The sequence below is a fragment of the Vigna unguiculata genome, chromosome 4, assembly GCF_004118075.2.
Source record: "Vigna unguiculata cultivar IT97K-499-35 chromosome 4, ASM411807v1, whole genome shotgun sequence".
NCBI lineage: Eukaryota > Viridiplantae > Streptophyta > Magnoliopsida > Fabales > Fabaceae > Vigna > Vigna unguiculata.
Genome location: NC_040282.1, coordinates 2,295,660 through 2,439,838, shown reverse-complemented (window position 1 = coordinate 2,439,838; position 144,179 = coordinate 2,295,660). Strand labels below are relative to the sequence as shown.

Below are 144,179 nucleotides of genomic sequence, written 5' to 3'. Positions count from 1 at the left end.
TATATTAATAAAGATAACTTTTTATTTTAAATCTCCTTGTTATGTCTATCAATTCTATTGTTAATGTATCTTTAAGTTGTCATTGATCAATTATTTGTATTAAATATATTTCGGTATTCATATTGACCTAACAAGTCACCATTATGATTGAAGAAATTGTAGAAGTAGTTACATTAAACAAAATGTTGAAAAATTAAACAAAAACATTTAAAATATTTTTAAAATTTAAACCAAAACAAATATATAGATCAAATTTGCATTCTGAAGCTTAAACCAAACTTTTTAATTCATTATGGAATTAATTTTAAAAAAGATTAAATAATCAAAACAAAAATAGGTAATATAGAGCTCGAACATATTTAAGTTTATTGTTTTGTGGACTTTTTTATTAAAAAGTAAGCAGTAGTAAAAGTCTCATTACTTTTTTATCTCTACAACACTAAAAATGGCAAACATAGAAAATAATTTACTTAGCCAAATGGAGTAGTGTTGAATTGAGTGACATGATATACAAAATCAAAGATTGGTGGTGACTATCAAAGTGGGAATTATTACTATTAATTATTATTATTTAGTATTATTATAATAGTTGTTGAAGAATGGTGAATGGTGAAAATGGAAACTTGAGCATGAAAGTGAGTTTTTCCCACTTCCACTTCAAAATTCATTTTGTCTTCTTGTTGGAAAAAAAGTGGCAAATATGGCCAAAGACAAAAATTGGTTTTGCTTCAAATAACCAAAGGGCGTGCAACTCAAAAGGTATGTTTTTTTTTTTAAATATTAAAAGTGCATAGTGTTTGTACATTCTCTTCATAATAATTAATTTATTGACTTTTTAACTACTTTCAACAAGTGTATTTGAGGTGATTTTTGATCAATTTACAATGTGAAAATGTTCCTTGTGTGTCGAAATTAACTTGTTCTTTTTTTCCGTCCAATTCTCATTTTTGGTGCAAATTTTATAGTTTGACTATGCTTTTATTCTTTAAAATTTGAGGTGAATTTCGTTTCTTCTTCTTGTTTTTTTAAGAAAATATTTTTAGTTCATTAAATTAAACTGTTTTTCAAAATAATTTCTTGCAGTCATAATATATTTAAATTAAACTTATCAAGTTAGAAAACTCAGGTGAATTTGAATTGGGTCAAAAGAATTTACCAGCATTAAAAAACATATGTCAAAACTTAATCTTTTCAGTTTTGAATTTCACATCTTTCTATGAACTCAATCCATTAGCAACATAATTTTTATGAGCTTACTTGAAGAATTGTTTATTCCATTTTTGAAAAGTTCTACAGAAACTAAAGTTGTGTTCAAACTGATGATGGCATGGCAGCACCATTTTGAGTTTGGAAACTAGAGGGTGAGAAGGAATGAAGAAAGGAAGAACCAACAACAAGTGGTGTGTTTCATTGGTTGTTGTGTTTCCCACCAAGTTTACCTTTTTCTGGGTCCTTGAAATCCTTCTGCCCCTCTACACAAGTGGGTCATCCTTTGTGGCCCCCTACTACTACTACTACTCCTTCCACTTGTTCTCTTTCTCTCTCTCTCCTCTCTCTTTCTTTCTCTCTCTCTCCTCTCTCTTTCTTTCTCTCTCTCTCTATTCTATTTGCAATTTACCCTTTAATGTTCTCTTCAACACTCACCAACGCTCCTTCTATTTTTGTGCTCAGCTTAGAAAGATCCATCTTTCTCAATCTGGGGTGCTCAGTGATTCTCGTTTTTTTTCCTCTTTCTGCTTCCTAAAGTTGATGGGATGATGATGATGTGTGGATTGGTATAGCAGTGTTACAGAACAGAACATCTGAAGTTGGTGAAGTTGAGGCTGCACATGTTTATTTATTTATTTCAGTTGGTGTATTTTCTGTGTTGTCTCTCAACAGTGTCTATCTGTTGTTATCTGGGGTAAAGGAATCTGCTCCATTTCAATCCAAGTCATCTGGATCGCCTTGATTGGGCAACGTTTGAAAAAGGGTACTATTGTTTGATTTGGTATTTATTTGGGGTTTAACAGCCAACAGAAAAAAAAGAAAAGAAAAGCTTTTTCTTTAATGGTTCTTCTTCTATGAGAAAGTGATTTGGATTTCATGCTTGGTCCTAGATCATTATGGAGGTTTTTCCACTTCTCTAGCATTCAGTGCTGTTGCTTAGTGGAAAGACATGAAGAACCTTCTTAAGAAGCTTCATATCATGTCTAACAGATCAGAGAATGAACAAGGGTCTTCTTCATCCAAGGGTAGCAAGTCCAATCTTGGTTCATCTTCATCTTCCAAGAAGATTTTACGCTCAAAGTCCACTCAAAGTTCTGAGCAAAAGCCCTTATCTGGGCTCTCGAGTTGGTTGCATTCAGTTGCCAATAGGCAGAGTTCTAGTCCTCCTCCATCTTTGAGCCAGGCAAGGGGCGAGAGAATGGAGCCATCTGATGCAGTTACCAGTGGTGGTTTGGATGTTGTGTCAGATTCAGCTAGGCTTGATTCAGCTTCTAGTGCTTCCAGGGATCCTGAAGTGGAGGAAGAGTATCAGATACAGTTGGCTTTAGAGCTGAGTGCAAAGGAGGATCCTGAAGCTGTGCAGATTGAAGCTGTTAAGCAGATCAGTTTGGGATCTTGTGACCCTGGTTATACACCAGCTGAAGTTGTGGCCTACCGGTATTGGGTAAGTCACTTCATTCACATTCTTCTTGTTTTCATGCTGCTGGTGGAAGAAAAGACATTACAAGTCGTAAGTTTGATAATCAGGTCAATTTTAGAGGAATATGAGACTTCTAGAATTTGTGAAGAATTTCAGATGTGTAGATTGGTACTTCATTCTTCATTGGCATTGTTTGGACCGTGGAGTTTTAATTAGGGGTATACATCTTAGCATGAAGATGAATTGTGAGAAAAGAAAAATGGAAGGAAGGATATGAGACTTTATTTATATCACATGTGATTGAACTTATTCATGTGGGGTTTTTTCTTTGACCTTTCTTACCCCTGTGGAATGACAGGGATAGCAACTCGTGATAGTTGGTAGAATTTGGACATCGTTAAATATATTAGTATCATTCTGAACTGTGCTTTTAGGGTGGAAATTCCAACATCATTCTGCATCGGCTTTATTTCTTGAGAAGTGATGTTTAAATCAAGGCAAGATGCTTTGCATCCTTGCAGTATGGACTAATCTGGCATAAAATCTGGATATTAATGATGGTTTAGAATATCACAAATTGATTTGCTTCTCCATACGAAGATAAGGGAAATTTTCACTTGGACTTTAGAGTTAAGGTTATGTTAAATCCTGAGAGCAAAATGTGATTGTCTTGCAATGGAAGTTTAAGGTCTTTGACCCTTGAATCAAGTAAAAATTTATTTCTCTTAAGATTCTGGAATCACTCTGATAAAATGATGGGAGATAATGTTATAATCCATTTACTGGTCTTCTTCACTTAGCAACTTAAGCTTTCAGGATGTTTGGTTCAATACGATGAATTTCAGCAAAAGTAGGTGGGCTTGTGCATTAAAATGCATCAAGCTCAAAGGGTTTGGGTGAGGTGCTGCGGTAGATATGTAATAAACCATTTGTGTCTTCACCTAATAACTTAAGCTTTTGGAATAATTGGTCCATGACACATTAATCAGAAAAATAATATTAATTCTTATTTACTTAACTTGTATATAGGTCTTTTCTTGTTCAAATGCCTCTTGAATTGTTTAGTGTCCAATCTTTAATCTTTTGGTCATACAAAAGGTTAATATGGAATTTTGCTAGCCTGGTATACTTTGCTGGCTGGTTTTCATAGGGCTATGCATTTGGAATTATTATTGAAGTGTTATTGTAACCCTTTTATGATGCATGCATTAAACGGTTTTGTTATGCAAGGAACTTAGTCCTATGTGTCATCTGGTTAGTTGACCCTATTTGTCCTACTTATATTCTTTTCTAACTTATCTCATATCGTAGATTTATCCGTGCTTCACAGAATTACAATGCTCTTGGTTATGATGACAAGATCTTGGATGGTTTCTACGATCTGTATGGGAACTTATCTGGGTCAAACCCTGCAAGAATGCCTTCCTTTGTAGATTTGCAACTTCAAGGAACATCAATCTCAGGTAGTGGTACGTGGGAAGCTGTCTTGGTCAATAGGGCTGCTGATTCAAACTTGTTGAAACTTGTGCAAAAGGCCCAGGAGTTGACTGGCAAATCAAGTTCAGATTTTGAAGTTATAGATAGCAATTTTGTTCGCAAGCTTGCCATGTTTGTGGCTGATTATATGGGTGGACAAGTTGGAGATCATGAAAGTATGACAAGAGCATGGAGGAGTCTTAGTTACAGTCTCAAAGCAACCCTTGGTAGCATGTTTTTGCCACTTGGTTCTCTAACTATTGGATTGTCTCGGCATCGTGCATTGTTATTTAAGGTATTTATCCCAACAGTTTTTCTTTTGTGGTTTGAATTTCAATTAGGAATGATTCCACATATTAGTTGATAGAAGGCTCTAATGAAAAGTTGTTGTTAGGTTTACCAAAAATATTGTTAGAATATATCAAGATTCAAGAGAAAGATCAATTTCGGGTGAACTACACATTCTCTGATATTTTTATTGTATTCTTTTACTTCTTAGTACTTCAAAACTTTTCTATGCATTTATGATATAACAACATAAGCTTTTTCCTGTTGGGTGGGGCTGTGTACATGGATCAAGCACATGATTACATCTAATATAGCAGGGTTTTTATGTTTTTCAACTTTTTTTATTCTCTGATTTATTTTCCAACGAGTCCTGGCATAGGTTCTAGCTGATAGTTTGGGCATCCCATGTCGATTGGTGAAGGGGCTGCAATATACCAATTCCGATGATGTGGCGATAAACTTTGTCAAGATTGATGATGGAAGGTAACTTTCATTAATTTTTACTGTAATAGTAAGCAGAATTTCTTTGTTTATAATTCTCTGTACATTTCCATTGAGATAGTAATTGTATTACATGTTTTCTGTCATCAATTTTCTATTGTGTAGAAAACTCACAAAATGGCGTTTCTTAATGTCTTGTGTGATATTGTCCTAGGATAGAAGCTGTGTTTGAACATGTGCTTGATTTGAATTTCAGGGAGTACATTGTTGATCTAATGGCAGACCCTGGAACTCTTATTCCAGCTGATGCAACTGGATCACAGATAGAGTGCGATGAATCATCGTATGTGGCCAGTCCTTCATCTAGAGACCTTGATTCCTCACATGTAGCATCATCCAGCAGTGGTGTTGGAAGTTCATACGAAGAAACTTTGGATTTGGGGATGTTGGACAAAGCAAACAGATCAAAACATTTTCCTCATACAGGTAAAGAATCTGATGTAAGCATGCCCTCCACGGTAAAGGAAGAATCAATACAAACCTTGAATGAATTTAAAAGCCCTCGCAATGTTGATGAGAAGATCACTGAGCAGGAAGCTCATGGCAGACCTAATTATCCACATGTACATGGAAGATCTCCATCTTGGACTGAAGGGATCAGTTCTCCTGCAGTACGTAAGATGAAAGTCAAAGATGTTTCTCTATACATGATCGATGCTGCAAAGGAGAACCCTCACTTAGCCCAGAGGCTTCACGACGTTTTACTTGAAAGTGGTGTGGTTGCTCCTCCAAATCTATTTTCTGAAATTTATGATGATGACTCAAGTTCCTCAGCTGAGGCCAACTTTCCAACAGAAGAAAAAGATGAACATAAGCAGCGAAGTGGACATAAAGAAGCTGAGCTTGATGGTAATCTTTCTCAAGCTCGAATTTTGCCTCCTTTGGCACAAAATAGAGTCCAGAACAAACATGTAGAAGGTTTAGGAATCAACCTTCCTTTTGTACAGCATATACAACCTCAGGTAAAATATGGTCAAAATGTTCCTGTTGCTGCTGCTGCAGCTGCCGCTGCTGCCGTTGTTGCATCTTCTATGGTAGCTGCGGTGGCAAAATCTAGCATTGACTCAAACATAGATCTTCCCGTAGCAGCAGCTGCTACTGCTACTGCTGCAGCTGTAGTAGCAACCACAGCTGCTGTCAGTAAACAGTATGAACAAGGCAGTCGAAGTGATGGAGATACAGACAGTGCTGGTGACCTGAAGGGTAGTGGTGATGGAGAACATATAGCTTTAGGAGCAAATTCAGAAGGTGAGCGAAGATCTGATAGATCAGTGGTAAGTAACGATAGCACAAAATCTGATTCTGCATTAGATGATCATGATGTTGCTGAGGTTGACATTCCATGGGAGGAAATCTCACTCGGGGAGCGTATCGGACTTGGTATTAACTGTACTTTTTTATATAAGAATTGATTACATTCTTTTCTTAGATGGTAAGTGCTACTTATCTGGTTTTGCACGTTTGACATGCAGGATCATATGGGGAGGTGTATCGTGGTGAATGGCGTGGAACAGTGAGTTTCTTATATTCTTGAACTTGAATCTATTTATTGTGTTATTTTCACTGAGGCATGTGGTATGCAACTTTATTATGCTTTTTTCAAAATGAGATGAACAGTGTCAAGACTTATTATTGATGCACTTGCACACCTGGGTATGTGCTACAATCTATAAAATGCATTTTTTTTATGAATTGAATGTGTCTGTGCCAATGCCAAGAATTCTTTGGGCTTTAGTTGCATTCTGATCTGAACAAAATAATTGTTTTGCTATATTTACTGCTAGCTTACTTCCCATTTTATTATTGTCTATATTGTTAGGATAATTTTCTGCTATGTTATAGATTATAGAATTATTACACTTACAGTTCATTTCTGCTCTTTGGTTCTTAGGAAGTTGCTGTAAAGAGGTTTCTAGATCAAGATATATCTGGTGAATCACTTGAAGAGTTCAAAACTGAAGTACGGGTCATCTCTACTTCCTCACTGTATTTCTTTTGGATTGTTTACTCATTTTTTCAGTGAGATCTAGTGGTTTATCTTTTCAGTTGCTTCCATTGGTTTTTTGTGTGCTTCACCTTCTTAACCACATATAATAAGGCTTCAAATTTTTTTTAAGACTACCAAACTATTTACTTTTCTAGTCTAATTTGAAAATTATAGTATACTTTAATTAGCATGGATTTTAGCTTTTGCTTTAAAATGAGTATTGGTTCAATTTAATTTCTGCTTTGTTTACAGATTTTCAAATTTATTCAAATCCTAATTCCTTAGGTGAAATTTAAAAGTTTTCTGTGTAGAACTCCCTAAAGATATTGAGAGCATTAAGAAGACGGGACATAAAGACGAAGATAAAGAAATAAAATTTCATTAATAATCCAAATTAGAGATTCAGGGATTAGAATTATATTGAAATTCACCCAATCCTAACAAAAAGGGTAAAGCTAGACACAGGGAAAATAGAAGCAAAAATAAAGAAAAAACTCTATAGACCCTTGAAGAGAATTAGACTTGAGTTTCCACCCTTTTTGTCCTTTCTCATACCCAAGCTTCTGGAGATATGATGAATGATCTTAAAAGTGAGTAAAAAAGATCAAAATACCCTCCCTATTTCTTTCTTTAATCCTATTTATGTATGGTCTAGATGTCCAGGCTCAATGCTTTTAAATGCTTTATTCTCTTAAAACTTCAATTTCTCTTCTGTATTTCTTAACTAAAATTATAAAGAAAATATTGAGTAATAAATGAAAATCCTAACTAAATTTTACAGAATCTGTCCTTCACACTAGTTTTCTAAAATTTGTTTTGTTCAAAGCAAACTAATTTAAAATTCAACATAAGTAGCTTAAAACCCCTTTAAATATAAAAAAAAAAATGAGATAATCCAAGAGATTATCTATTTTCTAGCTTATTTATTGATGAGAATATCTTGTCTTTCTCCTCTGTTAAAAGTAATGTCTTTTCTAATGAAAATTTTTCTTTAATAAGGATAAAGCTTTATACAGTCCATGTTGATAAACTCATGTTATTTGTAATGAAGAGTGTTATAAATGAATAATATCACTGATTTATTTTGTTGTGCTATTTTTTCTAATGTATATTTTTAGATACTTCAATGTGTCAGACTAGAGCTACTTTCTGTGATTTTCATCAAGTTAATGTACATTTTTACTTTGAATGCCAACATCTATTCTATAAATTAAATTCCAGAAAGCTTATGATGTTAATTTCAATAGGTCAAAATAATGAAAAGATTGAGGCATCCAAATGTTGTTCTCTTCATGGGAGCAGTAACTCGACCTCCAAATCTTTCAATTGTTACTGAATTTCTTCCCAGGTACTTAAAATTCTTGATTTGATTTCGCAGTGATTCTTTATTTATATGGGATTGTTTAATGTAAAATTTGAAATTTTTTCATTTTTATTAATCCAATTACTTGAAATCCTAGAATTTTCTCCCCTATTCAAACAACATATTTTGTCATAGAGTGTTTCAAATTCTATATAAAAATAAATTACCGTCTTAAATTCCCTATCCAAACACACTGTTATGGTATTTATTTAATGTGATTAATTAATACTTTTGGAGGGCCTTATTTTTTTCTTTTTGGTTCTTCAAATACTGAGATCTAGATTATATTCCGCAGAGGAAGTTTGTATAGATTACTTCATAGACCAAACAGTCAACTAGATGAGCGAAGGCGTTTAAAGATGGCTATTGATGCTGTAAGATTTATTGTCTTTCAATATTGCATCACTGATTCAGAAAGGAATTGATAATATGCTATAACAAACCTGTAACTTGTTTCTTTTGAATCTCAGGCTCGAGGAATGAACTATTTGCACAACTGCACTCCAGTGATAGTGCATCGGGATTTGAAGTCCCCAAATCTTCTTGTTGACAAAAATTGGGTTGTGAAGGTGCAATCTATTTTCATGATAAAAAATTATCAGTAGCGTGAAGAATGCTTTGTGTTGACTTCGATTATGTTTTCTTTCTGTTGAATAGGTATGTGATTTTGGCTTATCCCGAATGAAGCATAGCACATTCCTTTCTTCCAGATCAACTGCAGGAACGGTAAGCTATCGTAGGTTGTTTCCTCAGCCATAGATTTGTTCTTTATTTGAGCATTTCCTGTGCATTCAATTCTTTCATCACCATTATTTTTACATCTCCACTTATCAGTAAAAGATTGTCCAGCTAACTGCAGTTAAATATATTAGTTAAATCCATTTTTCATATCTTGTTTCAGGCCGAGTGGATGGCTCCTGAGGTGTTGAGAAATGAACCTTCAAATGAGAAGTAATTGTTTTACTCTTGATTTTGTCTTTGTTGTTATTATTTTATTGTTGTTTATGTGTTGTTATTATTGTTATTGTTATTATGCTGGACGGGTACAAGTGCGGTTGCATCCTTTCTCTTCTTTCAATTCCTCCTTTACTTAAAATTGCCACTAAATGACATGCTGCATATTGTAAACCACATATAAATATTTGTTCTGTTAAGTGGGGCATGTGTAGGGCTTGTTTAGAAACACCTAATCAGAAGCAAGTAGTAACTATCTCCTTTTGCATTGTTATATGGATAATTTAATTTCTCATGAAGAAAGCTTGTTGAAGTCCTTGGCATTCTTGGTGTTGCCTTTCTGCTCTGTTGCCATTTTTCATGATTTTATTTAATGGTTTCCTAAGAAAAAAAGCTAAATGTTATGGTATTGTGCAATGTCTGTTGCATACAGTTGAAGCAGAATGCCTGCACTTTAAAGGGTGTTTTGTGTGTCCTTTGATATGAATTTTCTCTTACCTTCATTTCTCCCTCTCCCCCCTGGAAAGATTGTTGTAGTTATCCTTTCCCTCTATTTAATAAAATATTTTTTCATGAACAAGATAAATTTGAAGCTTGTTTACTTGTTCATACTGGCTTTACCACTTTTTAAAAACCCTTTCATGGTTTTATGATTCTAATAAGGTGTGATCCAATATATAGGTGTGATGTATATAGCTTTGGGGTCATATTATGGGAGCTCTCCACTTTGCAGCAACCCTGGGGTGGAATGAATCCAATGCAAGTTGTTGGTGCTGTGGGTTTCCAGCATCGCCGTCTTGACATTCCTGATAATGTGGACCCTACCATAGCAGATATTATCAGGAAATGCTGGCAAACGTGAGTAAACTTTTCATTCTAAAATGTCTGTAAACTTTGGTGCATTCTTTCATGACAGCATTTGCTACATATTGTTGGAAGTCCTTGGATCGGAATCAGATTCTGATACCATGTTAAGAAGTGGACTTTAAGTCTAATACAATCCCACAAAATCAGCTTGTAAGGTGAAGTCTGCATCCACTTTAACCGGTTTTATGGGGTTGAATTAAATTTAAAGTCCACTTCTTAATGTATATGTTAGATTGCCAATAGTTCTTTGTCTGAAATAAACTAATCTTGGAAAATATGTTAATCTATTATGAAATTGAACATGGTTTTAAATAACTTTATTGACAAGTGACTGCAATCAGCTGGTGTGGGGAGTCATTAAATCTGTTTTTTTTTTTTTTTTTTCCATTATCATGGTTCATTTGTCTTGCACATTAAAGAAAAAACAGCAGTAGGAATGATATGATTCAAACGTTTGTGCTAATTGTTTCAGAACACAACCAAGTGATCTTACATAGTATGTCTCAGAAATTTTCTATCTTGCATAATTGGATGTTTTCTTTTTGTATTATAGAGATCCAAAGTTGAGACCTACATTTGTTGAAATATTGGCGGCTCTGAAGCCATTACAGAAGACAGTTACTGGTTCTCAAGTGCCTCGACCAAGTGCATCGGGGAAGCATGAGAGGGGTCAGTCATCGCGTGTTATAGAAGACCCAGCATGATAGGAAACAATTATACAACTAACCAAATATTTGTTCATTTTGCTGCTGAAAGGTGGAGAACAAGTTGTCAAGTTGTATAGAATTTTTGCAATGATAAAAGTGAGTGGTTGAATTGAAGCCATCACCTTACTTACATTATTGTCCAAGTTGTGATTCTTTCCACTCTTGTTTCTTTTCTTTTACTTTCTCTCTTTGTTTTTCTATTTTGTTGTTGGTTTTCCTTTTGCAATCTGCAAGTGCAGTCATTGTCAGGTTGTACCATTTGTTTGTACACAATTCTTTTGTAATTGTGGTTATATCAATTCTCAATTTTGATGTCCATAAATAGTTCTGAAATTTTGCAGCTGTAACTTTTGACAGTCTAGAAAAAAGCACAAGGAGTGAAAAATGTTTTTTTCTTTTACAGTAAATAGTGTCTGCAGAGGTTGTTCAAATGGAGTCTGCATTCTTTACCGATTTTTTTTTGTGTTGTCTTCATGAACATTAACAATACACTTATGTTGATATATTAAAATTCTTTTTATATATTTTAAAACATAAAAATCAGTATTCATAAGTGTATTTTATAAGCACAGTAAATGGACAATACAGGAAAACTCAACAACAAAAAAATTCCAAATTCCTTCAATTGGCTTAAATTGTGTGCCCAGTTTGAGTGTGCCAAGAGTTTGGTGTCCCTTTTTATACCAGAATTAATCTTTTACTTCCATAGAATTTCGATGTTCAATGCCATATTTTATGAGACAGATTACACTAATATTAAACTCTGATTCTGATAAAAAAAAAAAAACTATAAAAAAGAACGTTGAAAGTTGTATCCAACTTTTTTCTCAGGTGAAATTTCAACAATTCTTGTCACATGACACTTGGTTCAGAGACATTGAAAACAAACATTTCAGCATTTCTTGTCAATAAAGTTCTCTATTTTTTACTGTGATCTGATACAGGAAAAATGCAAACCTAGTATCTGTACATAAAAAGGAACACATCAAATAAGAACTAAAAGGAATGTGGGGAAATTAAACGGGAAGAATCAACAGCTGAATGATCAAAGACAGTTGCAGAATACCAAAAATTCATCATGTAAGCTATAATCAGGAACAGCAATAATTAGGTTGTTTAGTAGCAGTGACTTCATCAGCTATATGGATTTCCTTGCCATTAGGAAGATTTAATGATGTGCCATTGATTTTGGTTTCCAAACTTTTGTGGCTTATGATGTCATGAATCTTGGTGATCATTTCTAAGAATGCTTCTTCAACATTCTGATTCTGCAGAGCAGAAGTTTCCATGAAACACAACCTTTCTGTCTCTGCATACCCTTTTCCTTCTTCTCTCTCAACTTCTCTTGATTGCCCCAAATCAGATTTGTTTCCCACCAAAACCACCACCATGTCATCTCCTCCAAACTCTCTCAACTCATGAAGCCATTTTCTTACATTCACAAAAGTTGCTCTCTTTGTTATGTCATACACCAGCATTGCTCCCAAGGCTCCTCTGTAGTATGAGCTTGTGATTGCCCTAAACCTACCACATAGTTGTTCAAATATCTTTGAGAATGAAAATTATGAGTACACTGCTATGTAAATCCAGATACAACGGTGAAAATGGAAAATAATTGTTGTTTTAATTGAAACAAAATATAAGGGCCTATATACAATTTAATATAACATTTCCTAGTCCTTCTTCAAGTTTTGCAAGAAAATATGGTTGAATCATACTCTCATGAATGAAAACTATTTACCATAAGAGTTTTCTCTATAGATGATGATGAATTTGGGTATTGTTGAGTTAGGCAACTAGAAACAAAATAATGATCATGGATTAGGGTTGGTCACCAAAACCCTCAGCACAATTTCACATGCATATGTTCCACTTCAATTTTGTTCTTACTCACCATCATTTTCATCCCTTCTATTAAGTTTTGGCTCAACTTGTTCTATCCTTGTCATGGACCAACCAAACCCAATAACCTTACCCTATTCTAAAATTACATTGCATTAGACAAAAAAAGTTGGTTTCTACTTTTTACACTAGAGTGAGGGTACCCTACTTTTAAATTCACTGATTTTGTAATTGAAAAATGATGTTAAAACTTCTACACTTTCTCAATCCCATCATTCAAATTGATCATTGAAGCAAAGTGCATTGCATTGCAACTTTTCAATTATGCTAGATGAGAAATAAAACATTTTTGGCTCATATACCCAATTTTAAGTGCTTTTAAGTAACTATGAAGATTCATGAAGTGACTTTTGAACCTTTTGTGGTGATTTTTCTTTTACCATGTAGTGTCTCCCTTTTTGTTTTCTAATTTCAACTCTGACCCAAATTTGACTTAAATGTATATCCATTATATCATGAAGGTTTGGTAATAGTCAATTCATATATTAATGTATTAGGTTATGTTAAGTGGGCCAAAGAGCATCTCAACATATTCTAACACTTCTTTTAGAACAGAAAATAAGGAAAGTTGGTATGAATTATGTTAAAGAATTTTTGTGGAGTAGTAATTATTGTTGTTTGCAATTTTAAATTATTCATAATAATTGTTGCTCGATATAAAAAGTGAAAATATTATTAAATGCTATCTTTATAGAGATGGGATTATATTTAAAATAGAGAAAATTAATTTATTGAAAAGAAACTTTGAATACTAAAATTTTATACAGTAGAAATGTAATTGGCCTTATTTTTAAACAAAAAAAAAACTTTTTAATTTAAAATCTTAGTTTTCTTAAAAGGAGACCATAGAGTGTAAGATTTTTCCTACAAACTGCATCTAATTTTCTTTGTCATTAAATTTGCTTAAACCTAATTACAATGTTTGTATTAAAATTTGGGTGAGGTCACAGACCTAGTGCGTCTACTTTTTTTTCTTTTTGTTGTCTTAAAAAAGTAGAGACCAAAATTAATTTTTGAAGTGTTTGCTTCAGAAGAAAGCAACCAAGTCTTTCACAACTCAATGATCTATCTACAAGTGTTCATTTTATGGGCATTTTAGTTATAAACCCTAAAAAATACATATAAATCCTATGTTGTGCTTTGAATTCAATGCATGATTATCTATCTATCAAATGTGTTTAGGTCCACATTAAAGATTTCTAGATTTTGCTTTCCGTCCACAAAACCTAATCTATATTCAATTAATCTATGACTCAGTAACCAAAAATTATGAGATATTAAATTCAAACTTCATTATCAATAACAATAAAACTATACCCAATTGGCACCCCTCATCCAAAAGCATAATTTAAAAAAAAAATTGAAATAATTCTATCCCTAAAAAGCAAATCATTTATTTATTATTACTCCTAGAGAATTTTTTAGAAAAAAGTTCCAACCAATAAGGAGTATTTTCCCCTACTTATACAAATATAATTGAAAAAACAAAATTGCTGTGAAATTTTTGTTTCTTTATGTTTATCTTGACCTAATTACACAAATATTTTGTCCCTTTCACGACCAAACAAATGGCAGAGAGTCATAGGAAGGAAACAAAAATGCAGGCAAAAGAAAAGGTGGTGGGACATGATATTGTGAGAAAGTTGATAAGGCAAAGGGATTGAAAAGTTGTTAAAAAATTGAAATAATAAAAGTCAAATTAATTTAATTCATTAAACTCTTCTAGACTAAGCAAACCAAAAACACCGACTTTGAATTTGAAAAACAAAAAAGAGTTTAACTTTTCATCGAAAAGTAAAAGAAAAATTGAAACGAAACCAACACCAAGAAGAAGACAAATTCCCAAAGTACCATGCAACTGAGTTCTGCACATCTTCTGCAATCTGCATTCTGCAGATTCAAAAGGGTTCTTGTATTTCTTGATTAAGCCAAGAACAACACTTTAATACAGTTTCTTAATCAAAATTATCATAAGCAATTCTGATTAAAAGAAAACAGCACAGGGTCTAAGCAAAACACCACTGAAGATCATGAAGACAAAGTGAAAGAAAGTGACAGAAAGAAAGATAAAGTGATGATGATGATGATGATGATGAATTAATTAAAGAGAGATAAAACACAGTGATTGATATTGGAAGCAGTTGGAAAGAAATAAAAAATTGATGAGTTTGGTTTGGTTTGGTTTACCTTTCTTGGCCGGCAGTGTCCCATATCTGTGTTTTGATGAGTTTGTTCATCACTCTGATGTTTCTGTAAGCAAATTCAACACCTATGGTTGGTTTGGAATCTAATCTGAATTCATCTTTTGCAAACCTTGATATCAGATTTGTCTTCCCAACGCCCGAGTCTCCAATCAGAACAGCTTTGAAAAGGTAATCACACTGTTCATCAAAGGCATCATCAGCCACAGCCATGTTTCTGTCACAACTTTCTTTCTCTCTCAACCCTTCTTCTTCTTCTTCTTCCCAGAGAGAGAGTCAAAGCAGAAGAAACAAAGCTATGGAGGATTGAAGCCTCTGATATGAATGAAGTATATATATATATATATATATATATATATATATATATATATATATATATGGCAGTGACGAGGGAGAAAGTTGTTAATAAAAGGGGTGCAGAGTTATGTCATCATCATGTATATGGTTAGAAAGCAGAAGAGAACACTGTCCAATTATATGCTGTTAATAACTTACCATGCATATATATATATATATATATATATATATATATATATATATATATATATATATATATATGTATGCAGTAAACAGAATATTATAATAGAGATTCTGATAATGAATAATGAATAGATGTGGTGTATACGTTTGTACAGTGTTAAGTATGCATTTATTTTGTTTTTGTTATAATGGTATGTAATAATAGGAATGAGAAAAAGGAGATAGAAAATGTTGTATGAATTATAGTATATGTAGTATTTCTTTAATTGATTGATATTATGTTGTGCAAGCTATTCAATATTTTTAATTAATATGAAAAAATTATATTAATTACGTATACACATGTTATTAATATGAAATTAGGAATTTCAATTAAAATTTTGTTTTTTATATGAAATTAGGAATTACAGTAAATCTTTACCTATAAAGGGGTATTCAAATTGATTTAAGCTTTTAAAAAACGAGTGAAATTAAATTAGTTTTTTCTTCAAACCTTATCAAAATAAGGTATATAGGTTAAGAATTCTTCTTGATAATATCTATACATATAGATTTTCAAATCTAACCGAAGATTAATATGAACGATCTCAAACTTCACTTAGATATTCAATTAATTTGAACGATAAAAATTCTAATGTGTAATAATTTAAAAAATTAAATTGATATATTTAAGAATGAAAAGTAGTGAAGATTATGGGAAAAGATTAAGTAATGTCTATACGCATCATCACCTAAATGGAAAACAATAAAAATATATATGACCAAAGTTTCATCCACGATTATAGATAGATAAATTAATGTTAATATATTACAATGTGACGTGCAATGGAAAGTAATCCACACTATATTATATGCATCTCTATTTATTCTTTTAAAGTTAAATTAATCATACAGAAGTATTACATCACTTATTTATTTGGTGAAGTTTAAATTAAATGAGGAATGACGCAAATTGATAATGAAGTTAATAACTTTGAGGATAAAGTTTTATTATAATAAGAAAATATGAAGGAGGAAAACAATGAATGAATATCTATCGTGTAGCATAAAAAAAACAAAAAAGGAAATATATTTTATTTAGTATTTTATGTCTATAAATTGTTTTTGGAGTTGCATGTGAAAGCATTGAAAAAGACAAGATGAATGGTCCATAACATTCGATATGAACAATGTGGTGAGAGACCCAACCATGTGGTTGCTCTTAGGGCATATGCAATAAAAAAAATGATAATGATATTTTGACTACTAAATTTTAACAACTTTTTTTTGTAATATGAGATGTCATCTTCTAAATAATTTTGAAATATTGATAATGAAAAAATGAAAAACCACTCAGAAGATACCATCTAAGGTTGTAAGAGAAAGTTGTCAAAATTTAGTAGTTAAAAAATTATTTTTCTTATTCGATATCATTTGGTATGGGACTAATTTTGTGTTTTTTTTTTTAAAGTTGAGGAGTAATTAATGGAATACAAAGATTCATTTAAATATTTTTTTTACTTGTCAAGTTTTACTTCTTTTTTTGTTGCATTATGCATGATGAGTTTGGGCCAATCAAACCCATTATGGGAAATCTATATTGAGCTTTCTCTCCCTGCACCGGAAAAATTTTTAACTGCACCCCTATATTTTGACCATAACTATGAACAAAGAATTCGACAACACCAATCTAAAAATGCAACATCTGGAAGAACGAATTGATGAATAATTTTTCGTAATTGTGTTGTTTACTTTATTATTTTTCTGTTAATTTAATGAAGTGTGTTTTCTAACATTATTTGAATTTACCATGATGTGATAACAGTCTCTTTAACCGATGTAAATATTTTCACTTGTGGAGGGTTGATTTTTCAACCAATGTAAAACGGACGCTAATTAACATTAACATCAACTTTTCCTTTTGAATCGGGTGCCACGTTGTTTGTTCCCAACGATTTGCAGCGAAATGTGAAAACAAAAATGTGTGTCCTCAAACACTCCACTTGCAAAATATATATGAATTTAAGGAAAATTATGTCATTTTTGAAAATTTACCGACATAAATAACCCTTTACAATTTAACATTTTTATGCAGATTTTTAACCTTTTTCTTGAAACACGTTATCCAAATGCATAGTTTTCTTGGTAAGATTCCTAATGTGCAAAGATTTTTAACTTTTTCCAATTTCAAATAAAAATATAAATTTCATTTTAAAGTAATTTATAACACAAATTCTCCCGAGGGTAAACATCCAAACACACCCTTATATAAGTGTTTAGAGAACGCTGGCTAATGTCAATTTCATATATTTATGATAAAATTTAAATATAATTTATTCAATATAAAATATTGGATACATAATTTACAAATATATAAAATAAATATAATATCTCTTAAATATATAAGAAGTAATTTATTATCTTATTTATGTGCAAATAGTCAATCTGGTCGTTAAAAGATTGAGATACTCATAATAGATCTCTATAAAAATTCATGCACATTAGTCTTTGAATTTTTTTTGTTTTCCATCTATGTTCCTCTTTCATGACACTCTTAATATAAGTTCACATTACATGTAAATGTCACTGTAACATGTTTTTTACTCCTACGTATTTCCTAGATGTGTTACTTGTTGAATGTCACTGTAACATGTTTTTCACTCCTACATAACTCCTATGTGTTTTACTTTTACAATTTTGTCAGAAAAATTCATGTAAGCTCAAACTCTTCATCACTTTGAACAAACCCTCTTCCTCTGCTCAAAATAACACCTACACTATCCCCCTCTGTTATATCCAATTAATATGAAGAGAGAGGAGGTGAAGAAAGGAATGCTTACAAGCTTTCCTTATTAAAGAGTAGTATCTAGAATAATGTTGAAGGACTAGATTTCAAAGGATAGAGAGAATTTCTAAGCCATTTGAAATCAGGGTTGTTGTGACTTGGATTAGAAGTTAGGTATCAACCAATTGGTCCCAGGGAATTCCATTATGAGAGTGCACAATCAACTTTGAAAGATTTGTTGTAAGGAAAACTATACTTTAATTCCCTTTCTTTATTTCCATCATTTATTATTTATTTTTTGAGATAACTTAGTGTGACTTAGTATTTAGCAATCAATTCTTTCATAAAAATTAAAGATAACGATATTAATCAATAACTATAACTCACATTAAACCACACTAAAGAATAAAAAATAAATAAGAAATGAGAGTCATGCTATCATCATCTTTATCATAAATATCTGAAAAGAAGAGCGAAAAGGATCACTCCACATGATCATATATCAGCTTCAACTCATTCTAGCACTTCCTTTGGAACCGTGTAGGTCGATGCACAATGCAGTGTCATGAGCATCTCATTAGATCTATGATAGTTCAATAATATCGACAAGCCAAAAAGTGTAAAATTTTAAGGTCTTTATTGTCATCGAAAACTAGATTCTCTTACTTTAAATAAATGATATTGATTTGTTTTAAAAGTACTTTTTAGTGATGTTTATCTTCATTTTTCCCTTGACCACATTGGCCAAGAGTTTCTCTCCTTTAATAGGTTGTATGAAGATTTTGGCTTTAATGTTCATCACCTCTATGAACTCCATGATATGAAGGTGAGACACCAAGTGCATGACAAAGCTTTGCGTTTTATCAGAAAAGAGAACCACGTTGTTAATCTAGATGTTATGTTGTCTAATTTGATGAGAGCTTTTAATGGAAAATGATATGTTAACAAAGTTTTTCTTACAAACTTTTTGACAAACTACTAATTTGGGTAAAAAAATATTATTTTATTACTTTATTTTAGTTAAAAAATAAAAAATAATATATTTTAATTCTATTTAAGAAAAGTTTGTCAACTTTGTCAAAATACTTTTTGTCAAAAAGATCATTTTCCTTATGCATAACTCTAATATTTGTGTCAAACACAGGAATAAAATAGTCGAAAAGACTCTGCTAGAAGAAAAAAATTATCAATGACCTATTTGGATATAAATAAAGTTTATACAAAGAGCTATATTTCCTCAAATAATATTGTCCTTACATTTTTATTTTCTCCTTTCAACATCTCTCTCATCTTTCCACCAAACTGACCCCATCAACACTGAAGGCGTCAACGTTTTTCACGACTCGTTGAAATCTAAGCGAAAAATCTTCCACTAACTAGTTTGAGTGAACTTTTCTGGGAATCTAAATTTCAAACTAAGAATAAAAAGCATGAACAACAAGAAATTGTTTACAGATGCACGACCTTACGAATCATAATAAATTTTCCATTTCCAATTTTCCATCATGATTCGGATTCGATCTATGTCTAATGTTTCACTGGAGCAATTCACCAGAACGATAATTATACAAAGAGAAGAAAAAGTAAAAGAGGAAAAAGAAAGAAAAATCGTACTCTGAAAGTAGCCACCGGAGACGCGTCGAAATTTCAATCGGCGGCTAAGACTAATGGACGGAGCCATTGGTGGCGCCGCGGTTCTTGGAGGTCATCATCATCGTCTTGAACTCCTCAAAGTTAACGAATCCGTCGCCGTCGGCGTCGACGGACTTGATCATGTCGCGGCATTCATCGACGGAGCACTTGAGGCCAAGGCGGTTGAGCGCGAGGTGGAGCTCCTCAGCTGAGATGAGTCCGTTTTTGTCGCGGTCGTAGAGGTCGAAGGCGTCGCGGAACTCGCCGGCTCCACCGTCGGTGGCGTCGGAGCGGCAGAAGGCGGCGAATTCAGTGAGGCTGATGAAGCCGTCGCGGTCAGTGTCGAGGTCCTCCATGACGCGGCGGAGGTCTTCGGGTGAGACGCCGGATCCGAGCGTCCGGAGCACGCTGTCGAGCTCGTCCGCGGAGATCTTGCCATCGCCGTTGGCGTCGAAGCGGTTGAAGACTTTCTCGAGTTCGTTCATGTCCTCGAAGTAAGGAAATGACTCGGGATCCGATTTAGGTTTCGGGTCGGTTTCTGAAGGCGCGGGTGGGTTCGTTGTTGCCATAGCTTCTTTCGTTCGGATTTAGCTTTTGGTTTGGATGAAGGGTTGAGGGTGCTTTTGATTCTGGTTTGGCTTGCTTTTATAGTGGTTTGCACTGTTGCGATTAGTGTCTTGTGTGGGACCACAACTGATTCGAAAATTAGAACGTTGTGGACTTGTCAAGGACAATGTGCTTTAAAAAAAAACGTAAAAACGGAAAGTGTACATTTCAAAAATAAATAAATAATAATAATAAATAATACATTCTCTTGCCATACATTTTTTTTCCACTCTGACTAAAATTTATTAAATAAAATTATATTTTTAATAAATTTTAATAAAGATTGCCAAAGGAGGAAGAATGGCACATTCTGATGCCTAAAAAGTTAGATTCATTGCTTGAAGGATGAAGATGGGAATTTAGTTTCCCCACTGAGTATTGAATGAATTGCGTGGACTTTATGCGATGTGTCAGCTGTATCTGCATCACTGCATGTGACTCTATTACCAACCCTTCAATGCATGCCTTTGACTATGCTTTTGACTTTTGACATTGAAAAAAAAAATTGAGGTGTCAAAATGGTCATTTCTCTTGGTTTGATTTCATTCACTATGAGTTAATTATTTGGTGGACCAATTCAATTTGACTCATTCATAAGCGAGCTAAAAAATTTTGAATCTAACTCAGCTCACTACGAGTTTAATCTGGGTGAGCCAAATTATTGGTGAGCTGGGTCAAAAATTAACACGTACTGACATTTATAGAAAAAATTTCAATACAACCTGATCTAAACCTGTGATGAACCGAGTTGATCCACAAATTTTGATCCACCTTGACGATTCTAAGAAAAACTATTACTCTTTAATATATTTGATCTTCTTATTTTAGCATGTATTATATCTTTTTTCGATAATGATATAAAATTTCAAAAAACTCATTTAATTTTTATTTTACCAAAAATTTTAATGAGAATTTAGCATTTTAAACTAGAACATTCAATGTTATTTTTATCTAAATGATAATCTAAGTATTTATAACTTTTAAAACACTCATGTCCAGTTTCTTTTAGGGATAATAAGCCTTGCATAATAAGGTATTAGGTAATTGTAGAGTTTGATCTTTTAAGTTAAGCTAACTTTGTGAAGTGAAATGTTAATAAAATTAATATATCTTTTGGTCAATAATAGTATTATTAAATATCAAGTTTATATGAAAGATACTTTGAATCTAATGAATGTGAGTTAATATTTTGTGATCGACAAAATGCCACATCTCTATTGAGAAATATGTAGTCTTTTATGTCATATATCTCCTTTGTGAAAATGTCTTTGGTACTAGGTAGGCAAAATATATCAATGAATAGATGAAAACTTAATTATCTCTCCTCATTAAAATGCATTTGTGTCTATTAGTAAAAGTATTTTTTTATATATCTTTAGGTGGCAAAAGTAATTATATCTACCAAACTTTTAAGTCTACACCATCCATGTCTCTTCTTAATTAGAAATTTAAGGAAAAAGGATTTTAATGACCATTGAATTCCTTGAATCTCGAATCTTGCATTCACGGGGATCAATGTTTTATTATTGGTCAAATGTTTCATCTGTCTCTCGATAATTGAATATGTAGTAAATTATATTCTTAATATATGAAAATGCATTTCAATTAGTTAAGTCGGTAAAATATCCATCGATGTTAATCAACAAATTGACTGAATGTCTATTAATAGGATTTTGTAATAGTAAATCTTATTTTAATTTTTTTTAAGTGAGTAATTTCTTTTTTGGATTTTATAGGTTATGAGAGTATTTAAAAAAATGCCTTTTTAAGATCTTGATAGATTTTCTACAAGAATTCCTCCATTATGTTATAAATTCATGAAGATATTTTAGTACAAAATCTCGTAAAATTAAGATCATGTACATTTAAGATTTTAAGTAACTATATTCCATTTGAAAATTTCTTGTGAGAATCTTAAAAAAAACATGATGATATGAAGATATGCAATTGGAGAAATAATTGTACAATAAACTACCTCAGAAAGCAGTTCTCATTAAATAACATCATTTATAATATTTTCAAACAAGTTGTGATTTTTTGTGCTCAGTTTGTTGCCATTGTTTATACGTTTCCTTTCTGCTTTTAGTGATAGAAAGCCCAGCAAATGAGTTTAGATTATTATTGTACTTTATATTTGGAGTGGGTCCATTTGATTTTGGTGTGGTGGCGACTTAAGACATTTTTAACTTAAGATTTTGTAATTTCCTTTTAAGAAAGGAAAAACAACTTATAGATTATACAATCCAAAAATCCTAACTTTCAAATTACAAAACAAAAATTATTTTAATATAAAATTATAAGAAAAAAATTATGAAAGTTGGTGAAGAAAACAACTACCAATGCTATGCAATTTGGACCCATGAAAGAAGAAGCAACCCTAGGTGGAACTAATTATAATAATTGAATGAACACCTTAAAATTTCTTATCATCAAACATGAATTCAAATTATATGGTAACTTATGTTACTATGGTTTTTACCTTATTTTTTAAATAAGATTAAATATATTTTTGGTCTCTTAATTTTTACTGAAAACTGGAATTAGTTCATCTTCAAAAGTTTGATCCAATTGAGTCTCTTAATTTTAGAACTGTATGAATTTAGTTCTTATAAATTTTAAACATCTTCAAAACTTTGATCCAATTTAGTCATCCAACTTTAAAACTACATGAATTTAATCATTTTAACCAAATTTTGTTAAATTTATTTAAAATTTTAAACGTATTTCATAATATCATTTAAATTGTATATGTTGTCTAACACATTTTCACTTAAACGTTAGTTAAGAAACAACTATTGATAGCATTTGAGTTGTTTATATCGTTTAACATATTTTTGCTTAAACGTTAACTAAGAAATTATCATACAACATGTTCGAAACTTTAAATAAATTTAACAAAATTTGATTAAAAGAACTAAATTCACACATTTTTAAAGTTGAGACTAAATTGGGTTAAAATTTTGAAAAAAAATTAATTTAATTTTAAGTGGAAGTTAAAAAATAAAAAACATATTTAACCTCTAAAATATACTAATTTTAATAAACTGAAAAATAATTAATATATTTTTAAAATGTTATAATTAATTAATATAAATATTTTGAAGACAATAGAAAAACGGTACTAAAAACGAAACGAAACGAAACGGAAAGTCAAGAAACATCCATGGAATATATAAATTGGACATTGGCATTACAATATCTTTACTAAAACACACATTATTCCATAAATGAGAGTTATTCTTGAATTACCCAATACAATTAATTAGGGCAGAAAGTGACCAAATAATTAGCACTGGGACAAGTAAAAAGACTACTCAAGTCATCATAGGCAAAGGAGTAAGCCATGGGACAAGCACTTTTGAAGATTCTAGAATATTGGGTGGGCCCACATGTCTGTGCAGTTCCATGGCTGCCTGTGCAACAGTAGTTTGGCGAATTGAAAGCCCTGCATGCACTCTTGCACGCCACCACGCGCTTCTTGTCCTTTGACCGCACCTGCAGAACCGCCGGACACATTGTATTGAGGTCCTTTGTACAGCCCGCAAACTGACACTTTCCCGGTACTGGGCCGAGGCCCGGGCCTCTGACTGGGATTATGCTCATGGGAAGGTTGTAACCATCTACTAAACTAATGTCGTAGTAAGCTAGTTCAGTGCCAGTACCAATGTTGATTTCAGCAAGGGTGGCAGGCGGGGCGCCGCCAAGCCCATTACAGAAGAGACCGGCACCGCAGTCTCCAGTATCACATTGGCCACGGCCCGCAGCATCAAAGTTGCAGCCGACACGGGGCCAAAAGCGGCCTGCCCATAATGGGGGAAGTTGGAGGGTCTGGTTCTGGTGAGGAGGGAGGAATAAACCGCCACGGGCTAGTATGGGCTTTCCTGCGTTGGACTGGATTCCGGGCCAGACTGGGTGAGAACATTTGTTGTAGAGTGTTACTGTTGTTGCTGAAGTCCAAGGCTTAGGCACTATTGAGATTGAAAATAAGTGACAAACGTAAGTTAGTTCAGATGTTACGTGAGAAAAAAATGGTAGAAAACGTAAGAACCTTTTGTGTGGGTTTGAATCCGTAACGAAAAATGTAGAAGAAAAATACCTGAAATGTTGAAGAGGAGGAAGAGGACGAAAAAGAGGGTGTGGATGAACCTTTGCATGATGAAGACTACAATGTGATTGTTTTGTGTTTGCAATCCCTGCTTCTGTCTTTGCATATATATATATATATATATAAAAAATGGGACTCTCCGAAAAAATAATAACAAAAAATCGTTCCGCAACTTATTTTAATAATATAATTATGTAAACTAATAACTTAAATTAAGATATTAATATATTAGATTACTAAATGTCTTTTTTTATGATGCGAAAGTATCATCTCTTTTTGAAAAGAATGGATGTGGACAATGAGAAATTATCAATGGAAAACCTTTGTTATTTAATGAGTATATTTCCTATCATATATGATACTATGTTTTATTTAAGTTTAACTTGACATTTTATTTCATAAATAAATAAATAAATACTCTTTTTTCTTACAATTTATATCTATCTTTTTTTTTTTGTTATGTCCTTACCATACACCTATATATTTAAATTTCATCAGTAGTTTAATTTTTAAAGTTTTACACATTCTAATTTCTTTATTTTAACATTATTTAGTTTGCATTTTATATGTACTATTTTTATTTCTTTTTTTAGTTTTATACACATAATTGTTAATTATTTTAATATATACAGACTAAACTAAACTTATACATAAGTGTACAAAATATTAAAATATAAATAGATTTTTTAATGAATAAAAATTTAAATCTAAAACTTATTCAATATATAAGTTAAAACAGTAACAAAACGTTATACTTAATAAAAGTCAAATGAGTGTTTACATTAATTGCTATTTAATATTTAGAGAAAGAAAACGAACAAAATATCTAAATATAATACTTTCTCACTGGGAAGTTATAATTATTCTTGAAATTTGTAATCTTTTGAACTGTACTCTTGTTTGTATTTGCTAAAACATTAAATTTTACAACCTGTTACTGACAAATAATTAAATGAAACATTTTAATCTTTAAATAGGCTGGTTTTATAATAAATGCACACCAAGTCTATCTCACTTTCACCCGTCCAACTTAAATGTTTATTTATTAGTTTTAATAGTTAGGAAAAAAACATAAATATAATATAAAGTTTGATTCGATGTAATAAAAAACAAAGTAATGTAACTAGATGAATAAATGTATATAATTTTTTTGATTTTAAATAATATAACATCTTTTAGTTACAATTTATAAAATATTAAATAACATGCTATTGTTGAACACAGACCAAAGTACAAAAACGTATGTACCAGAAAAATTTGTGTTATTGAATTAAAAAACGTAGGTTGACTTGAAAGCCTCCTACAGTAGTTATTATTAGAATCACACCCAGATTTATATGCTAAAATCATGGGTGGTTAATTGAAATTGAAAGAGAATTGAATCTAGTTTAACATATTAGGAAGCCTTAAGGAATTGATCCAACTTCAAAGATTTGTTCATAATATTTGTAACGAATATGTGATTTGTAATAACTCAGTCTAATTACGTATGTATTTCCACATTTTTTTGTAGAAGATGCCTAGTTCAGGGGTACCTTTCAAGTACCTTAATATACGTTGCGTTTTGCAACAAGCCAATGAGATTTCGTAGGACAAGACATAAATTTGCTAATCAAACTTATTTCATAAATAATATCTGGACGAGTTGCAGTCAAGTATATAAGCTCCCAACTATTTACCTAAACATGGTTGAATAAACTTAGTCCCAACATCCTCTTTTGACAGTTTGGTGCCTGAGGCATTAGGATTTTTCACTACATTGCTATTCTCCATATCAAACCTAGCTAGAATCTCACAAGTATATTTTCTTTGACAAATCAAAATTCTTTGTGAATTTTGCACAACTTCTATTCCAAAAAACAATACCTCATCATTCCTAAATCAGACATCTCAAATTTTGACATCACTAACCTTTTAAATTCATTACACATGTTCCAATCATTTCCCGTATATATCAAGTCATCAACATAAAGGCTTATAATTAAATTTTTATTTCACTCATTTGCTTTTGTAAATAGAGTATGTTCACATATGCATCTTTCAAAACCTTTACGAGAGAAATAATTCTCTATCTTGTTGTACCATGCTTTTGGTGCCTATTTAAGGTAATACAATGTTTTTCTTAATTTCAAAACTTTGTCTTCTTCCCATTTCTTCACAATATCACTAGGTTGTTGTACATAAATATCTTCCTTGAGTTCACCATCAAAGAAGACACTCTTTACATCTAATTGAAAAATGTTCCAACTATAATGAGCTGACATAACAAGTATGATACGAATGGTGTCAAGCCTAGCAACCAAGGCAAACACCTTTGTATAATCAATCCATATCCTTGAGCATAGCCTTTCGCCACTAATCTTGCTTTAAATTTGTCTATTTCACCATTCTCTTTGATCTTGGTCTTGAAAATTCATTTAACTCTTGTGGGCTTCACTCCATTTGGTGCATCAACCAATTCCCAAGTCTTATTTTTCTTGATTGACTCCATCATCGCATTTCTCCATTTCAAACTCTTATTAGCTTCTTCAAATGATAGTGGATCATTCTCGATTACCATCACCATAGCATTTTAAGTCATCTTCATCGGACAAGCCTTTACCACTTTTGTAATTGCCATCCAACCGGTTCTCTCCTATTTCATTTTACCCTTCTCAAATTGGATTTTCATGATCATGATTATGTGGTTCAGAATGTGTACCAGACCTCGTGGAATCATCAATATCATTATTTTGTTCTTCCTTTTCCCCAATTTCACTCTCGACCTCCACATCTTCTTCCCAATTTAAAACATTTTGCTTGCATTCTTCTTCATTCTCCTTCCATTTCCAATTCTTTTGTTCTTCAAAAATAACATCTTTATTGATGAGAATCTTTTTGGATATAGGATCAAACAAGCCATAGGCTTTAGATTCCTCACTTACTCCCATAAGGACACACTTATTGCTTTTGTTATCTATTTTTAATTTATGTTGATCAGGTATGTGAACATGAGTTATTCATCCAAAAATTCAAAAATATTCCATTGTGGGTTTAACTCCACTCCAAGCTTCTTTTGGAGTTTTATCTGACACAGCTACCGTAAGGACACCTCTTGAGAACATGTACACATAATTTAGCAGCTTTTGCCCAAAATATCTTTGGAACTTGTTTCTCAATCAACATGGACGGTATCATATTCACTATTGTTCCATTCTTCCTTTCAATCACTCCATTCTGTTGAAGAGTGTAAGTTGTTGTCAATTGTCACCTTATGCCTTGATCCTTGCAAAATTTCCCAAATTCATTTGAGGTAAATTCACCATCTTTATCTGTCTTTAAGCAAGTAATACATACATTAGCTTCCTTTTCAACATAAACTTTGAAACTTTTAAAATGGAGAATGTCTTTGACTTTTCATGTGAGAAGTAAATCCAAGTTTTACGAGATTGAGGTGGGTTTGATAAGCCCACATAATTTTGTATGAACAAGTTGAAACTTGTTCGATGCTCTCCATGCACTTTTTTAGGATAGATTTTCGATGTTGCTTTCCTTCTAAGTAATGTGTGCATAGATCCTTCGGAGTTGCAATTGAGGGTAACTCATTAACCATCTATTTCGAGAAGAGTGTCTTCAGGACATTATAATGTAGATGACCAAATCAGTAGTGCCACAAATGAGATTCATTCTCTGACTCCACCTGAAAACATGTAGGATTTTTTGGCGTCATAGTAGCTGCCATAGAGAACATCTTATTTCCAATCATTTTGTAACATTCCTAAGGAATATTACTTTTAAAATACTATAAGCGAATTAAAAGAAAATAAAATAAGACGCAATAATATTGATAATACCTCATTTATAATCACATGTTCCCAAAATACGGGGAAATAAAAATCGCAACGTTGCATACAATATAAATGTCATAATCCAAATTTATTACAACTATAAAAGCTAAAATAGCTAATGTCCAAAAACATGAAAAATATCATAAAACTCAAAGTCTTCAAATGCCCATATAATCCTGCTCTCCAAACTCAAGCGTCTCCTGGCTCACCTGTCAAATCATCTACTCCCGGATAATAAATTATTCGATCATCGCCACACACAAACAAATAGGGTGAGCTATGCATATATAAATATAAAATAAATATGACACCCATCCCAAGAAGTAAATTTACTGATATGTGTTAAATGCAAATTATCCACCCCTGATCTCATATTCCTTCATGAGTCATATGCATGAAACTAGGTCTTGGGACTTTACTGTGCTCCCACGAAACTATCCCTTTCGTGGTCCAACCCTACGAGCCAATCCTGCTCATAGTCCAACCCCACAGACTCCTCATCTGTAGTAAAACATCCAAGCCTTCCTAGCTTGGACCCTGGCACGCACGCAATCACCATACTATGGACTCCTCGCCCAATAGCAGCCAACGGGAATAAAACTATTCCTTGCCCATCGTGCGTCTGACGCATGTAATCACCATACTAAGGACTCCTCGCCCAATAGTAGCCGACGGGAACTAACCAGTTCCATGCCCATCATGCGTCCCACCACCAAACACATCCCAGACCCCTATTGGACTTAGTCCGTCAAGCCCAAGCATAAAAGTGAGTAAACTTAGTCCTTCAAGTCCACTAATCCATGCATAAACAATTCCACAACAACCAAAATCGCCTGGCACCACCTAGACTCCGCTAGGCGGAAACTGGAAGTCAACCGCCCGAAGGCCACACCCTTGCCGCCAGGCGCCAACGGCCAAACAGGAGCCACGCTACTCCGTCATTGCCTGGCGGACACAACGCTGCGGTCAGGCGCCTCCTGCAGACAGTGGCCATTGCCACTGATTTAGACCCTACCGCCTGGCGGCTCACCCCGCGCCGCCAGGTGCCATACCAGTAGCGCAATGCTACTGGTTTTTTGGCACTATTCACGTGTCTTAAGAGGTTCCAAACTTGAAATTCGTCTTTCGCACATCAATCATAGTAATTAAGGCATAGCACCACAACTAAACACAACAATTACAATTAGTTCATGCCCAAATTAAATATTAACATGTCCTAACATGCTTTACTTTATTCACTAATGAAACAATTCAAGAGATGGTCCATATGGTACCCTCCCCTTGCAACAACACAATTAAACAGTGTACAATACTCTATCAAACTCCAGTTACACACCCAAATCCTGCCAAATCAATTTAAGCATACACACATACTCTTCATCCATACTTGCATTAAACTTGCCCCATATCCACAACATACCCCGAGCCTCATACACATACAATTTAATTTTCATATAATTCAGGTCACTAAGTTTACAACCATGAGTGCACCAATACTGAAGTAATGAGACCATCACTGCAGTAACCATTAGTTATGAATTATCTAATCCATCCAACTCACACACATAATTTTCATAATTATCACCAAATGACATACACCCTAAAACATAGTTTATTGCACACCACAACACTTTCTACAGGTTCCCCAATTAAACCACTCCCATAAAGGGAATCCACACAAAACAAAATTTTCTTCTGAGCTGATGGGTCGCCTGGCGGCAGCCTTACTGCCGCCAGGCGGTGCGTGAAAAACTAGGTTCTACCCAGGTTCCTCCTGCACCCAGCATAACTTCTCCAACCACCCAATACCATCTTTACCTTAATACTGACACAATTTCTCATGCACATCACATCCAAGGGTTCATAACATATTCATATTAACATCAATCACACGCAATCAATGCACCTCTCATAACATTAGCTATGTCATTCATCCCCGATCCCAACATAAACCCTACAATCCCAAATTCATACAATCTTGTTCCACTTTGGCAATTACAAATAACAATTCACAGTACCAAAGATTTTCATATCAGAATAATCACTTCCCAGCATCCCCACATCACGAAAACATCAACATTCGCGAGAACTGTGCAAGCCAATTTCCGTCGCCTGGCAGGCAACACTTAGCCGCCAGGCGGTTTCTGGAAATTTCCAGAAATCCGACAGAACTCAACGCAAACACTAAAATGTACATTCCAATCAGGGATGGCAACGGGGCGGGCGGGGACGGGTTTCACTATCACATACCCATCCTCGCATAAAAAATTCATCCTCATCCCCATACCCATACCCAAACCCAACGGGTATCAAACTTTTGTCCCATCCCCATCCCCACCGGGTAACGGGTATAATCTCGTACTCATACCCGTACCCGTGTTCTAACTATTTCAATATTAATTTTTATAAAAGAAAAAAAATAATGGTAAAGAAAACATAATATTATCAAATATTCAATATTAGGAGGATGATTGTTTCTTCCATATCAAATACTTTGAAATAAATTATAATTGTCTACATTTTATATTAGAATACCGAATAAAATTTCATGAGAACCAAAATATTTATTAAATTTGCAAACTACAACATTGATGAAACTTAGTTGATAAAATTAAAAAATATTTCAAAAAAATATAAAAGGAAAACAAATATTCAAATTAAAATATATTTTAAATGTTTGTTTACTTCAATTTTTTAAATTCTAATGAATCTCTTTTTTATACACTAATAAAAGTTATAATACATCACTTGATCAAAATGACACAAAGAACAAATAATAAACATAATAATAAAATTTTGACATAGATTTTGTATCTTTTGAACTTCAATATATGTTGGATAGTGACAAATAAATATTCATAGCAAATACATTAAATTTTTATATTGTAGTAAATAAAATTTATTTATACAATTAAAGTGAAAAAATTACAGTATATTAATAATGAGTTATAAAATAACAAATAATTAGATAGAATATATCGAAATATTATTCTACATGATGAAATAAACAATAAATATTAAAAAACTAACAAATGTGTGTTTTAGAAATAATCTGAGAGACTATTGAAAGAAATTGCACAAAAAAAATTAAATGTATAATTAATGTGAGGTGAAACAAACATATAGTTAGAATTTAGTATGATATTTAGAATTCTTTTTGAAAAAAAAGTATATTAGTCTTATCTATATATCAATGATTTTGGAGAATTTTTTTCTTAACCTCATTTTCCTTATTCATTTTCTCTTTAAATATTATATTTTTATTATTAGAGATATTAAATTTATTTTATTTATTATATTAATTTTTTAATATAAATAAAGTATTTATTTTACATGAAAAACACAATCTAATTTTAATGTTCTCCCTTCTTTAGAGTTTAATATGATATTTAGATTTTTTTTCAAGTCTTATTTATAGATCTAATGATTTTGAAGATTTTTTTTTTCAAATATTTTTCCTTGCTCCTTTATTTATTTTTTTGTTTGGAATTTCTAAACTCATTATGTCCAAAATATTTTATTTGATGAGAAACCTTTTTCCAAGGTTCACTTTCACTCTTTCAATACTCTCTATATTACTTTCTACTTGTAGGGCAGAAAGTTACAATATAACTTGCAATAGTACAAGAAACTACACTAGAAGGCTCTTTATCAGAGGGAAAAGTATAAGCCTTAGGACAAGCTTTCTTGAAGATTCTAGAATATTCATTGGGCTCACATGTCTTTGAGTTTGCACATGGGCTCTTGCACGCCACCACAGTCTTATTGTCCGGTGAGTGCACTTGCAGGCCCGCGGGGCACAGGACGCTGAGGTCATTTTTACAGCCCACATAGTGACACTTAAAATCATGTGGGCCTGTGTATGGGGTTATGGTGATGGGGACGTTGTAACCGTCCACGAAGCTTTTGTAACATCCCTGGCTACCCCTCCTCAGGCCCTAGAGGCTGTCAGGTTACTACAGCCCAATGCACCCCAACCCCTCACCCTTCTCCGTCCATTCATACTGGGTGGGTTGTTGCCAGTGGGAATCGAACCCCCAACTTGACCTTTAACACCTCTGGCTCACCAGCAGATGCTACCAGCTGTGGTAACATCCCTGGCTACCCCTCCTCAGGCCCCAGAGGCTGTCAGGTTACTACAGCCCAATGCACCCCAACCCCCCACTGGCAACAACCCACCCAGTATGAATGGACGGAGAAGGGTGAGGGGTTGGGGTGCATTGGGTTGTAGTAACCTGACAGCCTCTGGGGCCTGAGGAGGGGTAGCCAGGGATGTTACAGCTTACGTTGTAGAGATTGTGATTGTGATCGTCATAAGCGAGTCTGGCAATGGTGGCCGGCATGGCACCGCCAAGCCCGTTGCAGTAGAGTTTGTCGCCGCAGTCTCCGGTGACACATTTGCCTTCGCCCTGCGGCGTTAAAGGTGCAGTCTGTGCGAGCCCAGAAAAGGCCCGACCAGACTCCAACTTTGGGAGTTGGATGTACTGCTCCTGTTTAAGAGAGAGGAATAAGCCACCATGGGCCACAACGGGCTTTCCTGGGCTGGATTGAATCCCGGGCCAGATCGGATAGGAACATTGGTTGGAGAGTTTTATACTCGCTGAAGCCCAAGGTTTAGGCACTGTCAAAAGCAGAGTACAAGAAATTAAGTTAGTGTGTGAGAAAAAATAGTGAGAATTGAAATATTTTTTTTGAGTTTATAATGAAAAATATTAGAGAAAAAATACCTGAAATTTCGAGGAAGAGAAAAAGGGTGAAGAAGAGAGTAAAGATGGATCTCAACATGATGAAGATTGTTTTGTGTTTGCTGAGTAATATTTTTGCTTTGGGAATATGTATATATATAAAAAAAAAAAACAAAACTGATGAGACTCCCCGGAATGTAAGAATAAAACATTAATTCCACACGTCATTTTAATAAATGTAAATTAATAGTTTAAATTAAAATATTAATATGTTAGATTATTAAAAGTTTGTTTTTTTCTTTAACAGGTGTGATAGTAAACAGTTTGACTTTTAAAAATCATCAATGCACAAAAGTCCATTGTTGTTGAATGAGTATATTTTCTATCAAGCAGCATACTGTTTCTAATTTAATCTTAACTAGGCATTTTATTTAATAAATAAATAAATGTTCTTTTTTATATTACAACTACTTTTGGACCTCTCCGGATGCATATTTTCTTTTATGTTTTTTTTTCTGTATTAATTTATTAAATTAAAAAATATTTGAATTATATTTATAACATTATTAATAAATTATTTGTATAATTTATTTTAATATTATTATTATTTTTTTTATTAATTTTTTCAATTGATATGTATATAATATAAGAAATATAAATTTTTTGGGACATAAATTGTAAATTGTTTTTATTATTATGATTAGGTCTATTCTCCTACCTTTTTGGAGTCAGTTTGTCTTCTACCATATTTGCTTTTACAAATAATGTTTTGGCTCGAATAGTAGCACAATCTTTCTACTTGGTATCTTGAATGATGTGTGTCATGATTTCTGGAATGACATCTACTTGTGTTTCAGTTGTTCTTTGTAGTCAGTCTTAGGTGGTGCTAGTTTCTCAATCAGAAGTTTTGAGATAAACTCATTAAGCAAAATTATATTATTTGCTTTTATATCTTCAAGAAATTTGGATATTTGTTGATTTGTTTCCTATGACAAACCTTTGTCACACGACATATTCGGCAATATATTTGAGAATTAAAGAATTTCAAACGTCTTTTGCTTCCGTGTATGAACAATACACATTGAACATGTTTAGATAATGCACTAATTAAAGTGTGTTGGCATACGTCGTTCGCATGAATATAGTTTTCAACTTATTTTGAATGAATATTGGAGTTAGGTTTTGAGTATGTGATAGCCGTAACAACTTCATACATGTCTAATAGGGTAGACACACGTTCTTGACACGTCTGAGAATAGTTTTTTTAAAGACCATATAAGTTCTGGAAACATTGTTGTAAGAGCTAAAGAAAAACACAAATAACAACATTTCCTAAGACGTGTAGATTTATTGTCATTAAGGACTTATTTGTGGTGTATTGCACAAGTTACCTAAGATACAAAAGGAACTTCCTGAATTTTTCGAGGATCTCAGAAACTAACAAAAAACTCTTAAAAAGAGCAAATTAATAACCCAAAATTTATGACAATAGAAGAAAAGGAAAGAAGTCGAGAATGAAAGGAGCAATGTGCGTTGTGTTATTTTTATCGGTGAGGAGTATCTATTTATAAGGTGTGGAGTTATGGCCATTAATTACACGAGGCCTCTAATCGTGGAAAAAAATCTCAAGATACATGGAACTGGAGCTTGAAGGAAGATGTTCTGAAACTTGTGGCTAAAGATCTCCAACAAATCAACACAATTTGCAACGATAAAACAACATTCCATCGAGAAAGGCTTATGTGACAACCTTTTAGAATACCCTATAATATAACAAATTATATATATATATATATATATATATATATATATAAGACTATTTTTTATTATTAAAGATGTTAAATTTATTTTATTTATTATGTTAAAATTTTGAATATAAATAAAGTTTTTATGTTTTATGAAAAACACATGCATTTTAAGTTCTCTTTTGTGTTTGTTTTTGAAAATGAATTTGAAGAGGATTTGAGGAGAAAGAGATGAAACTGAAGTAATTTGGATTTATGAAAAAAAGTTGAAAAACAAAGGTATTTTAGATAAAAAGTTTATGAAAATGGGTTAGCGATGAGATATATTTGATAGATTAAAAAATATTTTAATTGAGGGAAAAAAGAGATGAAAGTGGAATAATTTGAATTTTGGAAAAGATGTTGAGAAAAATGAAAGTACTTGAGATAAAAATTTATGAAATGAATTAGATACTAGATATATTTGATAAATTAAAAATTATTTTAATTGATAAAAACCAAATATTATCATTTTATTATCAGTTATAAAAGTAATTTAAAATAAAATGTAATTAATATAAATTAAATTATAATAAAATGTAAATTATTATTTAAAATAAAAATTGGAATCAATGAAATTGTATTAAATTAAAACAACCCTTAGTAAAATATAAATTAAAATAAATTATTGTTATTAAATATAATATAATAAATTATATTATGATTTTTAAGGACTTTTTCTCACATTTCCCTGCAAATCTTTTCTTTTATGGAAAAAAAAAAAAGCAACTCTTTTCTTCATTTGTCATGTTTGATCGTAATAAATCTGTGAGGCGAAACAAAAATACAGTTAGAATTTAATATGATATTTAGAATTCTTTTTAAAAAAATTTATATAAGTCTTATCTATATATCAACGATTTTGGAGAATTTTTTTCTTAACCTCATTTTCCTTATTCCTTTTCTTTTTAAATATTATATTTTTGTTATTATAGACATTAAATTTATTTTATTTATTACATTAATTTTTTTAATATAAATAAAGTATTTATTTTATATGAAAAACACACAATTTAATTTTAATGTTCTCCCTTCTCTAGAGTTTAATATGATATTTAGATTTTTTTTTCAAGTCTTATTTATAGATCCAATGATTTTGAAGATTTTTTTTTCGAATATTTTTCCTTGCTCCTTTTATTTATTTTTAGTTTAGAATTTCTAAGGTTCACTTTTACTCTTTCGATACTCTCTCTATATTACTTTTTACTTGTAGGGCAGAAAGTTATAATATAACTTGCATCAGCACAAGGAACAACACTAGAAGGCTCTTTATCAGAGGGAGAAGTATAAGCCTTAGGACAAGCTTTCTTGAAGATTCTAGAATATTCATTGGGCCCACATGTCTTTGAGTTTTCACATGGGCTCTTGCATGCCACCACAGTCTTATTGTCCGGTGAGTGCACTTGCAGGCCCGCGGGACACAGGGCGCTGAGGTCTTTTTTACAACCCACATAGTGACACTTATAATCATCTGGGCCTGTGTATGGGGTTATGGTGATGGGGACGTTGTAACCGTCCACAAAGCTTACGTTGTAGAGATCGTGATCGTCATAAGCGAGTCTAGCAATGGTGGCCGGCATGGCACCGCCAAGCCCGTTGCAGTAGAGTTTGCCGCCGCAGTCTCCGGTGACACATTTGCCTTCGCCGCGGCGTTAAAGGTGCAGCCTGTGCGAGCCCAGAAAAGGCCCGACCAGACTTGGGAGAGTGTGATGAACAACTCCTGTTTAGGAACAAGGAATAAACCACCGCGGGACACAACGGGCTTTCCTGGGCTGGATTGAATCCCGGGCCAGACCGGGTAGGAACATTGGTTGGAGAGTGTTAAACCCGCTGAAGCCCAAGGTTTAGGCACTATAAAAGCAGAGTAAAAGAGAGTAAGTCAGTGTGTGAGAAAATTAGTGAGAATTGAAATAATTATTTTGAGTTTATAATGAAAAATATTAGAGAAAAAATACCTGAAATTTCGAAGAAGAGAAAAAGGGTGAAGAAGAGAGTAAAGATGGATCTCAACATGATGAAGATTGTTTTGTGTTTGCTGAGTAATATTTTTGCTTTGGGAATATGTATATATATATAAAAAAACAAAACTGATGAAACTCTCGGGAATGAAAGAATAAACATTCATTCCGCAAGTCATTTTAATAAATGTGTATTAGTTGTTTAAAAGTTTAAATTAAAATATTAATTTGTTAGATTATATATTAAATGTTTGTTTTTTTCTTTTAACAGGTGTGATAGTAAAAAGTTTGACTTTGATAAATCATCAATGCACAAAAGTCAATTGCTGTTTAATGAGTATATTTTCTATCATGCAGCATACTATTTTTAATTTAACTTTAACTAGGCATTTTATTTAATAAATAAATAAATGTTCTTTTTTATCTTACAACTAGTTTTGGATCTCTCCGTATGCATATTTTCTTTTATGTTTTTTTTTATTAATTTATTAAATTCAAAAAATATTTGAATTATATTTATAACATTATTAATAAATTATTTGTATAATTTATTTTAATAATAATCATATTATTACTTTTTATTAAATTTTTCAATTGATATGTATATAATATAAGAAATAGTTTTAAAAGAGTTTATATAGGAATCATAGGTATAATAATTATACAATTAATATAAAATATGTATATATATTAATTGTATGATTTTATACATCATAGGAATGATTAATGTAAAATTTTGTATGTCTTATAGTTAGTTATACATTAATGTATATAATTTATATATTAATATATACATTAAAGATATATAATGATATACTTGTATGTTAATAATAGGAATATTGAATATATATTAATTATAAAATTAGTTACATATTAAAAACTTGTCATATATATAATTAATATATAAAAAATTTAATTAAAATAATTAACTGTACATTTAATAAATGTAAATTTTATTGTCAATTAGTCATAGGTATAATTTTATAAAATTTAATTGTACATTTAAGAAAGATAATTAACAGTTTGATTAAAAAGTTAATTATAAATGTTATTTATAAATAAAATAGGAATGATAGTTAATGTTTTCGAAATTTTTGATTACTTTCTATATTTCAGTATTTTATTCAATAAATTTGTATGTGTGTTGTTTATTTATATGATAATATTATATTAATATTTTTTATAGGTATACGTTATATGTACGAATAAGAGACACATATGATGAATATTGAAAAATGTAAAATAATTTTTAAAAATATAGTAAATATATAATTGTTATTATATAAATCTAAATTAAAACTATATATTTTAAAGTTGTTAATATAAAAAATATAAATTATTGTCATTATTAAAGTATTATTAAAAGAAAATTCTAATGACCAATTTTACTAACCAGAAATATGTTAGAAATCAATTTCCTAATTAAAGGCCAACTTAGAGACTAATTATTTTGATAGTCAAAATCTAATAGCTAATGTTAATGACCAGTTTAGAAACCAACTATTTTAGTAGTCAAAACCTTGGTAGCTAAGGTTAGTTATCAATTTAGAAACCAATTCATAATGGAAACTATTTTAATTATGAGTTTAAAGACCAATTATAATTTTTTGTAACCATTTTAGTTGCCAATAACTTATAGTTGTTAAATTGATACCTAAATTGATCAGTATCTAGTGACTAAATATTTTTTGTCACTAGAATTAGTCATTCTTCAAATATTTTCTTGTAGTGTATTACAACTTTATAATTTAGATACTTTATTGATAAGGATCAATCAAATATCCCAAGGTATCAAACACATACGTATCAAATACAAATACATGTCAAACACAAATATGTGACCCAAGTTGAAGTATCAATACATCATAGGTTACATGATAATTTGTTGTACTTTTTCATTACATTATATTTGTTAGTTAGTTTTGTACACGTGATTTAATAATACATGTAATTTGTTCTACCATTTATAAATATTATTTAAAAACACCATTTTGAATATTAAAAATGGTCAAAATAGTTATTTTAAAAGATGCATGTGACACCGATAAAGACCAAATTGAGTCATTTTGACACGTGGCACAATTGTGAAGTGATACGTGCAAAATATAAACAAAAAATCAAAAAAATCAAAATCAAAAAATTTAAAAAAATTAAAAAAAAGCATAAATTGACACTTGGGGTTGATTTTAACACCGTCTAGTCAAAATTAACAACAAGGACCAAATTGAATCATTTTTAAGAAAATTGGGACCAAATTGTGACAACCAAACTAATATTACTTTACAAATAGAGGGACCAAAAGAGTAATTTAACCTATAAATAAATTATGATATTCTTTAAAATTACAATGCACCTTAATAGAAAACACAATTTCTATATAATTGCATTCTTTATGTTTGATATTTTTGTTTTGAAAAATATTATCACAATCTGAATAATTGAACTTAAATTCAATTCAAATCCGGTACAAAGTATCTAAAAATTGAATTGAAGAAACATATGATTTATATTATGTAAAACAAAAATAATTTTAATTTGTAAATCAAATAATTGAATTGTATTATTCTATTTTAAATCATATTTTGTAAATTAAAGTTTAAATGTTTATAATTTGGTTTATTTAAATTTAAAATTAAATATTGAGTTGTAAGACGAAGAAAATTATATAATAAAATAAATTAATATAGAGGGTAATAAAAATTAGAAAAAAGATCTGAAAGAAAATTATATAATAAAATAAATTAATATAGAGATAATAAAATTAGAAAAAAAATCTGAGAGAAAGGTTGTGAATTTAATTTTTCTTTTATAAAATTTAAAATAGTAACTGCACTTTACTGAATGTTTACATTTAAATATAAAATATTTGGTTTGAAAAATCTTATCACAATCTAAATAGTTGATATTAAATTTAAATCCGGTTTAAACCATCTAAAAATTGAATTGAAATAACATGTTATTTACATTGTGTAAAACAAAACTAATTTGAATTTTATCGATTTAAAATCAAATAATTCAATTGTATTACTATATTTTAAATCCATCTTTTGTAAATTAAAGTTTAAATTTCATAATTTGGTTTATTTAAGTTTAAAATTTAACATTGAATTATAAGAGGAAAAAAAATTGTACAATAACAAGAAAACTTATTATAAAGGGTGTGGTTAATGAAAAAAATTTAGGTAGATGATTGTGAGTTCAAATTCCCACTATATAAATTAATACAGAAAGTAAACGTTATATTTATTAAGAGTCAAATGAGTGTTTTCATTTATTGCTATTTAATGTTTAAAGAAAGAAACAGAAAAAATATTTAAATATAATACTTTCTCATTCCAAAGTTGTAATTATTTTTCAAAATTTGTAAGATTTTTAATTGTCCTCTTGGTTGCATTTGCTAAAATATTAAATTTTACAACCTTACAAACGTTTAAATATGAATTTTTAATCTTAATATATATATATATATATATATATATATATATATATATTATATATATATATATATATATTTAAATTGCACGTTAAGTGTATGACAGCTATAATTTTAAAACAGTAATAAAGTACTCGGTAAAGTTTATTTATTAGTATTAACCTTTAGGAAAAAGAATATAAACATAAATATAATATATAGTTCGATAGGATGTAATTACATCATGTAAGAAAAAACAAAATAAATTAACCAGAGTGAATAAAATGTCTCGAATATAGAAATTTCTTTTAGTTAAAATTTAAAAAAAACATTAAATTACATGTAATCATAAATTTTCAGTTTATAAATGTCATCATCCATGTGTAATAATTATAAAAACTAGGGAGTTTGTTTACTTTGTATGAAAATTATTATTATTATTATTATTATATTTATGAAATTAAATATAAATATTTTTTATAATTTATTGCAAATAACTTTTGTTTATTTTATAGATAATTTTACAATTAAAAAATAATTAAGTTTAAAAATACAGCCAAATTAAAAAAAAATTTAAATTGATAAAATAATTATTTTAATTTAAAAAATTATTTAAATAATAAATTTAGAAAATAAATGTGGATAAAAAATACCTTAATATATAAATATAAATAAGAGAAATGATCAGCTTGTCTACGACCTATCCCAATCACCTTCTGAAAGTACAAAACAATTAGATGGAGAGAAATACACATTATATCCAGAATTACAAATTTTCTCATCAGAAACAAGACTCATAACAAGACCAGATATGTAGTAAACATCAAAACAAACAAAAATGGTGTGACAATGATACCAATACCAGACAATGGAACAGAATCACTGTTAGCAGTTACAATTGACATAAATGAGTTAGGTACAAAACAAAAGAAGACAAATGACATGACATACAATTAGTAACACCCAAATCAATGATCTATTTGTCAAAAGATATATTTAGTAATGATGTACCTTGAGATTGCAAGGCTATATTGGCCTATGGCTGAGAAACAAGAAATTTTTGAAACTAATCATTAACAACATCATCAACAAAAGACAGAGTACTACAATTCAAAATTCAATCATGTAAACTTTCAAAATTGTATAGTAAGACCATAAGAAATTGAACAAAATGTTGTAATTCCCTAAGAGTTACATACAGTGAAAAATACTCAATTTTGAAGGTTCGTTTTGATCCCATAGAATTGTCATGACAAAATAAAAGTATTGAATGATTATATGATTTTGCTTGAGTGCCAGATATATGTCTAAAATTGATATTGGTTGACTAAATTAAACTTTGTATACAATCAAAATGTAATCAACAGTAAGAAATTAAATACTTACTCTATGTCTAATAAAATTAGACTATTTTTATCTAATTGCTACCTTCCAAGAGATATAAATATACTTTTTTATTCTTTTATCCATTAAAACTTTTTTTTAAAGTCCAGTCTTAGAAAATTTGTCTGTTGAATGACTTAGAATAGTATTATATAAAAAAAACTCATGCATTTTGTGTAATAATGCTCAACCTACGTGTCTCCAAAAACTTACAAGCTTCATATTATTTCTGAGGGGTGCTTGCTATATATATTGAAAGGAAATTGCGTTTTTAAATACTTTTTGCCAATTTTCTTACCAAAGAATCACACAACTATTTGATTTCAAAAAAGTATATTTTCAATAATATTTTTCCAGTGAAACAAAATTCAACATTCTTAGAAATTGTAATCTTCAGAATTCAGTGAATCATAAATTTCTTTTTCTCATGTTCGTTTCTCTAGCATAGTTTTAGTTTGTCAGTACTGAAAATGAGTTAGACATAATAATTTTCTTTTTCTGCAAAAGGATGCACGATTCAAGTTTCAAGTTGTATTCTTCTCATGAGCCTTGGTGGCAAGTAAAAAAGTGAAAAACTTTTTGCCCTAAGTTTCCAAAAGTAGAACTTGATTCTCTTGCCGATTGTTTTGCTTTGTTCTGTTCACTTACCTTTAAAAGCTATCAGTTCCTGCTACACTGCACTCCTTATGTATGAATAATATCTATATATATATATATATATATATATATATATATATATATATATATATATGGAATTGATGAGTGAGAAAGGACGGAACTTGTACGAATTATTAAGAAGAGGAAGCCATCATCAATGAGGTCATTTTCACAAATCTTGAATTGCATGCTCCTTATTCACTTCAAAAACACCCGTGATTAAATTAGATAACTATTGATATATATATATATATATATATATATATATATATATATATATATATATATTCTTTTGGAAATTTAACGATAAAACAATTTGATAAGATATACAAGGTTTAATTAGTCGGATGATACCCACTTTCATTTAGATGTGTCAGTTTGGTACTCGGTTTTAAAAATGTGTCAATCTAGTCCCAACTTTTGAAGAAGTGTCTCAATCAAGTCACTGGTAACGGTATTAATATTTTTTTGCTAAAAAGACTTAATTAAAGCATATTTTCAAAAGTTGGGATTCAATTGACATTTTTTTAAAAGTAGATACGAAACTAATATATCTAAACGAAGGTGGGTATCATCCGACTAATTAAACCCATATATAAAGATGCAAATGTTAAATTATAAATCAATTTTATAGTTTTAAAATTCAGTTCTTATAACGTATTTCATAAATGTAATATGATGTAAAATATATGTAGAAATTATATTTCTTTGCTGTTTTACCATCCATTGGTCTCCTTCAACATTACCTTTATGAGTTTATATTATCATACATTTTGTTTCGTTATGTTATAAACTGTACTTAGACAAACATCATGTGTTCTTTTTTAATCACAGTTACAGACCTAATAATACCTTTCACTTGTGTAATGATATATTGTGGTCCCAAACCTGGTAATTTTTGTTGAGGAGTCTTTGTTATACTGCAACCTTTGACCATGTTCAATTAGTTTTGCTTTCATTTTTTCTACTTTCACTGGTATATATAAATACACAATAATTTGAAAACACGTTTAAAATGATTCTTTTTTTTTTGTCATAGAACCTGTCTATAGAAACAATAAAACAGATCTTTTTCAAACAAAAACTGTAAAACTTGTTTGCGTATATATATATTGTTTAAATTTTTAACAAGTTTATGAAAATTGCAGTTGGAAAAGGGGTTTGATATTGAACACCCATTATCAAATGCAAATAACTTTTAAATTGAAAACAAGAATTTCACTTTCATTCATTGATGTGATTTCTTCATTTGTCGTAAACTTCACTTAAAGTTTACTTACTCCACCAGAATTAAATTAATGCAACAAAAGAACAAAAATCATAATTGTTCCAACACGCAAGTCTGTCACATCTTATTCCCATTCTCATGTCTTAAAATCAAATACTAAGTTTTGATTCAACCAACATAGTCCAAATGCAGTTTAAGGTAAAATACATTACCTTCATTCAAAGTCAGTGTCATATTACAGCACCAATTCCTCGAAACATAACATCATCTAGCAACTATAACAATAAAAGCAGTGCCATTTTTCAACAAAACAACAACACGAAAACACATTCCCATCATTTTACAAACATAGGATGTGTCTCTGATATCACTCCTTCATAGGAAGGAACTCAAAAAACTGGCTTGGGGTGAAGTTATTGCAATTCATTGGTGAAGCTGATATCTCTGTCTCTTTATCCCTCATGCTGTCACTGCTAGCATCATCACCACCACCACCACTCCTTAATGGGAAAAACTGAAGGGTTTGAGACTCCACACAGTTATCATCTTCACTGGTACTACTGCTACTGCTTAAGTATATAACACTGTTTTCCCTCTGGGGTGAAATGAAAAAGCTGAGATCATGTGTCTTAATGAGGTTAGGCTCCATTTTTGTTCTTGTTACTGTGGTTGTTGTAATAGCTGAAGAGGGTGCAGTTGGAGAAGGACAAGGTAACTGCATCACATGCCACGTGGCATTCCTCTCCAAAAGGTTTCTTCCTTCATCGAATTGGAGCCATCCAACTGTTCTACTCTCTTCACCCACTGCTTTTGCAGTCCTCTGCGTTGAAACAGATTCCTGTGGATTTGAATTGCAGCCATGCAAACCCATCAAATTGAAAACCAGTGTCAAATATGAAAACCAGAAAACAAAAAGGAGAAAAAGGTATTGGGTAGCACATATTTTAATTCAGCACTCCAAGTTCCTAGAAAAATAAATATATATGTACACAATCTATATATCTATACAATAGACACAGAAACAACCAATAAAAGTTTTAGATAATGTTAAAGTGAATTGTGCACGGTTTTTGATATGAACTTTATCATAAACAATTATTGTGATTCAAATTTGTATTCATTCAATTGAAGGGTGCATGCATGGTCTAAAAGAGAAGTCAAATAAAAGTAGGGCTAAGGTTGTCTTTTCCGTCACAAAAGTTGCTCAGTCGTATAGAATATTATATCGGGATGCCCTTGAAACTTCTGACCTAAATGACATGAATGAGCACAAGACCCAAAAGCAAAGCTAAATTGCATAACAGCAGAGCCGACAGAAGGGAAGGAATTCAGCTTTTAGGCCCTTTTCATTTCCCAACAAACGAAGCTTTTGTTGGGTCCTTTCCCTATACCTATGCAGATCTTTCCATAATATACATATTTCCAACATCAACGTAATCATATCCTAATAATCACCACTTAATGGATATGCTTATCAACTTTTCACCATTAAGCAAATCCCAAGTTAAAAACACACACAAACAAAAAGGCTAAGGTAAGGTAGATACTATAAATTAGTCCATGAACAAGACAAATCTTTATATATATGTATATAGCAGAATGGAATATTATTAGACCTCTGCAACAGTACTGCAGTTTGTTGAGGGTGTCCAATTCTTGATCTGTTTAACTTCAAACACTGCCCTACCTGCAGCTGTGGACAAAGGGAAAAACAAAACAACACAACTTGACATGAGCAACAATCAGAACAAGAAAAACAATGTATACATGTGATACCGATCTGTAACAAACAAATCTGCATAATTATGACTGAATGATTATGGATTAATTAAGAATTTGATGAGGGTGTGTCATGTTATGTTACCTGAATCTTTCTTCTCAGGAGTTCCAGCCTCTGATTCCATTTGGCGGCGACGTTTTTGCCTTTCCCTGGCTTTGTGATTCTGAAACCAATAGAACACATTCTTGCCTTCGATGTTACCAAACTTTCTAAGCTGTGAAGTGATGTGTTGGATTTGCTCAGCAGATGGTGTTCTTGTTCCTCTTCTGTACAACTCTTCAAGGGCTCTTAGTTGCTCTCGCGTTGGATTCCACCTTGAGCTCACCACAACAGGTGCTGCACCATTGAACTGTTCTCTCTTGTTTTGTTCTGCCACTGAGGCTAACAGAAAAAAAAAAGGCATTAGAAAAAGGAAAAACAACAAATGCATGTTAACAACAACTAGGGAAAGAGAAAAGTTATGTAAATACCAAGATGGTGATAATCATAGTGTGAAGGGAAATCATTGGCATGAGGGTGAGTCAAGCTAAGAGTGGTTGTTGGTGGTGGTGTGAAAGAAGAAGAAGAAGTTATTGGCCTTGGCATGAGGGGTCTGAGTTTCCTTCCACTGAAAGAATGATCAACCATACTGAACTCACCACCTTCATTGTCACCAACCATCCACATTGTGGTAGAGCGAATGAGGGGAAAAAGGGTAGGGTTTTTGGTGTGTGGTCACAAGGGTGATGGTAGAAAAAGGTTATAAATAGCACAGAATGAAGCTACTAGGTAGAATAGCTTTATGAGGTTATATACATACAAGATTAGAAGTAATGAAAGAGAATATATGCTAAAACAATGAAAGGGGTGTGTTATATCTGCATAAAGTGGGAGGGCTTTAAATAGATTTATTTATCTGTCTCCATCAGCCCTTGTCACTTGGCAATGGGAATTGAAATGATGGAGAATGGTGTTGAAGTTGAAAAAAGCAAAAAGAAAAGAAAATGAAGTAAGAACGAAAGAGTGTAGAGGTAGCATGCAATGCAATGTGGTGATGAAGAGAAGAGAAGAGAGGAAAATGGTAAGTCGTGGATAGTTGAAATGAAAAGTAGAGAAAGTTGATGCATATGGTATATATGGATGGTAATAAAGCAGAAAACGTTGTTGTTGGAAAATGAGTTGGTTGATATAGAGAGATTGGTGTAGTGTTGGTGTAACATGGGACAAAAGTGAAGGTGTCTAGGGAGAGAAAATTGTGAAATGAGAAGAAAAAGTAGAAAGAAGAAGAGAAGAAAACGTGGAATTCTGGTATATTTTGGGGAGTAGAGAATGAAAAAGGACGTAACGATGATGAGGGTTATGAAGGGCTTGACCCTTTTTTTCTACTCTTCTGCTTCATTTATTGGTCTCTTCATGTCTCGTGCCTTTCACCCTAATTCTCAATCCAAATTGCTCCTCTCTCCCTCTCAGCTTATCCTTACCCTTTTCTCTGTCTATTATGCTGTCCAACCACACTTTCTCTCTCTCTCTCTCTCTGATGCATATCACTGTACAGATTTTTGTCTCTTCTCACATTTTCACCATCACACTCACACATGATGCATCTTCACACTTTTATTTTGTATATTCAAACTGTAAGGGAATTTCTTAACTACAGTACATGTATATAACAGTTTAACCATGTTCACTGTAAGAGATATGTAAGATTCAGAAAACGTTTTCATTGACAGCAAGATTTGTATATACAAGGTTAACTAAAGTTAAGTACTAGATTATGAGTTATGCAGTGAGTAATTTATGATTGATTCATACGATCAATCATAATGCTGCATGAAAAAGTAATGTATGTTCATTGAGTTAGGAAAAAAGCACAAGGAAGTATAAAGGAAAATCGAGTAGTACTGGAGAATCATTATGCAAAAAAGATTAGAAAAGTAATAAAGAAACTTTTGCAGACCATTAATTAGCAAATATTTTTTTACAGAACTTTAAGTACAATTACTGTGTATAAGATATAGTACTATGTTTTTGTAAAGTAGAATTTGAAAAGCGATTTACACGCTGTCAAATGTGTTTTGGACTGCACACAAAATATGTCTAGTTTTTCATTCTACCAGCATGCATTTTTATTTCCTTGTCTAGATCTCAATCTCAATGCATAATATTCCTCCCTTTTAAAAGTCTTAAGTATATCTTAGGACAAATTCATATAAATTTAAATATTTTTTAAAAAATTTGAGCAAATAAAATAAATTTGTTAGTGAAAGAAATATTAATCATTAAAAAATTATTTAAATTTTGACTTCATATATTTATATTTTTTTTTACAAAAATTAAAGTTGTTTTTAAACAAATTAATTTTTTAAATTAAGATTTTGATGTAATTCATTTAAGTTTACTTTTTAGAAAGACCAAATTCATCTGTTTTAATATTGTAATAAGTAATTTGATTTAAAATTGTTTATCTCATGTCTTTTATTCTTCAAAAGCATGAGATTCATCTAAATTGGTTATCAACTATAAAACCATCATATGAAAAATTATTTATTCCAAATCTTTGCAAAGTGAAGGAGAAGGGAAACAAACTTGAAAAGAAGTGGAGAAGAGAAATAAAAAAAATGCTAAAAGTTAAAAAATAAGAGAATAATGAAGAGATCATGTGATTGTGGAGCGGTCGAAGTCGAACGAAACAACATACAAATATATATATATATATATATATATATATATATATATATATATATATATATATATATATATATATATAAAAGAATAATGAAGAGATATCATGTGAGTTAGGGTGTGTTCACATGTGAGAATTGATTTTGGGGAGAGTGAAAAATGATGAATTTAGAAGTAAAATATATAAAAGTTGATGAATGATTTGATTGATGTGGTAGATTAAAAATTAAGTATAATTGAAAAAAAAAATAAGATTATCAAATTGTCTTTTATGTTGAAATTAATTTAAAATTATATTTAGATGAGTTAGGTTTATTATATAAAAAATATTTAAATGAATAAATTAAAAAAGTATATTTTAATAAAAAAATAATATATTTATTTCTTCAATTTATTTTTTCTTATAAACAATTTAAGAATTTGGAGTTTAATTATTGTTGTAAGCGTAATTTCAACAACAATAGTTTTACATTGTTACTATAATTATGCAACATTATTAGTGAATTAAGAAAATAATTATGCAACATTATTATTGAATTAAGGTGAATTAAGAAAAGGATAAATGAATCGAGGGTATAATGGTAACACTACTAGAAATTCTCATATTACATCATATCTTTCTTGCAAATTGTTAAAAAAATTTGCAAGAAAAAACTTTTTTCTGTCATTTTTCCTAAGAATTTTAATTGGGAAGTAATTCCTTTGTGGATAATCATTTCTTACAAAATTATAAAATTTGCAAGTATTTCCTACAAAATTTATTGCAAAAAGTATTTTATATAAAATATTTTGCAAGAAAATTGGTAGCAATTTCTTACAATTTTTTTTTCTCAACAAAATTTGTAAGTATTTTTTATGAAAAAATTTTCAAAACAAAACTGGTAGAAAATATGAATTTTTTTAGTAGTGTAATGTTGTTCAAATCACCCTCAAATCTTTCCGTACGGTAGAGATACAAAAATAAGAAAATATTCATATTCCTTCCTTTCTCTCTCTCAAATTCCTAAATGAACGCGTAACTCACCTTAACATCATGTGTGTAATCCCTCTCCAGCAAATCTCTTCAAATAAACACAGCATTAAAATGGCAAGTGAAAATATTTACAATTGTACCAAGGTGAAAATTATACAATAGATTTGTTTCGAATCTTTTGAAAAGATGTCGGGAACTTCCTTGAAAACAAGACATAACCTAGTTCCTTAGATCTAGTAGATGTTTTTGGCTCTTAAGTTTTTTCTGTAATCTTACTAAAATAAGAAATAGAAGATGTAACACAGTACTAAAATCCTTTTGAAACTTTCAACAAGAACCTACCTTATTTGCATTAGGAAACTTGTTAGTAGAAATAGACCAACTTACAACCTTTTTCATCTTCTTTCAACTTTATTACTAAATCAATTACAGTGTTAATGGAGAAATTAAATCCAAAAACTGTTATTATTATTTTCAACTTTACCAATTTTATAATTTGATAAACCTAATTTTCATGGTCCAGACCTATAAGGGCTTGTTAGTGTCCTCATTGTGCAGCTAGGTATGCACTCTGCTTCTGTCTCTGTACATGGTCCTTCTGTCATTAAAGAAACTATTCAATTATTCATACAAAAATTTTACACAAAAAATTATACTACAGAGAGATACACTGATAGAAAACAGAACAAAAATCATAACTCTTTCTCATCAGACATTGAATTGATACAAAATTCATAAAAAATTTAGACATACAAGACAATCAGTGTAATTAAAAATAATACTATGAAAGAAATTTGTTATTATCATAGTCATTATGAAAAGACTGAGTTGTCTTACTAAGTTGTTAAGGTGGAATATTTGAATGAAAAAGAAAAAGGATCTATAGACTGTAATTATTGGTTAATAATTTTGTAGGTTTTCTGGTGTGCTGAGGGCCTACCATTCTGCAAAATTCTGCAGGGCCTGCTATTTTGTGTGTTATTTGTGAGATGTGAATGCAGAAATTTTGAGGTGGTTTTTCATGCAAAACAAAAAACAATGCCTCCACCAAGAATCTGTTATCTACTAGTACTGTGATCATTGATCATATATCTGTAGTAGTGTGAGATTTTCCTCCTCCTTCTGCAGATGCAGTACCAGTAAAAACCCTAATCACTTGCCATTTCTGACTAAAACAATTACTTCATGGGCCATCTATGGAAGGGATATTTTTCTTTAGTAACACCTTTATCCTCTAACTTTATCATCTTCGTCAAAATTTTGCAGATTTTCCTGCTGTATTGGAACACAGTGGATGAAAGTTAGTTAACAAACTTAACTTTGTTAATTTCAGTTTAGTTTTCATGTGTGTTCATTTTAATTGGAATCCAGGTTTTTTTGGATGTTGTTTTCTGTTGAGCATTAAAAATACAGTGTGTTGGTATTTTAAATATCTTTTTAATATATTTTAAAACGTCAAAATTAATAGTAATCAGTATATCATGAAAGTACAAGGACAGTAGAGCAATAGTAAAAATATCCAAAAAAGAATCCAAATTTCATTGTAATGCAACTTAATCTTTCATGTTCCTCCGTACTTTTAGTCCATGTAATAAATGTAAGAAGATGAACAGAAAAAAAAGTGAAAGGAAAATGAAGAAGAATAGATAAGAATTGGAAGGAAGAGATAGGGTATTAAGAAGAAGATGGAAAAAGAAGAAAAAAAATAAAGAAAAATAAATTATACGAAACAGTTTGCATACTTTCCATTTTACAAAGTGACAACTTACAATGAATGGCAAGAACAGAACATGTGGCCAGAGGTGTCATTTTGTTTTTATTTTATTTTATTATATTATGTGTATATATTATCATTTGTTGACAAATCAATTTTTCTACTTATTTTTTATATTTATGAAAATATTTTATTTCATGCTTCTCTTCTCTGTCATTTTTCATTTTTCTCTTATTTAGCAATTTTGTCATTACTTATTAACTATTATTTTATCATGATTTTGCAACACGATTTTGGAAAGAATTATTATCGTATTTACAATTTAAATTTAAAAAGTTTCTTAATTATGACGATTTTGGTACTAATTAATCAACAACAACAACTATAGGATCAATCAACAAACCCAATAATAACAACGGTAGCAGCAGTACTAAGGAGTGTAAAAACAAATAAATAACTAAATAAAATTTACTGTAGCCTTTTTCTTTATAAAAAGAATAATATTGCACTCTATTTTTATTGTTCTGTATCTCATTTTGTTTACAAAACTATAAAACTAAGAAAATGAAATATCATAGAACTGTCTTACACTATTTGATATATAGACTGTTTATTTAAACTTAACACTATTTGACACTAATTAGTTGACTGTCTTCTGTATACTTTTCATCAAATAATCATGATTTGAGAATTAATCACAAATATGATAGTTTCTCATACTCTACAATGAGATTGATGTCACATTACTTTAATTAAAAACAATTGATTAGTTCCAGTTTTAATATGGCGTTATGTATGTTTCGGTGATTATCTAAAAGTTATCATTAAGACCGAACGAACAAAAGAGTTCTAAAAGAAGAGGCTGGAATCTTATTTTATAGTTCTGATTGCTTATTTGGTTCATACCAAACTCATGTGATGTGAATATCACAAACTCTTAAGGTTACAGAGGAATTTTTACTTGGAAGATACAACACCAATGAGAAACCTGAATCCAACCACATAAGACATTGACACCACTCTCAATCCAAAACTTTAAGATAATGCGTTTATGGATATTTATTCTTATATAATGTTCTACTTTTTCATTTTTAATCAATGTGAGACTTAGACTCACACTTAAATTCTTAATACTCAAGCACACCTTTAATTTGATCTTCTATTTTTCTCGAGAAGCACCTTTTTTCTTTCATTGTGAGTGTGTGCTTGCTTAGTTCTATTGATATCAGCAACTAAACACTGCAACACAAGTTCTGCAAAACTGACAATTTTCATTTTCGTTGCTGAGTGTTAGAAGTTCTCGTCGATTACACACCAAACAGATAACAAATTTCATTAGGAAAGATTCTAATCTGATTTTGATACCATGTTAAAATGTAGATTTTAAATTTAATTCAATTCTACAAAACTGATTTGAAATATAAGGTTTGTATCCATACTATAAATTGGTTTTATTTTTAATTGACGTAAAATTTTTAAGGAAGTTTAATATGAATCTGATTCAAATGGAAACTGATTAGTGTGGACAATGATTCCAAGCATTTGATGCTAAGTTGTAACCAAGCCACTGGCTCATCATCAGTGTCAATTCTCTTATTCATTATGACATAAAACTTTCCAAGGATATGTGGTTTTTCTTCTGACTTGCCCAATTCTGTCTGCCAGATACTGCAGAATCAATTTGGCTTTTGAAAAGCCTGAATCATGATTTGAGCAATTCCTCCTGCAGAATTCTTCAATGGTTCATTACAACAAAGTTAAAATAACAGATTCAGAACATACGATTTGGTGATTCACTTATCTGAAAGTGTTGTTTCTGCATAACATGGCTCTTTTCAACTGCATTTTATAGTGAACTCGGTTCATGGTTTTCTAGGACCGCAGAATATTTCTTCAGTTAAACACATAACATTAATTGTACATAATTTGGTGATATCAATTGCATTTATTGTGTTCGTTAGGGTATGCTTTCTTATGATGTTGGTGATCTTAATTCACATTATGATCTTATGAGGATTTTTCAATGAAACATTATTGTGTTAATTTTTACATTGCTTTATTTTTTTTATATGATAAACTAGCAAAAATAATTGCTTGTATGTTTTATTTTTTAATTTTCATCAAAATTTGAGTTAAGATCAATAATATTTATTTTTAAAATATATAATTAATTTAAAAATAGTTGGTAAATATAAAATTGAAAAAATAAAATATGTATAAAAAAATTTAAAATAATTGTTAGATAGCAAAAAAAAAAAGCCTTTTAAATAACTCTTAGAAGTAAATTCTTTATAAAATCATTAATTTTTAAAATAATAATTAAATGTAAAAATAAAAAAATAAAATGTGGATAAAAAAAATTTAATTCTCTTTAAACACAGGCGCTATCGCGCCTGTGTGTACGCATTTTTTGAATTATATTAATAATTGATGATATTGTAATGTTATTAATTTAATAAACAAAATAAAAGTATATTTATAAAAAATAAAATAAAATGTACGGAGAAAATAAGAGAAAAATAACTGTTGATGAATAGTAAGAGAAAAAAAGAAAAAGGAGATAAGTAAATAATTTTATAAAAACTTGTAAAAGTAACCGTTAATTTTTAAAAATTTAATAAATAATTAAATTATAAAGGGTAAAGTTGGAATTATGAAATGTGGACACAAAAGAGGGAATCCCCTTTATATATAGTTATAGATTATAAATTATTTACAAAAATATCACGATCTCACTCGTACCAACCAAACACCTTCATTTTTTTCATTTATGTACTATGTACTATATATGAATTCTTTAGACTAACAAAATTACTATTCTAATATTTCTTAATAGCTAAAACAATTTATTATAATTTAAATAAAAAATCAATAGGATATATTAGCTTTTAAAAATCCATTATTGAACCTCATATATTTTGTTTCCTATTTCGTGTTTTCTCTTTATTTCGTTGCTATGTTTCCTTATCACATGTTACATTTTTTCTATTTTCTGCATATTTCTTTCTCTCTGTTTATTTTACAGTTCTTTCTCTGTTTATGATCTTTTTAGGGTTTTATTTCATAAAAACGTTTAGCCATTACTTACTTCCTTTCGTTTTCTATTTTTATTTTTTGCTTTTCTTGTGTTGAAACAAGTCATAAGTACTATCAACTGATAAGGATCAAAATATAAGCAATTTAATTTAAAAATAAAAATAAAACGAACAATGCTTGAGCTGATGAAGTTTTAGAAAATTTGTTCATTCATTCGTTTAATAATGAAAATATTTATTATCAAATCTTTTATCTTGAAATTTTTCAAATTTTTATAAAATATTACTTTAGTTCTAATTTAATAAAAAAAACTAAGTTTGATATTTTAAAAGTTTAAAAATAAATTTAATTTATAAAATAATGTTTGAATAGTATTTTTAAAATGTATTACTATTATATAAAAAAACAAAATGATATTTTTCTGACTAAATTTGCATTTAAATTTAGAGTGTTAAATAATCTATTTGTATCAAATTTTGCTTTTTACAAAAAGTATTATAAGTGTAGTATTGAATTTTTATATAAAAAATAATAATATTACGGGTGATTTTTCTTTCTCGCATATCAAGTAGTTTTATTTTTAAACTTTTAAAATAATAAACGTTAAATTTTAATTTTTAACTTATTTTTGTTATGACTAAAATAGTTTTATATGACTAAGCGAAATGAATATGTTAACCATTGATTTATTTATGTGAAATATCAATATGTGAGAACTAACTAACTTCATGCTTAACTTTCAAGATGTGTATAGCTTCCATGATTGAAAACATGTATTCTAAATTTTTGTGCAACAGTAAAAGAAAAAATTGAGGATTTCTTATAGTTTATTATTGTCGTATCAAGAACTAAGATTATTCTCAGGTTAATAACTATGTTCTACATAATTTATTCTATGTTATACTGATCACTGTTATTATAGTGTCAATGTTCAAGGTAAAAATAAGTATATATAGTTTGAAGATTTTTAATAAATTATAGGAAGTGTAAACCAAAAAAATACACCAATTATAATGTGATTTTATTAAAACTTGTGATTGGAATGTGTATAATAAATTATAAGAAGTGTGTTAAAAAATATTAGTTATGTATGAGGATAATAATAGGTAGGTATGTTTCATCCTTTACTAGTTTTAATACTTATTCTCATTTTTATATTTGTTCCTAATATATATATATATATATATATATATATATATATATATATATATATATATATATATATATATATATTCAATGTATTTTTCTCTCCAATCCATGGTACACATTTTTTTTTGAGTTGTTATGTTTAAATGGTCAACTTAATAATATTGAATTTAGTCTCATATTTGACAATTTTTAGTATCTCTCAATGTTTCAATTATTTTGATAAACAGAAAGCTTTCTTAGATTTCAAAAGATATTTTACATCTTATCATGTTATTAATTATACATTATTTTGTGTGTTTTTACTAAATGGTATATCAAATTATTTTTGAGATGCACATTTGATAATTTTAATTTTTAAATATTTTTATTTATTTTTATAGTGTATAATATTATTTTGGTGAATTTTATATAACTTTTTTTTTTATTTTTTAACTCGTTCTCATAAATGTACTTTTACAACCGCAATTGGAAAAAGATGTTTCATATACTTTAATATATTCATTGTCATAAATGTTATTTACATCATCCATTATAGATTGAAATTGAAAAAAAAAATGAAAAACTAATGTTTAAATTCAAATTTTTACTAGTTTAATATTCGTTCTCCGTTCAAATAGTTTATTATAATATTTATTTGTATAAGAAAATAAATTTTATTATAATTCAGACAAAAGAAGTAAAGATACATTTTAAATATTTTTAAATTTTGTTAACAATTTTTTTTACAGTTTTTTTTAAATATTTTTTAACTTGTAAGTTTTGTTTCATAAATTTTCAAAATTAATAGATGTTTTGGTTGTCATGATAATTTATTTATGTGAAATTGTGTAACATTTTATACTTCTTTAACTTTTATTCAATTGTTATTTGGTATTCTCAATAGATGTTAGATCATAATTTCTTTTGAAATTTTTTTGAGGTTGTTATATGATGAGCAAAATGTTTCTTTTTTTTGGAAAAGGTGTTGAAAGCTTTTATTTTTGCATAATTAATTTACCGTTTATATTTTTCTTGTTAAATGGTGGTTGTAAAGGGGAACTAATAATTTTGCTCTTTGTTTGCTTGTTTTATTGTTTTTATGCTTTGTTGTATTAATGTGTTTTGAAGATGTTGAAAAGTGATGAAAATTAACATGCCTTTTGTTTTGGTGTTCATATAATGTTAAAAACATGTTTTTGAAAAACTTAGGGTAAATGATAAGGAATTCTATTGAGTTAGGTATTTGTGTGAGTTTTGCTGGTTTGTAATTTTGATCGAATTCATGTGAGTAGCTCCATGTGCAATGGCGGAGCCACGTTGGAGCAGGCGGGGGCCATGGCCCCCCAAATTTTTTTTTTTTTTTTAAGTTTTATGTGTTTAAAATTTTTTAAATTATATATTTTTAAATGTTTTAAATTATGTGTATTATTTTAAATTAGACAGTAATATATTAAAAATTAATAAAAAATAAATTAGATATTTTTTTTATTTTTTTATGAAGTACATAATTTAATTTTATTAAATAGTATAATATAAAATTAAATATAATAAAAAAAATTGTTAAGATAATTTTTATCTTTTTTCATATTGTTTTTTGTGCTTTTTCACGTCTTGTACTCGTTTCTTACTCTTATCTGATTTCTTTTGTTATTGAAAAAAAAAAGTTAAACAAAAACGTCATTACTTTTGTCTTCATCTTTTTCATATCTTCTCTTATTCTTAAAGGAAAAAAAAATTTCTTGTCTCACTTGGTAGTGCAACACTTGTTTAATATTTAGACCTATTTTTTTTTATCTCATTACCCTTTTGTATATTCATTTTTTTATGAAAAGAGGAAAGCAAATAATGTATTATGTGATTTTTTATAGAGGATTTTTAAGTGTAACTTGATTATCATAGTTATTTGTAGTAATTATGTCTCTCAATTTTTGATTAAATTATAATAAATTATTTTTTTAGTCTTAAACTTGTTTTATAGACAGGTATAGCGATAAAAAAAATTAAAGAATAAATTTATTTTTTAAAATTGATAAAAAAGAAGTGAAGATGAGAACAAAAACTTGTGATGACTTCTGAATCGATATGTGCATATTAGTAAAATGGAAAATCAATATTTTGTAGATAATATGGTTATTTACATTGAAAAAAAAAAGCTAAAAAATATAGTTATGATTCAATTATTTAATAAGTTCAAGAATATGAAAAAACGAATGATAATATTATTTAGATATATGTATTTTCTGTTGTAATTATAGCTATATTAAATTATGTATTACTTTTTCCTAATTTAATGACAAAAATCTTAAATATATAAATTGAGTATATTATTTTGGCTCCCCCATAAATTTTTGCCAAGATCCGCCACTGTCCATGTGAGCTTTGGTTAGTGTTTACTTATTTGTTAGGACTAGGCTTTTTATAGAGTTGTTTGAGGCTCTGTTTGAAGCATACTCCTCAAGTGGGTGCATTAAGATGATTCCTCTTGGTGGGTAGTTCGATGGAGTTGAGGGTTCTTAAGGTGTCAAGTTAGAGGACAATTGTCTCTAGATAGAGAACTCTATGAACTATGTTTGTGTGTGCTTGTTTGTGGAGGATCTTTGGAGTGTCAAAGTCAGCGACGAATGACTTAGGGTAGAGAACACTATTGACTGGTGTTTTGATGCTTGGTTCTTGAGTATCGAGGTCAAATGACAAAAGTCTCTAGATTGAGAAGTCCATGAGTCAAGGTTGTGTTGCGTTTTAAAAATTATTAGAATATTGTTTTCAATTATTTAAATTTTTGAATGACTACAGAGACATTGGATATGAAAGACAAAAGTTTTAAGTTTTTCCATTTATGACTCACCTCTCTTTTTTATAAGTCTAACTCGGTAACTACCATATGTTTTACTTTTAACGAAAGAAAGGAATTTGAAAAGAGTTATTAATTTTCAAATGTTTTAGGATTTTAAACACTTTCAAAGTTTATTTTCAAAATTGCGGTTGTTTCGTTGTGTTAGCTTACCCTTGAGTTTGTAATTGTAATTTTCACTTGCCATGATCGTATTTTTATAACGAAGTATATGATCATATAGGTGTTGAAAAAGATGCACAACAGTAAAGAATGAGAGTTGAGACAGGACTAGTAGATGTGTGAATAGTTCTATAGCTTTTACTCATTATTATTTTATAATTTTGTCAAGTTAACAAAAGTACCGTGATGTGAGAAACAAATCAAATTTAATACATAACTTAAACATCTCAACATAATATTTTCTCTTCCTAAATAACTAAGTTTAGAAGCACCATATATCATGTCATATCACAACTATAACATCATATGTGCTCTTTCATATACATTTTAACTCATCATAAATGGTAATAAATTTCAAATTTATCATGCATCCCCTCATAATAACATTCAAGCATAAGATATCCATAAAAAATAGTAAATTAATGAAAGGTAAACAGATTTTAACATTTATAAACATCTAAAAACATGTTTTTCAAAAATTAGAAAACACTTTCTTGCCCAATGACCACAGTTTTTTGTCCAATCACCACTTTACCCACCCATTGAATTAAGAACATACTAAGTTTACCCATCTATTATGAACAAAAAAAGATTCATCTTTGTTCAAAAAACAACACATGCAAAGTCCGATTACTAAACATACAAGCATTTTTATTAAATCAAGCTAAGAAAAAGAGACCTGAAAATTTACTAAAAAATGATTTTTGATCATGTAGAAATATTCTAATCTCCATAATTATTTGAGAGGTGAACTTGGATCTAAATAAAATAACAACAACTTCTAAATTTTGAAAGAAAAAAATAAAGAACAAAAGTCTAAGTCTCAGAGAGCGATGAGGGTTGTATTTATTTGTGGTGTTAATGAGATATGTCTTATTTAGACATTTGATTCAGATCGAATATGAACCGATAAATTGTTTGAGTCAATTTGATGATTGAGTCATGCACGTTGATACATTGTTTGAGTTGTATATTATTGAGCTATATTGACTCAGTGATATACTAAATGAGCTATGATGATGATATATGAATAAATTATGATGACGATAAATGATTAAGAGGGATTAAAGCAGGAAATTGAAAAAAAAAATTGTTGAGTTTGAAATTTTTATGTATCACTTATTAAAAATGCACTAGTTTTATTAATTTATGTAATAAAATTTAAATAATTGTCTTTTTATTATTTCTAAATTTTTTAATTTAAATAATAAAATAATTTAGTGATATCCAAAGGTGATGATAGTAATAATGTCTTTAATTTTCCTTTTCAGTTTGATTTTTATTTTTCCAGTTTTTGAAAAGTGTACAGTTATATTGTTTTGGATTTAGTGTGGTAATAAGGTTGTGATGTAGGTTATTTGAACATTCTTCTTTTACTTGGTGAGTCTTATGTTTTCCATTATTTTTTCCTAAAACCTCTTATTACATAACAATTATTGGCCCTTGGATTCTAGGGTATACAATTTTAGTAAAAACTTTCTTTTATCATACATTTTTTTTTAATTAAGGTATGTACTTTCTTAATTTATCAAAAATGGTAACCTTAAAAAATTATAATATGAATAAGTGATGCGAACGAACATAACTTTGTTAAAAAAAAGTCGTATTAAAATGATATGAATTTAGTTTAAAATATTGATATTTTGATATTATATTTTTTTTACTAATACTATTTTTTATTTTTATTCGTTTTCTTTTTTTAATAAATATAAAAGTTCATTTTCATCAAAACTATTTTATCTTATAAAAATTATTAAATAGTGTCAATTTTTTTTTCTTATCTTTTAAATTAAAATTCTGTTACTTTAACACAACTTTAGTTTAAAATTGTACTATCATAACACGAATTTCTCTATATTTCTAATTTATAAAAAATTTATCTATTTTGGTAAAGTAAGAGAAAATCTTACATAATTTTGATAGAAGAAACAGAGACTCCGTGCATCCCATTGTAATTCACACATCTAGCTTAATAGTTTTACCAATATTTGTTAAATAAATTATTTTTTACTAAACTTATAATTATTATTTTTTAAATTCATCTGTTTTTTTATTTAAACATGCAATTTTATTTAAATTAATGAATACTATTTAAATTTAATTATTTTTATTTACTCTATGAAATTTAAATCTGTTGTCTTTGAAAAATTAAAAATAAATAGTTTTAGGAGTTATTAACTTGTAAATTACAAAATTATTTTAGCTGATTTTTCACTTGTAACTTGGTACATTTTTATACCTAATCTTATATTTAATAAATTTTTTTATTACCTTTTAGTTTTCCTTACTTATTTTTATCAGTTTTCAATTTTCCATAGCTAAAAGGTATACTTTACGGAAAAAAATAAATAAATAAAAAGACTTATCCAAATAAAATAATATAAAATTTTAAAAACTAAATATAGACTATAAAAAAAATATAATTCAGAAAAATTAAGAAGTTATACAATAATGTATTTATATATAAAAATACGAATTGTATGTATACAATAATGATATTATTTTATGTTTATGAACTAAGTTATCAACTTATTATATTAAATATCTATAATGTAATAAATTAATTTATATAATCTAAAAAGTTATCAACCAGCAATTGATAAATTAAAATTTAATTAAAAAAACTACGTCATCAAGTAATTTTAATTCACCATTATTTTTTAAAATAACAGGAGAAGTGGGAGACCACTAACACAGACGAAAAGTCACGGCAAAGTACACAGGTAGAGCACGCGCCAGCGACTAAGGCTTATATGATATCATCACCTGCCGTATCGCCACCAACACACAAAAGACTCTCAGCATTTCAAAATTAACTCTTTCCCCCACGCGGTAATTCTATCACTCTCTCCCCTATTTCAGATCTAGCGTTAGATTTTGGGAGACGTTATTATGACCAGCGAAAAGACGGAGAGCTTGTTTTTTCACATTTCTTAATTTTTTATATTTTATAAACTGTTATTTAAAATAAATATGTGAAAGTTCAAGTATAAGCAGATATATAAAAGTATATATATACGGTTTTAAAAATATTTATACGGTTGTCATATAAAGTTTTTTAATTATGATTTTTGATCCTATGGACTATTTTGGTAACAACATGGGGCAAAACCATGTCTAACTTTTATCCTCTTTGATATTAAATTTTAGTTTTTTGGTGAAGTAATCATGTGAATAAGAGAAAAGAAAGGGTTCCATTAATGGTGATACTTATGAAATGGTGATGATTGTCATCATAAGTATAAGAATGAGGTTCATCGCAATGGTAGTAGAAGGTGTGTTAAAATGAATGCCAACTAAGACTAATTATTTTATTTGCTGTTTTCAAATGAATTATTTTTCTCCAAATGCGTAAAAGATGGTTTAGTAAACATATAAAATATTAATCAACTTTTGAGAATCTTACCAATTTGAATATTATTAATTAACTTTTTATTAAAATAAAATGTTTTGTTAAGTATTCAAATTCTTCATATTGATTGTGTGATTAATAACGATTATCTTTTTTTCTTATTTATTCATTTAATTTTACATAGAATTAAAAAACCAGTTTAATTAAATTTTGAATTTCTTATAAATTTAGATACTTTTATTTAAATTTTTATTTTATTGATTTATTTTATTTGTTATATTTTAATTAATTTTTTATTATATAATTATATTTAAATTTGACCTATTTGACTTGACTTAATTTTGTAATCCAAAACATAACAATACAATTTTGGTTAATTATATATTTGAACTTTTCGATCCTAATTATTTTTTTTAAATCAAAACTTAATTACAAAATCTTAAGATTTAAATACTCCATAAAATGTTTTCTTAATAAAATATCAATTAAAAATATTTAAATTTGTGACAAATTTAATATTTAAATATGTCAAAATAAACAAATTATAATATTGTTTAATTTTCATTATTTATAACATAATAAATTAAATAAAATAATATTTTATTATTGGAATTATATATAATCTAATATAAGATTAGTTGAAAAAGTAGAAATATAAAATAATAGAAAAAGGTTAATAATGCATTGACCTTTGACATAAATGTATGTTTTTTATTTGAATATTAATAATACTTTTATATATATATATATATATATATATTTGTGTGTAATATTGTGACATAAAATAAAAAAAAAAAACAAAAATTGCATTTTATTTTTATGAAAGAACTTAAAGATAAATGAAAAAAAGTCGCATTCTGTTAATATGACAAATAATTAATTATAACAAAAGATAAGTCTGCAACAAATGTAAAACAAAAGGAATATCATTTAAAAAAAATTAATAATATCTTAATTATCTTCTTGAATTGCCACTAATAGTAAATTAATAACTAACTAAAACACACAAGAACAATAACTGAATAATTGATTAAAACACACATTAGTAATAAGTGAATAATTAATTAAAAAGGAGGATTGAAATTTCTGAAAACATTATCTTCATGAGCACATTAATTACATATCAAGAAAATTTTGCTCAAAAACTTATTTTCCTATATATACATGCAAGAAAGAAAACGGCATGAGAGAAAAATGAGGAACAGTGCAATGAGAGTGAAAGAAAAAGGGTAATAAATTAGGGTAGAAAATGGAGGGTTTTGCAGAAGGGGCACGTGATGAGTTTGCAGAGGGAATCTAAGGAAGGTGGTTCCCGAGACATATGGCGTTAAAGCATCCAACAAAAGCAAAAGAAAGAAAAAACAGCTAGCACCTCTGCACCTGGTCCACCACGTTACCATCATATCTTCATTTACCACACATTTTTTTATGATTTCAAGATCAAAAAGCTGAGCTGTGCTGCTCAAATTTGCATGCGTTTCCCTTTCATCTGCCTTATTTATGGAACTCAACCATACTAGCTTCCAATAGCCTTCAGTACCTACCTAGGGTTTTTTTCATTGCGGTCAAGCCTTCTCAATCCAGACCCTTTCTACCCTTAACCTTTTTCAATAGCATTAGGGTTGTTGCGGGTAGATTTATCACTGCCTTTTCCATTTCGAGTAGCTCTCTCACTTCATCTATATATATATACACAGTCTTTTTCTCTCAAGAACCATTCTTCACGAGGATCCTAGATCTCAGATCTAAGCTTTTTGTTTTGCTGTTCTTTCTGAGAAAAAACTCTGTCTTTCTGCGTTGTTCCGGTCTCAGGTCCTTCAGATCAGGTTTGTGACGATTCTTTGAGCATGTTCTTCTTGATCTTGATGTTTCTTGGTCGAAAGATCTTTGAGCATGTTCTTCTTTTAAGGTTATGATTGAAAGGGGTTATGGAGCAGAGCTCCTTGAAGTCCAATTGAGGATGTTACTGGGTGGATAGAGCTGCTCAGCTATGGATCCCACAGTTCTACCCATCGACTCGTTTTGTGGTAGACTTGTGGCTTGCATATCTGGGGAGCTTCATCTCCCTCTGTTGTATTATCCTTCTTTGGATTGAAGGGAGCTCTACACCTTTCTCTCCTTTTCCCACATAACCTAAAAAGTTTAATTTTGAAGAAAATTTGAGTTTCTTGGTGTGTTCTTGCTGTTGAATAATCTTGCTCAGGGATGCATGTTTTTAGATCCGTTTTAGGTTTTTATGCTGCATGTAGTAGTTTTGTACGATGTATGTGGAATAACCCTCTCATTTCTGGTTCTTTTCTTGAACATCTGTGTTTAACTTTCAATCCATTTATGGTCTGTTATGATTTCTTCCCAATGCTTTCTTGGATCTGGTTTTGTTTGCTTTGAGAAACATGGTTGAACTTTTGAAAGTTTTATGGTTGTACTGAGTGTATGTACATGTTCTTGGTCTATTTCTTTTTTCTGCCTAACTCTTTCTGCAGATCCGTGTCTTTTGGCTTCGTTAAGTGGCTTTGTCTTCTGCATCATTGTTTGTCGACATAATGATTATGCATTTCACTCTATTTGTTCTTGGAACCCTTGAAGATTTTTGTTACATTCGAATGAAGAATGAAGTGACATAACAGCCAGCTTGAAGCACTTTTCAGTGGTGCTGGATACACTTTCGTTGTCGATAATTCTTTTATTTTGGGAAGAAATAATAAAATATAGTAGATAATTGTTTTATTTTGGGAAGAAATAATGAAATGTAGTCGATAATTGTTTTATATTGGAAAGAAATAATAAAATGTAGTCTTTTTCTTTAAGATATGTTGTATTGAGTTTTTATTGTTATTTCTAGATTAATCAATCTTCATAATGTGTAATTTACCTCGAAGATTATTTTAATTGTTCGATGGATTTGTTTCTCGATAAAGATGCATTTTAAGGCTTAAATTCATCGGTATGTCGTCAATTATTCTGTATCAAGTAATATATGAGCTTGTTCGTAATTGTAATTTTTTATGGAGATTTTCTCTACCGAAATTGTATAATATTTTCATTTGTGATCTATATCAGTAATTTTGAAATTTGTAGGGTAAATTGTACCTTCAATTTTTATGAAAAAATGTAAATTTTGAGGCTTTGGCGTCGAAACATTTTCAAAATTGATGTATTTTTCTCAGAATGCTATGAATTAAAGGTGAATTAAGTTGGATGTACTATTTTTACATTCCATTTCTGTAGCAAACTTTATTCATCAATGATCTAATTTTATATAGCTTTCGTTATATTTTTTGTTAAAGGTTTTCAGTATTGTGTCGGAAACTGTAACATCTTTGTGGTTAAGTTGGCCATTTATAATTTGATAACTTCGGAATGTAGTTTTGGATTCTATGCAAAGATTTTATACCAAAAAAGATTATATGCTAGAATTTATACGAAAAAATGTTTTGATATGGGTTTTGTTGTGTTTCAACTTTTCAAAAGTATGTAATATAAGAATAATTATGGGAGCCATGTTTTTATAATATTAGATTATTTGCAAAGACTATACTTTAAATAAGAATGATTGCATTTTTCACATCATTTTTATTTTAAATATTACATTATTCCTCCTAGAAGGTAAAATAAGGAGTCTTGTTTTGAAAATCTTAAGTTTCTTTTTCTACCTGTTTGAGCTAAATAGTTGTTTTTACATTTGAGATAAATGGTTATTTGAACTTGTTATTTATATCTTGAGAATATGGGTGTTCTTCACTCCTCTTGAGTTTGTTAAGGAAACTGTTTTTGAGAGAGAAAATTATTCTTAATGATCTTTGTTATTGAAATTAGATTAGATATTTGGTTTGTTATTGAAATTAGATTAGATATTTGGTTGACAAATATGAAATTTTAGTAGTGAGAGTACTTTCATTGATATTTCAGAAAGATTTTAGTAGTGATTAAGTAAGATTTTGTATGAAATAATTATAAATTTTGTTATTAAAAAAACTGTATAATTGATGTTATTTTTTTTTAAATATTTTGTATAAAATATATTTTTTAAAAAATTTATATGAAATAACATAAAAGAATTACGGGTCAATTAAAAGTTTTATAAATTTTTTAACAAATTTATAAGAAAATTTTCAAATAATGAGTATTTTTAAATTAGAAATTTTAGCAGTAAGTGGTTAAGAGAGAATTTTCTTAATTCAATTTGTAAGGAAGAAAGTATAAAATATTTATTTAACTGTATAGAAATGAAGGAAAAAATATACAATGTGATAAACATATAATTAATAAAGTAAAAAAATTTAAAATAATGATATTTTTTTTTAAATATTAATTCCACCCTTCTCTTTCTCTTTCTTGAAATACGGTAAAATAATTTTAATTTTCGATCTCATAAATTTCAATTTTGTTCTCACTTTTAAATTGTGTCAAAATAATAAAAGTTAAATCTATCTTCATTTTTATTTATTATGTTACAATTAAAACATATTTTAAGAGTAAAAGTCATTTTATAATAATAATTGAATATTTTATTATTATTAAATAAAATTGTAAATAGTTTTTTATTAATTGAGTTTTTATAAGAAAAATCATCTTTATAAATATTTTCTTAATTTTTTTCTATTTTATCTTTAGATTTTTTATTTTATGTTCCATTTGTTTGATGATCAAAGTGGTCATAAGGGTCTTGACGAAGAATGTTTTAATTCTATCATATCATAATCTTAAATGGATTAAATTTATCTTTTGTCGTTCTTTTAACTCTTTTAATGGATTTGTTTTATATAGGGATTGTTGGGCTATGAAGTTCAATGGCTCAAAATGAATATGTTTGATTATCTTTATATTGCATGTTTAGTGTTTAATTGGTTATGATGAAACTCTTCTAAATCATAGATTGCATCCATTGGAAGTAGAGGTCTATATCGTAATGTAAGTAAAGGAAACTAGTAATTTATATTACATGGTTAGTGTTTAATTGGTTATGATGAAACTCTAATAAATCATATATTGCATCCTCTATAAGTAGAAGTCTATATCTGGAACTCTTTGTATTAGTAAGAGTAAAGAAAACTAGTAATTTATGTTACATGCTTATTGTTTAATTGGTTATGAAATAACTCTAATTAATCATTTGAGTAAGAGTAAAGTAACCATGATGATCGACTTGATATATTGGAACTATATACGAAAATCATCACATATAATAATTATTATGATTAAATCTATCTATATATACAAGATAGACTTGTATTAAACATCACTTATTCTTTTTAACTATATACGTGAATAAAGTGGTAATTAGCAAGCTTATTGATAGGATAATATCGATATGGAAATGTGTAGAAAAATTAAGTAAAATAAATATTATATCAGATATAACATATTTTAATTATTACATTATTTATAAGATCTATTTTACTGTTTAAGAATTATAGTTCAATGCATTAATATTAATAGATTGTACATTTGTTTAAGTAAGAGACACAATATGAAAAAAATGTGTCTTATCACGTATGTTATAAATTGATCACTTTTTTTTTTAAAATTTTTTTTCTCTCTAACTATATGTTGGATATCCTGAGACATTTTCCTATATAAAACCACTCATGCGAACAATTTTAGAATTTAAAGGTAAAGAAAGAATATACTCTTTTTGGAGACTTTTTTAAGAGTCCTCAAATATATTGACTCACTCTTAATAATATTAAGAGAGTGCTTTTGTGTTTTTAACACATTTTTATGATTTTTTTTATATATAAAAGAGTTTGGTATGGATAAAATATTTCTGTAATATTTTAGAAGAGAAATAAGGACAAATTAAGCGAGTTTCTGTATTGATTAAAATCAACTATGAATAAGTTAGAAATAATTTTTTTGATAAATTATTTATACATGAAAACAATTATACAGATATATTATTTTAATCTTATAAATAGTGTTTTTTTCTTATTGTTATTTTATAAAAGTGTTCACTAAACATGCATAAGTTGTTAAGCAGCTTATAGCTAATAAACCTAATACATTTTGTATAATTCATAACAAACGATTGAAAACTAGGGATGCAAAATGTAAAACTCATTTTCTTTACCTTTATGCTTCGGTCAGTCAAAAGAAAAAGGCTAAGCCTGTTCCCTTTTCAAAAACTCTCAGCTTTTTCACCACCCTTTTATCTTTGCTTTTGTCACCCCACAACAACTCATTCTTCCTCTCTTCTTGAAACATAGGCCGGGTTTAGAATCATTGTGAAGTCCTCCTCGTATCAGGCCGAACATCTTCTCCTTCGCGTAAGTCAAAGACTCCAAACCTTTGTTTCCTTTCTTTTCCAGTTTTGAGGTCTTGGTTTTGTTTTGGTTGCGATCAGAGCCTCATTACCTTTTCTTGTGCTCTTGTGTTTTGGTTCCTTAGGTTGTTTTGGAGGTTGTGGTGCTCTTTTTGCTTAGGGTTTTCTTCTCATCTAGTTCAGAATCCGTTCGAGGTAAGGGAAGTTAGTCTTTATTTTAGATTTTGAAATAAATTTCTTGTTTTGGTTTTTGATTTTGTTTTGATGTTTGGATTGATGATTCTACTGAATTGGAATGGATTGTGTTCTTTGTGGGTTTGGATTTATGTTTTTGCACGTGTGAATAGGTGAGACTCTATCGTTCTTTCTTTGGCGAAAGCTCTAGCCTAAGCAAGAATAGCAAAAACTCATCTTTGCTTCCATTCGAGTTTTTGCTTAAGTGAGAATTCTCGCTCAAGCGAGAGAAAAGTTTACCTGGCTACAAATACCTACAGGGACGTTTTTGCTCCCTCCTTGGCCTGTATTGCGTGAGGGGAGGAAGAGGAAAATGCTCATCAACCTTTTCTTCCACAATGATATGGATTGGTTTAGCAACACAACCATGTACAACAGTCTCCATCTCTTCAACATGCTTTGACATTGACGGTCCACTGTCATCAGATATGATGCTTGGCTTGCTTGCACAATGTTCTTCATTTAATAATACAGATCCTGTTTTTAATTTGGCAGGGTCACCCTCTTTCTTTGGATTGTTTTTCAAAAAGCATGCAAGGGTCATCTGGTCGTCGTCGTCGTCATCATCATCACTTGTCCAAGTATTTGTTTCGTCCTGGTTTTTCACTCGTCTATCAGAAGCAATATTCGGCTGCACTAACAAATTTTTAGTTCCAACAGTCTCGCGTGAATGAGAAAAACCGCCTTGATCATCAGATGGGTTTTGACTTTCAACCTGCTCAGGAACATCAGTAATCCTAGCGAAGGAAGTCTGACTTAAACGTTTGGTAAATCTAGATAATATCTCATTTGATTTGTTGCGTAAAAAACATGCAAGGGTTATGCTGTCTGAATCTTGATTTTCAGAATTGGAGATACAGGAAGACTGGTTTTCTGAAACCTCAATGGAAGTGACCTTGTCACTACAAGAGATATCCACTAATTTCTGGGGAGAATTTCGACTACTTTTTGTGCGTCTCTTGGACATCGTCTTCTGCGGAAGATTGCTGTGTGCAGAGACGGAGTAGAACTCATCGTCGTGATACACCTCTGTATCTCGTACTTCTTTGGTACGTTTAGTTCTTTTTGCACCTTTCTTAGAACTCTTTTTCTTGGGAACATTGCTGCAAGCAATGAACGAGAATTAGAATACAAAGGTATATCGGAAACAATTTTCAATTTCAAACATTATATGGCCAGCATGTTTACTGAAAAATTATAGAAACTGGATCAAAAACTTAAGAAACATAAGGTTTACAGAGATTATAAAGACTAACAAAGTACAGTTCCTCGCAGAAACAATAACTCTGGCTGGTTCTTGGAGGCACCATTATCGTCCCAACATATATTTTTTACTTCCTTTTCTCTAAACCCAAAATGTATCTATATACAAACATCTCTTATTCTTAACTCTATTGACATGGTAACTAGTTCCTAACTACTTGTAACTACATCAACTAGCTTATTCCCATTTCCCTTATTTCTTCTCGGATAAACCTCTGTAATAGGGGTAGTATCCTATCAACAATAATCCTAACAATCCTGGCATCACACGTGTAAGATGTTGAGAAACAAAGGCAAAATGAAAGGGAGATTAAAGGGCAGTACCTTGACTTGCGCTTCTTCCGGATGTTTGAAGAACCAACATCAGATTTTGGAGCTAACGCAAGTAAAGGTAGAAAGTCATTAAGTGTAATGGTTGGGCGTTCAGATTCTCGATCAACGAAGTTACTACCAATAATAGACCTTTGCTTCTTTCTTGCTTCTTGAAGCAAAGGAACTTGTTCAGGACATAACACCTTCCATCTCCTGTTCAATAAGAAGAATACATGTAAGGTTATAGAGATTGAAGGATTTTAGATTTTCATCATTGATGTTAATTTGAGCGCATACTTTCGGCATTGAGAATCAGTACGGGGAGGCACTTCTTCAGCAATCTTAGACCAGCAATACCCATGCTTTGCAATTGCATCTTCTAATTTTAAATCCTCTTCCTCAGTCCATCCACCCCATTTCAAAGAAGGATCCAGACTATTGAGGTATCTGTCATAAGAATGTTCAAGAACTTTAACAAGAATCTAAGACCGTAAGGACATTATGTCACCAAAAATTTTAACCAAAACACATTACCTGTCCCTACATTGAGATTGGATCCGGCCAGGAACATATTTAGCTATTTGATTCCATTTGCGCCCAAAAAGCATGACTGCTACTCTTAACCGTATATCTTCCTCTTGTGTAAAGCTCCCTTTCTTCTCAGGACAGAGGGATTTTTTCCATCTGCATCAGCAGACAAAATGCAGCCACAAATAAACTTCACTTCTCCAGTAAACGTAACTCTGTTAATTTATTGAACCAGACATAATTGCATTGCATATATTTAACCTTTTAATATAAGTGATCATATAGTCATTTCATTTTTAATAATGTTTCTTTTTTATTTTAACATAAAGCAAGCTCGTAAGAGAAACAAAAGAGATAAAGAAAGAGTCTTGAACCATTCTGAATAGATATATTCTTTTTTTCCTGTCATAAGATATCAAAGCAAATCACTTTTCAAATTTGGACAGGTTCATCCTGATGCATTGTGAGAAACAAGGTATGGAAGTAATGCATCTCTTCAAAAGCTTAAATATAGAAGGACACGATCATTAGCCTTTCTATATAATTCAACCTCCGGAAATACATAAAAATACCACCATCCTAAAGAAGTAACCAGATATTCTCTCTTGAAACTGGGTTATAAATACTTCTTTTCCCAACCTGCCACTTTTCAACAACACTGTATAAACAAATAAGCAATAATAGTTCAAACAATACTGAGCTGAAATCAAATTATTAAATTGGACAATTACTACAAATCATCAAAGCCACATAATAACAGCCTAAAAGAAGATGATTCCAAGGAATCCGTAACATCAAACTGTGAACTACACATAAATCTACCTTGTTATCTTAAATAGGATGAAAGGCTGCTGTCAAATATTATTTGATTTCAGATAATGGGCTACAAAATGCAAAATAAATCACAAAAATGGAACACAACTTAAATAGCTAACCAACCTATTTGAGCACTGGGTTCCTGTCCGACGTTCTAAAACAGAAGCCACGCATTGCCAATTGCTATTACCAAAATATGTCACTGCAGAACATAGTTGAGCATCCTCTTCCTCAGTCCATTCACTATTTAGCATGGCAGGATTTAAGCTCCTTTGGAATCGTGACAAACATTGAAATGGAGTCCTGCTTGTGCCCAATGATGAAGCAATATTGAACCAGTTCTTGATGCCCGTATCTTGGACAATAAATAAAAGGGACCTGTCCTCTTCCTTAGTCCATGCACCTTGGTTGACCAAAGGATCTTCATAATTCAACCACCTGTGGTTGCAATTGCAAACCATTAAAATATAGTGAATCAAAGGTATGAAATCCAACCATTCATACATAGACACTATTCTATGGTCTACATAACAGCATCTATGATGATAACAACCACCACAGACTTATTAAGCACGACTATATTAAAAATCATGTCATGTACAATCCCACCTGCATGATGTGTTGATCTCGAACTCTTACTGAAATCCAAATTTGGTAAACTGTCTGTGATGGTGATCGTCATAGATGTCTGCAATGTCGGGGAAAAATATTCTTCATAGAAAGGCAATAAACATGAAACAATAGTCAAAGAACTGTATTGACAGGACTAAGAACCAATAATAGCAACATAAACATTTTATCATAACCAAGAACCATATTTCATGCATACAAACATGCACAAGAAAGCTTCACCAATTAGTATATACATACCCTCATTAAATTCAGCACGTGTTCACCAATATCAGAAACATAAAATACTTCATCATAGAAAATATCAATTTTTTCACGCACAAAAAACACAAAAGAAAAGCTCACAAATTAAAAAACATATACCTTGATTCACATTCTGCACCAGTATGGCCACCAACATACATAGAAGCTATCAGATCCCAATTAACTTTAGGCAAAAAATTTCTAATCCTCTCTGGTGTGACTTCAAGATCCTTAACGGATGCCATTATATTATCCATGTCATCAGCATCTCCAAGCAAGCCCTCTGAACTGTAAAGGAGGTAGGTACAACAAGGGGAAAATTTAAAAACAAAACAGGGGAATGGTCACATTGGTCAAGCAGCAGCAGTTAGTAATTTAGTAACATACGACAAAACAGAATTGATATTACCTTGTTCTATCAAGTGAAAGTGAGAGTTGAAGCACCATTTCTTGGAATTGTTGCTTAATTCCCTTAAAAAGATTTCCCCTGTCTGCCTTAGACCATTTTTTCCTATCCAGTGAAAGTGGAAATCTTTCCAATACCATCCTATAATTAGCAACACGAGAATTTTCTTCTGGGCCATAACACATTGCAGGTACCTTTCTACGTTTCTGCCAGGAAAAAGTTGGATCAAGGATTACCAATATAATCAGTGACAATTGACACTTCGAGAAAACTAAGATGGTGACAAATGTCAGGTTGCCAGCCAGTAACTAGATAACAATAAAATTACCTAAATATTTGCACTCAGTTTCTGTGCAAGATTGCTAAGCAATAGATTCAAACCCCTTAATCATACCCCCAAATCAGGCATAATACCCAAAGCAAATAACAAAGACTGTAAATCTAACCCTTCTATCAAAGGCTGTAAAGAGAAAAGTTACAAATCTCAAACAAAAATGGTAAAGTATCAACGCCATACCCATATCCAATACCAGTGCACATGATACTCCAATACATGTATATAAGAAGTATTCTTCAAAGCTTTTATAATTTTTAAAATTTAGTAACTGACAAATTTGAGATATGGCTCCAATACCTTGGAAAGTCCCACATCAACTCCATGAATCACATATCTAAAAAAGTGAATTTTAAATTTAACTCAACCTCATAAAATTAGCTTGTAAAATCAAATTTTCACCAACTTATATACAATAAATTGCTCATATCTCTAGTTAATGCGAGATTTCTAACACATCCTTCACACAAAAACCAAATATCTCAAGTGTGGCTTATAGATGGTCCAAAAGGCTCAACAAACCTTATTGGGATAGGCTCTAATATCATCTAAGAAAATGGATTTAAACCTAACTCAACTTCGCAAAAATCAACTTGGAAAATAAGATTTGCACACACTTATATATTGTAGTTTAGTAATATCTCTAGTTGACGTGATGTTGTATTTTTCTTAGTATGTAAGTGTACTACAGATATTAGTCTGTGTTATAACATTTAAAATAACAGTTACCCTGTTTCCCACTATAGCATCTTCAAAGAGGACTGTCACATACTACTATTTGAGATCGGTAACTATGGTGTAAAGTTATTTTTTTTTCTTTTAATTCATGCTAGCATTAATAGGCCGAAACATATCTTGAACTTTTAAGAACCTTTCCTCGCCATTCCAGTTTTATATTAAGCATGTTTCAAGTATCCAGGCTTTCATAGGAGAGAACCCTTTCTCTCCATAACTATTTCATATTACCACTCAAACCCACTAAGCTGTATTAAACAGATACAATCTATAGTTTTCATAATTTAAAAAACTAAGTTTCAACTGAATGAGAATCTCAAACATTATCCACTAATCTACCCAGAGATAAATATATCTATATATGACTAGTACAATCATTTATGATGAAACAGTACAAACAATAACTAACACTTCAGTAAACAATAAAAGCATCATACAACTAACCTTAAACTTCTTTGGAGACCTTTTTGCAGATATTAATTGAACACGTGGATCTTTTTTCAGTGATAACACGTTCCCTGTTCTTCTAGTGCATGAAGCCTGGAAGTCCTTAAGAACTTTAATTTTATTCCTTATCTTTTTGTTTTCCTCAATTTTAGCCTCAAGCTCAATCAACTTACCTCTAATAAATCTCTGCAAATCCCTATTTGTCTTAATGGCGTCAATAAAACACTGTACAACAGGAGGACAGCTCAATCTTTTCTGTTGTAATCTAGATGACTCCCAGGCATCAGGTTCAGAACTCTCAACAAAATCACTAAGCTGCATTTCAATGTTTTCAATCAACTCCTCTGTGGCACCACCATCAGAATCGAAATGGGTCGAGCCATTAGCGATGTCACCCTCACAGCCCATGCTGGAGATCTGATCCTCCGCAACCAACTTTTTTATCCCACCTTCATGCAAACCTAATATTGTCATCATTCCAAGTTTTTGTTACAAAAATAAATAAATAATAACAAAGTCCTAAAACAGAACTGCCAACAAGACAACTTGGGGAATATATAAACATTATAAGGTAAAAACCAAGTCCCACTTTCACTTTGACAAGAGATAGTACGTTATTAGGGAAGACTGAGATCCTGCATTGACTAGAAACTACAAAAAGTACCTGATAAGAGCTTATAAAGCTTAATACAATAGCTTTGTACGATGAATTCAGTTAGGCGACCATAATCAAAGAAACATACATCCAAATTCAGCTACACAAGAGACACCTAAAACTCATTTCAAGGCATCGTTTCAAAAGTCTAATACAGTTCAGTTAAGACATGCATGTATCCAATGTTAATTTTAGATATATGATTATAGTCTTTCCTTCACTTTTAATTACCGCCAAACCAATTTTGCTTAAACATCAACAAGTTCCAACCACCAACCAATATATATATTTTATTCTCTACTTATAGCTCACCTAGCATTATTATTTCCCTTAGATTCACATTCCAAATTCAGAAATTAGAAATCAAAATTCAACAACGAGAACGCACACAGGAAACTCAAATACCTTCGTTGTAGTCGCCAAACCTTTTCATGATGGCGCGCACTGTCTCGAGGTCATCCACGTCATCGTCGTCGTCAGACACGGCCAACGCCGACTCAAGCGGCGGAAGAACGGACAGAGGCTGGTATACACTCTGCACTCTCTTAAGACATTCGAGGTCGTCCTGGTCGTCGGAGTCCGAGTCGGTGGCGACGGGAACAATGGCAGTGCCGGCGTCAGTGAGAGGGTCCAACGACGGAACATCGTCTTCAGCTGCGAAATTATCATCGGAGCCAGGGACGACGATCATGCAGGCTCGGGAGAGCGCGGCCATATCATCCTTGAAGCCGTCGTCACCATCGTCGTCGGTTGATGAGAGATTGTCGTTTTCGAAATCGTCGACGCGAGGAGTCATCGCATTGGGATTGTTAGGGTTTCTTCTGAGTTTCAGGGAAAAAGTGTGAAAAGAAAGAGTGAAAGAGTGTGAGTTTAAAGGTTTGGTGTGCTGAAATGGTTTACGCTGCGGCTTCTTTCTGTTAGAACAAGAGGCATTCTGGTTTTCTTTCTTCAATTTGTATAATTTATTGAAAAAATATATATAAATTTATATATCAAAGTATCTAAAATTAAAATTAATAATTTTTCTAAATTTGAAATTATATATTTTATTTTAATTTCTTATATCAAATTAAAATAACATGTTGATATGGAATCCTAAAATAACATGTTACTTAGTTCTCCATGGTGTCATAAATAACATAAAAAGTAAAAATATATTTATTCACTTCTATACATTCTAATAAAATTTTAGGGTGCTAAAAGTATGATTTTTTTTTTTTGCAATATATATTTCTTACATTTATTGAAACACAAAAAACAGGTTCTTGTAAACAGTTAAAGTAAGATTTCACGCTCTACAAAGAATAATTAATTTTATGAATTTTACCTATGAATTTAATGATTTTAAAATCAACGTATTAAAATTTTCAAAAAGTAAAAAATTATAACAATTGAGCACTTATCATAGCAATCAAAATTATGTAAAGTAAAATGTTGTATTATAATTCTAGACAAAAAATAGCTTTTAAAATTTAAGATAGAAATTTTATTATGGATTATTCAATCCTAATATTTAACTACTTAATTAAACAGAGGATCAATTATTGAAACAATCATTCTAGTATATATATTTATAGTTATCGGAAAAAATAAAATTATTAACTTTTATTAACATATTTTAGTTTCAATTAGAAAAATACTACATTTTGAACTAATTTTTTAAGTAACAAAAACCAAAAAGAGCGCGAAGCAAGTCTTTCGCGATTCAAACTCAATGGCGGTAAATATTTTAACTGAAATACCATAATAACCCTCTCATACCAACCAATCCAAATCGAACACGTCTTAACCTTACTTAGTGAACATATTTCATTGGACCGTACACAAACTTTTGTCACCGACAAGTAACAATAACACAGTTTTTCACGTCCCTCGTGTTTTTTTTTTCAGTAGCGTTCTTCCCGCCATTTTCTGCCTTCCTATTTATATGCACGAGAATTAAAATTCTCGGACCATTAAAACAAAAACGAAGAAAATTCGAATAAACCCAAAACAAAGCCCAGAAAGCAACAGAAGACCTAGGACATTGGAAATGGGCATCAAGGATCTCCTGAGGTTCATGAAACCTTACATCGAACCTATCCACATCAAGGAGTATGCCGGAAAACGCGTAAGAACCAACCCCATTGTTTTAAGTTTCGATTTTTCCGCATGATTTTATCTGGGGAATGTACATGTTCACTTACTTTGCAAAATCTGTAGGTGGGTATTGATGCGTATTCGTGGCTGCATAAAGGGGGTGAGTGTTGAGTATTGAACTGTGTGAATGGTTTTCAATTTTTGGGTAGTTAATGGTGAGAAGTTGAAGTTGACATTTTTATTTTTCAGCTTATTCGTGTAGTATGGAGCTTTGTCTTGATTCCGAGAGTGTAAGGAAGTTGCGATATATTGAATACTTTATGCATAGAGTGAACTTGCTTCGCTTCTATAAAATAACTCCGGTTGTTGTTTTTGATGGTGGCAATGTTCCTTGCAAGGCAGCAACGGAGGAAGAAAGGAACAGGCATGTTTTTTTTTTTTCCTTTTCTGAAGTCTTAGGTTTTGGATGAAGTTTTTACTCTTTTGGTTTCTTTCTCGCTTCACATCTTTCCTTTCACTGAGGTGAATCTTTGTGTGTGATTACTTGCAGAAAAAGAAGGGCTAATCGAGAATTGGCAATGACGAAGCTCAAAGAAGGGAATGTTGCTGCAGCTTCAGAGCTCTTCCAGGTAGAAGAATTTCTTAGATTTGAAAAAACAAGTAAACAGCACAGCATTGCTCCGTTTGGAGGAAATTGCTGATACTATATAGATTTGTCTTTAGCATGTAATAGCATGCTGTCTTAATATGATAAATGTTGAGTTTTATTGGAGTAGTCATGGGTAGTTTGAAGTGGGAAAGAATGAAAAATTAAGCAATGCACAATGCTAGCAAGTAATCTAAGGACAAAACTTAGTTGTAATTCTCATGTGTTTTTGGACCTGTTATCTAATCAAAGTTAATCTTTTATCTCAGGATCAAATACTGACCTTTATTGTAAACATTTAGTACGCATATTATTTAGGCAAAACTTTCATTTTAACTATAGAGCAACACCAACAACCCTTAAGGAACTACATCTACATTTTGTTGTGTATCTAATTGTTATCATCATGGTGGTAATTAAGGATTCTGCCTTTCATTTTCCTTTATGTACTGTTTGTGCCAAAGAGTCAACACAAAACAAGTATCTTTGTTTTGTGTGCAGAGAGCAGTGAATATTACTCCGGTTATGGCACATAAGCTAATCCAGGTATGCTGTAAACATTTTTCTGTTGTACAGACTTCGGACTGGTTCATCATTAATTAATCTATATTCTAGGGTAATTCCATTACATAATTTCCTTGCAGACCCTGAAAGCAGAGAAAATTGAGTTCGTTGTAGCTCCATATGAAGCAGATGCTCAGTTAGCGTACTTATCTCACCTTGGGGTAAAAAATGGTGGGGTTGCAGCAGTGATCACTGAAGATAGTGATCTTATAGCATATGGCTGTCCAGATGTAAGAATTTCAATAACATGAACTTGTGCGTGGAGGTTTACTGCTTTATTATATCTTGATTTATTACTGTTTCTCTATCCAGTTTCATATAACTGTATTTTGGATTGTACTCCGGTGGTTTTGAACAGATTATTTTTAAGATGGACCGAAATGGGAATGGTGAAAGAATACAGTTAAAGAAGGTATTTTCGGCTGAGTTTGGTAGACCTTCGTTTCGGAGTTTCAACATGGAACTTTTCACAGGTAAATTTTGTAGTTCAACATGGATTTCGATAATGTGTTAATGCATGAAATGGTCAAGGTTTCTCTGTAACCAACGATGAACATATGTAGATGGCTTCATATAACAGCTCTAGGGCTTGATGCATAAATGCTTATCATCAGTCAGGAAAAAGAGAAAATAAACTTGGAACTAGAGTAAAAGACCTTGTTCTGGATCTGTGTGCTTTGAAATGTTGGATACATTAACTTGAGGTGACTGGTAATTTAGGATTTTTGTCAAGAGATTTTAATAATTTCTGAAGAGTTCTTTGTTGTTTGGGTCATAGAAAAGAAGTCTCATGCTTTCTGGTTTAGGATAATCTACTAAGTGCTTTTTTTCTTTCACCTCTCCAGGTATGTGTGTCTTAGCTGGCTGTGATTTTCTTCCATCTGTTCCTGGAATTGGTATTGCTCGAGCTCATGCTTTGGTTTCCAAGTATCGGAACCTAGATCGTGTAAGTATGTTCTCATCTCCTAAAAAACATCAAGGTTTATTTCTTGTCCAAAGGAATTTGAACAGAAATCTAGAGAGAGCATTTTCCAGTTTGTAGTTAATGAGTTCACATATCTAGTAAGATCGGGAAATTTGAAATATATAGAATTTATATTCCACACAAGTCGCTACCACATCCATATATAGCAGAAGCCAATACATTTGTTCTTTTGCTTCTATTGTTACAAGTATAGATAACCCGGTTGCTGATACAGCCTCGGAGATATCATAATTAAGGTTCATATTCAGTTTCGTTACGACTAATATATCAACTCTTTAACAGATATTGTCTGTTCTTAAGCTTGAGAAAGGTAACCAAATGCCTGAAGATTATGCCAAAACCTTTCAAGAGGCTGTTGCAGTTTTTCAGCATGCTCGAATGTACCACTACTAAAACTCTTTCCTAATGCTATAATGATTATTTGTTAATTTTGTCAATGACTGCATTTGCTTCTGGAATATCTATGTAGATATGATACCACTGCCAAAGAACTGAAACACGTGAAGCCTCTTCCACAAAATTTTCTTGAGTCACATGATGGGAATCTCGATTTCTTGGGGCCGTATCCTTTATCGTGTCTTCTAAATAGTTTTTAGCACTTCCAAGAGAATATATGGTCAATTTTAACATTTATGCTTGTTCAACTTATATCGTTGTTTCTTTGACTAATGCAATTAGAGAAATTCCCCCATCTATAGTCAAATCAATAGCTGAAGGAAACTTGAATCCATCAACTAAGAAAGCCTTTGATAAGTCTGAAACTTCTAGATTTCCTCTGCACCCCACTGATCTCCAAAGCTTTGATCAAGTCCAGAAAGTTGAAGTTCCTACACCATCTAGGCCAAAGAATAGCTTCTCAATCATTGCTTCCCAATACACCAGAGAAAATAGTACAGGCAAGTGAAAACTTTGGATATCTTCACAACTTGTGTAAATACATTGCTAAGTTTATGCATGTTTTTGCTAGCATGGCGTATATGTTTAACTATGGCATGTTTATAATAACACTTTCTTTCTCAACAGTCACAAGGCTTTTAGATGAAGACAAGTATTCCAATGAAGCCTTGGCACTTGAAAAACTAATCATGCCTTTGGGAACAGTTGGAACAGAAGAAAAGACCATTGTATCTGATAACACTCCTTTGAAGGTTCCTGATAACAATCCATTTAGGATAAGAAAAAATGAGGAAAGATATCTGACAAAGGAGAATGTTGAAAAGATTTCTGTTGCAAGCAGCATGGAATATACTGACTTGTGCATGTCTCCAGATAACTTTCAAGAAGAGGGGTCTGACGGGAATCTCTTAAAGAAGAGGAAATTTCTGAACACTTTATCAGATAAAGTTGAAGCCACCTATGAACCGGTTTCAGTAGTGACTGAAGCAGAAAAATCTGATGTATGTTTGACAGTGGAATCCCCAGAAAGTGTAACTTCTGAGCCTAAGATAATTGCTGATTTGAAAGGAAGAAGTGAAAGTAAAAAGAAATCCAATAGAAGAAGCAACAGCAAGAAAACGGGGAGTAATAACAACAGAACACTTTTGCATTTCTTTTCTAGAGTGTAATCATTCTGAATATGTACATGTCCATATTTTTTGTTCTGCGGAAAGTTTGACTTCATTTCTCAGAGCTTAATAGTGAGAACTATAAATTAATTATAACTTAAATAGAAATTATTCTTAGATTAACTATTGCAATAAGAAAACATCAAAACGAACGTTTGCATTGAAATTAGTGACATTGTCATAGGAGGTTTGTTAAAAAAATGTCTACGTTATTTTTTTAATTTTTTAATCTTAATTTAGTTCTAATTTTTATAAATCGATACAATTTAATTTTGACTTGTGAAAAATTAATGTAATTTGATTTTTTATTTTTAAATTATCAAATTTTTTATCATAATTAAAGTTGTAAATAAGATGTTTTGTTATTGAAATTAATATACTCTTAATATCATATTTGATGAAAAATCTATTATTTGTTTTAAGAAATTGAAATTATATTAATTTTTAAAAAATCATGACTAAATTATATCTATTTTCACAAATTAAAGATAAAAAAATTGAAATATCAACTAAATAATTTTGGATAAAAATAATAATCAAATATTTCTGAAATTTGTGGCAACATTAAATGCCAAAAACATAAAGGATTAAGAGATTATTTCAGCAACATTTACAAAAGCTACATCTCAACTTCAATTTTTGAAACAGAACAATTCTTTGTTAAAATAGCGACTTACATGTCCAAGAAAACCGGGGGAGCAAGTTGTGTTTGAAAATCTATCATAAAATATTTCAAAACTAAATTTAATGAGATACCATTTTCTTAATACCGGTCTTCCTAACCGGTGTCCTAATACATATTGAATTTATGTAAATTTCTATTTCATGCACTAATCTAACATTTAGTATAAAATTTTGTTTTCAGTCATTATTTTTTTATTTTTATTGTGTTTACTTATTTGTATATTGTTTAGTTTGTCTCGTTTTTTCTATCTACATTTACAAATCAAATTTTATTAATTTTTTTTGTAATCGTGAAAAGTAATCTTATATTATAATTTCAACATTTTTTTTAATTTTAAAAAATAATTTACATATTTAATAACACTTATATATTGAACTTTAATCACTTCCACATGAAATAGGAAGTTTAAAATTCAAGAAATAAAATCAATACGAAACTAAAACGTTCGATTTTTCTTTTATCTTTGTTGCTGTAATAGAGACCTATGGGAGTTATGCATTTGTCTCTCCGGTAGTGTTCTCATGGAAAATGGATTTAGGAAAGGGTGTAAAGATGGATTTGAGTGAATCAATATGTTTGTTTCTTCGTGTGAATTTAGAGAATAAAGTGAATAAATTTTAAAATGAATTATATGAAAGTTAGTAAGTAATTTGAGTCATTATAAACAAAATAAAAAGTTATAATAGACAAAATTTGAAGATTACTAAAATACGTTAATGATAAATGTATATGAAATGAATTTTAGATTAGTTAAAAATATAAAATTATAAAAACTACTATTTAATAAATTTTAATAAATTAATTAATAAAAAGATAAATTATATTAAAGTACTATTATTATTATTTTATAATAATTATTATTATTTAAAATTATTTATTATTAATATTATATTAAATTATTTTTATTAATTATTTGTATATATATTAAGTAACCGGTTACTTAACATGTAATATATATGTTAAGTGTTATACGTTAATGTTTAACATATAACCAGTTATTTATTATTTATTATTGCATTTAATTGGTGTTTTGAAGTGAGCAACATATAACATAAATATTAAGTGTTATATGTTATATAACATATATGTTATATGTTAACATATAATCGGTTATTTATTATGTATATATTTAACTAGTGTTTTGGATGCAAGGATAGTGGACAATTGATCATTTGTAATCATCTACAAGTCTTTTCATTTTTTTAGTTTCTTTTTACCAAGAAAGATTGTTTAGTCTAGTATTAGTTAATGAATGGGTGTTAATGACCAACCATATTTATTATTTATTGTTTACATCAAAGTTATTCTTTAAATTATAAGAATCAAATATTAAATTAATATAATTTAACATGTTTTTTTTCAAGAAATTGTAGGAAAGTTTATATCTATTTGTGTTCGAGAGGATGCTGTTTTTTTTTACAATGTACAATCCTGTGATAAGTTTATAGGATTTATTGTTAATGTATTAGTTGTCTTTTACAATATTTGTATTATTCTTTTGTAACAAAGGTCAAGATAGTGATAAAAAATACAAAACATGTTATGCACGTATTGAAATCTATATTTTTTTATTTATTATATAAGGAGAGGATAAATTTTATTATTCTAAATCTCCATTTTTCATCGGATATGTTGAAATTTTGTTGTGTGTATGTTTTTTTAGGAAGTGATAAAGTGTAATAGGAAGTTTAAGTAAAAAGCTGAAAGGTATATTGATTTGTTTTTTCTTTATATTTTAGGTAGACATGTATATTTTCAATGCAATGAGTCTTCAAAATTTTATTTTCTTGATTGTCCAAATGTTGTGTGCAGAAAATGTTGTGCTGCTTCAAAAAAAATTACTATAGAGAAGTAAGTACAAATTTGTCTGAAAAATTTACTCCTCTAACCATAAATTCTTTTGAAGCAGCAAAGCATTTTCTACACACTAACATTTGGATAGATAAGACAATGAAATTTTGAAAATTCATTGCATATAATCAGACATGTTTACCTGAAAATATAAAAAAAAAAAAAAACAAATCAATATATTTTTCAACTTTTTGCTTAAATCTCCTACTATACTTTATCACTTCCTTAAAAGATCATACCCACTATAAAGTTTAAAAATATCCAGTAAAAAAGGGAGAACGTAAAAGAATAAAATTTATCTTCTCCTTATATAATAGATAAAAAATAAAGATTTCACTATGTACATAATATGTTTTGTATATTTTATCATAATATGTTGCATACAGAAGGCATCTAATACATTAACAATAAATCTAATAAATTGACCACAAAATCATGATTGTACATCGTCAAAAACAGGAACATCATTTCCGACACAAACAGGGTGGTAAACTTTTCTACACTTCCTTGAAAAAAATGTTAAATTATATAATTTAATATTTAATTCATATATTTTAAATAATAACTTTGATGTATAAATTAAATAAACATGGTAGATCATTAACACCCATTGATTAACTAACACTAAACTAACCAACATTGCTTTAAAATATCATTTATGTAAAGTAAACTAGACCATAAATTCTGAAATGAAATTGACCATTCATCAATGTGTCGGCCATAAAGTGATCCAGTTTATCAGCTGAATATTGCAAAGTATGGAAAGGCCCCACTCATATGTTATTTAAACTTTCTAATCCGCACACATATTTTAAAGAATTTACGGAAACAACCAAAACATTGAACAGTATTATGCAAGACAAAAAGCAAGTTACTGTCATAAAAGATAATTTTATTCTAAGACTTGTATTAATCAAGTCACATGATTACAGTTACAGAGGCACTTTTTAACTCAGCCAAAACCATTAAAACATGATTTCTGAAGCAACTAGAAGCTTAGAAAGTAGATACATACAGAGCTCAGCTATTAATACTTCTTTCTGGCAATGAGCTTCTTGAACCAGTATGCTGACATCTTGGGGTATCTCTTGAGGGTTTTGAAATCAACATAAACAATTCCAAACCTTGATGTGTAACCTAACCTCCATTCAAAGTTATCCAGCAAAGACCATGCAAAGTAGCCGACCACATTTGCTCCATCATCAACAGCCTTCTTGAGGTTAGTCAAATACCCTTTGTAATAGTTTATTCTTGTGGTGTCATGCAAACCCTTGGGAAGGGTCACATTACCCGGATCATCCATGCCTACATACATGACAGTGAAAGACAAAGCATGAAATTTGAAGTTCATTTACTTTGAGGAAACGTTTTTGTATTTAATTTGATTACAAAATTGTCATTTTATTTTCAATCTGCGTCTTGTTTTCAAAGATCTGTGCAATAGTAGTTAAAACCATACAGCCAGTGGCTCCTTTATACTTTTTGGTAAACAGTTCAAAACAAAAGTCATTTTATAAATAAAAGTGAAAACAGAAACATTATGTAATTTTACCATTTTCAGATAAGATCATTGTTGGGTTTCCATAACGTTCCTTTATGTACATCAGTGATTTGTACATGCCCCATGGTACGTTGTAAAGCCAATAAGAATTAGCCTGTAAAAATTCAACTTATATAAGTTAGTCAATGCATGGTAGGAGGGGCACTTGTATCTATTTAAAGTGATGAATATAATTCACTAAGTTCAAACTTACACTTGGACCAATTGGCACTCCATTCTTTGCATCTTCAGTGTTCAACAAAACAAAAAAAGCTAGTTATGGAAATGCACTGAAAATATTGTAATCTATTGCTAAAGGAAGAAGCATTGACTTACAAGCAAACCCTGCATTCCAATCCATTTGATAGCCTGGGACTTTAGGTTTTGATTGATGAGGATCGTACATGTAGTAGGTAGTATATTGGTTGATTCCAACAAAATCAATCGAACCCTTCACGATTTTAACTTCTTCACTAGTGAATTTGGGGAGTCTTTCCCCGACAATTTCTTGAACAGTCCTTGGATACTCTCCATAAACAAGGGGGTGAAGGAACCTGGTGAATATAAGCACTGTAATTGCTATCGAGTGTGTGAAAATTTTCACAGGAGATAGAGTTCGCATTCAAAAGTAAATACTTGAACATGTAACGTAGGATCGACAATAAGCAAATGCTAAATGATTTTACCATCCCAAATGAAAGTCTCTGGCTCTTTGAGCAGCATAATTGTCGGCCTTTGATCTTGTAAGAGGCTCATACCAAACAAAATCCAAGAGGATTCCAATTCTTCCCTTTTGCTTTTCCTAAAACAAGAACATTCATCATCACATAAGAACATTTTAGCCTCCTCATTAAGATTTTATTTGGATAAACTTATCTATAAACACAGTAAGAAAGAACGAATTGAATTTTTCCTTAAGTTAAAATCAACTTATGTCCTTCTGTTTAAATGCATAAGTTGATTTTAATTCATGGAAGAAAAGCAAATCATTCTAATTTCCTATTATTTTTTCTTGAATATACCATTATAGAGAACTTTACTTAAACAAAAGGATTAGATATATTAAGATTACTTGATACTTCTCTCTGTATCTTTGAGCAGCAGCTGCATGTGACAATATCAAGTTGTGTGCAACAGTATAAGGCTCAGTGCCGGAGTTACCAGCTGTACAATTCCCATATTCTTTTGAGCACCTTCCAGGGGCAAAGAAACCATTATCATAGCCAAGAGCAGCCACCACACGAGGCTCATTAAACGTCATCCAATTCTTAACTCTGTCTCCAAAAGTCTTGAAACAAAATTCTGCATAATCTGCGAAATCATTCCTGTGTAATTTGAGCATTCTTGTTAGTTATACTTCTTTGTATTTATTAACATGTCAACATATACTTTTTTATCAGTCTTACTACAAGTATTACGCTACGGGAAATTTGTAAAAGCATGCCTTTAAAAGATCAACTATTCAATTTTATTCTTGTGTATATATATTGGTACTTACACAACTTGGCGACCCAATAATCCGTTGTACCTCTCCTCAAGTGCCAATGGAAGATCATAGTGGTAGAGGTTTGCATATGGGGTAATACCTGCAATAGTTGCAGACAATCAATGAGGAACAAATAATCAATAACAGTAAGTTGAACACTACATTTCATAAACTAAGTATGCTATAAAAGTTACCTTTTTTTAGTAAGTAATCGATCAACCGATTGTAGTATGCCACACCTTTCCAATTTACTTTGCCAGTACCATCTGCAGTAGTGGTGAAATTGAAACTCAGTTATCGAGGGAGTTTAACAACCTAATTCAGCTATGGCTAAATAAGTAAAACAAATATTGCCAAATTACTTGGAAAAATTCTGGACCACGAGATTGAGAACCGATAAGCATCAAAATTCAGTTTGGACATGAGATTTATATCATCCTGCGAAATTAAGCATACTTTATGTCACATTGTTCCTTGTAGCAGAGAAGAACTACAGGTATAAATCAATCACAATACATATATGAAACAAGTTACAGTTGGAGGTCAAAAAAGTTCAGAAAGGACTTTGAAGCTATAAACATAGGGTCCCCTTCTTACAAATTTAGAAAATGGGTAATTCAGATGTAAAATAATTCAATAATTATTTCTCAGATATTTTAAAAACGGAAAAAAAAATTACGTTTGTTTATTATTACCACAAAAAAAAATCTTTAACTGATTTTTACGAGAAAGTACTTAAAATAAATTCTCTGATTTTAATTACATTTTAGATTTGTTTTAGTTTCTTATTGTGGCAAGCATGCTTACAACCTTAACAATTGTGTTGATCCTCACAAGAACACACAAAATTTACCTAGCAAAACTATATGAAATTTACAATATAACCAAACGCATTTCATCTGACTTCAACTGGCACTCTTCAATCTTCATTTCTAATCTAAAAAAGCTTTAATTTTTTATTTTTTTTTGCGGAAAATGAATGTAATAAACTTGGCAAATAATGGAAAGAGGAAAATAGAAAAAATGTGTAAAGTTTTCAGCAAAATTAAGATGTGAAAAAGAAAAAAAAAAACTAAACGTAAAACTTTAAAGAAAGCCCATGCATGTCAACTTGGGCCGGTAGAGTTTGAGGCTGTAGAGGTCCAACTGAAAAATAGCTATTTCGTTGGAATATTGAAAAGGAAAGAGGGATAATTATTAATTAATCATTTGGTTTATAAAAAGTCCTGATATTAAATTTTGTGGGATCATTTTATTATAAAACTGTAATTTTGAAGATCAGCTCGATATTAAATTTATTAATAAATCATATTTTTCAAAAAATTAAATCAGATTTTTCATTCTTTCAAATATTAAATTGGCAAAATCCCACATATTTTATACCTAATTGGCCATTTCTCCAACAAAGAACCGAATACCAATTTTCGATCTATTAAATTTTATAAATTTAATACACAAAAACAGAGATATATTGTGACTGTGAACATTCATATACATTTTACTACTACTAAGCTTTCAGTTGTAATAGACAATTTAAGTCCATGCAGTTATAGCAAAGAAATCAGCACATTAAAATAAACAAATAACAAATTTTAAACAACCTTCATAGTTAAAAAAAATAAAAAAGCCACTTACTTTGTAGCGATGGTACTGATCAACAGAAACTTCTCCCGTCCCATTATTTGCGACAATACCTGTTTTGTATTTAATCAAACAATATTTCATGTAAGATAAAAAATATGTATTATTTTAAATTTATTTATGAAGTTGTGTTGTTTAATTTACTTTTTTTTTTTACAAAATCTGTGTTGTTATTATTAAGAATTTTATTTTGAATATTAATTACCATTATCATATTTTAAGCTACCAAACCGATTTTCACACGTTGTTCTTGTTTGTGACATTCGCATCTTGCTTTTCACCAGAAAATGCAACGCAGAACACACCGTGACAGTGAAATTAACAGTCTTTTTACTGACCACACAAAAAAAAATAAAAAACAACGTATTTTGTACTGTGTCGCATTGTGCAGTAGATTATTAAAATAAACAAAAATCAAAAAAAGCAAGTGAAGAGATTTGACTTAGTATATAATTGAGAGGTAAAATATATAATTAAATTAAAAAAATAATTAATTAAAATTGAGAATGTTCACGAACCGGGCTTTTTGATAAAAACGTCCCAAATGCTTGGGCCGCGACCGTCTTTGTGGGCCATACCCTCGACCTGATACGCAGACGTCGCCGTTCCGAATATGAAGCCCTTGGGAAAAACCTCTCTGCTCAAACCTCCGGTGTCGAAATGCACCGTTTCGGGTTCCACGGTGGCATCTGCAGCCGCGACGCAGCGGATAACCGCTGCCGCAGCGATAAAGAAAGAAAAGAGGAACCGCCAACGGTGAAATGCAGCGAGAGAGAGCATATCGGAGCCCTCACAGCAGAGCAGAAAAGAGAGGAGCGAAAGAGATAATGGAAGTGTTGAGATGAGTGAGATCGATTTATAGGCCACACTTGTGGAGAGTGGTACTGGTTTTGATGGCGTGACACATGAAAAGTAAATTTGGAAATTAATTGTTCTTGTTCTTTTTTTGCAGTGTGTCAAAATCAGTGGACCATGGTGTGGGACACGCGTGTTCCTTCTTCCTCCCATTTTCAACCATGCCAAGAGTGAACTTCGAAGCTATGGTTATGAGATTTTTCCAAGATAAGTGGATTTTTAAGAGTACGAAAGAATTAAAATTTAGGCTTAATTATTGTTTAACCACGGAATCTACAATTATTTTAACTTACATTAATCAACTAAGAAGAAGAGAGAGTGTTTCTTTCAATAATATATTTTCGTGATAGGACAGTTCTGCTGTCATGTTTAACCACTTAATTTAAAGAAAAAGTGTAATGTTGATTATAATTAGCTTTTTTATATTAATATTTTTTTATTGGGTTAAATATATTTTTATTGTTTAGTTTTTAGTGAATTTTTAATTAATTTATTTTGAAATTTTATATTAATTTAGTTTTTTTTTTAATTTTTGGATATAATTTTTTTAATCAAATTTTATTGGGTGATTTGATGTTTCGTACACATTTCAAGGATGTATTTGAGTTGTTTATACTATTTTACATATTTTTATTTTAATGTTAAGTCAAATATTATTATGAGACACATTTGAAATGTCAAATAAACTTAACAAAATTTGATTAAAATGACTAAATTTACGTATTTCAAAAAATGAATGACTGTTCAAAATTTCAAAATGGACTTATTCCAAATTTCACTAAAAGTTAAAGAACAAAAACATATTTATCCCTTTTTTATGTTATTGTTTGGAATTTTATTTATTTACCTATCAACGTCAAATAAAATTCTTCTATAAAATATTGGTAAAAAACTTTCTAATTAAAGTTAGTCAAAATTTTCCTCATTTGACATTAAAATGTTATATATATATATATATATATATATATATATATATATATATATATATATATATATTAAAAGTTTTATTGGCATCTTTGATTATATTTCAATGTAAACCGAACTAACTTAATGACACATCCATGATGATATCTCAATTACAATTGAACACGTCAAGTACATGTAAAGAAAAAGTTAAGATATGAAAAACTTTAAATTTGTACCTTTTTTGTGTAAGAATTGATTGTTTTACTTTTTTTAATAAAATAAATTATCCTTGATTTTTTTTTTAAATTTCGAATTTTTAACTAAATAACATATATTAGTATAAGATATTCCAATTATTTTGTAAAACTAACTTAACTTTCAAATACATCATATTTGTTTACAAAATAATAACAATAATATAATAATTAGAAATAAAAAATGTAATCGTTAATATAAAATGTATTGCTAAAAGTTATATTAAAGTATAATGTGTTTATATATATAAAAAAAAACATTTTTATTAGTTTTTTTATAATTGGGTTGTGAATAGTTTTTCATTATGAGTAGATCATTATACAAAAACAGTTAAAAGATATAAAGAATAAAATGGTAATAATTTATGTATAGAAAATTAAATATAAAGAAAATCTCCATTAATAAAATAGATAAGATAACAACTATCATTAATACTATACCAACCCAAACTCCATATACTACCACCTTTTTTAAAAGATTGTGAACCAAATTGCATATATTGAATAATTCTTATTAAAAGGTTAATCTAGTTAATTCAATCGTTGAGTTTCCTATTCTTAATAACTAAATAATGTAGGCAAAATTAGTTATCAATAAAGTTAGTGTTGATCAAGATTCTTGAAATTTAAATTGTTTTTAGAACAAAGTATGTGTGTATTTTTTTTTCTTTTATATATGTGAATCATGTAGTTAATATAGGTTTTTTTTTTTAGTTTGCACAAATTTTATTTAGAACCTTAACTTTTTTCAAAATTCATTATGTTGAATTAAAAGATAATTGATTATATTGTGAAGTGAAACATTATTTAAATACAATTTATTACTTAATATCATAGTTAATTATCACAAGTAAAATAATAAAATAATAAATTATCTTAAATAATGACTGGTTATCTAAACTTCGATTAAGTACAAGTTTCCCTAACAATAATTTACATACATAAATAATATAAATAATTATTGTTTTAAAAAAATCAATTACATGAATGTGTAATTATGTTATATAATTTTTTTTTGTTTCAAATTTGGACCTCAAAAGTTTTAATAATTTATAATTAAGTTCTCCAATTGTCAAGAATCTTTCGGAAAATAGTAAAAAAAAATCGCTTAATTTTTTTTTTCAAAAAGTTTCCATTTGAACGTCATTACTGAGTAGTATAATATTTCAGTCTTACATTTTTGGAATATTTATGAAGATAGGAGATCTCTTTCTTTCTATATATTTGTTGTATTTGTAATAATTTATGAATCAGTCAAAAAGTCAAGTCAACCGTTAATATAAACCTACTCTTATAATATATATATATATATATATATATATATATATATATATATATATATATATATATATATATATATATATATATGAAGAAAATAAAATAAAAATATACAATAAAACATTATCAATAAGAAAAAGACCTAATATCACTGAAAACACAATCATGATTGATGGATGCTTGAAAAGAACACGAAAGAATTTTTAAGAATATCTTTTGTTCCCCGTTGCATAAAAAAACTAAAATTATCAATATTTATTTGAAAATTTATCTAAGTTGTGGAGTTCTTTGAAATTCTCTCACCAACACAATGAGTATTTCGAAAACAATATAAACATAATATCACGTTACACAATCATCATCATCACTAAGTCAAGATAATGTAACACTAATACATAGTTATTTAATGAGTATTTTTAAATAGTTTTTTTTTTTTAATACAACCTAAATTTTCATCATCAAAAACGCCATAGACTAAATTTCTGAAATTTGATTTGTTAAATATTTACTTCAATATGAAAAAAAAAATTTAACGAGAGTGACATATTATGATAACCCCTTCAATCCAATCACGTAACCCATAAAAAAATGGTTTGCAATGGATTTTTTTATATTTTATGTATTGATATATCATAAATAAATGTTGAAATAATAATAAAATTTAACTGATGAAGATATAAGGTTGGAATTAATGTGTATATATTGATTTGGATTCAAATCACTGAAAATATTTTACACAAAGTTCATTACATACCTACCATTTTTCTGTTATACAACGCATTCATTGACTTTTATTGTAGTTTAATGACTCCATATTATCAGTATAAAATGTTTTATACTTTTATTTAATAAAATATGATTTTAGCATAGTTTTAATATAATAATTTAAAGTATATTTTAGTATATAATATATCTATCTATTTATTTACTATGCAAACTAAATGAACACTTTAGACCCGTGACAGTTTATGAAAGCATAATTTAGGCATATATCATCTCTTCATTTTTTCTTACAAAATTAAAAAAAAAAACAACAAATATATTATTCAAATTTCCATAACATTTTGATGTTCTACAATAAAATTAAAAGAATATCAATACTTTTTTAACATAATTTTGGAAAGTTCAGATATTCCTTTTTCTTCAAGAGTTTATTTGTGAATAATAAATTATAGGAAAAAAATTCATAAAAATCTTTTGAAATGCTACAATAATATATGCAAATAACATCCCAAAAACTGAATAACCTCAATTGATAAAACATTACATACGTGAATATTCAGAGGGTACAGGGTTTAGGGTAGAAAGTATACAATACGTCAAATATATCTGGATTACAAAGAAAGGGCCACATGGCCCAACCAGAAAAGTACTGAAAAGAACACAATTAAAGACACTAGGTCTTGTTCGGACAAGAAAATATAAATAATAAAATATTCCAGCAATGGGCCCCACAGTAGGCCCAACACCTGTCTCATTCATCAAGCTGCAGCATTCCTATTACCATCACCACTACCAGGGATTCTCACATCTGCTCACATCAACAAGGCTGATGATCATCGCAATAGAGAATACCACACACAACATACAAGCAAGCAACAAGGTAAGCTAGAGTAAAGGAATCTCATATTATAACAATTCACAGGTAACTTCAAAGTCAAGCATAAATAACAAGCATCACACCAAAGCTATAAAAAATGTATGAAACTCCAAGACTTGACTATCCGGATACGTGACTGAGGCACCACCACGTGGCAGTGGAATTACGTCCTAGCAATGAGGCGTCACCGCGAGGCCTTCACGGAATTATACCCTTATAGGAGGCACCACCACATGGCCTTCGTGGAATTACGCCCTGGCCCTGAGGCACCACCACAACCCCCCGTGGAATTACGTCCTTTCGTCGAGGCACCACCAGGAGTTCCCATTAAGAGAGTCTATGGAATTACGTCCAACAGATGAGGCGCCACCAAGATTTCTCACTACAAGAGTCATGGGATTACGCTCTACCACACTTAGTTCATGTTTCACCAACCAATTAGAAAGTTCTCACAAATACTAACATCATGCATAAATAACCAATCATACAACTCATGCTTTCCAATTCATACCCAATAAAATAACATGCCATTTCCAACTCAAACATCATATATTAATCATGCCATCATCGCGCGACCCTTCTAGTAAAGCATTTGGGTCAGACAAACAAGTCACACATCAGTGAACCACCCAACAATAACATCCAAATCTACCCGCTGCCTCGCTCAAGCAAGCAAGGCTCGCTCAGGCGAGTCCCATCTCGCCTAGGCGAGGGCGCAACTGGGGAACAGTGACCTCTGCGGGGTCTCGCTCAGGCGAGCCCCTTATCGCCTAAGCGAGATTGTACCTCGCTCAAAAATGAAGTCAGGTCGCCTGGGCGACCGTTCGTGCAGGAAAACTTGGGCGAGCCTCTGTCAGCCTCGCCTAGGCGAGGCATGCTCGCTTGAGCGAGAAAACCAGCGCCCGCCACTGTTCATACAAGTGACAGTCACCCACACTCACCCACACAATTCAATAGGCATTTTCAATCGATTAAATTCACACACAGGCTGTTCAATCATCGCACACTCATCAAACAAGCAGATTCTACCGAAAAATATGGTAAGGTCTAGCTTCCCTTACCTGGAAAGGATTAATACGGGACCTCGATGGTAGACACAGACTCAACAGAACGAGGAGTACTCTTGGAGCTGGAAAAACACAGAAATAACACAAGGTAAGATCATCACAAAGGCTTAGTTGGGTAAAACACGAAAAGACACCAAGAAATGAGCGACACGAGATGTAGGATGACTTACGTGGAATAGGAACAGCTTGAGCAGACTTGGAAGCGGCGAGAAGGCAAACCCTAACAAAGAGTGTGGCTGCTCAAGGAGGCACAAGGGTTTTGTTTTACGAAAAGAGCACAAAATTAGGGTTTGGGGCATATTAGGTCTGATCCTCCCCTTTGGGTCTGCCCTTAGGCCCACAAGATGGGGCAACCCTTTAAAAAAAAGGCACAAAAAGAAAAATAGGTCTTACAGCAAATGTATGCATTGTGAAATAAGTGTGTTTATTTTTAATAATAATAATTATTATTATTATTATTATTAATAAAAGTACATATAGTTTTTTATAATAGTATTTTTATTTATTTTCTGAATAGTTTTTTTGTTATTAATAATTATTTTATTTTAAAAAAATAATTAAATTTAAAAAAAAATCAGTAAAACTAATAAGATATTGTCCTAAACTTTTTTTATACTTAATTGCATACGTATTTTAACAATATGATGTTGCATATAAAACAACTGGGTCTATAAATCCGTGTGCAACGCAGGAAATTCTTTTAATAAATCTAAATATAATTTATTTCATTTAAATAATTTCAAATATTTTAGTCTAGGTTTATAATCGTTTTTAAAACATTATAATTGTATATGAAATTAAATTAAATTCCTTTCCTAATGTACAATGATTTCAATAGAAAGTGTTATATTAATGTTATTTTTCATACTATAGAAGTGTTATTATGAAAAAAGTTTGTAAAAGGAAAGAGGATTAAAATATGACTATCACAGTTGAATGATTTGAAAAAAGAAATATTTGTAGGAAATTTATTTGTAATTTCATTTTTAGTTGATAATTAACGTTTTAAATTTCATTTTTATTTATAATTTTGTAATAGTAACATTAAAAAAATAAGAATTCAATTAATCGATTAATAAAACCATTTAAATGGTGTAAACAGTAGTATAACAAAATAATTAAATATTCTATTTAAGATAATATAAAATAATAATTAAATGATAAATATAATAAATAATGATTATGTTGAAGCATAATGAGCTTAATAATGAATATTTTTATATTGATTTATTATAATAATTAATAATTCAACCACTAATATTAAATAATGAATCAAATTATATTAATTAATATATGATACATTAGAAAGGTAATTAATGTTTAACTTTTAAAAAATATAATTAAACTTAATTAATTATATAATTTAATTTGTACATAATTAATAATTTCAGATTATGTATTAAATAATAGTTAGTAATTGAGCAACTAATATTAAATGATGAATTAAATATTATCAATTAATATATAATATAATGAGAAGGTAACTAGTGTTGTACTTTTGAAAAGTGTAATTAAATTTAATTAATTAAAAAAATCATTAATCATACAATTTAATTTGTATACAATAAAATTGTGTGCTCAATTATTTCTTTAATTCATTAAATTTAATTAATCTTTTAAAAGTTAAATACTAGCTTATATAATTTAACAAACGAATAAACTAAGCATCAAGATATTAAAAGAACAACATTCTAATTAAAAAGAAATCAAAACACAACCTATATTATTAAAAATTATAAATAATCAAAATAAAAATATTAAAAAATGACAAAATAATTATTTGTGATAAATTATGAATGAATTTATCTTTCTCCAAACTCAAACTTATTTATAAATTAAGTAAATCGATTTAATTGGTCCATATTTAAAAGCATTAATTTTTTAACACAATTTAAATAAAACAGTTTATATGACAAATTTAAATTCATTTTAACACTCCTAAAAAAATTAAGATAAAAATTGAATTAAAAACTAGTAAAGGAGAATTCAAATATATTATCTTTGCAAGTGGAGGAGTACATGCATGGACCATATTTTTTGGGACATAGAAGCAATCACAGAGGTTTGTCATTTTGTAATGATTGATGGGCAAATTGGTCAAATAAAGTTATTATCGCCGTTAAATGTCGGTGAACGGCGTCCCCTCACTTACTCCGTGCAAAATACTTTTACTGTTTATATTATTTCAAATTTTTTATAAAAAACATAGGACTTATCACTTATTTCATAATTTCAACAAAAAACAATATTACGTTAAAAATAGTACTCTTAAAACTTGTCCAAATATTAGAAAAGTCCCTACAAAAGAAAGTGATTGTCTAAAAATAATATTAGAATTACGTTAAGGGGTTAAATATGTTTTTAGTTCTTTAAGTTTCAGTAAATTTAAAATTAATCTATTTTCAAAAATTTTGATCAATTTAGTCTTTCATTTTTTAAAATTCGTGAATTTAGTCATTTTAAATCAAATTTTATTAAGTTTATCTGATGTTTCAAGTGTATTTCATGATAGTATTTGAGTTGTTTATATCGTTTGACACATCTTTGCTTGAATGTTCACTCAAATATTATCATAAAATACGCTTAAAATGTTAAATAAATTTAACAAAATTTGATAAAAATGACTAAATATACGCATTTCTAAATATAAAAGACTAAATTAGTATAAAGTTTTAAAGAGAAACTAATTTCAAGATTCACTTAAGGAGACAAAAATATATTTATCACTTACTTTAATTCCTCTTTAATTTTAATCTTTAAAGAGTAAATAATTTTTAAATAGCGTTTTGAAAATGTGTCATGAGAAAGGAAGCCAATAAAGTACATGGAGCCCACGTTTTTTATTGTTTGCCCCTCTTTGACCGGAAAGGAAGATAAAGTAGCTTTTGTGAAATTAAAATACCAAATTATTTTTATGGTATGAATGTTTATTTTATACACACTTTTCCATTGATTCTGTTCTTTTATACACAATCAAATACTATGCTTAATTAAACCTTGTTTAATAATATAATTCTGTTTAGCATAGGTTAAGATATTGATGACAAAAATGCTTACTCATCTTGATTAAAGAAAAGTATGCATGGGTTTGTGTTATTAGAAAAAAGTGTTAACTTTATATTTATAAAAAAAAATCAAAGAATAAAATAATGAATGTAAAGTATTTGTACAAATTTATTAGGTGTCAAAATAATACAGGATATAAAATAAAGGAAATGAGTGTTTGTGTGTTTGTTTGTTTTTTCTTTTAACTTCACCCTTTAATTCATTACTGTTCTTACAGGACCAGAGGTTGTAATTCACGAGTCACTCAGGGGCTTCGGAAGGCTGATCTCGGCTGTTCTTCTTCTTCTACTTCAAGGGGATTCAGGGGGCGGAGCAGGGGACCTGCAAAAGACACTCCGATGCCTAAGTCAGCACAGGTGATGTCAGAGTATCAGAATAATTTAATGCGTAATCAATGCATGGAACAGTGTGCTATTTATAGTTTTTTACCTGTGGGTCCTACCTATGATGGGCTTCCTGGCCCAACATTCCCCTTTTTGGCTATTCTTGGATCCAGTGCTTGGAAGGGAAATTACCAGGGGGTCCTTCAGGGGGAGGCGGTCCTCGGTATTCGGTCATGCGGGTCTTTACGGGTGGATGGTTTCGCATTGTCGGCTGGAAGGGTTGCGTCACACATCTTGTGTAACTACGCCTTGCGTCGCGGGGCAGGCGGCCGTAGTAGTGGTTGCCGATGGCCGCGTAGCTTGTAAGATTGTTCTGTGAGTATGCGGTCTACGGTTCTTCCGAGGGCCGTGCTCTTCTGAGAGGGTGCTTGGTGAGGTGTGGTTGGGGGAATCCTTCATAGCGGAAGATGACGTGGCGGCCGTCGGCCTTGCGAGGTGCTTCATGAGCCAGAGGGGGCTCTGTTGGGGTAAGCGGCTGGCGGGTGAGCCTGATGCCGTGTACCTGAAATGGGTCGTCGCCTCGCTGGGTGCATCATGAGCCAGAGGGGGCTTTGTTGGGGTAAGCGGCTGGCGGGTGAGCCTGGTGCCGTGTACCTGGACTGGGACATCAGCCTCCCAGTCTTGAGGAAGCAAAGTGACGTAGAGACTAGTCGGATGGCGGCGTTTTTGCAATTTTCATTGGTGGATTAAGGCTGTGTACTTATGGTCATACCAGCCTCCCAGTCTTGAGGAAGCGAAGTGACGTAGAGACTAGTCGGATGGCGGCATTTTTGCAGGAGGGGCCAAATAATTTGGTGGGTTGGTTGAGTGGTGATTTGGTGGTGTCAGTGGGGTACTGCAGGATGTCAGGGTGCATTGAAGTGATGTGACGTTTGGGTTGTACTGTTTGGTGTCAGGTTGCGCGTTTCGAAGTGGTTTGGGCTTGGGCTTGCATTGTTTGGTGTGGAAGCTGAAAGGGTGCGTGATTAGTATTTAAGGGTCTTTGGCTGGTAGGTGGTTCGCAGTTACAGTTTGCGCTTTGATTTGGTTAAGAGAGGTATCGGCTTTGAGCTTGGAGTTTCTGTCGTGAAGTGGTCGTGCTGTTTGTGTAAAGGTATGTCGTCCTCTTCTCGTGGCTCTAATTCTGGGGAATCCGATGCGAGTTATGGGGAGTTACGGTTGGAGTTCCTGAGTAGCTCGTCGGAGTCATTGCATGTGGAGGTGGAGCGCGAAGTGCGTGAAGATCCGCCTAGTGAGCATGCGGAGTCTTTGTGGCCGAAACGAAATGGGTACGGTTGGGTGGCCGAGGGTGTGAGGAATTGTTCGTCGAAATATAGATGGTCTCGACTGCTCAGGTCTTGGCTGAACAGCATATATCTCTTCGAACGAGGTTTTGATCCGGATAGTATGCATGTGGAGCGAGTTAGTGCCGTGGAGTGTGTTTGCCATGGTAGGGAAGGATCGGCGACCGATTTCTTCTATGTATATTCGTGCATGTTTGTAAAGTTGCATGTTCGTCTTCCGTTTGACGACTTCACAATGGGCGTCCTTCGGCTATTGAACGTGGCGCCTACCCAGCTCCATCCGAATAGCTGGGGTAGTTTGCAAGCCTTTAGGCTGTTGTGCAAGTCACTTATGTTGGAGCCAACTGTTGAGAGTTTTTTATATTTTTATCTGACTAGACCGAGAGAGCCGTGCAGCTGGGTTTCGCTTGTGGGGAGGCCGAAGAGCTGCGTGTTGGACGGCTTTACGCAGTCCTTCAAAAATTTCAAGGACGGATTCTTTCGTGTGAGAATGAAGGCGGGTGTGCAGCCGTGGTACTTGGACGAGAGTGGTGTGGCAAGATTTCCACTTTATTGAACGGATTCGCCTACTAAATGGGATTTGATGACGAAGGAGGCATTAGATGTGGCCAGTAGGCGGGTGGTAGACGTGTTGGAGAGGTTGCCGCCTAGGGCCCCTGGGAAGTGGATTGTGTGTTGTTATTTGACCGACGACCCAGGGCAGGATGTTTGTGGTACGCTTCCTTGTAGCCATTCTGGTTCGCGTGTTGGACTAATCTGAATATGTTTCTTTTTTGCAGGGGTGATGGCCCATTATGCGAAAAAGGTGGGGGCTTCAGAGGATTTGTTTGCAAAGATTAGGGATCAGCTGGCAGCTTCTTCAAAGGGGGAGGGGTCTTCAAAGGCGCCGTTGTTGGCCGGTCCTATGGTAGAGACGGTGCGGCCTGCTGCGAAGCGTCCTGCGGTGTCGAAGCTGAAAGGTGTGGGAAAGGATAGGAAGAGGCTTAGGGCGCTTGCCAAGACAGGCGGGGTTGCGGCGGGTGGTTCGAATAATCCAGATTTGGGGGGGTTCGAGAAGGCCAAGGTTCAGATGAGGAAGGGGGTGGAAATCAAGTTGACCGATCCGGAGGTTGCTATTGTAGAGGCCGCTGACCCAAATTTGCTTATGAGGGCTTGGAATGAGTATATGTCGCATGGGCTGGTGCTGGGAAGGCGGCTGTCGGCGATGATGCAGGAAGAGATCGCTGCTGGGGATAAGAAGAAATTGGCTGACGAGCTGGCCGCGTTGAAGGTGCAGGTAGAGCGCGATCAGCAGAGCTGGGATGACGAGAAGAGGAAGTTGGAGGCTGAGGTGAAAAAGTTGAAGGTTGGGGTGTTGGCTGCGGAGAAGAAGTTGAAGTTGAAGCAAGTGGAGGTGGATGAGCTGCAGGCGAGGAGGAAAGCTGAATCTGAAGAGGCGGCGGACGAGATCAGTGGTTTACAGCAGGCCGTGTATTCAGAACACGTGAAGGGTTTTGAGAAGGCCTTGAGGCAGGCGGAGTTTTTGTACAAGGAGGTGTCTGTCACCGACTGCCGTTTTAATGTGAACTTGGATATTTACGAGAACAAGATGTTGGACGTGGCGGAGATAAGCAAGCTGAAAGCCCTGGCCGAGGGGGAGGAGGCTGCGCGGGATGAGGAGGGGACCTTGGTGACAACTCCAGGGAACATTGGTGACGACCATGTGTCAAACGAGGACGGACTGGAGGAGGAGGCCGAGGCCGAGGCTGTTGGTGGTGGTGATGACGTAGCGGAGGAGTAGATGTTGGTGGTGGTGATGACGTAGCCGAGGACGCCGAAACTTTTTAAATGTTGTGACTATGGGCTGTGGGCCGTGAAAAACTGTTATTAGTTGGTACCTTTTTTGGGTATGTAAATTTGAAAGCGCCGTTGTGGGCTTGTATGGTGATTTGATTTTGGAAATGAATGTTTTAAGTTTGTATGTTGCGATATTGTGTACATAATTGTTTATTTGTTCGCGCGTGTGTTTGGGTGATCTTATGGTAACGCGGTATGTTTAACTGTTAATTGGTTTGTCTAAGTAATCATAGTTTGTTTTCGCTATGTGGCCTTTGCTGGTGTTGGTACTCGGCGTTGTTAGTGGTTGAGGGTGTTCGTTTTTATCTGCACTTGTCGGCATTTTTCGTAGCGGTTGAAACGCGATATTGTTTCGACTAGCAGCCCTTATTGGGGCTGTTAAGAATTCTGATGGAGCTCGACCAGCGACTTGGGGATATTAATTGTGATCGACCAGCGGCACTTAGAGTAGTGGCTGGGAATGTTAGTGTTAGTATCGACCAGCGACACTTAGAGTAGTGGCTGGGAATGTTATTTTTAATATCGACCAGCGGCACTTAGAGTAGTGGCTGGGAAGGTTAGCTTTGATATCGACCAGCGGCACTTAGAGTAGTGGCTGGGAGTTGCAACAGGACAATCTTGAGTAATGGATGTCTTGTGATATATTGGTAGATGGATGCCTCGTTAAAACCTTCCAGGCCAAAACCCTCCTTAGGGAAAAATGCCAGGGGAGGAAAGAGTACATCCGATTACAAGCAATTTCTAACTAAAGTAAAACTTTAAATGAGAAATATTCCAAGTGTTGGGCAGTGGCTTCCCGGAAAGCTCCTCGAGACGATATGCGCCTTTGCCGACATTTTCTAGTACACGGAAAGGTCCGTCCCAGTTTGGTGAAAATTTTCCCTCGTGTTTCCGTGCTTTACTGGCCATCCTCCAGACTAAGTCGCCCTTATGGAGGGAGCGCGGCTTGAGTTTGGAGTTGTATCTTCGGGCGGCTCTAAGTTTTGCTGCAAGGTCTTGGATACGGGCTTTTTCCCGCTTTTCGTAGAGGAGGTCGAGATGGGTGTTCATACAAGCGTTGTTGGATTGTGGGTTGTGGTGTGACTGGCGGAGGGAAGGTTGGCCAATTTCTACGGGAATCATGGCGTCGGTCCCGTAGACGAGGGTGTATGGTGCCTCGTGGGTTGATGACTGGGGTGTGCATCTGTATGCCCAAAGTACTTCGAGGAGCTCGTCCGGCCACTTCCCCTTTGCTCCGTCCAGGCGTTTCTTAAGCTGGCCGAGGATGACCTTGTTGGCAGCTTCTGCTTGGTCGTTTGTTTGGGGGTGCTCAACGGAACTGGTGATGTGTGTGATTTTCAAGTTACGATAGAACTCGCCGAGGCTTTTGTCTATGAATTGGCGGCCGTTATCAATTATGATGGTGTGAGGGATACCGTAACGGCAGATGATGTTCTTCCAGACAAACCGCTGCACCTGGTTGGCGGTTATAGTGGCGAGGGGTTCGACTTCGATCCACTTGGAGAAGTAATCCACTGCGACAAGTAGGAACTTCACTTGACCCTTGCCTGGTGCGAAGGGTCCGACTATGTCCATTCCCCACTTGGAGAAGGGCCATGGTGAGGATACCTGGTGGAGCTCTTCCTGGGGTACGCGTGTTACGGGGCCATGCTTTTGGCACTGGATACATTTGTTAGTATACGCGGTGCAATCTCCCTCCATTGTTGGCCAGTAGTAGCCGGCTCGCAATATCCTGGCCGCCATGGTTTTGGGGCCTGAGTGATAGCCACAAACTCCTTGGTGTATTTCTTGCATGACATATTCGGCCTGTTGACGTGTGATGCACTGGAGCAGGGGTTTGCTGAAGCCCCTTCTGAACAGTTCGCCTTCGACTAAAGTATAGCGTGCCGCTTTCCGGGCCCACCCTTTGTCTTCGTTTGCTGGGGTCGTCCCTTCTGTTAGGTACCTGACAAAAGGTTCCATCCAGGTGCCGACTGTGGTAACGCTGAGGCATTGGTTATTCTGTTCGATGGAGGGGATGCTCAGGGTGTGCTGCAACAGTGACTTGTATCGTCCCTTCTTCTTAGTGCTAGCGAGCTTGGAGAGGATGTCGGCTCTGGTATTGTTGCATCGAGGGACATGTTCAATTCTGAAGGCCTCGAAGTGTTCAACTAGGGCAGTTACCGTGTGGTAGTATTACAAGAGCATGGTGTCTTTGACTTGATAGTCGCCGTTGAGGTGCCCCACTGTGAGCTTGGAGTCTGTTTTGCAGAGTAGTTTCTTGGCGCCAACATCGCGCGCTAGATTGAGGCCGGCTATTATAGCTTCGTACTCTGCCTGATTGTTCGAGGTTTTGAAATTGAAGCGCAGGAATTGTTCAATAACGATGTCGCCGGGGCCTTCCAATACTATTCCGGCGCCAGCACCTTGTGGATTTGAAGAACCGTCTACATGCATGGTCCACCAAAGGTCTGGGGTGGGTGGTTGGTTTTGAAGGTCATTGGTGAAGTCTGCCAAGCATTGTGCTTTTATGGGTCCGTGTGGCTCATATTGGATGTTGAATTCTGATAACTCGATGGCCCACGACGATAGTCGTCCTGCTAGATCCGGCTTCTGAAGGATTTTCTGCACAGGGTGGTCGGTTCTGACGATTACTGTGTGGGATTGGAAGTATGGGCGCAGTCGTCGTGCGGCAGTTACCAGTGCAAGGGCTACCTTTTCTATCATCTGGTACCGTGTTTCCGTGTCTTGGAGGATCCGGCTGGTGAAATAAATGGGTTGTTGGGTGTTGTCTTTCTCTTGGACGAGGGCGGAGCTGAGTGCGCTCGCGGATGTTGCTATGTACATTATGAGGGGTAGGTTGAGGTCTGGTTTGGTGAGAATTGGGGGTGTGGTGAGCAGCTGTTTCAAAGTGGTGAAGTTATGTTCGCAGGTTTCATCCCAAACGAATCGGGCGGACTTTTTTAGCAACTTGATCATTGGTTTGGTTTGATCGGCCAACTTGGGGAGGAATCGTGAGATGGCGGTTAACCTGCCAACCAGACGTTGCACCTCTTTGATATTTGTGGGCCTTCTCATGTCGATTATTGCTTAACATTTTTCAGGGTTTGTCTCGATCCCTCGCTGGGTGAGCATGAACCCGAGGAATTTGCCACCGTCAACTCCGAAGGTGCATTTCTCGGGGTTGAGTCTGATGTTATATGTGCGCAGGGCTTTGAAGACTTCGGCCAAATCTGTGGAGTGCTGCTTGGGGTTGGGGGATTTTACGATGATATCGTCAACGTAGACCTCCACCGTCCGTCCGAGGAATGGCTGAAAGACCCTATCCATAAGGCGTTCGTATGTCGCCCCGGCGTTTTTCAGGCCAAAGGGCATAACCTTATAGAAAAGGTTGGCCTCTTCTGTGATGAAAGCAGTTTTAAGCTTGTCCTCATCAGCCATGGGTATCTGGTTGTAGCCAGAATAGGCATTAAGGAAACTAAGTACCGCGTGCCCTACGGCCCCATCGACGAGTCTGTCAATGCTGGGGAGTGGGTATGCGTCTCGGGGGCATGCTTTGTTGAGGTCTGTGTAGTCGACGCACATGCGCCACTTACCGTTTGGTTTCTTCACGAGCACCACATTTGCTAGCCAGGTTGTGTACTGCGCTTCGCCGACGAAGCCAGCTTGCTTTAGTTTTTTAGCTTCTTCAATTGTTGCTTGCCTCCTGCCTTCGCCGAGCTTCCTCTTTTTCTGGGAGACAGGTTTGGCGTTAGGGAAGACAGACAACCGGTGGGAGGCCACCTTGGGGTGTACACCAGGGAGATCTGCTGCGGACCAAGCGAAGAGGTCGGCGTTCTTTTTGAGGATGTGTTCGATGTGATGTGCTTCATTTTCAGGGATGGTGGTGCATATTTGGAGGAATTGGTTTTGCTGCTCTAGGGGGAGTTGTCGTATGCCCCCGACAGGCTCGACTCTGGCTTCGGAGGTCATTCTGGGATCTAGGTCGTCTCCTGCTAAGGTTGCTCCTTTTTTGGAATGCTCGATGTTGTGGGTTGCCAAGGGTGGGTGGGGGAGTTTTAGGCTTACCATATAACATTCCCTTGCGGCGCGCTGGTCGCCGTGTATCGTGATTATATCGCCTTGCGGGGATGGGAATTTCATGGCGAGGTGTGGGGTGGACACGATGGCTCCTAAGGCATTTATGGATGGTCTTCCCAAGAGTACGTTGTAGGATGTATGGGCCTCCACGACCAGGTAGCGGATGGGTATGGTCTTTGTTTGTCTTCCTTCTCCAAAGGTGGTGTGGAGGTCGATGTATCCCTTGGTTGGGACCCTTTCGCCTGAAAATCCGTATATGGGTTCATCATGGGGGGTGAGGTCGGCTGGTGGTATCTGCAGCTTGTTGAAAGTTTTCCAATATAAGATATCTACGGAGCTTCCTTGGTCGATGAGTACTTTCTTGACTGCAAAGCTTTCTACTTCTATGGTTATGACCATAGGGTCGTCTTGGTTGGGATTGGTGGCTTGAAAATCTGCGTCTGAAAACGTGATGGGCGGCATTCTTCTTATCGTCCTGCCGGATACAGCATGTACTGATCGGACAACCCTTAGGTGTTTCTTTCTAGAAGAGGACGAGCTTCCTCCTCCGGCGAACCCTCCAAATATGGTGTTGATCGTCCCGCGTAGGGGAGGTCTATCATCAGTTCTTCTGGGTGGCGGTTGTGTTGTTGTTCTTTGTTCTGTGTGCTGGGTTCTCGCAGGTTCCCTTCTTGGTTCCCTGCGTTCAGTCCACCGGTCTGGTCGCCGTTCGACTCGTCTATTATCGTTCCTCCCGTGCCGGGATCTGGGTGTGCCTTCCCCCGTTTCCCTTATGTAATGCTTGAGGTGTCCGGCCCGCACAAGTTCTTCTATCTTGTCCCTTAAGGTGTCACATTCATCAGTTGTATGGCCGTTGTTGCGATGGTAAAGGCAGTATTTACTTAGGTCCGCGTTAGGTGGATTTTGGTACTTTCTGGGTGGGGGGATGAGTTCAGCTTGTAGGACCTCGTCTAGTATGCGAGATCGGGGTGCATTCAAGGGGGCATAGTTGGAGAACTTGGCAGGTCTTCGCTCCGTAGGACGGTTTCGTTCGCGCGGGGGGGGGGGCTCTTTGATAGGCTTTCTGGTGTCTGTTTGGGCTAAGGGAGTCTGAGTATTGTTTTGGTACCGTCTCATGTCTTCGACCCTGATAAACATGGCCGCTCTTTTCCTAAGTTCCTGCATGCTCAAGGGGGGCGCATTGCTAATTCATCAGCGAAGGGTCCTGGTTGGAGAGAGGTCATCATGTACATTAATATGAGGTTGGGGGTTAGGTCTTTGATTTTCATGGCGATGGCGCCGAATCTGTCAATAAAAACTCGGAGAGGCTCCCCCTCTTCCTGCCTAAGATTGAGGAGGGCAATTGTAGTGAGGTCATGGCGGCGGCTCGTGTCAAACTGAGTGGTGAAGGTGGTGGCAAGCGTGGTGAAGGAATCAATGGTGTAGGGAGGAAGACTCATGAACCACTCCAGAGCTGACCCCCTGAGCGCTACCGAAAACGACTTACACAGGACGGCATCGTCCGCAGAATACAAGCCTACCTGATTGGTGTAAATGGATATGAATTCGTCTGGGTCTGTTGTGCCGTCGTATGTCACAGTGGGTGCCTTCCACTTATTTGGTAGGGGGGTCTCTGTGATCCCATCTATGAAGGGGTGGCGACGATTTCTCTTGGAGGCGAATGAACTATAGTTACCGCCTGTTGTTGGTCCGGTGGGTCTGTATTCGCTTTCATCTTCAGTTGGAGGGATGTCAACCCTTGACTGGGGGTGGGGGGCTACTCTTGAGTTTGGGGGAAACTCTCCCCTCGACCGAGGTTGGCCAGGTTCCTCGGTTGCTTGGTCTGCTTCTATTTTCTGCCTGAGGCGAGAATTTTCTTCTCTCAACGCTTCCATCTCATCCGCGTTTCTTTTCTTGTATTCTGCGAATTCTTGCTGCATTCTGGCTTGGGCTTCCAGGATGCGGGAAATCTCCGATGCTGGTCCGGGGTCCCCAACTTCAGCAGTTGGAACCACGGGGGGGACGTCTGCTGTTCTGCTTCTCGTGGAAACCATTTTGCTTCCTCGGGCGGTTGCTTTAGACTTGTGAAGTACTCTCGGGCCCCACGGTGGGCGCCAGATGTTCTTACAGGACCAGAGGTTGTAATTCACGAGTCACTCAGGGGCTTCGGAAGGCTGATCTCGACTGTTCTTCTTCTTCTACTTCAAGGGGATTCAGGGGGCGGAGCAGGGGACCTGCAAAAGACACTCCGATGCCTAAGTCAGCACAGGTGATGTCAGAGTATCAGAATAATTTAATGCGTAATCAATGCATGGAACAGTGTGCTATTTATAGTTTTTTACCTGTGGGTCCTACCTATGATGGGCTTCCTGGCCCAACATTCCCCTTTTTGGCTATTCTTGGATCCAGTGCTTGGAAGGGAAATTACCAGGGGGTCCTTCAGGGGGAGGCGGTCCTCGGTATTCGGTCATGCGGGTCTTTACGGGTGGATGGTTTCGCATTGTCGGCTGGAAGGGTTGCGTCACACATCTTGTGTAACTACGCCTTGCGTCGCGGGGCAGGCGGCCGTAGTAGTGGTTGCCGATGGCCGCGTAGCTTGTAAGATTGTTCTGTGAGTATGCGGTCTACGGTTCTTCCGAGGGCCGTGCTCTTCTGAGAGGGTGCTTGGTGAGGTGTGGTTGGGGGAATCCTTCATAGCGGAAGATGACGTGGCGGCCGTCGGCCTTGCGAGGTGCTTCATGAGCCAGAGGGGGCTCTGTTGGGGTAAGCGGCTGACGGGTGAGCCTGATGCCGTGTACCTGAAATGGGTCGTCGCCTCGCTGGGTGCATCATGAGCCAGAGGGGGCTTTGTTGGGGTAAGCGGCTGGCGGGTGAGCCTGGTGCCGTGTACCTGGACTGGGACAATTACAAAAGGTTATTCTATTTTAATCTATTGTCATTTTAAAATACAATAAATAAAACAAAGTTTGTGAGCAATAATTTTTATGAGTAATGCTGACCCAATATATACTTGCAGGTCTAGATGTTCAATCATGTACCAAAAAATCATTTGAGTTGTTAAATTATGCATGATATATACAATTTTTTTTTTCAATTTAAGCTAAGCTACACCTCTAAAATGAATCATTTTAAAAAATTAGAATTTGAACCATAAAAAAAAAAACTAAATACGAAACTATTTCAACATGTTTCATAATTTGGGTTATAAAACAAAACAGATAGAAAATGGCAATCAAAAGTTAAGAGTGTAAGCCCCATTTTTCTTTAGTGTTTTCAGTGTTGGGCCTCGCAGTTCGTGGGCCCAAAGCCAGCCCACTAAGGGACCCCCTATACCCCCTCTGAACTCATTCAATGCCTCTGGTCTCCCTTTTCAGAAACAGAACTCCTCCTTGTCTCCCTCTACGAAGCAAAGTTCAGCTAGGGCACATACCATCTCCCATCTCCAAGCTCGCCTAACCCATCCGGTACTTTTGGTAAGTCGAACTCTAGAGCTTCAGTTTACTTCTTCCCTTTTCTTCGCTGTTGAGCGCTTTGGGTATATTATGGTTCGGTCTCCTAACCTCCGCTTGTGCGGACCTTCATGTTTCAGCTCCGCTCTAGCTCCGGGAGCTGTGGTGCCTGTAGTTTTGGACCTGTTTGTTTCTCTTGCTCTCAAACACAGGTAAGGGAAGCTAGATTCATTGGTTTTAAATCACTATTTGGCTGTTTTTGGTCGTTGTATGTTTTTATGCGTGCGTGGTGTGCTTTTGTTGAATGAAATGGAGTTGCATGTGAATTTGGGAGTGGATCTGAGCTGTTTCCGCCATTGCATGTGGGATGACAGTGGTGAACTCTGCTATTCTCGCCCAAGCGAGCTCGTCTCGCCTAGGCGAGAGTATCAGAATGCTCACCCTGGTTCTGCCTCGAGCACTCGCCCAGGCGAGGGGCTGCATTTTGAGCGACAGGTCAGCTCGCTCAGGCGAGACAGCGTCGCCTGGGCGAGAGATCGTGAATCCTCCAATGACCCACTGTTGTAGGCTCGCCTAAGCGAGAGCCAGTCGCCTGAGCGAGACAACTTCTCTCGCCTGGGCGACGACTCCTAGCTTGAGCGAGGCTACTGCAGCGGGTGGTTCCAAATCTGTTTTCCTCTTTGTTTGATGGGTGAATTGTGTGATTTATTTAATTACCCCTTTCTTTCAAAACCTAGAGCATGTGAATATATATATGGTTGCTTGAATCTTATGAACTAAAAGTTGGTATGTTGGCATGAATAACTCATGAATTTTGTTTGGTTGGTTGGTTGAGAACTTGCATGAGGATTGGATGTTCTAAATAAAGGTGGTGGACATGGTATGAAACATAAATTTGGTGTGATAGGCGTAATTCCATGAGTCTCGTGGGAAGACTTTATGGTGGCGTGTAGTGTATATATTAAGATAAGGATTCAAGTAAGGATCGCATCCCGAAACTCTAAAGGGGTCAGTGAGTCTCAAGTAGAGCAAACTGACCCAAGTGGTGAGAGTAGCGGGAGGCCCTAGTCTTTAGCAGGATAATGGCCTTAGACGCTTAAAGGCTAACCTTGTGAGTGGTAGGGTGAAACCCATTGGCAATGGCTCTGCAGAGCAGTAGAGGCCACCACAAGTGCAAGCGTCCAGTGAATCCGATCTTAGTATATGTATCTGGATAATTGAGTCATAGTGTCTTGCTTGTTTGCCATAACATGACTTACGTGTCTCTGTGTTGTATGCCTGTGAATGTTTATGCACTTATTCTTTTACGCTATGATAAGTTTCATGTTACACTAGCTTACCCTTGCATTTCTATTTCGTGTTCCTGTTGTGTTTTCTCTTTTGCGATGATCACCCTTGGTGGGAGCAGATGGAGGAAATTCTGGGAGTAGGCCTGGTGGTAACAGTGCAGCCTAGTGGGCCCGTTGATATGTCTTACGAAGAAGTTCTATGGCCCTAGTGCCTTGTAATTCCATGCTCCTAGAGCATTTCGTTTGCACAACTGTTAAACTTTAGATTTGTGTTTTCTTATGGCATGGTTGTATGTCCAGGTTTTCCTCTAAGTACTCCTATGGATGACTGTAATAGTTACTTTTCGTACGTTTCATGTTGATCTGGTTGGTTCTCGTTATCAAAGTTGTGGTGATACTTTATTTGGTAGAGTAATCTATTAAAATGGGACATCACAAAGAGACTATTTTTCAGTTATTTTATTTCAAGCAATTAATTGAATGAAATACAACACCGACGAGTTGTTTAAATTCACATTTTTCAATCTGTTTAAATTTATATGAAAACTATAATCTTAAATAACTTTTCCCACAATACATCAACATAAACTATTTTTTAAACTATAAATGAAGTAAAACTTACTATTACTACAACTTGTAAGACTTACTATAAAACTCAATAATTAGTATATATATGACAACACAATTAGTTTATTTTTTATACTGATAGGTCATAGACAACTTTTTTTCATACAATAAAAAATTAACTTATTTTTGAATAATTAAATTATAGTGATAATAATTACATTTGTTATAATATTTAAATCACCATCAACAATCGTGTGTGTATATATAAAGTAAACCTTGCACTATACTTAACTTTTTTTAAAGGTTCCAGTACATAAAATATTTATAATTATATAAAGATGATTTTTTTTTATGTTTATCCTTTACAATATAATTATTTATTTATTTTTTAAAGACTAACGATTATTTTTATATATTTTTTATAAAATTATTCTACAAATATTTTTTATTTATTTATTAACGGTTATTATTATTATTTTTTATTTATTCCACTTTGTTCTTAATATATATAATAAATTTAAATTTAATTTGTATATTAACTTAGTGATATTATAATATTATTATCTACTAATATAATATTATATATATTTAAAAAATATATACACTACTAATTTTACTTTTATATTAATACATTTTTTTTTTATAAAAATAACAAGTCACCTCCGACAATAATAAAACACAACCTATGTCAAAAATAATAAAACTTATTCTATTTCTTATTATTTTTTTTTTTTCAATATACTTTCCATCTCAAACTTGGCACTTCTCATGTAATGTGAACATGTAACCCTAATTCCAACTTGATGTAGATGGTGACTTATAGAGCCCACATTGGAAATAGAGCAAAAGAAAAACCCATCTTAATGTCTCTTTGAGACTCTCATGCACATCATTTTCAACACGACTTGCTTATGGTCAACAACTTCGATAAGATCCACTCTTTTTAATCATCAAACTATATTTTTTTCTTCAACTTAGATACTTCAAACCTTGTTGATAGCCTCAATCATAGATTTTGGCCAATTATTCATCCACAAAATTCTATTCCTTTCTCTGCACTATCTTCATCAAGCAAAGTCCTCTAACTAGTCCAACAATACAATCCAAAACTAATGCATTCATGTTTTGGAAAAAAGTTATATCAATCCAAATTAATTTAGTATTTCGTTTCTATGGTCCAAAATCATAGCTTCTTAGAAAGATATCACATGACGATAATAAATATATATCTTTGAAATGATTTTGTTAAAGTGACCTCTTTTTTGAAATATTTGCATTACTTTTAGTGAGATAGAAAAATAATTATTTTAGAAGTAAATTATAAATAAATATTAATGTTTAATTAAAAATTGAAATTATCAATGAAGTAGTAATATTTTTAGAATATCCGAAGTATATTATTTGTGTGAAAAAAAAAAGATTGACCAATATAAACAAATTATTATTTTTTTTATAAAAATTATCAGATTATTTGTTCTAAATTTGAATTTTATCAACTCAAAGATTTAAAACAATTGAGACAAAATCAGATTTGGTTTGTGCATCTTTATACTTTTATAGATTTTCTTTAATAAATATGAAAATAAGAAGCAAAAGATGTATAATAAATGTCACTTTTGCATATATAATTACTTTTATATAATTTAATGATGAGAGAATCCATATCGTTTTTCTTCTTCATTAAATTAAATGTCGAGTTTTCATCAAGTGACATAATTTGGCGTAATAAATCATCAACTTTAGATTTCATCTCAAATCTCAAAATAACATGTCCCTTCAGTGTTGAGATTCTTATATAAAAGAAAAATTATCACCCCTTCCTCTTTCTACAACCCAAGACCTATTTTAAAGACAAAATTATGATAGAGTTCTACGTTTCAAAATGAACAATACCTCGAGTGTATGATGATTGATCATAAAAATATCACCAAGCAAATTTGGGATTAGAACATTTTGTGGGGTCGATAACGAGGTTCTATGACAAATCACCGATCTCTTAAACCCTCGATTGGGGATGATCCGTCATTCTCCTTAAACTTCAACTGAGAACTTATGTTCCTATCACGTTAATAGTCTCACATCACTTAGGAGTTGATGTTTAAGGCAATTTAAATGCACATTTCTCCTTCTACCTTCTAAAACATTTTTTAAGAAAAAATCCATGACGAAACTGCTTGCTCTAAAGCGGACAATCCCTCAAATGCATAGTGATACTATCGATCTCTTAAGTCCTCCATTATAATGAGGTTGTACAAGGAACCATCGACTCCTTAAGCCCTCTAGAGAGATGATCCATCATTTTCTTTAGACCTCAATTGAAAAATTTATATTCTTATCACGCCATGTCCAATAGTTACATGATTTAAAACAACAATTTATTATTAAAATATGAATTATTAGGTTAAACATATGCAAAAATATCTCACTATAAAATGAAATGAATGACAAACTTTTGTACTACTGCTTAATAGTCAAAGACTTGAGTCAAAAGTGACCGAGAAACAAATCCTTACCATCTGCTAATATGTCATTTTCCAAATAAATATTCACAAAAAGTTTGTGCTTTTATTAGGGCACCCTTATCCTCAACGTGAGGTCCCCATCTAGGGATGGCAACGGGGCGGGGCGGGGACGGGTTTCGCTATCCCATACCCATCCCCGCATAAAAAATTCATCCCCATCCCCATACCCAAACCCAACGGGTATCAAACTTTTTTCCCATCCCCATCCCCACCGGGTAACGGGTATAATCTCGTACCCATACCCGTACCCGTGTTCTAACTACTTCAATATTAATTTTTATAAAAGAAAAAAAATTACGGTAAAGAAAACATAATATTATGAAATATTCAATATTAGGAGGATTTTCTTCGATGCCAAATACCTTAAAATAAATTATAATTGTTTACATTTTATATTAGAATACCAAATAAAATTTCATGTGAACCAAAACATTTGTTAAATTTGCAAACTACAACATTGATGAACTTAGTTGATAAAATTAAAAAATATTTCAAAAAAATATAAAAGGAAAACAAATATTTAAATTAAAATATATTTTAAATGTTTGTTTACTTCAATTTTTTAAATTCTAATGAATATCTTTTTTATACACTAATAAAAGTTATAATATATCACTTGATCAAAATGACACAAAGAATAAATAATAAACATAATAATAAAAGGAAAACAAATATTCAAATTAAAATATATTTTAAATGTTTGTTTACTTCAATTTTTTAAATTATAATGAATCTCTTTTTTATACACTAATAAAAGTTATAATACATCACTTGATCAAAATGACACAAAGAACAAATAATAAACATAATAATAAAATTTTGACATAGATTTTGTATCTTTTGAACTTCAATATATGTTGGATAGTGACAAAAAAATATTCATAGCAATTACATTAAATTTTTATATTGTAGTAAATAAAAGTTATTTATACAATTAAAGTGGAAAAAATTACAGTATGATTAATAGTGAGTTATAAAATAACAAATAAGTAGATAGAATATATCGAAATATTATTCTACATGATGAAAATAAACAATAAATAAAAATATTAAAAGACTAACAAATGTGTGTTTTAGAAATAATTTGAGAGACTATCGAAAGAAATCGCACAAAGGAAATCAAATGTATAATTAAGGTATGATAAAATGAAAAATACCTTACAGAACTAATTATTAAATTATGTTTGAAGTGGTTAAAATTAAATAGAAATATCATTAGTGACCAAAAAATTTGTCATTAAATTACATATAAATTAGTAATTAAATTGGTCACTAAATCAAGTACAGATTCGATCATTGAATCGGTCACTAATTTAGTCATTGATTCATACAATAAATCAACTACTACCACCAATGACACCAATGACGAAAAATAGTGACTGATATGGGTTACTGACTAAATCAGTCACCATTTCATGTTTTTCTTGTAGTGAATTATCATATACTATTCCTAAATATCATTATATATATATATATATATATATATATATATATATATATATATATATATATAATTTTAACCACTTCAAACAGAATTTAAAGTGAAAAAATTACATTATGATTAATAATGAGTTATAAAATAAAAAATAATTAGATAGAATATATCGAAATATTATTCTACATGATGAAAATAAAAAAATAAATAAAAATATTAAAAAACTAACAAATGTGTGTTTTAGAAATAATTTGAGAGACTATCGAAAAAAATCACACAAAGGAAATCAAATGTATAACTAAGGTATGATAAGACAAAAAATATCTTAGAGAATTAAGAAAACTTTTCAAATATTAACATATAATTAATGGTTGAAAAATAACGAAAATTATTTTAATAAAACAAAAGAGTTCTTCAAATTAAACAAAAATTAATAATAATAATAAGTAAAGAATTTTTTTTATATTATCTTAAATTGAGAGTATAAACATTCTCATGTGAAAGAAAAATTTATAATAAATAAAAATATTAAAAAATAATATAAATATTCAAATGTGAGGCATAATTTTTTTTTAATTAACATACATCATTTTAACATAATTACATAAAGGTTATGATAAGATAAAAAATATATTGGAGATGAGAATGAGTTTCATGACAAATGAAATAATTAAAAGAAAAAAAATAGAAAAAAAAAATATATATATAGGGGTTACTTGATTAATTGTGAATATTTTAATAATTTAAACGAGAATGGAGATATGGCGGGGACGGGTATTATGGCGGGTATATGTACATCCCCATACCCATCCCCATACCCAATTGAAAAAGTCGGGGATTCCCCATACCCATACCCATACCCAGTCAATGCGGAGATTCCCCGTCAAAACGGGGACGGGTTTATTTGCCATCTCTATCCCCATCCCTAACCTGTGTAACCTTTGCAGTGGAAGAAAAAGCTAAATATATATTAAGAAAGAAAGATGTCTAATTATTATCAAATTGCCCGTCTAGCTCAGTTGGTAGAGCGCAAGGCTCTTAACCTTGTGGGCGTGTAGGATTTTTGGTTTTCCAATATTTGAGTGAGCGTCATATTTACGTTTGGCCCAATGGGCTTTGGGGATATAAAATTTCCCATTTCATCACCATCTTTGTTGGTGTGTGTTTTTTAGATTTCAAAAGTTTTATTGTTAACTTCTGCATAATCCAAAAATCCGTTTTGGCTACTAGATTACACAATTCGAAAATCATTTTGACTTCTAAATTGCATAATTCAAAATTGTCTTGCTTATATTTGGTTTTACCCCACAAAACTATTCCCATAGGTGATTTTCTTGAAGAATCATATTTTCATGAGATAATTTTTTTACACGTACCGCAACATTCTCTTTATACAATTAAGAAAAGGGTTACAAGGGTAGATGAAAAAAAGAAATCTTTATATGTTAAATACATTAGTCTTTTCCCTTGTTATATATATATTTCTTTAATTTTAAATTTTAAGTAAAGATTGAAATTAATTCCTCTTCAAAACTATAACCAAATTTATTCTCTCAATTTTAAAAATACATAAATTTAGTTCTTTTAGTCAAAATCTTAACATGTTATCAACATTATTCTTTTCACCTCTTACATATAAGTATAAACAAGTTGCTTTTAACTTCTTTTTGTTTTTATTTGTCTTCTTTATGAGTATCAAAACGTTCCTTATTGACCGAGTCATAATTTCTTCAAGCTGAACTTGTGACAAGTTACAGTTTTTGGAAATAATTGAGCTAGCAAAACCTCACTAAATAGTGCAGACAAGAGAGAACATGAGTGTGTTCCGGTGAAGTTGACTTTCCAGAAACCATAAATTGCCCGTGAAACATTAACTGTCTCATGCAAAATACCAACCTAATAACTGAACACTACTTCCAAATGTTGTCCCTTGAAAACAACTTCACAAATTCCTATCATGGTGGTCCACCAAAACAAAACAAAACAGAGGCAAATATCAAACACCTCAATCAAGGGATACTTATCAAGTGAGAGGAGTGTTTGTTCAAAAGAGTAACTACACATGGATGATGATGATGATGATGATGATTATGATGAAAAGTTGTTTAGTTATCATATGATCAATGAACAAAGTCAAACTCACATGAGTTTATGATTTTATCATCCATGCATGGTTAATTAATTTCTCTTGTCCTCTCTCATAAACACTTATCTCACTTGATACACACCCTAATAACAGAGAAAAAACTGCATTTCTAAGCTACAACATAAAGATCCAAATCTACAAGATGTCATGTTTGAGATCCTTTTTTGGCTCATGTCAGAGCTAAGATGTGAAATGCATAGGTAGTAGTAGCAAACAAAGTAAAAAAAACAAAGAAAAAGAGATGAGTGGTTGGAGATTGGTTGATGAAGAGTGATCAGAGATTTGAGATGAGTCCACAGCAAGAGGCATTCCATCACTGTTCAGAGAGCAAGATTGAGGGTAAGAGCCACCAGTGTTCAACATCAAAGCTCTGAGAACCCCTGAAACTGTGTGCATATAAGCTGTTCTATTTTTTGCCAGAAGCCATGTCAAGCCCATAAGCTCACAGTCTTTGTTGTGGATCTTGGTGGTCCTGTCTTCTTCTGCTTTGCTTGAATTTGAAGTCTTCTTGTTAAGCTGCGTAGAAGTAATACTTCAATGAGAATACCAAAAGGGGTTGCATATAATACTTAGGAGTGATTACACAAAAGGGGTTTGGTGCATCAAAGCTTCTTAAATAACATCTTGGTTGGTGTAACATAACATCCACTCATAGCAGAAGGGTTCTCTCAGATGTGCATATCAAGGCTAGTACACTACCTAATGCAGGGTTTTTATGAGTGTGGCAATGTGCAATGATTAATTTTGTTAGCAACCCTGAATGATATTTTTAAATGTGACACCTAGCATGAGTCTTTCTTCAGATGACAGTTTTTAAGATTCTGAAACAATTGCAAGGATTCTAGCAACATTTCTGCAAAAATCAGAAACAAGAAAGACAAATCCAAACACAGCCACAAATGATGTTGTTGTTATCTGATTCTCGAAACTGTATGATGCTTACTCAAAAATGAGATCATGAGAGACAATACAATGAATGACTCAGAAGAAGAATCAGAGGTGTATAAGAGAGAAAGAAAAAGAACAAAACTAAAATTCTATATTAAGAAACCATCATTTATGACCAGGACAGGCTAAAAATAAGAACAGTCAAATTGACAAATTTTATGGGGTCTCAAGCATTTAACAAATGACACTATCTGTCATAAATCATGATAAAAAGCAAGCTAGTTTCACATAAGACCATTTTATTTGAGTCATTTTCATACTTGATCCAAAAGAGAATGGTCTAAAAGGACTTATGCTAGCTAAACGATCCTCTCAATACCAATAATTCAAAACTACAAATTCATTTCAAGTACCAAGGCAGTGACATTGTACTTATAATTGCTTAATATATCCCAGCTATACTAGTTTATTTAAGAACTTGATTTTTGAGACACTAGAGTTAATACTGGTTTCTCTAAATTCTCATGTGACAGAAAAAGAAATAGTTGCTGAATCAACCATTGGTTCCACCCATGTTCGTGAACCACACAAACTCCAAAGGCGCGTGAAGACTATGAAAAAGCTTAGAAAGCAACCAACATCACAAGTAAACAGAAGCATTGGCACAACTTTACTAAGTACCAAACATGAGTGAAGAAGATGAAAATGAAACCAAAACACCATCTTGATCTTCGATTTTTCAACAAGATCCATCAACTTTCAAGCCCCAATGAACTAAGCAAATGACACCAAAACATTGAAACAATACCCAAGAGAAAAAGAATAAGCTTTGCTTATGCATATGTATAGGGAAAACTCACCAAATAGAGGGTATTTAAGCACTTAGAGCACCCTCCAAGACCTGGTAAGCCATTGACATCTGCACTACTACTCAAGCAATTCTTCTCCAACCTTCTCACACTTGCATCCCCCAAAAGCTCCCCTCTTTGGCTAACAGAAAATGCATCTGGGCATGTCAAATGGTGCAGCCTAATCCCACAAAAGCAATAAACCACATCACAAGTGTCATTAGGCTTGGTGAGTTCAATTCCCCTCACTTCCAAAGCCTTTCCGAGCTCATTCACACAGGTTTCTGAGTCATCTGGGAGCAAAGGCATCATGTCATACACTGATGTAGCGTGGCCATGAACACTGCTATGCCTGTGGCCTACCATGCCCAGTGCAGTAGAAGAATATGCAGAATACAACCATGCTGCAAGCACCGGGCAGCACCTGCTGCGGTGGAGCTCCATGTCACCACCACTTTTGGCACCAGAACATGCACTCTTGATCCCATCAAAGAGCTCATCTGAGAGGGTAAGAGGGCACCCTGCAACATCAGATTGTTCGGGGAATGCAGGGATTGTTGTTGAAGGCTTTGATGGGGTTAGCAGAATGGGATTAAGGGTGTTTGTTCCTGCTGAGTCAGGGTGGCAGAGGTAGCAAGGGAAGAAGAAAAGGATGCAGAAGAGGAAAAGTGTGCATGACATGGTGCTAATTCAAGAGTGAGAGAGTGTATGGTTAAGCTTAGGGGAATGCAATGGAATGGAATGGGAGAAAGTTGTGTTCTTTTTCTGTAACGAAAGAGAAGAAAATGTGGTGATGTTAGTGTAGGTTTATGGGTAGGAGCAACCAAAGGGAAAGGCAGAGAAAGATAAAGGGTAAAAGATGGGTGGGGTTCTTGTATAATATATAGGGATAATAAAAAAAAGGAAAGAGAAAGTGGTGAGGTTGTGGAGAAAGTTTGGCAGTATGCTACCTCGTTTAGATCTAAAGTACTCACCCTGAGTAATGTTAATAAAGAAGGGATTGGAATGCTGAATCATGAACAAATCAAACATGGAACAACTACATTTGATTCAGGTTTTGGATGTGGTCTCATAGCGTGCTGGTTAACACAGTTTAAGTTAAATCTTCAAACAATTAAGAGTGTGTTTGGTTATATTATACTTTAGAAAATTGATTTTGAGTTGAATTGATTTATTGACTGAGAAATAACAATTAGTTGATTCTTTTGACATTTACATAGATTTTAAAACCAAAGATACAATAATTCTATATAAGAATGTAGTGAAACCAAACGCATACTAAATGATATATTTGGAGAGATTATATACTAATATTATCACCACTTTTGATTCATTTAGAAAAATTGACTTTAAGTCTAACTCAACCTCATAAAACCGATTTTTAAGGAGAGGTTTGCACCTCACATATATATTATGAAATTGTCTTATCTCTAGTCGATGTGAAACTTTCAACACACCCTCTCACGCCGAGGTATATTCGTTTCGTGCATAAAACTAAAAATGGGTGATCCAATAACGGGCCGAAATAGCGGGGGAACATCAAGAAAGTTCGCTAAGATAGATTTTAATTTTGTTTAAATGATGACTCTTATACATGTTAGAAAAATAGACTTTAAGCCTAACTGATTCAAAACTTCAAGACAACAAAATAATTCATATTTTTTTATACGTGTTAAAAGATATTTTTAAAATTTTCTCAGTTTTCTGTTATGATTTTTTATTAAGTTTTCTATGATATTTTGTTACATTATTTGGTACAATTTTTGTTGTTTGAATTTTCCTTTCATATTCAAATATATTTTACTTTTGTAAAATAATTGATTTTCATATTTTCAATAAAATATTTATTTTAAAAATTTTCTTATTTGTATTTTATCAAACATTCACATAAGATCAAAGTCATTATTATAGTCTATTATAATAAAATTTTTTGAGTATTTTGTTTCACCTACTATCTAGCATCATATCATTATTTGATCACACAAAAGATTAATACCGTATATTTCTTTTTTAAATTATCCAATTTATGTATAACACCTCGTTATTGTTAAATTACCTATTAGAAAAAGATATATACGGTGCAACTTTGTTACGAGCACTTGTATTATTCTTAGCATTATTTGTGTAATTGTTGACTCAAAGACATTATTAGTCTTGTTAAGTTTTGGATTTCCAAATTAATGATTATTTTGTTTAGTTGAGTGATGTTAGAATTAGTGTGTGTGAAGATGAGTAGGTAAAGTGTATTTAATTGATGGCATTGTGAGTGCAGAGAGATGGTTAGAGTTTTCACATGATATGAAGGTTCTTATTGAATGAGTAACTCAGAAGTGCCCATATCTTAATTGTTTCCAACACCAGTTGTTGCAACCTTTATTCTTCTCTTACTTACTCCTCCCTCCTAAACCCTAATCATGCAAATCAATTATGTGCCATTTACGTTTTTTTTTTCTTGTCGAGATTTTTTTTTTTTTTGAGTAATTGTAGTTCTTAAATATTATATAACTTTAACATCAATGATTATTGCTGATGTATGTTAATGTAAAATTATTCTATGTAGTTTCTTTTTATATATTTTTTTATCGTAGTTTAAAACGATAATGTTAAATATATTTAATTATTAAAATTAGTTTTATTAATATTGATTCGATATCATTCTTTATTCAACTTGAACTCCTATGATAAGTGGGTTAAGGATTAAATTTTAAAAGTGTTCCTAAAACTCTTTATACTGATAAAAGATGATCAGTGAAATATTTTAATCAATAACACTTCTATCTATAACTCAACGTTCGCATTAGATATGATTTCTTTTTCAAAATTTATCAAAGACTACAACTAATTAAAAAAGTTGTAAGACCAGCAAAAATATTATAGAATTATAAATCCATCTAAATGCATTTTATTTATATGGAAGACGTGTTCATTGAGTTGGTAAGAAACATTAATTCGTATTATATTTTAATCGCACATATTTTATAATTTTATTTTACCTTGATTATATTTTAAAACTTTTAAAAAATATTATAAATGTTAAATGTAATTAGATACATATCAACCACACAAATTAATTAGTTTCTTTAACTAACATAAACATAATATTTTATCCTTGATTGTATTTTAAAACTTTTAAAAAATATTATAAATGCTATAGGTAATTAGATATATATCAACAACACAAATTAACTAGTTTCTCTAACTAACATAAACCTTACAAATCACACACTTTTTTTTTTCATAAAAAGTATAAAGACATATAATATCTATTTTCCCGCTAGTAATAATAATAAAATGTATCAAATAATAAAAATTTATAGCATATTACTAGCAAAAATACATCAATATAGAATTGTTATTCAAGGATATTGTAATTTTATTTATTTATTTAGATTAAAATATATATTAATCTATGAAAAATATCATACTATAATCAATATTTTATGGGTTAAATATGTTTTTGTCCCTCAAGTTTTAGTGAAATTTGCAATTAGTCTATCTTCAAAACTTTTGACCAATTTAGTCATTCATCTTTAAAAATGCGTGAATTTAGTCTTTTTAACAAAATTTTGTTAAGTTTATCTGACGTTTCAAGCGCATTTCATGATAGTATTTGAATTGTTTACACCGTTTGACACATTTTCACTTTAATGTTAAGTTAAATATTATCATAAAATGCGTTTAAAATGTCAAATAAACTTGACAAAATTTAGTAAGAAAGACTAAATTCACATATCTCTAATGATGAAGGATTAAATTGGTATAAAATTTCAAAAAGGGACTAATTCCAAAATTCACTCAAACTTAAAGAACCAAAAACATATTTAACCCATATTTTATTTTATATGTAAAAGATAATAAACAGTTATGAAATTGCTTCCTGCCCCCATGTTTTTTTTACTGCACCACCCTAAGCAAAGTAAGAAGTCAAATTTGCCCTCCACTTCTTCTCCCTTCTTCCCCCACAACACTTCTATACTTTCTTCTTCCACCTCCACCTCCACCTCCACCCTATCTTCTTCTTCCACCTCCAACTCCACCCCATCTTCTCCCATCTTCATCTCCATCTTCACCCCACCCCATCTTCTTCTACATGCACTATAAAACACATTAACAAGTGTTCACTAAAACAAATAGAAAAATCACAATCGTATGAATAATATAAAGGATGAGGAAGAATATCAGAATCAACGATAAAAATAATGAAATGTAAGTTTCAGATTTTATAATTTATGTGTAATCCATAATATAATTTGTCCAATCTGTAATATAATTTTGAATTATAAATTATATAATTCTAAATATTTATGGATTACATAATAGGACTATAATTAAAATTTTAAAATATATGGGGTGTAGAAGGAAGTATGGGGTGCAGGAAGATATTTTTCAAAATTAATTGAAAAATAAATTTATTTTTTACTATACAAAAAAAAAGTCTGTCATGTTCGATCGGTAGAATGCAAGGTTTTTAACCTTGTGGGCGTGTAGGATTTCTTACGTTTTCATGCTAAAGTTTGGCCCAATGGGCTTGATATTTACTCTAATGGCCCAACTACGTCCAATTAATAACTTTTTAGTACAACGATTGTTTTTTTTACGTTTATACATTACAAAAAACATAATTCAAAATACATTACAAAATTTCTGTATTGATTCGAAATTTATATATTTTTATTACGAGGCAATGTTTATGAATTAATTTAAATTATATTTGAAGTATTTGTTTTGAAAAATATAAAATTTATGATGCTCCCAAATACTTTATCCTGACAAAATTTTAAAACAACCCAGAAAGTTATTTTCGTGGGGAACATTTCTTCAAATTTTTTTTTTCTTTTTAGGTAGAATATTTGGTTAAATGATTCTTTTCCTCGATTTTTTTAATTTCGCTTAATTATTTTTTATTGATCTTAATTTTAATTTATTTTTTGATAAATAAGTTAATATAATTTTTTCCCTTATTAATTTCATAATAACCACGTTATTATAATTATATTTATGGTACCATTATTTTGTTATTATTATAATGATGTTATTGTTGTATTTATTATTTTTTTAAAAATAGATTAAATTAAAAAGTAATCAAAGTGAAAAGTAATTTGAATGAGAGGGTTGACTTAGAAGAGGTTAGATGTTATATTATAAGGATAGAGTCAAATAAAAAAAATCAAAATTGAATATTTAACTCCAATTTTGTTATTCTTGATTGATAATGAGGACATGTAACCATCGCTTAAAGAGACAATGAGACTTAGAGTTGAGAAGAATAAATGAGATTATACTATTAACGTTAACAATGAGCTAATGATAAAATACAATGTGGTCTCATTGAAAATATTTATCTGATATATTTTCATTTAATATATAGTAAATATTGGATATTCAATCACATTTTATTCTAAATACAAAACTTATTAACAAAATTAAACGTAGTACTTTCACGTAACATATATCTTATATATATATATATATATATATATATATATATATATATATATATATATATATATATTAAAAAGTTTAAATCTCATCAATGTTATCTAGATTTATCATTATTATTATGGTACTATATAATGGAAGGATAAAAAAATTTATCCTAAGTCATCATTTTATGGTTTCATGACAAAAATGGTGATTAATGCACTAGTGTGTTAGATTTATAAGAAGTCATGCAAGAGAATCAATTATTGATCAACTTTAAAATTTCACCATGAGCCAAATAAATATGCAAAAGGAAAATAAGATGGAAGACAAATGTTGAATCATGTTTGTTATCTAGGGTTTTACAAATGATTCTGATTAAAATCGTGAGCCTAAAGTCACACACACACAAATTAAGACTATTTGATATGAGAATATGTAATAAACAAGAATATATTATGCATACAAGTGTTAAATTTGATAAATGACTTTGAGCTGCAAAAATATAAAAAGAGTAAAAAATAATTAAGGAATATTTACACACATTTATGATATAACTAATAAGATAATTATTAGGTAATGAGTTTAGAGAGAAAATCTTGATAATAGGGTCAAGGAAGAATTTGGATTCTTTGCTGGATTCTTTAGTGTTGTTTTTTTACTGTATTTTCATAATACACCAATTACCATTAATTTTGACCTTTTAAAATATATTAAAAATATATTTTAAATGTCAACATAATGATTTTTTAATACTCAGCTGAGAACAATAAAAAAAAATAGTAGAAAATCTTGACTCATCAAGGAATATAAAACATTTGAAAAACACAAAAAAAAAAACTATTCATAGTTACTTTGACAAAAATGATACATGTCTTAAAAAAGACCAGCACAAATTACAAATTAATAAAAGAAGACTTCATTATTGGAGTTACTTTACTTTACACTAGAAAAGTTTTCAAAAGTCAAAAATTACATAACAAATACAATTAAAACAACAATATACATTTTTTTTTCGTCTTGTCCTTATTGCAATAAAAATAATCACAAACACAACAAAATGTTGTTGGAGGGTTAACGAAGAATGTTAAAATTATGGTCATTTGAAATGTGTAGAAAAGATATGCAAATCAAAACATTCACAAAAATTTGTAAAATTGTAAAAGACCAATTAGAAGAGAAACATCTTATTTCAAAATCATCTGTTACAACAAACAAATATAAAAAAATTGAATTAAAGTTAATGGTTGTATAAACTACACAATTCATGATTGGGAAATTATTAAAGAACTCAACAAATATTATACTTCTAAAGCAATAATTGGAAATGAATAACAAATTATTATGAAAGATGTATGAACAATTGCAATTAAATTTTATTCCGGTATTAAATTAATTTGTATGTTATTTTTTAGATCAATAAGATTTTTGAGATCACAAAAATCAAACAACTTAAAAGTATTTAAAATTTATATATAAAACAAAAATTTTATTTTAGATTCGATGAAAAAGAAATTGACTGACGAAGATAATATAGAAAAATAACAAAATGTGAAAAACAATAAAAGGAAGAAGGAGATGAAAACGATAATACTACAAAATTTAAATAGTATAATGACCCCACCAGTTATTGTTTCATTAAAGTAATAATTTTTAAATAAAACAAAAGCCCGTCTAGCTCAGTTGGTAGAGCGCAAGGCTCTTAACCTTGATGGTCGTGGGTTCGAGTCCCACGGTGGGCGTTTAATTTATTATGTTTTTAATTTTTTTTTGTTATGCAGATTTTTTTTTTACTTTCTGAAGCTAAAATCTGGCCCGGGTTTGGTTTTTACTCTAATGGCCCAATTACTCACTGTTTGACCCAACTAATAACTTTTTAGTATAACGAAAAATGAAAAAATAAAATAAAATAAAATTATAATAAAATTTTCAAGTAATGGAATGTATGCCAACTCCTTGATTTCACAACAAATAAATAATGGTTGTATTGGCTCATATTTTAAAAAACGAAAAAAAATTCCAAGCTTTATTTTCACTGTAATTAATTGTAGCACAGTGAAAAAAATGTCCTCAAAATAAGTTTGGAGAGAATCTGATTTTGAATGCATTCTCTCTTTATTCCAATTGCTTTTACACTCAATGAAATGAATGCCTAACGTTCAAATTATGGCTCAAATTCCATGTATGATATTTCTTTATTCAATATGATAACTTTTTCATAATGTGTAATTCATAAAAAATATATTTATATTACTTGATAAACATAGTTTTAATAGCAACACTTGATCCTTCTAGCAACATTCCAAAATACTACTAAAATAACAACATATCGTGATTATTGTTATTCATGAGGTGGATGATTGAAAATAACTCCTTCATTCTTAACCAAAATAATAAAAAAAAAGCAAAATTAACAAATACCCTCAATAAATGACACATATGAAACAAATTTCAAAGACTTTTTAATGTTCTTGATACCTTGCCTCAAACCTCTTTTTATTGTAGCACATAGAATTATTATAGTTAAGATATTCCCTTTTTAACATAAAAACTTGAAGAATCATTAAACCAATGAGAACTACTCACAATGATCTTAGCATCTAGCATTACTCATCTTAAAAAAAAATCCATTTTTCTTCTAAATGTCAAATTAAGCTAAATACTTAAATATTATTATTGAATAGGAAGACACAAGCCTCTACATTTGAAACCATTATAAACTATCACAATGTATTATGATAACAAAATTCCAAACAAACCATTAATTTTCGAAAATTTATAATGTAAATTATGTGGGTCCTAACTTACGAAAAAGAGTTAAATGTTAAACAAAAATTTATTCATGTATCCGAATGAAAAAAATAATAATTAAATATTAGACACCTATCAATTATTGTCCATAAATTTGAGAAACTAGAAAGGTATTTATTGTCAAGAATAAATAAATAAAACAACTCGAAGCGCGTTTATTATATTATTTATTTTATTCAGTAAAATGGGTTTAGGAGTGTAGCCGTTGCACTTGTCTAACGCTCCCTCTCTCTTTTTTTCTTTCTCTATAGCTGTTCTTCACTATTTCTCTCTCTACCCTCACACACCACCACTGAGTAAAACACTATCAACACAACACTCTTCTAATTGAGGCTTTTTCCAGTGACCCATTTGTTTATTCTCAATTTTTCAGTTGAATTTCAACTGCAATAGGTAGATTGCGATTTCCCCCACCAGAAACCCTAGCCATTTCTAGATGACCCACTTGTAAATTCGCAATTTTGTTGCTGAATTTCAGCTGTGTTTGATAGTTTCTTTGTATCTTCTCCGCCAATTTTGGGGAAAAAAATGTCAGAACACGATCTGTCCAAGAAAGTAGCCGATAGGTATCTCAAGCGTGAGGTTCTTGGTGAAGGTACATACGGTGTGGTGTACAAAGCCATAGATACGCAGGTAACTTTTTCGGATGTTTAACTTTGTTCTCTTCTTTAAAGTAAAGAAAAAAGAAGTAAAAGAACAGTTTTTGAACAAAATTACGAGGGTATTTTTAGGGAAAAATGTTTTTCTATGGATTGTGAGAATTGAGTCTGAAGAAAGTTTGGAACTTGGAAAAGTAGTTGAAATCTCTTGAAGGTTGGGTTGAGGAAATCTTTGGGTAAGAGGAAATAAGTCTTCATCCAGAACCTTAATGTGGAAAGGGACTGTATGCATTTTAAAGTTGTTTAAAAACTGATTTGGTAAGACTATGCGTTTTTGTGGTAACTTGCAATTGGGTATTCCAGTTTCCGTTTATTTTTCGTTTTTGTGTTGGTGGTGGCTGGCTACTATTTGATTTTATTGCAATGGATACTATTTGATTGTATTGTGGAATTATGGCTGCACACGTTTTCATGAACTGGCCTTTTATTTAATAATGACGATGATACTACAATGGTACGGTTATTATGATTGTTGTTATCTTGTGGTCCTTATAATTTATAAAGATGTATTAATTGCATGAACAGACAGGGCAGACTGTGGCAATTAAGAAGATCCGGCTTGGCAAGCAGAAAGAAGGGGTCAATTTTACGGCTCTCAGAGAAATTAAACTGCTTAAGGAGCTCAAAGATCCAAACATTATTGAGTTGATTGATGCCTTTCCACATAAAGGGAATTTACATCTTGTGTTTGCCTTCATGGAGACAGACCTTGAAGCTGTTATACGGGACCGGAATATTGTTCTTTCACCCGGTGACATAAAATCTTACCTTCAGATGACACTTAAAGGCCTTGCTGTTTGCCACAAGAAATGGGTGTTACATAGGTAGATTATGTTACTTATGTGGTCATTCTAAGTCATTACTTGCGTTTAGTTCTGAGCTGAGAGGTTTGTTATGTATTTTCAGGGATATGAAGCCAAATAACTTGTTGATAGGATCTAACGGACAACTGAAACTTGCAGATTTTGGTTTAGCTAGGGTATTTGGAAGCCCAGATCGTAGGTTCACTCATCAGGTTTGCTTCTTTATGCACAATATCTTGTGAATCCTTTAAGTATGCAAGATTAATCCTTACAACTAGAGGAAGGACTTTGGAATTGGACCGCTTTCTTTAATTAATATCAGCATTCTGAGTAAATTGTGAATTTAAATAAAACTCAAATCATCTGTTACTTATTCCACTTTCTTCAGATTCTTCTATGATTAAACTAGTAAACTTTCCTAAAATTTGGATGGTTGTTGGAATTTGCATGATTGGAAAATAATCCGCCATAGACATTTTATAATCAGGTTTGATGTTGTATTATGCTTTAGTTCAAATTTGTATGAAAACACACAATTTAAGTCAAGCTGCGATAAACAACTATTTCATTTCCTGAAGAGTGGAGTACAATTTGTTGAATCAGTAACAGCTTACTTATCAGCCTCTTCGTAACAAAAGTGTTTCTTTTGAATATCATGTCTTTATTGCGTCCTCTAGATGTTAGCTTCTGTGTACCGTTGAACTTATTATGTTTCATTCTTATGTTTGTACCTTGAACTTCTCTTAATTGGTATGCACTTTTGACATTTAATACATGAATAGGTATTTGCAAGGTGGTATAGAGCACCTGAACTATTATTTGGTACCAAGCAGTATGGTCCAGGGGTAGATGTTTGGGCTGCAGCCTGTATTTTTGCTGAGCTTCTTCTTCGTCGACCCTTCCTGCAGGTAAACCAATATCGTCATGGTGATTATTATGAACTAGTAGGCACTGGATTTCTGTTCAGTTTTTGTAGGTTAAAAATTACTCAATAGACCCCTAATGTATTTGGGAACTTTTAATTATGTCTAAACTATAAAGAAAATTCTGGAATACATGGATTTTTTCTAAGCGTTTGACCATTTGCATGAGAAACTATTAAACCTTTTTTTTGTGTGTGTATGATATTAACTATATGACTTCATCTTTTAGTTCAAATTGCACTCTGAATAAAAAACCTTTAGAAACTGTTTTACTGCTCAGAAGCTGTTGGGTATGGTGCTTATCTACATTATTGACCACTAACTTTTGCTTCCATGTTATTCCTGTTCTGATAAATTTTTATGTCACTGTTTTACTTTTTAATTTCAAAGTGTGTATTGTTTTTGTGTACTTAGCTATCCTTCTTCTGGTGATTTCATGAGTTTGTGTTTGTGATTTGGTAGGGTTCAAGTGATATTGATCAATTAGGAAAAATTTTCGCAGCATTTGGAACTCCATCTTCTTCTCAGTGGCCCGATATGATCTACCTACCTGATTATGTTGAATATCAACATGTTCTTTCTCCACCTTTGCGTTCTTTGTTTCCAATGGCAAGTGACGATGCTCTGGATTTGTTGTCAAAGATGTTTACCTATGATCCAAAAGCCAGAATTTCAGTGCAGCAGGCATTAGAGCACAGGTATGTACCATAATCATTCTCTTAAGCAAAATAGTTTCTTTCCTTTCTCGTTCCCCGATTTTAATCTCTCCCCTTCCATTTTAGGTACTTCTCTTCTGCACCTCTGCCCACAGATCCTGTTAAACTTCCAAGACCTGCCCCTAAGAAGGAATCTAAGGCTTCGGATGCCATTTCAAACGAAGGTCCTACTGTCTTGTCACCTCCTAGAAAGTCTAGGAGAGTAATGCCAGGGCGTGATGGGTCTGAAGGCAATTCTTTGCAAGGAGATAAGTTTGATGACAGTGTTAGTGTCAGACAGGCAGCTGGTGATAATACTGGCAAAAATGAGCCAGTTCCAATGTCCCTAGATTTTTCTCTTTTTGGATTGAAACCTCCAAATAGACCTACAATTACCAGGTAAACCATGTTGACCCTCCTATCATTTCAAAATGGCCTAATAGTTTGTAATCAAGGCTCTCTCTCTCTCTCTCTCTATATATATATATATATATATGTATATTATATATACATATATATATATATATATATATATATTATATATACTATGTTAAATAGTATAAAATTGAATCTCTAGGTAGAGTGTGGAGTTAATAAATTGTGCTAAATTTAAATGATAGAGAGATCTATGTGAAAGCAACAATGCTATCAGTTGTTAGATGTGGATTCTTTGCTGTTTTTTTTTTTGTGCTGTTATTCTGCTATGCCTTCAAAATACATTGATGAACATTGTTTTGATGTTTTAAAATATATTAAAAAGAATTTTAATATATCAATATCAGTGTATTTTAAATGTTCAGCAGATGATAACACCAAAAAATCCAGTAAAGAATCTACACTCCAGTTGTTACACCTTATTTCTGTGCTAAACTGCTTATGTGGCAACTTACACCTGACTTTTGCAACCATGCTGATTCTCAACCTTCTGCATGACTAGGATGTTGGAGACCCAAATTGCTGTTAGTGTGAGTGAGGTGTTAAATATTTTTATTCTATGCGAGTCTCATGAGAAGCTTAACAGGGGAAGGGAAGGGTAGAATGAAATCTCATTTTTTCTATCAGAGTTGAATAATGAAAGTGTGTGCCAAATTTTTGTCTTTCAATTTGTAGTGCTATATAATTGATTAATTTTATCTCTTGTTCTGCAGTGCTGACAGATCACATTTAAAAAGAAAGTTAGATCTAGAATTTTAGCAACCTGGATGAAATATTCTAATGGTGGTTGCATCAGTACATTGAGAAAAAACACTGCGTATCAGCTTCGGTTGTATGTCATTCCTTCCTTCTCTCTCTGTCTGCATGAAGCTACTATGATTATGTTGATTTTAAAAGGAAGAAGAACGTAGCAGTGAGAGCGGATTAACAAGCATCTCACTTATATAGTAGTTTCAAGAGAGTTGAAAGTAACTATCATAGATTAAAAAAATAAGTAACCGTACTCTTTGGGTCCCTTTGCTCTGAATTTTTTGTTCTCAGCATTCAACAGAACTTGTATCTCTTCATGGATGCTTGATGCTTGGTTGAGGGCTTTTTCTTGAGCCCTTGCCTCACGCTTCACAAAGTAATGGTGGGGAAAACTGGATGTTAACATTGATTTGTTATTCAACATAAAGAGAAATTATTGTTTACACTCAAAGTGTATAATATGTATTTTCTTGGGGGGTTTTGCACTGATCAATTTTTTTCTTTGTAGACATCGTGGTTGATTTTGGCTGAATGCATGCTCTTCTGGAGTGCTGTGTTTGTGCAGAACCTTGGTTTAATTTTTGTTTAACAAGCTAATGATTTGAACTTTCATTTCAGTGTGTGCTAATTTACTACTGTCTTATATAGTTTTCATTCTTAAAGCATTGTTGATGTTTCTTATACCAGTTTTAGATGGAGATGCTGTCATGCATGTTTGTGTGCAAATTAATTTTGTAAAGAAAAATGTATTGTTTTTCGATAGTTGTTTCAGAAAGTAAGGAAAGAACAACAATTGTTTCCTTAAACACGTGTCGTTTAACTTGTGCTGTAACATTAAATTCATCAACCCAGGCCTTGGAAACTGAAAAATATATATGTTGCATTGACATTCTTCATACGAAAATAAATAAAAAAACCCCTTTAATGTTACCTTTAATTGGTAACGTTAGAAAATTTATTGACTTTCTCTCAATATTTAAGAACTGTTTACGTGATTTTATTATTATAAATAATTGACTACGTATGTTCTTATCATGTACTAATGTTGTTATCTATAACCACTTAAGTGTGGAAGGTTGTGAGGACTTGATGATAAGGAGAGAAGACCAATCTATGAGATGAAAGAGTCTCCAAATTAATTACTGTATCAAGTAATTATTCTGTTCAATATAGGACTTTTAATAGAAATGGTACGGATAATAACTAGAATTTGTCAAAATAATAACTTAGTCTGGTTCGGTTTGACCTATTACAGGTTGATCATTCAATGAGTTAATTTAATCCGGTTCATTTATTAGCGAGTAAAAAAATTTGAATCCAACTTGGTCCACTACGGGTTAGTGGGTTAAACGAGTTGGCTTACAGACTCAATTAAAAAAAATATAATTTTTTAATTTTTTTTCAGTTAAAATTAAATTATAATTAAAATCTAAATAAACTTCAATATAATCTAAATACAAACTAAAATCACAAAAATACTAAATTATTTATGTGTTGGTTAAATAACAATATAACCTGACCTAAATGCAAAGTTCAATTTAACAAAAAATACTTGTGTAATCCTTTATTTGCAGGTTGGTGAGTCAGATTCTAAGTGAGTCGAATAAAAAATCAAACCGAATTGAAATTTATAGAAAAATTTCAATCCAATCTGCTCCGAATCTGTGTTGGGTCGGATTGGTTTGCGGATTTCAATCTATTTTGACAGTTCTAATAATAACACCTCGATGGAGAAAATGTTTTTATAGGATAAAAAGTGGTTTATAATATTTTTATAAAGAAAAAAAATATAATCTTCATAAAATATATAACATTGTAACAGCAAATTACAACACCTAAATTTCTAGAAATTATAATTGTAAGGTATTATATAATTATTTGTTCTCACTGCACATTCCATTTTTCACAAAAAAAATTCACTATAGAGAAACTATTTTAACTATTGCGTTACTACTGATAAAATGAAATAAAAAATAAATTTAGAAAAAAATAGTTGAATATGTTAATTTTTGGCTAAGTCACAGTGTAAGTAATTTGGGAAGTTTGAGTATTATTTTTCATGGGATTTGCATGTGTTTAATTAACTGTATTTTTATTAATTCAGAATAAGAATATAAATACTGTCTAATTCAAATTTCGTAATATTGCTGATTTTAAATACAAAACGTATAAAATTATTAAATAAAGTTATGTTACTGTTCAGAGCAATAATTTATTAAGGTCGAATTTCATCTACTTAACGCAATGCAGTACTCTTCTACACTATATATTTATAACATAACCAAAACATTTATATCACAAACTCACAAGTCAAAGACAAGTTTTAGCACAAAAATTTATACCAGGAAAAAATTATTTGGAATGACCAAGTGATTACAATGTATGTATAGAATCAAATCTTTAAGATGTTTAATCATTGATTAAGTTCTAAAACATTTTTCAATATTTAAATACCACAAATAATTTTAAAATATGTTGTTTATAAAAAAACAACAAAATTTAAAAATGTATTGTCTATAAATAATAAATGACATTTAAAAATGTGTGACATATTATAATATTACGAAATTGATGTCTATAAATAATAAACAACGTTAAAAAATGTGTGTATATTCTAATACTATAAGACAATGATTTTTTAAATTGTGTGACCTTGGTAAAAAAATTATATCAATATCCTAAGTTTCAGAGTCATGTTTTTCACGTCTACAAAATTGTTGTCTAAAATTTAGGCCACACTTTTTTAATAAGAACACATTTTGTATCGGTTGCCTAAAGTGAAAAATAGTGTAATAAATCTCATTATTGAATCAATTTATTCAATACCTTGAAAACTTGTTTGAATTGAATCTACAATGACAAAAATTGCAACAATTGACATCATGTAATCACATATGTGAGTACTATGCACATTGGTAAAATAATGCCACAAAAGTTTCCATAACGACATAAGGACAAAAAATTGCATAAATCCCCACCAAAAAGACCATAACACATAATGACTTTAATAGCTAAATATGCAACTTTTGGTCTACTAGTCCCTAATTTATTTCAGATCCTTGTATTGTTTGAGAGGTAACATGAATAGTCATATGTGTTTGCATAATTAATATAATATAAACAATCCCAACAAAACCTTAGGTTAACCTTACTTGTTGCAGCACTGATCCAAAGGGTATCATCCAAAATAGACAATGATACTATGATTCACATTTTTTTCATTTTAATGTTACTTTCTTCTCAGCAAATGAATATAATTTTTACTCACTTTCTTTTTTCTTCAAACATTTTATTTTATTTTATTTTCTTGCAACAAAATATATATTAAAAGAAATTGAATCATAGCTTCTCAAAAAACTCATGGTTATTGTTTTGGCAGTCTGTGCTGCAAAGGTAATTGTGGTTGTGCTATGAGTACATTGATGCTAAGTTTGAGATTCATATAATTAAGCAACATTAATTTTTCAAGGTAAGTGCTCTACTTAGAACAAGGTTTGTTGAACTATGAAGAAGTATGAACATTTTGGTCTTCAATTTGGACTCCATTGCCTCCTACTCTTGCTGCTGCCTTTTTTGCCTGAACAATTATCAAACTCCTATTAGTTAAGGAACAACTGCCAAAGAATCAAATTAAGAAAACTAATTAGTTTAATTAGTTACCTTAAATTTATCTTAAATTACATATTTTTTTTCTTAAAGTTTTCCTAATATCAATAAGATGCATAATTGACCAGTAATATTTGCTTCAATATATGACATTGCAACACACTTGCTTCATAGTAAGACATCACAACTTTTAGAGATAGAGCACATTCTAAGAGATAGCAATATCTATCTAAAGGTGTAAAAATTTTCATCTTTTAGGAGTATGTATAAGAATTTTCTCCTTGGTCTTGTCTCATTACTTAACTCTATCTTTCGTAAGATTTTCCCGATGAGCAATCATTCAAGTTTTTTCAGCATCAAATTTCTATCTCTCAGTAGTCTGTTGGAAGTTCCATATCGACTAGAGATAAAACAATTTCATGATATATAAGTGGGGTACGAACTTCACCTTACCTTGAAAGCCGATTTTGTATAGTTGAATTAGGCTTAAACTCGAATTCTTAACATAGTATCCATAATTGATAACAATACTGAGTTGAAGATACGACAACTTACTTCTTTCTCCCAATTGGCGCGTAACGTGACCAGAAGAAAACACACCACTTGCACAGTTAGTGCTAATACAATCCCTAAATATAGCCCCTGTACTCACAAAGAATCAACACATTAATATTTGTTAGTTTTAATATTTACTTTAAGATCTTTTCTCAAGAGTTTAATGATCAATTTTACCTGTCCTTTCATGTGGAATACAAAAGCTGAGACAACCGAAAAAGGAAGACCTAAAATATAATAAGATCCTAGATTGATAAATGCACCAAGTTTCTGCCAACCACATCCTCTAGCAACACCTGTTCACAATTAGTGAAAAAGTTCACGTTCTATAATTTGATTCTGTAAAAGTATAGATCGCTTTAAATGAGATTGAGTTAATAATATGATGGTAATAAGTAAGAGAAATGATGGCATTGGATGAGATTACTTTGTTTTCCTTGAACCAGTTTAATCCAATTCCTGAATATTCAATGAATACTGGAAGCGAAAAATGGAATTTTTGAATTGAATGAACTTATTGAATACCTTGAAATGCTGTTTGAATTGAATCTACAAAGGCAGCACTTGCAACAATTGGCATCATGGAAATCACATATGTGAGCACTTCATGCACATTGGTAAAAACACGCCCCCAAACTTTCCATAACGACATTAGCACTGAAAATTCCACAAGCCCCACCAAAAGGGCCAAGAACATGGTGACTTTAACTGCTAAATATGCAGCTTTTGGTTTACCAGCCCCTAATTCATTTGAGATCCTTGTACTGTTTAAAAGGTAACATGTGACCGCATCATTACATAGATTGTAATAACATACACATTTTTTAACATGTATTGAAAACTAATGAATATAATAATATAAATAGTGCAGTTTTGTAAGAAAGACTAACCTTCCAGCAACACTAACTCCAAATGGTATCATCCAAAATATACCAGTTGTGTTAAGACTGGGGTGAAAAAAGAAATATAGTTGATCATTAAGAAGGGAATAAAGTGGGGTTTCAAAAATATAATAACATATTGTTGTACAGTATCTAGAACATAGAGTAGCTTAGCACTTCAGATATCAACAGAAAAACTAACCATATAGAAAGAACTGAAGTTTCCAATTTCGCATTAGCAAGAGCACCCGACAAGATCACAATTATTTCAAACGTCCATGATTCTAAGCTGCAACATAATGATACAATATAACATAATTAAGCTGCAACATAATGATACAATGCAAGTTGATATATTCTATAAAAGAAAGTTGTGGTTCAGAAAACAAGATCATACCACACCATGACAGCTGAAGGAAGAGCAAGTCTGAGAAATTTTGGGATGTTATGCAGTGATTCCTTAGAGAAGCCAGTCCAAGTTTGTTTGCATGAAGGGGATAATCGAATGTAAAGTGCAAAGATTATGGTGTTAAACCAATTTGAAATGCAAATAGCAATGGCAGATCCTTTAATACCGTAATCAAGTTTTTGAATGAAAAGCCAACAGAGAAGCAAGTGCAACAAGCTAGTTAAGCCAGTGGCTAGGACCATAGGAAAGACTATGTTTTGGGTTTGTAGGAACTTAGTAATGCAGCGAAGAAGAGCATTGGCAGAAAGACTTGGGATCAAATATCTGGCATAAAGTTGAGCTAGTGCTGCAACTTCTTTGTTTTGATGAAGAAGGATTAGAATAGGCTCTAAGAATACCCAGATAATGGACATTGGAATACTGACAAGGATGAGAACCACCATGGCTCCTTGGGTGTGCACACCAACCATTTGATATTGCTTTGCTCCATATGCTTGGCCACAAAATGTGTCCAATGCACTTGACAGACCCATCTAAACAAAGTCAATCATCAACATTAGGAAAAAAGATTAACATTATATATGAGATGAAGAAAAAGTACATGATAATAATGATAAGGACATTGATTTTTGATACCATTCTTTTTTTATTACCATCTGACATTATCTTTCACTATTATTTACTTTCTCTTCTAAAATTATAGAAATTAACTTGTTAAGACTATTTTACCTTTATATAAGTTGTTAAATAGTATCAAATAACATTTTTCCTTATAATAGATGATATAAAATATGTGTTATTCTATTTGACAGTAGAGGAATTACTCATTATATTAAATCAAATTGAAATGTAACAAATTTAAATTAATAATGTAAAGAATTTAAGTGTGAAATTGGAAGTTTATGAGGAAAAAAAATATTAATATGAACAATATATAAAAGAAATCTATAAGTTTTAGGTTAAAAATATGAATATGAGTTGATGAATATCTATAGCAATTTAAGTTACATAAAAGTTCTTTTCCTATTTACAAACTCAGTCCAGCCATGTATGTAAGTAGAGGTCATATCAAATTCATAAAATTTGTCAAGATTCATACAAAACATCCCAATTTTAAATTTTAGAAAGACTAACATCAAACTATTGCTGGTATATTTTTTGTATAATGATATTTTGACTGACTTTTTTTGACCAATTTTTTATTCACCACTTTAATCATCCTTACTTCAATCATCCTTAGATCATCACATCATACCATTACAAAAAGAAAATAAAAATAGATAATTAAGAAATAATTGAAATGATGGATTAAAAGTTGGTTAAAATATCATTATTTCTATTTTATTTACACTCCTGTGTGTATTTGAACTTATATACTTATTAGTTTTTAATATCATAAAATTAAAGTATTATATTCTTTGTAAGATTAATTGAAATTTAATTTGATTTCGTTTGAGATGTCAAACCCTAAATTAAAACAATCTATGTACATTAACCAAGTTTATTGTTCTTCTTTTTTTAATAAAGAAATCAACCCGGAGACAACCTTAATAATTATGCACATCAAAATAGGGAAACGGTGTTGGACTAGTTAACGAGAACAACCTAGAAAACATACATTCTTATTGGAAATAGACATTCTTATTAGCAACAAGACATTAATAACATGTTTGAGTTTTCAACAAACACCAACCTAAAAATTACAGGAGTTAATAATAATAATAATAATAATTACAGTTTTACTCGATTTCTGTAATTCAAATTATTCTCTTTATTTGTTTAGCGGTGAATTGTTTTGAAAGATTTATACTAAAATTTTAAAATTACAATTGCTTTTTTACTATTTACAGCAAGTAGAAATAAAAATAACAAAATTAAAAAAATATAAGAATTTATTAAAATTAAAAAAATTATTTATCTTTATATTTATTTACTTAGTTAAAAAGAAAGTAAAATGAAAGGAAAATTATACTGTAACTTCCCTCTTTGATTCTTAACCTTTATTTCCTAATCGGATTTAATATAGACCATTAATATTATCAAAGAAAAAGATAATAATTCCTTAATCAATAAATTATCCTAAATCATGTCAGAGAACAAAAGTTGGAAGTGAGAAAATGAAAATCATATCATTATTATCTAAAATAGGAAAAGTGACCTCTCCGAATAAAATCAAACTCACATTCATGAAGTGACCCAGATTCTTAGCAACTTGTGTAAATCTATAATTGCAAAAAGAAGTGGTGTTTGAGGACACATATAATTGATAATAGGATGAGCATAGATTCTTTAATGGACTTTTTAATATATTTTAAAATTTTAAAACGAGTAACCATCATCGATGATGTATCTTGAAAACACAACAAAAATAAAAACATGAAAACTCAACAGAGACAGAATACACTGCAAACTAAAATGGTGGCTGAGAAAGAAGAGTTCCATATATGACATATGCATGTGTAAATCTGATATCAGAGTAGATTCTGCAACAAGTTGGTAAAGTATAACAGAGAAAAAATGGTGGAAACTTACCATAACATTGTAACCAGTAGCATTTACAATTGAAGTAGAGAGAGACACAGAAGCCAGAAACAACTCATTCAAATGACCTACAAACATAAGAGAGATTAGTTGTAAACTGAACTGAAACACACACACAAATATCATAGGACCTGCCAGCCATAGCTGCTTCTTTGATTCTTCTGTTATCTCCTTTTTCCATAACCCCATTCTCTCTTTCTCCACTCTCTCACACAACAATAATACTACTTTCCCCAACACAACATTATTTATGTACTGAGAGAGAAACACGGAATTCTCGTATCCTCAGAAATTAATAAATATTTGCTTTTATTAAATTGTGATGTCAATACATTAATTAATAACATTAATGTTCTGTTTACTTTCAGGACTCTGTACAACTTCGTGAGTACAAATACTTAATAAGTCATCTGAAATTTCAGATTTTACAATAATCTTTTGTTGAATCGTGATAGCGTTTTTGGTCTTAAAGGGGAGTATCATCCGTTAAATCTAAACTTCTGTAAAAGATAAAAAGGAGTAACAATTTTTTATGGATATTGATAATTTAATCTATTTTTTTAATTATTTATTTTGATTTTGTTTAATAATGTAATACGATGATTTAAAAATGATTAAAATATGAGTTAAAGTAATGAAAAGACGAGTCAAAGCATTATTGTTTAATTAAAAATATATTTTTTTTTGAAGAATACCTCATACATTAATTGCTGTATGTTTTTATTCGAAAGCCTTAAATTTAGAAATCGGCATCTTCAGAAACTTTTTGAGAGCAGAGAAAAAAGGGCTATTATTGGTTGACAAAGTTTTTTAACAAAGTTTTTGACAAACTTACTTATTTAGGTAAAAAAATATTATTTTATTATTTTATTTTAATTAAAAAATAAAAATTTAAGTTTGTTAATTCCATTTTTAGAAACTTTGTTAACTTTGTCAAAAAAAAATTTGTCAATAGGTAATTTTCCGAGAAAAAAAACAGCTTTTTGGTTATTTGCATGGAATCGTGGCTTCATGGAAAAGCGGGTTCGTGGCTCTACTTTTTTCGAAAATGCTGCGGTGGCACAGGTGAGTTGGAAAATGAATAAAAAAAAACACATCCATTTAATAACTCAATTAAATAGTATAAGGGTTAAATATATTTTTTGTCTTAATTTTTAGTAAATTTTGAAATTAGTCCATTTTAAATTATTAAATCAATTTAGTTCTTCATTTTTTAAAATATATGGATTTAGTCATTTTAATCAAATTTTGTTAGATTTATTTAATGTTTGTACGTATTTTAGAATTATATTTGAGTTGTTTATACTGTTAGAGGTTGTAACGTCCCATTTAATTAATAAACGTAATTAAAGAAACGTCACACACAAATAGTACAACAACGCAGTTTTGGGGTCCTTAACCTAACCCCTACAAAACTAGGCACACCATGATGCCAAAAGCAAAAAGGTTGAAAAGTCTAACAAATACAAGTAGAGTTATAAAGCTTATCGCAATACCTGGGACAAAGCCCTAAAGAAAGCCCAAAGAAACTAAGATCCAGCCATGCAGATTATGCAGCGGAACCATCATCTCCCTGTTGCCCGCAGGTGTTTCTCGCATCTGCTCACATCAACAAGTTGATGATCATCGCAAGAGAGAGTATCACACAACAGAACACACAACAATGAAAGTATGGTAAGCTAGAGCACAAAAGACTTCATCCATACAATCAGACATATTCTCACAATCTCATATACACATCTCAATCAAGCATGTTATGACTCCTCAGACAATACACTAAGACATGACTCGACTCATCCGGATACGTATAACTTGGTCGGATTCAGCGGATGCTTACAGTTGTGGTGGATACCTCTGCTCACCCCCGAGCTATGTGTTACAAGTGTTACAATGAATCAATTCCCTCACACACAAGGTTAGCCTTGAATGAATTTCAGGCCTCCTGCTACTCTCACCACAGGAGTCAGTCTGCTCTAGATGAGGCTAACCGACTTCTTAGAGTGTCAGGATGCAACCTTACCTTTAATCCTTACCCAGTTATACAGATGGGGCACCACCATGGACACCCACTAACAGGGGCCATGGAATTACGTCCTGACCACTGAAGCACGACCCTGAAAAGTCTCACCTAGAGAATCCAAAGAATTATGCACTGACACGGATCACATCATAATCAACAACAAAGGAATACTCATCATGCATATAACCTCAGGTCAACCTTTATAAATCACACTCATTCATATACCACGATGGAATCAATACCATCTCACTCTTCCTGGAGCACGAATACAAATTTGTATCATCACACCACAACCATGTCCCTTTTGTACCAACCATCTCGTTTAAGTTCCATACCCATCTCATACCAAAATCATGCATACAGTTTAATAACCACAAATTTCCATGCGTTTCACAAGTCTCATACTTTAATTAGGGTAGAACCATACCACAAACAGTTCACAGCCACCAAACAGGGAAAAACAGTGCGACCTGCAGCGGGTCTCGCTCAAGCCAGAGGCCTTCGCTCAGGCGAGGGGAGTGCCCTCGCTCAAGCAGCAGGCTCTCGCTTAGGCGAGACTGCGTCAATAGGCCTGGGAGTTTCGCGAAGGCTCGCTTAGACGAGGTCATCTCGTCTGAGCGAGATGGTCTTTCGCTCAAAACACAATTCACTCGCCTAGGTGAGTATTCGAGAAAAAACTCATGGGCAAGGACCTGTGAATCTCGCTTAGGCGAGATGAGCTCACCTGGGCGAAAATAACAGGTTCCTCCCACTGTTTGACATCTGCAAATCTAGAAACAGTACACTCCCATACCAATCATTCAAACACGATTCCATATACATTCAATATTGTCTTATGCACACAACAGATGAAACAAACCACACACTTTATCATACACAAATGAATAGTCTAGCTTCCCGTACCTGGGAAATGTTAGCTAGAGCTCCGATACTCGAACGGTGGAAAACAATAGTTCGAGGAGTAACTTTGAGAGCTGAAAACCAGTGGGACAAGGTTAGAACGAGTCTCCTAGGACAAGCCCTAGCGGAAAGCACATAGAAGAAACGAAATGGACAGAGCTCGAGTTGGGAGGGACTTACGCGGAGTGGAAGAACGAGATTGAGCTCGCTTAGCTATGGTGATTCCAAACCCTAACAGAGGTGACGGCTGCAGCTCAAGGGAGCACAAGGTTTCTATTTACGAAAAAGAGCACAAGGTTAGGGTTGGGGCAAATTAGGTCTGATCCTCCCCCTTTGGGCCAGCCCTTAGACCCACAAGATTGGGACAACCCTTAAAATAAAGGAGCAGGGCCTTACAGAGGTGCTCTACAAAATATCTCAACAATTATTAGTGTAAAATATAATTACTACATCCTTCCGTCAATGTTTCACTTACTTCTCGAAAATTATTTATGACGAAATTGTGTTTATAGAATATTAGAAATTTTTCATTTATGATTAAATATTTAAAACTATTTTAAACAAGTTATATTAGATGTAATGTAATTATATTAAATGTTTAAAAAAGATTTCAAAGAGTCAACTAATTATAATGCTATTATTAAATTTTCAAACTATTTTCAACAAAATATAATGTTATTATTAAATGTTTTAAACTATTTTAATCAATTTCAAAAAATTATTAATGTTACTATTAAATATTTAAACAAGTTATATTACACGTTATAATGATATTATTAAATGTTGTAAAGTATGTTAAACAAGTTATATTATATTATTAAATATTTTGAAGTATTTTAAACAAGTTTTATTTAACGTTTTAAACTTTTTTAAAATCATATTATAACTATTATTGATACATAATTACCAAAATTAATGACTAATTTTATTATGTATATATGAATATTTTTTTTTGTAGTGATACACGTAAAATAACTTAATTTTCAAAAATTTAATATAGTATTTACGAATAAATTTATCGAAATAATTTTGGTAAAGATGTATATAAATAATAATAATAATAATAATATAAATATATAATAATGAAAGTACTCTTAGTTCAAAGGTACTCATATTTATTACCGCATGCAAGTTCAATTTTGAAGATTTTTATTTTATTTTTCACTTAATCAAATAAAAGAAAGTATAGCATTATTTATATCTTCCCTCTTTTTTATTTTATCACTCCTCGCATTGAAATAGACAGAGGTGTGAAAGAGAAATGGCTAAATGACAAAAGTCCATTATAAAATTAAGGCTATTTTTAATTTATGAAAATATAGTGAAATTTTTACTAACTTTATCAAACAGAGAGATTTATATGATTGGACATGGTAACCTTGAAAAGGGAAACAAAAGCATTGTCCAAAATATGTGGCATATTGAAGAGAATTGGAAAAAACCAAAACATCTGTGACCACCTCACACTTGTTGGCCAAAAAATACAAGATGTGATCATATATGTCTACATGTGCATGGAAAAAATAAATGGGGACGAAAATATACTAATAAAATTGTTGTTATGTACAATGTAATTTTAATAAGTTTAAGAAAATTAAAATTAACCAACAGACTTATATTGTATGTTTCAATATTAAATATTGGAGTGCAGTGTATCATGTTTTCTTATCAATAATCAATAATTAATATGAATGAAAGAAAAAAAATATTTGATATCATGTCTATGTATATCAGTAAATTTCTTTTAGATAATAAATTATTACTAAAACATATCTTAACTCAAGAATTATATATATGGAAGTGAAATAATCTATCTTTTAAAATGACTCATAAATTTTAAAACCCAATTGATCATTCTATCAGGGGTGTGTTTTTTTTAAGAAAAGAGTGTGAAGATGAATTTGTGTGAAGTTGAAAGCATAAATATGTGTTTTTTTGAATGAATTTATATGGTAAAATGAATTAATTTTGTGAAAGTTAGTGAGTAATTTAAGTTATATGATATGTGTTATCAAGAAAAGTTTGAAAACAAATTAGTGAAAGGAAGAAAAAATGCCAAACAAGGTTGGGAAAGGAAGAAAAAAACTTATGTCATGTGTATACAGATAAAATTTCTTTATCAGCGAGTTTTGTTTATCTTGAAAAACCATGCTTTCTTGACAATCCAACCACGTTATAACCCTTAAAAGACCTTAGTGATCCATGCTATAATTGTGTGTACATAGCTTTCTCCTCCTTTTGTTTTTCTTTTCCTCTGTGTTGGTTTGTAGTGTATTCTGGAAATGTTGGAGGGACCCGATGGTGAATGGATGATAATCGGGAATGGGAGAGGCGAAGGAAATGGTGTTGGTTGATAGTGTATAATGGATATGTTGGTGTGTGAGCCTGGAATTTGTGAATGTGATTGAGATTTAGTGGATGGTGGAAAAAACGAAGAAGGAAAGATTGGTGTTGGTTCGGTCAATTGTATCGATGGAGAGAAAAATGATGATTGAGGTTGTTGGTAGTTGCGTGTGTGTTGATGGGTTTGTTTACTGTGACTGTTGGTTGGAAGAATGAAAAATTTGAATTTAGATGTGACGTGATACGTGTTCATCACACCAAAAAGTGTATCATAATGAAAAAAAAAGCTATAGGTGTTGAAGCATATTGAATGTGTGTTAGAAGACAAGAGAGTAAAGTGTGTTACCTGAATAATGTAAGTGAGAGAGTGAATGAGTGATGTGTGTGAGAGTGTGTGGGTCCACGGATGTGAGAGAGAGAAAAGAAAAGAAAGAAAAAAGTAAAAAAAGATGATATTGATGTGAGGAGTGATGTCGGGTCGTGAGATTGGAGAGATTTTGGAATGGTGCGAATAAAAGAAAGAGGAGATGTGGATAGAAAAAGAGAGAGTCTAAAATGGGTTAAAATAATGTATTATGCTTTCTTTTTTATTATTAATTTAACTAGTTAATTTTCTTTCAAATTTTTAAATTTTTTTATAAACTTCATTTCACCTTTTTTTTTACTTTTTGCATTATTATTTTTTTAATTTTGAAAGTATATTTTATTTCTCCAGATAAAATTGGATGTTGACAAATATCTTGCAAGTAAAATAAATTTTATTTTATAATTATAAGTCATAATCCACTTAAAATATCATATTCTATCCTATTGTAATTTTGAACTCAAATTTCATTAATATTATATTTTTTTATTAAATCTTACATCATTTTTTTGTTTATAAAATTTCTTACTCATTATCATTAATAAAATAAAAAATACTATATTTTAAATATAATTATTATATAAAATACTAGCGTAAACACAGGCGCGATAGCGCCTGTGTGTATGAATTTTTTGAATTATATTAATAATTAATGATATTATAATGTTATTAAGTTAATGAACAAAATAAAAGTATATTTATAAAAATTAAAGTGAAATGCATGGAGAAAATATGAGAAAAATAATTGTTGATGAATAGTAGGAGAAAAAAGAAGAAGGAGATAAGTAAATAGTTTTATAAAAACTTGTAAAAGTAACCGTTAATTTTTAAAAATTTCATAAATAATTAAATTGTAAAAGGTAAAGTTGAAATTATGAAACGTGGACACAAAAAAGAGAATTCCCTTTATATATAGTTATAAATTAGATAATAAATTATTATATTGCAATATCTTGATTATGTTAGATAATAAATTATTCTATCGTAATATTATAAAGATATAATAAAATATAATAATAAAGAGTTATATCATAATAAATTAATTAATATCATTTTATAATATTTTAGGAATATAACAAAATTTGATAATAAAATATATAACAAAGATAAAAAATTATTAATAAATATTTTATCAATATTTTGCATGTAAAATAAATTTTATTTTATAACCACAAGTCGTAATCCACTTGAAATATATTTATTATTTAATTCCATCTTACATTTGAACTCTTCAAATCAATGTGCTATTGACAATCTAATAAAACTAAATATTGATTAGTCTGTGAGCATAGTAGGATCTCTGTAGTTGAGGAAGAGAGAATGGGGTTATCCAAAGAGGAGATAACAGAAGAAACAAAGAAACAGCTATGGCTGTCATGGCCTATGATATTTG

The 144,179-nt window shown here is 31.6% G+C and overlaps 11 protein-coding genes, 2 long non-coding RNA genes and 1 other non-coding gene across 20 annotated transcripts; 4 read left to right on the top strand and 10 right to left on the bottom strand.

Annotated features, from left to right (window-relative positions):
- The first annotated feature begins 1,535 nt into the window (after positions 1 to 1,535).
- On the top strand, positions 1,536 to 11,100 carry LOC114181763 (probable serine/threonine-protein kinase SIS8). Of its 3 annotated transcripts, none has more exons than XM_028068307.1 (13): positions 1,544 to 2,653; positions 3,960 to 4,400; positions 4,773 to 4,876; positions 5,091 to 6,274; positions 6,367 to 6,407; positions 6,786 to 6,854; positions 8,129 to 8,229; positions 8,540 to 8,618; positions 8,715 to 8,813; positions 8,902 to 8,970; positions 9,146 to 9,195; positions 9,880 to 10,056; positions 10,619 to 11,100. In XM_028068307.1, exons 1-13 carry the CDS (start codon positions 2,159 to 2,161, stop codon positions 10,767 to 10,769), a joined length of 3,060 nt encoding a protein of 1,019 aa, XP_027924108.1. In that variant the 5' UTR covers positions 1,544 to 2,158; the 3' UTR covers positions 10,770 to 11,100. The 3 variants fall into 3 exon arrangements, 2 of the variants coding, with proteins under 2 accessions (XP_027924108.1, XP_027924109.1); XM_028068308.1 differs by having other exon boundaries at positions 2,451 to 2,653; positions 3,941 to 4,400; XR_003603916.1 differs by lacking the exons at positions 9,880 to 10,056; positions 10,619 to 11,100 and having other exon boundaries at positions 1,536 to 2,653; positions 8,526 to 8,618.
- A 549-nt stretch (positions 11,101 to 11,649) lies between these two features.
- On the bottom strand, positions 11,650 to 15,213 carry LOC114180390 (ras-related protein RABA6b-like). Its single transcript, XM_028066701.1, has 2 exons — positions 14,862 to 15,213; positions 11,650 to 12,296 (listed from the first exon to the last, which is right to left on the bottom strand). The coding sequence occupies exons 1-2, from the start codon at positions 15,086 to 15,088 to the stop codon at positions 11,864 to 11,866; spliced, it is 660 nt and encodes a 219-aa protein (XP_027922502.1). The 5' UTR covers positions 15,089 to 15,213; the 3' UTR covers positions 11,650 to 11,863.
- A 4,279-nt stretch (positions 15,214 to 19,492) lies between these two features.
- Positions 19,493 to 20,386, bottom strand: LOC114181355 (probable calcium-binding protein CML27). Its single transcript, XM_028067781.1, has one exon. The coding sequence runs from the start codon at positions 20,318 to 20,320 to the stop codon at positions 19,784 to 19,786; it is 537 nt and encodes a 178-aa protein (XP_027923582.1). The 5' UTR covers positions 20,321 to 20,386; the 3' UTR covers positions 19,493 to 19,783.
- Positions 20,387 to 23,517: 3,131 nt separating this feature from the next.
- On the bottom strand, positions 23,518 to 24,551 carry LOC114182561 (thaumatin-like protein). The gene is made up of 2 exons (XM_028069449.1): positions 24,454 to 24,551; positions 23,518 to 24,325 (listed from the first exon to the last, which is right to left on the bottom strand). Exons 1-2 carry the CDS (start codon positions 24,509 to 24,511, stop codon positions 23,616 to 23,618), a joined length of 768 nt encoding a protein of 255 aa, XP_027925250.1. The 5' UTR covers positions 24,512 to 24,551; the 3' UTR covers positions 23,518 to 23,615.
- Positions 24,552 to 43,575: 19,024 nt separating this feature from the next.
- LOC114182702 (WUSCHEL-related homeobox 1-like) lies at positions 43,576 to 46,384 on the bottom strand. The gene is made up of 4 exons (XM_028069628.1): positions 45,647 to 46,384; positions 45,261 to 45,557; positions 45,013 to 45,089; positions 43,576 to 44,234 (listed from the first exon to the last, which is right to left on the bottom strand). Exons 1-4 carry the CDS (start codon positions 45,840 to 45,842, stop codon positions 43,764 to 43,766), a joined length of 1,041 nt encoding a protein of 346 aa, XP_027925429.1. The 5' UTR covers positions 45,843 to 46,384; the 3' UTR covers positions 43,576 to 43,763.
- Positions 46,385 to 67,793: 21,409 nt separating this feature from the next.
- LOC114182022 lies at positions 67,794 to 74,849 on the bottom strand. The gene is made up of 9 exons (XM_028068763.1): positions 74,324 to 74,849; positions 73,261 to 73,712; positions 71,751 to 71,953; positions 71,462 to 71,629; positions 70,592 to 70,906; positions 69,659 to 69,808; positions 69,422 to 69,571; positions 69,137 to 69,337; positions 67,794 to 68,652 (listed from the first exon to the last, which is right to left on the bottom strand). Exons 1-9 carry the CDS (start codon positions 74,712 to 74,714, stop codon positions 67,794 to 67,796), a joined length of 2,889 nt encoding a protein of 962 aa, XP_027924564.1. The 5' UTR covers positions 74,715 to 74,849.
- Positions 74,850 to 75,885: 1,036 nt separating this feature from the next.
- Positions 75,886 to 79,865, top strand: LOC114181651 (exonuclease 1). 4 transcript variants are annotated; one of them, XM_028068161.1, is made up of 13 exons: positions 75,890 to 76,028; positions 76,121 to 76,157; positions 76,247 to 76,287; positions 76,400 to 76,421; positions 76,548 to 76,626; positions 77,145 to 77,189; positions 77,288 to 77,437; positions 77,566 to 77,680; positions 78,053 to 78,153; positions 78,475 to 78,572; positions 78,662 to 78,754; positions 78,871 to 79,088; positions 79,216 to 79,865. In XM_028068161.1, exons 5-13 carry the CDS (start codon positions 76,576 to 76,578, stop codon positions 79,755 to 79,757), a joined length of 1,413 nt encoding a protein of 470 aa, XP_027923962.1. In that variant the 5' UTR covers positions 75,890 to 76,028; positions 76,121 to 76,157; positions 76,247 to 76,287; positions 76,400 to 76,421; positions 76,548 to 76,575; the 3' UTR covers positions 79,758 to 79,865. The 4 variants fall into 4 exon arrangements, with proteins under 4 accessions (XP_027923959.1, XP_027923962.1, XP_027923960.1 ...); XM_028068159.1 differs by having other exon boundaries at positions 75,909 to 76,028; positions 77,108 to 77,189; XM_028068158.1 differs by having other exon boundaries at positions 75,886 to 76,028; positions 76,247 to 76,421.
- Positions 79,866 to 83,164: 3,299 nt separating this feature from the next.
- LOC114182410 (beta-glucosidase 44-like) lies at positions 83,165 to 87,831 on the bottom strand. Its single transcript, XM_028069280.1, has 11 exons — positions 87,479 to 87,831; positions 86,955 to 87,013; positions 85,682 to 85,757; positions 85,514 to 85,585; positions 85,332 to 85,419; positions 84,906 to 85,158; positions 84,520 to 84,635; positions 84,170 to 84,387; positions 84,048 to 84,079; positions 83,846 to 83,948; positions 83,165 to 83,598 (listed from the first exon to the last, which is right to left on the bottom strand). The coding sequence occupies exons 1-11, from the start codon at positions 87,738 to 87,740 to the stop codon at positions 83,321 to 83,323; spliced, it is 1,557 nt and encodes a 518-aa protein (XP_027925081.1). The 5' UTR covers positions 87,741 to 87,831; the 3' UTR covers positions 83,165 to 83,320.
- Positions 87,832 to 92,196: 4,365 nt separating this feature from the next.
- Positions 92,197 to 93,258, bottom strand: LOC114180253. Its single transcript, XR_003603648.1, has 3 exons — positions 93,091 to 93,258; positions 92,915 to 92,982; positions 92,197 to 92,235 (listed from the first exon to the last, which is right to left on the bottom strand). It is a non-coding gene; the product is annotated as an uncharacterized LOC114180253 (long non-coding RNA).
- Positions 93,259 to 114,611: 21,353 nt separating this feature from the next.
- On the bottom strand, positions 114,612 to 117,551 carry LOC114181133 (uncharacterized GPI-anchored protein At4g28100). Its single transcript, XM_028067490.1, has 2 exons — positions 116,683 to 117,551; positions 114,612 to 115,450 (listed from the first exon to the last, which is right to left on the bottom strand). The coding sequence occupies exons 1-2, from the start codon at positions 117,349 to 117,351 to the stop codon at positions 115,115 to 115,117; spliced, it is 1,005 nt and encodes a 334-aa protein (XP_027923291.1). The 5' UTR covers positions 117,352 to 117,551; the 3' UTR covers positions 114,612 to 115,114.
- Positions 117,552 to 123,759: 6,208 nt separating this feature from the next.
- On the top strand, positions 123,760 to 123,833 carry TRNAK-CUU. The gene has a single exon. It is a non-coding gene; the product is annotated as a tRNA-Lys (tRNA).
- Positions 123,834 to 125,096: 1,263 nt separating this feature from the next.
- Positions 125,097 to 129,973, top strand: LOC114182411 (cyclin-dependent kinase D-3-like). Of its 2 annotated transcripts, XR_003604082.1 has the most exons (8): positions 125,097 to 125,535; positions 126,087 to 126,385; positions 126,468 to 126,576; positions 127,147 to 127,272; positions 127,750 to 127,985; positions 128,070 to 128,381; positions 129,131 to 129,249; positions 129,676 to 129,784. XR_003604082.1 is itself a non-coding variant. In XM_028069282.1 (7 exons), exons 1-7 carry the CDS (start codon positions 125,431 to 125,433, stop codon positions 129,174 to 129,176), a joined length of 1,233 nt encoding a protein of 410 aa, XP_027925083.1. In that variant the 5' UTR covers positions 125,097 to 125,430; the 3' UTR covers positions 129,177 to 129,973. The 2 variants fall into 2 exon arrangements, 1 of the variants encoding a protein (XP_027925083.1); XM_028069282.1 differs by having other exon boundaries at positions 129,131 to 129,973.
- Positions 129,974 to 132,513: 2,540 nt separating this feature from the next.
- Positions 132,514 to 137,487, bottom strand: LOC114181563 (protein DETOXIFICATION 16-like). The gene is made up of 8 exons (XM_028068042.1): positions 137,151 to 137,487; positions 134,607 to 135,151; positions 134,412 to 134,498; positions 134,219 to 134,275; positions 133,854 to 134,092; positions 133,506 to 133,624; positions 133,329 to 133,415; positions 132,514 to 132,744 (listed from the first exon to the last, which is right to left on the bottom strand). The coding sequence occupies exons 1-8, from the start codon at positions 137,346 to 137,348 to the stop codon at positions 132,670 to 132,672; spliced, it is 1,407 nt and encodes a 468-aa protein (XP_027923843.1). The 5' UTR covers positions 137,349 to 137,487; the 3' UTR covers positions 132,514 to 132,669.
- Positions 137,488 to 138,591: 1,104 nt separating this feature from the next.
- LOC114181136 lies at positions 138,592 to 140,361 on the bottom strand. Its single transcript, XR_003603754.1, has 3 exons — positions 140,260 to 140,361; positions 140,083 to 140,153; positions 138,592 to 138,758 (listed from the first exon to the last, which is right to left on the bottom strand). It is a non-coding gene; the product is annotated as an uncharacterized LOC114181136 (long non-coding RNA).
- Positions 140,362 to 144,179: the final 3,818 nt, after the last annotated feature.

What these genes read in the sequence shown, in the direction of transcription:
- LOC114181763 (XM_028068307.1), top strand. Translation starts at nt 2,159, where the DNA reads ATGAAGAACCTTCTTAAGAAGCTTCATATCATGTCTAACAGATCAGAG. An exon ending in GTTACTGAATTTCTTCCCAG is followed by an intron (nt 8,230 to 8,539) that starts GTACTTAAAATT and finishes TATATTCCGCAG; the next exon opens with AGGAAGTTTGTATAGATTAC. An exon ending in AATGAACCTTCAAATGAGAA is followed by an intron (nt 9,196 to 9,879) that starts GTAATTGTTTTA and finishes TCCAATATATAG; the next exon opens with GTGTGATGTATATAGCTTTG.
- LOC114180390 (XM_028066701.1), bottom strand. Translation starts at nt 15,088, where the DNA reads ATGGCTGTGGCTGATGATGCCTTTGATGAACAGTGTGATTACCTTTTC. An exon ending in GACACTGCCGGCCAAGAAAG is followed by an intron (nt 12,297 to 14,861) that starts GTAAACCAAACC and finishes ACTATGTGGTAG; the next exon opens with GTTTAGGGCAATCACAAGCT.
- LOC114181355 (XM_028067781.1), bottom strand. Translation starts at nt 20,320, where the DNA reads ATGGCAACAACGAACCCACCCGCGCCTTCAGAAACCGACCCGAAACCT.
- LOC114182561 (XM_028069449.1), bottom strand. Translation starts at nt 24,511, where the DNA reads ATGCAAAGGTTCATCCACACCCTCTTTTTCGTCCTCTTCCTCCTCTTC. An exon ending in CCTCCTCTTCAACATTTCAG is followed by an intron (nt 24,326 to 24,453) that starts GTATTTTTCTTC and finishes CAATCTCAATAG; the next exon opens with TGCCTAAGCCTTGGACTTCA.
- LOC114182702 (XM_028069628.1), bottom strand. Translation starts at nt 45,842, where the DNA reads ATGTGGATGGTTGGTGACAATGAAGGTGGTGAGTTCAGTATGGTTGAT. An exon ending in TCCTGAGAAGAAAGATTCAG is followed by an intron (nt 45,090 to 45,260) that starts GTAACATAACAT and finishes CTTTGTCCACAG; the next exon opens with CTGCAGGTAGGGCAGTGTTT. An exon ending in ACTGCAGTACTGTTGCAGAG is followed by an intron (nt 44,235 to 45,012) that starts GTCTAATAATAT and finishes TCAAATCCACAG; the next exon opens with GAATCTGTTTCAACGCAGAG.
- LOC114182022 (XM_028068763.1), bottom strand. Translation starts at nt 74,714, where the DNA reads ATGACTCCTCGCGTCGACGATTTCGAAAACGACAATCTCTCATCAACC. An exon ending in GGTCTCCAAAGAAGTTTAAG is followed by an intron (nt 71,954 to 73,260) that starts GTTAGTTGTATG and finishes TTTTCCTGGCAG; the next exon opens with AAACGTAGAAAGGTACCTGC. An exon ending in CGGAAGAAGCGCAAGTCAAG is followed by an intron (nt 68,653 to 69,136) that starts GTACTGCCCTTT and finishes CATTGCTTGCAG; the next exon opens with CAATGTTCCCAAGAAAAAGA.
- LOC114181651 (XM_028068158.1), top strand. Translation starts at nt 75,951, where the DNA reads ATGGGCATCAAGGATCTCCTGAGGTTCATGAAACCTTACATCGAACCT. An exon ending in TTCGTGGCTGCATAAAGGGG is followed by an intron (nt 76,158 to 76,246) that starts GTGAGTGTTGAG and finishes TTTATTTTTCAG; the next exon opens with CTTATTCGTGTAGTATGGAG. An exon ending in ACGGAGGAAGAAAGGAACAG is followed by an intron (nt 76,422 to 76,547) that starts GCATGTTTTTTT and finishes GATTACTTGCAG; the next exon opens with AAAAAGAAGGGCTAATCGAG.
- LOC114182410 (XM_028069280.1), bottom strand. Translation starts at nt 87,740, where the DNA reads ATGCTCTCTCTCGCTGCATTTCACCGTTGGCGGTTCCTCTTTTCTTTC. An exon ending in AGAGACTTTCATTTGGGATG is followed by an intron (nt 84,388 to 84,519) that starts GTAAAATCATTT and finishes TATATTCACCAG; the next exon opens with GTTCCTTCACCCCCTTGTTT. An exon ending in TTGGAATGCAGGGTTTGCTT is followed by an intron (nt 84,080 to 84,169) that starts GTAAGTCAATGC and finishes TGAACACTGAAG; the next exon opens with ATGCAAAGAATGGAGTGCCA.
- LOC114181133 (XM_028067490.1), bottom strand. Translation starts at nt 117,351, where the DNA reads ATGTCATGCACACTTTTCCTCTTCTGCATCCTTTTCTTCTTCCCTTGC. An exon ending in GCTTAAATACCCTCTATTTG is followed by an intron (nt 115,451 to 116,682) that starts GTGAGTTTTCCC and finishes ACTTCTACGCAG; the next exon opens with CTTAACAAGAAGACTTCAAA.
- LOC114182411 (XM_028069282.1), top strand. Translation starts at nt 125,431, where the DNA reads ATGTCAGAACACGATCTGTCCAAGAAAGTAGCCGATAGGTATCTCAAG. An exon ending in ATCGTAGGTTCACTCATCAG is followed by an intron (nt 126,577 to 127,146) that starts GTTTGCTTCTTT and finishes ATACATGAATAG; the next exon opens with GTATTTGCAAGGTGGTATAG. An exon ending in AATAGACCTACAATTACCAG is followed by an intron (nt 128,382 to 129,130) that starts GTAAACCATGTT and finishes CTTGTTCTGCAG; the next exon opens with TGCTGACAGATCACATTTAA.
- LOC114181563 (XM_028068042.1), bottom strand. Translation starts at nt 137,348, where the DNA reads ATGGGGTTATGGAAAAAGGAGATAACAGAAGAATCAAAGAAGCAGCTA. An exon ending in ACTTCAGTTCTTTCTATATG is followed by an intron (nt 134,276 to 134,411) that starts GTTAGTTTTTCT and finishes TTTTCACCCCAG; the next exon opens with TCTTAACACAACTGGTATAT. An exon ending in GGAGTTAGTGTTGCTGGAAG is followed by an intron (nt 134,093 to 134,218) that starts GTTAGTCTTTCT and finishes CCTTTTAAACAG; the next exon opens with TACAAGGATCTCAAATGAAT.